Source organism: Anastrepha ludens, chromosome 3, assembly GCF_028408465.1.
Source record: "Anastrepha ludens isolate Willacy chromosome 3, idAnaLude1.1, whole genome shotgun sequence".
NCBI classification, from domain to species: domain Eukaryota; kingdom Metazoa; phylum Arthropoda; class Insecta; order Diptera; family Tephritidae; genus Anastrepha; species Anastrepha ludens.
The window spans coordinates 13,365,330-13,509,508 of record NC_071499.1 but is presented as its reverse complement, the minus strand read 5'-3'; the positions used below and the strand labels follow the sequence as shown (position 1 = coordinate 13,509,508).

Below are 144,179 nucleotides of genomic sequence, written 5' to 3'. Positions count from 1 at the left end.
CAGCGCAAGATATGTTTAAATGTCGCGCTCAATTGACAAAATACGACATTACTTTTTCCCCAACCCAATAAAAAGCCGCATTAGAAATGGCAAAGTCGACATTTCTCAAATACAGCAAGGTCCTAAAAAATATCACCACTTTAATCTGCTACTATGGCATGGAAATATGGGCAATTAAATTGTCAAACATCAACAGACTGGAAGCGTTTGAAATGTGGCTTCTCCGGAATTTACTTAAAATACCCGGAATCGAACAAGTTTTTAACAAAGAAATGCTGCGAAACATTCACGGAGACTCACAACTACTCAAGTGTATCAAACGTAGAAAAACATCGCACCTGGGTCAGATTCCGCGAAATAGAAACTGTTATAGCTCATCCAGAGAACAAATTACCTGTTAGGATGCTCTCGTCATCTTTCATATCACTCCAACCCTAACAGGTCACTGCAAGGGGGGAATCATGGAGGCGGACTTAACCTTCCTTTCAATCCCATCCGCCGAAGCTGTCCGGCTGAGAGGGTGAAAGAAAGCCGTTTACGCTATTTATGCAAGACTTCGCTCTTTCAGTAAGCCTTTCTTGCACCAAGCTAATGAAATATCAGATAAAGAGATAGAAAGTTTGCTGCTACACTTGGATCTCCCGAAATGGATGCGACCCAAATGCAAAATCAAAATAAATAAAACAGCAAGACATCACACGAAACCCGTGATAGTAAAACGATGCTAGTCGTTAATTAGAATTATTTCAACAGAAATAGTCAACCACTCAACAACAACAACAACAACAGCTCATATTACAGGGCAAGATCGTAGGAAGAGGAGGTATAGGGCGGAAGCAGTTTTCTTGGCTTAGAAACATGAGACAGTGGGCCGGTGTGCAACGTGTGGGTCACCTTATGGAAGCAGCTAGAGATCCCGAATTTCCTGCAAATACGATTTGAGCTAAATAATTTTTTTCTTGTTAAATTTAATAATTTACTTTTTTTTTAATCGTACAATCGCTTTAATACCAATACGAAAAGAAACATAGCTTTCCTTCTGAATAATTTTTTTACTACAACCAAAAAAAAAATTTTATTAAAAGAAAAAAAGAAAACAAATTTATATTATTGTAAAAGAAAAAATAAAAGAAAAATTACTAAAAAAAATTTTACTAAAAAAAATTTACTAAAAAGAATTTACTACAAAATGTACTGAACAAATTTTTTGTTTTTTTTTTAATAAAATTTACTAAACCACAATTTTTTTGGGCGAAAGAAATCTTTACTTTGACCATTACGCACTCCAAAGCTTGTCTGTTTGTATACTGCAGCTGCCTAGTTCACAAGTGTCAAATTCAATTGACGTACGATACCATGCAAAAATTATAATTCTTTCCATAGGGTGATTCCTTTTGCACCACCTTGTAGATACTAAATCCACACTTACTTAAGGCATATGGTTAAGGATTTTAACTTTTCATTCGTCACTCTTAAAAATTTCCTACAGGGCTACTCCTATTATACATATTTATATCATATTTTCGTGTTTGTGTTTTAGTATTGGAAATGTAGGACATTGTGCCACTGCTAGCACATGACTAGTCGAATAAGAGCCACAAACGACTCGATTTATTAATTGTTTTGTCTTGTTTTTTTCATAGCGAGACTTTACTCTGTCATTAGAGTGGTAATTTAGAACTAAATATTGAAATGCATGCACGCGCAACACGAGACCTCCTCAATGCCGTAGCATAAATGAAGAATCAAACAATAATTTACACCGAAAGTGTACAACAGTGGTTTGTTTTGAAATAACAAAAAAGCAAACAAAAAGAAAAAAAAATTTAAAAAAAATAAAAAACTAAATAAAAAAAAAAATTAAAAAATAAAGGAAAATGTTCTGCAACTAAACATTAATTGCATGCCAGATTTGCATACTTTTCATTTATTTCATGAATATTTAAGCTGGCAATCAAAGCTTGATTTATTTGCTCAACACTTGGTAGCGACCATTTAATGTTTCTATTAAAAACAAGCAATGACTTAAGCTATAAGAATAATATGGTTAATAAAAAACAAAAGCAAAAATATTTTGCAGCAAGCAGACGTGAACTAATTAGCGGCATACGAGCCATACACTTTACATAGTTCTATGTTGCCACTTATGTATTTAGAAAAAAAACTATTCCAATAGCCTCATAGAGGCTCGAAGCATTTTATGCCGCCAGCAAAGTCTGCGTGGGTTGTTTTGGCATCCGTTGCAAAATTGAGTTTAACGGCAATTAATGTTGGTGACAACAGCCACAAATGCGACATGCACTCGCGCAGCAACATCTACTCTACTAACTACCATCCACCGTCAGCTGCCAATCAGTTGCCCGTACGAAAATGAAATACGCTCACTTGCGGTTTTGCCGTTTCCAGGGTTCTCGCTTTGAACCGGTTATCAATCAAATTGCGGCAATTAATCATTCGGAAGTTGTAATCATTTTTAATGAAATTCAATTTATTAAATAAAATGTTGATTTCATTTTCTCAGCGACAAAACGAAACGTCCAACCAACAGACAAATGGTGTCAATGCAGCAGAGTTGGGGAATTCAGATTTTTCTTTTAATCACTGGGCATTACATATGCAGATGTGTGTTGAGAAGTGAATGTGTGACTATTTGTAAATATCTACCAGTTCTGGAACTTTCATGCCAAGCAGCCAATTATTTAACACAACGAATTAATTGTCTGAATACTATTTAAATAATGCGAGATTTTAATTCAAGAAGTTATGTATTGGTTTGCAGTTTGTAAATTAGTAACAAATTAGCATTGTTATGAATTTCATTATTACCTCATAACAAAATTAGAATACACATAAATTGAATAACCAGTCGATAGTAACAGCGTGGACCGATCTTTCAAAACAAGTCTCTTAGCAGTGTTTTTGAAATAAGAGTCAAATTACGTCAAAAAAGCGAGATTTTTGAAGTACATTTTCAATTTGTTTTGTGCTTTGGTGAAGAATAATCATCTTATATGAGACACTGAGAAATTCGGGAAGATTTTAAATATTTTTCGAAATGGTGCCATTGGTGCCAAATGGCCATTTGAAAATCTGTGTAGTCAAAATTTAATAGCTGCGATACTGTCAGACGGATTTTACTTAACACTTTACCTACCTGTCTGGTTCTATCAGACATCATAAGATGGTAAACATTTTCAGCGATAAGGCTATTAAACTCGTGCAGAGTATATTCTACAGGTAAGATGAGAAAACCAAGTGCATATATGAATGTACTTGTATATACAAAACTTGTAAAACACCGCTACGTGTTGGAGAATGCTTCCATAAGTACTATATAGGGTACTCATTAAATTTAATATGCAGTGAAATCTCGATATAACGAACTTCGTTATAAGGAAAAATTCAACATAACCAATTTTGCTTTAAATCCCTTGAAAAACCTCGCCTTTACGAAGTTTTTCATACAAAAATGCTCTATAGTTATAACGAAGAATTTCTGAGTCTGAAAGCCTCTATATAGCGAAGCAATTTTTCGAACACCTCTATACAACGAACATAAAATAAGGCAAAATCAAATTTGTGGCAAGCCGTTAAAGTTCCGTTATCCCAAACCTCAGCATAACAAAGTGAGAACAAAGCAAAATAAGAAAAAGTCCCGTAATTATGTTACGTGCACACAAAAATGTGTGAAATTGTAGTCACTCGTGCATTGACTTTTGCCAAAATTAGTTCATTAAAACGTGATTCAATTTCTATTCGCGAGAAAAAATTAATATTTGATGCCGTTGATTAAGGTGATAAATCGAGCAAAGAAATTGCTAAACAATTTAATATTCCGCCGAGTACTCTTTCAACAATTTTAAAAAATAGGGAGATTATTTGCAACACCAAGGCATTAAAGATGAAAAGAATGCAGACTGCTGTTTCTTGGCAGAATTTCAGGCCCACAATATTTTTAATGCAGACGAAACTGGGCTATTTTTTAAATGCGCACCAGATCGAACAATGACACTTAAATCTTAGAAATGCCACGGCGGAAAACATAGCAAGGAAAGACTCTCAATTTTATCTACGGTAAATAGTTCTGCCACTGAGAAGAGAAAATTGCCGGTAATCGGAAAATTGGCTAATGCAAGAAGCTTTAAAAATATTAAAAGCTTACCAGTGGACTACTTTGTGAACAAAAAAGCTTGGATGACTACTGAAATATGGTTGGATTACTTAGAAAAATTTGGCAACGAAATGACTAAAGCTAATCGCAAAATGTTATTGCTCGTTGATAACTGCATGGGGCACAAAAACCCTACATCACTGAAATCTATTAAATTACAATTTCTTCCGCCAAACGCAACAGCGCAACTACAACCTCTTGATCTGGGAATAATTAAACATTTCAAGCAATTCTAGCGCAAAGAGGTGGTAAAAATTTTAATCAATGATATGGAAGAGGGACGCAAGAGTAATATCAACGTTCTACAAGGCATCAGACGGCCCCATAAAGCATGGGAAAACGTAAAACAACCAACGATTGTCAACTGTTTTGCGACATGTGGCTTTGTCGACAGTCCAAATATTTTGACCACAAATGATTGTGTTCAAGACAGCGAAGAATGGCTTGCCGTTAAAAACCATTTCAATTTGGATGAACGATTTGATGATTTTGTTACTTTTGATGATAACGTCACTATCACGGCCTTATTACTGATGATGGCGTTGTTGATAGTGTTTTGAACAGAAATACAGTCGACATTGTTGAGGAGGATGAAGAAGTCGAGAACGTTATCACTGCCAAAGAAGCTAAACAAATGGTTGAAAAGCTCCAAACTTTTCTTGAGGCGCAGGAAGCTATACCAAAAAGTGCATTCGATAGCTTAGCATCTGTTGAGCGAAGTATCGATGGCTGCATTCGAAACTTGCGCAAACAAACAAAAATAACCAATTATTTTAATAAAATCTAATTCAAAATATTTATAACTTTTTATTTCTTATATCCACCCCATTTCAGTGCAGTTTTATCATTATTGTGATGTAGAAAGGTAAAAACAGTATTTATAACGAATTTTCTTTCAGATTTCTTTAAATCTCGTTTTACCAAGGTTTTACCAATAAGTACCTTTAGCGAATAAATAGATATAACGAATTTTCTGGTTCCCTTCAGATTTGTTATATCGAAGGTTTCCCTGTAAGTGCTAAAACTATATTTCTAGAAATAATATTAAGTTTATTATAAGGAAAAGCTGTTTTATTCAGATTTCTCCGACTAATCTAAAGGTGCATGAAAATAGAATGGTTATAGCGAAAAAATTGTAAAATTTTAAGAAATATCTTCCAATTTATTTCATTTCACGTCCCATAACTGCCGGCATAAGGTAAGTCGGAGTTGATGAAGCATTTGCTGGAAAGCCTAGACCATAAGCTGCCATTAGAGATAAATACAGGGTGGCGCACGAATCGTGCTACAAAAACAAAACGTAATAACTTTTTTTCTAATCAATGTATTTAACTTTTTGTTTTTTTATTGTGTAGATAATTCAATTTTATTTTATGTAACTAATTAGTTTTGAAAATAATAGAACGTAAATGACCTCCATGCTCATTCACGCATATGCGACACCTGATGAGAAAATTGTTCATTGTGCACTGAAGGGTTGAAGTCGGGATCGCCTCAATTATTGTTGTGATGGACTGCTTCAATTCAGTCAAATTACTTGGTTTTGTTTTACACACCTCTTGTTTGAGATAACCCCATAAAAAAAAATCTGGTGCAGTGAGGTCAGGTGACCTTGGGGGCCAGCGGAAAGTGGAATTTCTGGATATCAATTTATTTCTAAATTTTCGTTGGATCTCCTCCATAACCGGTCTGGCTATATGTGCAGTTGCTCCATCTTGCTGGAACCAAATGCTGTTAAAAGGGATACGTCTTCGCCGCAGTTCTGGATAAAAAAACTCCTTCAACATGTTTAAATAACGGTCCCCATTTACAGTCGCTGTTACACCGTTTTCTTCGAAGAAGTATGGCCCGACAATGCACCTTGATGAAACTGCGCTCCACACTGTGACTCGTTCTGGGTGCAGTTCCATCTCATGGAGTATTTGCGGATTTAATTGACTCCATATACGGCAATTTTGCTTGTTTACATTGCCATTTAGATCAAAATGGGCCTCATCAGACATAAACAAGCAATTTATGAAGTTGTTGTCTTCTTCGGCCATTTCAATAATTTTTTGGCAAAATTCCAGGCGAATAGGCAAATCCAGAGGGTTTAATTTGCTTGTGATTTGAACTTTGTACGGAAACAAGTTTAAGTCATCATGAACTATCCGCTGCAATGACCGTCTGCTAACTCCAATTTGCGCCGACAAGTTACGAGTCGAAACTCTTGGATTTGCCTGAATTGACGATGCTACAGCCGCGATTGTGGCTTCGACCCGAACATGGGGATCTCGATGGTACGGTCTGCGTGCGATGCTTCCAGATTCAGCAAACATGTTCACCAGCCTCATAATGGTCCATCTGCTCGGGGGAGTGCCGCCAAACTCCTGCCTAAATTCTTTTTGGACGGAAATGATGGACTGCAAAGCATGGTAGCGCTGCACTATCCAAATCCTCTTTTCGGTATCCCAAGCCTCCATTTTTTGTAAATCTAAATACTAATCTGCAAAATAAAAAAAAAAAGCCGTTTACTCACACAGAAAAAAAGTTATTACGTTTTGTTTTTGTAGCACGATTCGTGCGCCACCCTGTATTACCTTTATAGAGTCTATACCAAGAAAATTATAGGGTGTTAGGAAAAAAAAATCCTCCCCCACCTCTTGAACGTAGGTAGCATTTCAACCTTCAGCTTGCATATGATTATTTGTTCATATCGCCATCGCCTATCTTTCCATATAAACGGTTCCACGAAAAGCGGTACATCCTGCTTTTGATTTTTTTTGAATTTCATCCGGAACCAGGGAAATTTTTTTTTGCAAACATTAGCGGTAGGCAATATGTTAATAAAAATTATTGTCATTAGCTGTATTTTTTTAAGCGCAAAGGCATCTGTGCTAAAATTTGTATGAAGCAGTAAGCGCTTATGAAATCGGTGCTTCCAAGTTTTATTATGTATTTGCAGTTATGTTGTATGTATTTTGTAAATGTCAGCAGTGGAAACGAACGTTGATGTCGTACAACACACTAAGAGTTTTAAAAAGAAGTTAAATGTTCGAGTATAAGTGCACATTTTCTATTAAATAAAAACCTTTCTTTTCTCTTGCATTTTTCAGTTCATTACTTACTTCAATATGCTAGGTTGTTCAATAAGTTTTGTGGTTCGATAAGAAAAAAGAATTATGAATTCCATCACTGAAGTGAGAATCTTGAAAATCTAGAAATCTCTGCAAAATACGCTCCCACAGCTTTTGTGAACTCATCATTTGATGAAAAACGCTTTCCACACATGCATTTATTTTGGATCTGGAAACAGAGGGAAGTCGCTAGGGACCAAATCTGGCGAATGTGGTGGATGATTCGACAATTCGAACTTTAATTCATGGATTTTAGCCACTATCAAGAGGCTCTTGTGCCACAGCGCATTGCCTTAATGAAAAATATTATTTTTCTTTTGCAAACTGGGCATTTTTCACGAATTGGTTCCTTCAGCTGATCCAAAAGCTTACAATAATACTCAGAATTTATTGATTTACCAGTTTCCAAGTAATCCACAAACAAAATTCCTTTCGCAAAAAGCTGATGCTAACACCTTCTTGGCCGATTTCTGTGCACGAACTCGTTTCGGAGCTAAAGAACCAGTTTCACACCACTTTTTAGCATCTTGTTTTGATTTACGGGTATGATAATATACCCAAGTCTCACAAAATCTACTTTATCCTTTTGGGTACACTCTTAATGTTGCTGTCAATGCTGAGAAAGTCGCATTCGAATGCGTTTTTGCTCCATTTTTAGCGAATGCGGCACAGCTTTCTGAAACTCAATACTTCACTGAAAATATTGCTTACACTACACAATGAGATGCCCATGGCTTCTACTAAATCTCTTTCAGTCAATCACATTTTTAGAGAAATATAGCTCTCCTAAAAAAAATGTTGCGTGCTTTTACGATTTGTTTACATACATAGTTTTGAAAAAAAAAAAAATAATAATAATAATTGTCATGAAAAAGCATACCGAAAAGAACATTTTTATTTTTATATTTTTTCTTCTTGTTTTACTATTTTGAATCAATATGAAAATCAATTTTGTGTGTCCGCAGCAATTTTGAAGAAAATTAACCAAATAACTGCAAATTTAAATAATTGGCCAATACCCCGTAAAGTGTCATTTTGCGTGTTCCAAGTTTCTCAAATGTTGCAAATTGAATTCATTTGGATGTGAAGTACAACGCAAGCGATATACTTACCTTGTTTATCGCACATTCTTTGCACTCGTGTCAATTTTGATTGAGCTCAAATTATTGTGACTTTGACTGTGTCCGTTCTTGTGGTATACAGTGGTCTGCCTCTGTGTGGAATGCATTGTTTATGTGTGTTTAGTAGGTTCGTAGCTGTTTGTAGATAATTTGCAAATAACGTTCTAATTATTTAATTGGTGGTTGTCGGTGTTTGATTATAGGTCAGCCGAGGCGTATACGTATAATTTTGTGATAATTTTGTTGCATGCTACTTATTTATTTTATTTGATTTTTTTGGGAGCGGAAGCAGCACCTGCTAATTTCAATTTTTGTTTGCTTTATTACGTGTTCGTGTGTGATAAGCAGCCTCTGAGCGCCTTTTCAATGAATTTGGGTAATTGGTCTGGTTTTTTCAACACAATGCGAGAGATAGGTGGGCTGGTTGGCTTGTTTCCTACACAAAACAACTTCAGGGAATCGCCTTTTGATAAGATTAGTTCTCTGCCTGCCTCCTCAGACCCTTTGGGGATCTACTTCCCTTAATAACTGACTGGGACTAGAAATATGACGCACCTGTTGGAGTCATGAACATAGCAACGGAATATGGGGTTGGACCTCATGCCTTTCAGATTATCGATTAGTTGCTAATTTCATAGAGGTCTTCTTCCATCTGCCTAACTTAGATCTTGTTTTGTAGGTTATTCTAGGCTTATCTATTATTGAGCTGCAACCAGCTCTCAGTATGTTTAGTGCGGGTTACTGGTTATCAAAAAATACTGAGAAAATATGAGTTAGTGATAAAGAGTTCCAAAGACTTTTAAGTCAAATAGGACTACCTCCTAGGATAGGATTGCTACCTACAGCTATTAGGTCAAAAGGAGCGTACGACATCAGATTGCAGATCAACACCAAACTTATATGGTCGAAACATAGTCCCAAGAGAATGTTTTCGCTCTTCCTGGGCATTGATCGCTGGCACAGAGGGATGGGCATAGCTCAAAATATTTTCTGCAGCAGTTGCAAGGATGGAAATGAAAAGAAAATAAGTTAAAACAAATCGCCCGGGATTGAGAGTGTACTCGGAAAAAATGTTCTTAAATTGCTCATTTAGATTTCCAGACCGGTGAAGCGTCTTCCAAGTTGAGATCTACGCGAAGACTATATAACTTACCTCCGGCAAACCTTAAATGGACTTACCTCCGGCAAACCTTAAAATTTTGGTTAGTAATCGAGCAGCGATTAAGGCAACGGCCGGCCCGGACCCCGTTGTGCCACGGTTGGCAAACGGGTTACTTCAACCCACAAGCAAGCTTGGCAGGCTGAGAGAGGCTGCGGGTGGACAAAACTGATGCTACCTGCCATGCCCAACCGATTGTCGCAGACTGATGGCGGGTCTCTTTCTATCGGCGAAGCACTTGGAAAATGTAGGCATCTCAGAAAGTGCACTCTGCACAGCATGTGGAGAGGAGGATGAGACGGAGGGACCTCTTTCTGTGCGTCTGCCTGGCCTTCGCACGAATCAGGCTTGAGATCTTTAGCTCCTTGGCACCACAAGATCTACTCAGATTTCTTCTTAGGTCGGGTAGATTTAAAGACAATAAAAAAGGGAACCCGGGTGACGTACAATGAACTTAATGTTGCCTAATTGCTGTACTTGCTAGTTATCCCGACAAAAATAAAGATGTGCTAAAGAATGCAGGAGGTCGCTCTTGCCTATCCAATAACACAACACCACACTTTGTTGGGTCCCCTGGGCCACTATGGAGTGGAGGGAAATGAAAGACCGGATGAGTGCGTAAGGAAACCGGGAGATATGAGGGAGCCAAGTCTGGAGAATAGGGGGATTTGAAACGAGTGGGAACCCTATTTGCATGAATTTTGCGACCACATCTGCTGAAGCGTGAACTGGTGCGTTCTCGTGATGGAAATGAAAACTTGCTCGGTCCATACGAAATGCCGAGATAGGCCTACTACTAAGTAATAGTAATGATTGTGCGGATTAGGCTAAGGCCTTTATGCACTGCGACCAGATTGATCTATTGTGTGCAGCTAATTACTTAATTATAATTATTTAGTATATCGAGGAATTGAACCAGCTCCTTAGGAGGGAGCAAATGTAGGTCCTCCTCCTTTAGTAGGTACGAGCCCAGGATTCTGTGTCTCCTGTGGCCTAATGCCTCACAGTTGGTGATTAAGTGTTCCTTGGACTCCTCTTCAACACAGTAAAACCTGCATGATTTTGTGCTAGATAACCCTACCGTGTTAAAGTGTTTATTACAGGCAAAGTGAGCTGTAAGTGCTCCACAGAGTAATCTGAGGTCCTTTTTATCCAGGGTTAGAGCAGATTTTGCTCTGTTGGCATTGAAGTTAAAAAACTTTTTGGAATGATTAAGGCCGCTTGTGCCGTTCCAGTGTTCCTTGATTTTAGTTTGGATCCATTTTTTGGTTTCCTGTTTTACATTATTTTTGCTAAAGCCGAAAAATGGGATTGGTTCAATAAATAGCTCTTCTGCCCCTTTTTTGGCATAAAAGTCTGCCTTCTCGTTTTCTTCGTGCCTCTCATGTCCTGGTACCCAAATCAGAGAGACCTGATTATGAATGACCAGTTTGTTGAGTTCATTCTTACAGTCTATTAGGACTTTTGACTTGAATCTGAAGCTATTCAAAGCTTTGAGAACCGATTGGCTGTCCGAAAGTATTTTAATTTTTACTTTATCGAGCCCTCTTTTGAATATGATTTCCGCTGTTTCCATTATGGCGAAAAGCTTCGCATGAAAACTCATGGTATCTGTACTTAGTGTTAGGGATTTGTGTGGTTTCGGCCTCACTATTCCTGCTCCTACTCCTTGAAGCGTTTTGGAACTATCTGTGTATCATTTAGCCATGTTGGGTTAGTGTTACACTCTTCCCTAGACGGGAAGATAACCTTGCATCTCTTTATAAAATTGACTACGGTACTAAGTAAGCATACCCTGGATAGTCGCCAGTAGTACCATCTCTCTGGCTTCATACGTACTTTTCAAATGACCCTCGAACTTTAAATGAATCGCTCATCGATAATTGGGAAGCCGGACTTAGTGAAATGATTTTTTATTAAATTTTTTTTTTTCATTTTTATTTTGTACTGGCTTAGTCGAACCCACCATTTTATTAATATTTTAAAATTTATTTGAGAGCAAAAAAAAAAAACAAACAAAACGAAAAACTCCCGCTACATATCGCATTGTGTAACTTCACTTTAAATGTTAATTGTTAACAATTATTCTGAAGAAACGTTTAAAAGCGAAACGGTGCCGCATGAGCGCTCCTAGAAAATTGACAAACAAACAATTTTTACCTATTCAAGTTTAAATTGAAAAAAGATGATGCAGAAGCCAAGAAATATGGCAAAAACAAAAGAGCCATAAAGTAAACATTTATACATAAAATATAATTGGCTGGCAAATTGTTTGTCCCATACAATTGTGTATTCAGATATGTGTATGTATGTATGCCTGTACGTGTCATATGAACCACAGTTGACAATAGAAACTGTGACCTATCCTTCGTATTCGCCACGCTAACTACAAAGTTTTAGCAAAACAAGCGAAAAATCACTCGTAATAGTAAAAAATAAAGTAAATTGTAAAAGCAAAAAACTTAATAAAATTTGTTCTTGAAAAAATAAGCAACATAAAATATCTGCTTCATAACAGTTTTGCAAATCGTTCACCAAAATGCTCATACGTTCGTATACCATGAATCATTTGCTAGTTAAAACATAATAAAGCGGTACCTACACATCGTAAGAAAAATATTGAATGCCAACCACAAATAATTGACAATTCATAAAAGGTAAAGTTGCTATACGAGGCGTGTAAGGACCTTGACGAATCATATTTCCACATATTCAAATTGAAAAAATTGAATGCCAAAATGTTGCACAATGGCTCGATATTTATGCAGTAGCCACCGAACGAATGGCGAGTAATAACCGCCGATACAAAATTGTAAATGTGATGAAACCCTATGAGGGGAGTTTTAAATAAATTAATAGTTTTCGGCTTTTTCTTTGAGTAATTCATTCTACTGCCATAGGTAACTTGGGCGGCGATTAAAAGATGATTATTTTAAATGTTATTGATACAAGTGCCATAGTACAGAGATACATACTATGAGAATGTCAGGTTATACTGCCGGTGCTCAATCGTCAGAGCCTCGTTCGATCAGACATACTGCACCGCGTGAAGGTGAAGCTTACAGTTGAGTGGGATAGGCTGTATATTCGCGTCCACAACCCGTTTGCTTATAATGAAAAAAAATAGTGGCCCCCCTCGACCTGATGCTTCTTGAAATAAATATTAATTTTAGGCGATTGTTAAATTAAAAGGTATATCTGAACTTAAAAGTGGGGATATGAAAGGACATTTAAAGATCTTAAAAGACTTCCTACATAGTCTCATTCTTCATAGGGATGATATACTACGAGTATCACCGAAACCAATACTCTCCAGAAACTTCCAAGTTATAATTAATGAACGCACAGACTGGAGAACTAATTCTATCACTTTCAAACCTGGCTCTCACCTATGGTTTACTGATGGGTCCAAATTGGAAAATGGTAGAACAGGGGCAGAAGTCATTGGGCCTAAATTCAAAAAATCGATTCCAATGGGATTCTACCCAACAATATTCCAGGCAGAAATACATGCCATTGAAATATGTGTGAGAGAATGCCTTAGCAGGAAAATGAGAGGTACTCACATCTACATACTTTCAGATAGCCAAGTGGTTCTAAAAGCCCTTCTATCAACAACTATCACCTCTAAATTGGTAAATGATTGCCTAAACCTTCTCAAAACGTTAGGAAACCTCAAAATAGTAACACTAGGCTGGATTCCGGGACATGAAGGACATGAGGGAAATGAAATGGCTGATGACCTTGCAAAAAAATATGCAGCTTACTGGTCCTGAACCTTTCTGTGGACTCACAAAAGGCCACATTAATGAATTCTTTAAGAAATGGGAAGAAAGAAAATTTGCTGCACACTGACTAAACTGTGCCGGTCAGCGTCAAGCCAAACTATTCCTAAGTCCCAACAAAGAAATATCTGCCAAGCTTCTCTCACTAAGCAGAGTAGATCTGCGTCTTTTAACAGGATACCTTACAGGTCACTGCAGCCTGAGGTATCATCTAAATAATATTGGTCTATCTGAGACCAATGTCTGCCGCTTTTGCGAAATGGACATAGAAAGCTCAGAACATGTGCTTTGTGAATGTTCTGCGTTGGACAGACACAGACTTCATCACCTTGGTGGTATCGTAGTATCTCCATGCAATCTTTGGAACAACAAACCCAAAACTGTGCTAAACTTTTTAAAAAGCCTAAATCTCTAGGGTTACAAAATAGGCCTTTCACAATAGATCAGCTCTGGTCGCAGTGCGTAATGGCCTTCCAATAATAATAATAATAATAATAAATTAAAATTTTAAATCTCAAATCTCGTTGCATCTCTCTTCTTCATCGATATTGTTGATGTCTCAAAAGTACATGCAATTACAGCAAAGTGTTGTCGGGACTATTTGAAGTGTGTTGATAAAAAAAACTACCTTTCAAATTTCGGACCCTCGACTTTCCAATTTCTTTGTTAAGTTGTCATTTCAGCTATTTGACTATTTTTGGTAGATATGAAGCTAGACGTGCTTTGGAGTGATTGGTGATTTTTTACTATCAAATCTGGGATACAAATTTTCATTTGACCTGTTCTCAAACTTAAAAGATCCATGAAAGGATAAGGGTTTTCCCCGATTGAGGAGATAGAGAGCGAGGTGGCTGAAAGAGCTTAAGGCCATAATAAAAAGGCTATGTCAGAAGATTCTTGAGTCTTAAAAAGTGCTGAGGTTTACTACAATTTATATTGTAGGTCTAACAATTGTAGTGTAGCATCAGTGCATAAGAATAGATGAGACCCCCTTACTGATTCCAAACATCTTTTTATATGCATATAAAACATTCATTGCCTTCTTTACCCTCTGTCCAACATTGGATATCCACGTCAATTTATTGTCCACTATTACTTCTAAGTATTTGCTGCAGGATTTTAATGATAGAGGGACGCCGTTGAGCGAAGGTAAGGTACCTTCTTGAACTTTGTACTTTTTTGTAAAGAGTAGTAAGTCCGTTTTTTCAGTATTGACACTCATACCAGCGTTGTTAGTCCAGTTCTTAAAAACAAATAAGATTCTATTACTCAAAGCTTGCATAATTCTTCCAATTTCATTGAGTTTTGGTGATTCGATTTATAGAAGTTTGACTGAATTCCTCTTAGCTATACATTTTGAGAAACAAATTTAATTCGTCATTAACCTGACATTCTTGCTGACTGAATTTACATGCACTCAATTACCTGTGTGATGGAAAGGAATTTCGCTTATTTATGGATATACTTACAAAATACTAAAACCCAAACTATTTTGAGATCGAAAAAAAAATTGCAATTCAAAATGTTTCTACTTCAGTATGCAAAAAGGTAAAAATAAATGTATAACAAAATTCAGTTACCAAAATGCTGCCTTATCCAAATGACCAAACCCTAAATCACCAACTCTAAGAAAATCTAAAGCAAAATGTTCATTGGCGCGCACGCAAATGGGGCGATTGACCGCGCCAAAACTGAGCTAACTACCGAATGCTCAGCAGTAACTGGCTATGTTCTCGTCTCCATGTGTACGTGTGTGTGTGTGTGTGAGTGGGTTTGTCCAGCGGGCCTGCTTGATTTGTCCACTCTTCGATTTGCTACAAAAATTACACAAAGTCACGAAATCTGTAGCTACCATAAATTGTATTGTACGAAAATGAAATTGTTGCTTGTTTAGCGTACGAGTTTAATCGCAGAATCAGCCAAACACAAAACAAACAAAAAACACTTATACGTTATGTGGCACTTGAAGAAAAACACAACGACATACATACACAAACATATAAGTAAGTAACTACATATAATAAAAGCACAACAACAATGGTCACTAGTCGAGTGCTGAAATGTCTTTGTTTTTGGGCGGTTACGTGGAATTTCGATTGTTGGCGATTTACTGAGTTTAGGAAAATCAAAAACGAAAGAAAAAAATTCATAAATGGAAAACAAGAAATAATATGCAAAAATAAAACTAAGTTCATAATGAAAAAAAAAAATGCAATTATTAGAGAAGATATTTGGCAATAGTTTAATGAAAACTGAACAACTGCTCACTCATGCAAAAAAATTATAGTAAACTGAGTAAAAACATATAAAACCTTCAAACGTCATCAGCAATCATCAGCATCTAATAAAGTCGTATGCAAAGCTGTGTTTATTACGCGAAACCTAAAATTTTTCAACTGCACATCTCACATGAAAGTGTGGCCGTGATGGTATAGGGTTTCTCAATGGGGACGCTCGAATCTTGGTACAGTTGCGGCTTTCATATCTGACAGGAAATGCTAATTAAGATTTGACATTTAAGCATGGAAATCTACGCGACAACACAAAAAGTTAAAATAGAAAAAAATGTACTTGTAATATTTATACTCTGTTCGGCAAATATGCCATACGCTCACTGCGGTCAGATAATCATTTTCAACGACCGGGCTCATATCTGGTTCAATGACTTCGTAAACAAGCAAGATGACCAGATTTGGAGTGAAAAAAAAAATTGTGTGAGATTTCTCTGCTTCTTCACTCCGCAAAAACCAACGTTCAGTGTAGGTTTTGGTTCGACGCTAGCATTTCTTCGAAAGTGCGCAAGGAGCTACACTCAACAGCTAAATATTATCCATAAGTGGTCCACTGGCATGTGCTATCTGCAAAGAAGGCGACAAATTGGCCGAAATTGTATAATATTTCACATATATCATTATGAAATGTTTATGAAAAGAAAAAAAAATTGTTGCAGCAAATTGAAAATGAAACTTAATGAAAAAATCTGAATAAGCAGTGAAAATGTCCAAGCTCAAATAGGATGTCAATGGGTACGACGATCCAAGTATTTTGGATGTAAAACAACATACGAGATTTATGAAGTAATTTATTTATTCATCAATATTTATTGTTTTACATACCTTCTGCTCAAATATGAACGAGACTTTATCAATAAAACGGTCCGCGGATGGCATATGGCAAAAATAAATTTTTTGTTTTTTGGTAGGACTGTTATAAGCTTACATGGCAAATTTCAGCGTGATATGTCACATAGTTTGTTTTCTGTGCTACTGTAAACAAGTCAAGCTCGAGTGTGTTCTTCGAATTTAACGATGGAAATTCAAGTTGATCAAAGAATTTGTTTGAAATTTTGTTATTCCAACAAAATTTCGGCTTCAGACGCCTTAAAAATGTTACAGACAATCTATGGGGACTCTGCTCTATCGCGTGCACGTGTTTTCCAGTGGTACAAATCGTTCAAAGAGGGCCGTACATCAACCCACAAAACCACGCCAAAGTCGCTCAAAAATTAAAGTTATGCTGACTGTTTTTTTCGATTACGAAGGTGTGGTGCACTCGGAGTTCCTTCCGCAAGGCCGATCGGTTAACGCTGAATATTATTTAGACGTTTTAAAGCGTTTGCGCGAGAATATTCGTCTTAAAAGGAAGGAATTGTGGGACAACAAATCATGGTTCTTGCATCACGATAATGCACCAGCTCACACATCACGTCTTGTTCGCGATTATTTGAACAAAAATAATGTTAATATCGTTCCGCAAGCACCGTATTCACCTGATATGGCTCCATGTGACTTTTTCCTGTTTCCCAAGCTCAAGTTGCCGCTCCGTGGAAAACATTTTAAGACAATTGAAGTCATAAAAGAGAATTCGAAGAAGGAACTGAAGTCCATACCGAAATCGGCCTTCCAGAAATGCTATGATGATTGGAAAAAACGTTGGCATATTTGTATCGCCTCCAATGGTGATTACTTTGAAGGAGATAAAATAAAAATTGAACAATAATTAACCGTTTGTGTTTTATTAAATCAGTCTCGTTCATATTTGAGCAGAGGGTAAAAACAGTTTGATATACTTGCATATTACTGTGTGGCATACTGGGGTGGTAGAAGGCGGTTAGAAAGAAAACATATCTAAAGCCGTTTGGCTATGAAACCAACTCCAACGGCAGCTCTCAAAGCTATCCTCCTGCGAACACCGATTGATCTCTATGCAGAAAATCGGACTTCAAACTCAGCTGTGAGGCTACAGCAAACCGATCAGCTTACCTCTAACTGGCAATGCCACGATCAATTCAGAGTATATGGTTCCAGTTATGAGTTTTGAAAACCGCTAAGGACCATCATCGAAGACGATGGACGGCGCAAAGGCTTAGGGAGAGGGGGCTTGCGCTGGCAAATATTGTGTGGAATTAAGCACAATTCCGCTCAAATCCGAATCTGTTTGTATGCGGTGTCCTACGTCAAATATATTTGACACTTTTGAATTGGACACCGCATACCAAAAATTACAAAAATTGTAAATCTTCGGATAGGGTGATTAATTTTGCGTCACCTTTTACATAGATACGCATTAATTATGGTCAGGTCAAGCACTCTTGATTGGTTGGTTAAAGTGATGGTTATTCCAGAATCCAACTAGCGCTTCCGAACCACTTTGTTGCCACATCCTCGTTACCAACTTGTTTAACGGTTATTTACAGCATGACTATATCCAGTCTGTGCGGTTTAAGAACCTTATTAGGTTGTTGACGTTTAAGCCAGACAGTTGTTCGAGACCTTCGAACAGCGGTTTGCCCAGGGTTAACATTCTGTCCTTCCATAGGGCAGGGCATTCACAGAGGAAGTGGAAGATTGTGTCCTTTTTCTCCGGTTGCTTACAACTATGCCAGTATGTGTTGTGAGGGCTACCAATTTTGGCTGCTTGTTCTCCGATAGACCAAAAGCCTATTATGACTGTCATTAGTCTCCAGGCGGCCCGTCGTTTCATTCTTATTAATGCCGACTATTGCTTGAGGTTGTAGGTAGGCCTTAACGTTCTGCTAATTTTTTATATGGTCTGGTCTCTTCATCTACAATCCGTGATTCGGGGGTATTTTAGGGAAATTATATTCTTGACTGCACCTAATGGTGTGAATACCGATTCTGCAAGAGCGTTTTTCATGGCAGTTCCCCCTCTTGCCAGTTCATCGGCTTTTCGTTTCCTTCTATGTTCCGATGTCTCGGGACCCATATTAAGGTAACGTTGTGGTTTTCACTCAAGTTGGGGAGGCTGTTCTTACTTTGTTCCACCTCTTTAGAGGTTGTAAAGTCAAACCCAGTGCCTGGATTGCAGCTTGGCTATCCGAAAGAATAGCGATATTGTCCTTAAAGGAGAAATCTGTGATTAATAGGCTACAGGCTTCCACAACTACCAGTACTTCCGCCTGGAAGACACGGCTGGTATTAGGGAGACGTACAGATTTCTCAATTTTAAGTCTATGAGAATATATACCAGCTCCAACAACACAACCCATTTTACGGCCATCTGTATAGACTGTAGTGTCGAAGTTGTTTAGTGAGAATTCTTCCTTAGATGGAAAGAAAGTGGCAAAATTCCTATTGAATGTTACCGTCGGGACGATATAGTCAGCCTTCACCGAGGTTAACTGAGTTTGTCACAATAGTAGACTAGCATGACCATACGTTTTTTCTTTCCAGCGACCCGCTTCGTTTAATCTAAATGCACTCATGTTTGCCGTCTTCTTAATGTGCAGGTCTATTGGAATAACGTGGGTCAGAGCATTGAGAGCCTCTAGGACATGATCTGATTGCACCGACCGTTATTGTACAGGCTGATCTTTGTTTTCTGCCGAGTAATTTGGTATTATACTCTCTCCCTAGAACTTTCCACCAAATTACTAAACCATACGATAAAATAGGTCGTATAACCGCCTTATACAACCATAATGTATTCTTGTGTTGAATACCCCATCATCTTCCAAGCATACGTTTATAGGCATATGAAGCAATTTCTGCCTTCTTTACCCGTTCTTCGACGTTTAATTTCCAGCTAAGTTTGCAGTTCAACTCCTAACTACTTTGCGCTGGGTGAAAGTAAGAGAGTTTGTCCGTTAATATTTAGTAGGGTAAAACTTGGTACCTTATATCTGGTGGTGAAAAGCCCAAGTTCTATTTTACGCGGGTTTAAACTTCAAGCTCTGTACTTTACGAAATATTGACAGGCCGTGAATGACATTCATCGCCTTGAATAATTTGCGTAATGTGAGGAATATCGCGTTACTCTAGAATAATACTTTCAGAGTGCTGTAGCAGTGTAAACTACTATTTATTAACCTCCTTAAAAAAAAGAGATATACTCAACATATGCCCAGCTCGATATTGACTATGTCTTCACAAGCCCACTCAAACCCATTCATATAAGGCAACTCTTTTTTAAGTCTCACCCCGTCGAAACAGCTCGCTTCCTGCGCCTACCATTAAAAGGCATCAACGAAGACGACTGATTGACTTATCGTTGTGAAGAGGGTACACTGCTACAACAACAACAGCATACCCGCTTTAATGGACTTAAATATTTTTTATTTGTTCTACATAAAGAGCCTAATTAATTTTATATATATATTTTTTATATCGAGTTCCTTAAATTTTTTGTGCTGTTGTGTGTTCTGTGTGCCTGCAAAATGCGCACAAAAAATGCGCCGCCAAGAGAATTTATTGCCACAACTTAATAAAAATGCTACTAAGCACACCGCAAGAATGCGCCTTACGACGGATGTCAGTTGCGAGACACAAATGTGGCGCACAAAAAGTTGCGTGTCAACAAAAAAGAGCGGAGCTCATTTGGGCGACTCTGGCAAAAAACAGAAAAAAAACAAAAATAAAAATGACTCATACGCACTGTAGTCATGCGGCGAACGAGGATAGTAGTGAGTTTGCCTCTAGTCGCATGTGTGATTTTGTTGTTGTCTGCATTTTTTTGGTTTTTATCTTTATATTTTATTAGTTTTGTGTGTGTGTGTGTGTGTTTTTTGTTCTTTGTTTTCGGTTTTTTTTGTTGTTTTTTTTGTTTTTTTTTGTTTTTTTTTGTTTCTTGCCAGCAATTAATTGTCTACTATTAAATGCATTGTCGATTGTTGATGAAAAACTCTCAACATTAAATTAAAAAAAAAAAAAAAAATTAAAAATGTGAACGCGCTGTGTAAAATACAAATTTGTTTGCACCATTAAGAATGAACAACATAAAAAAATACAAATAAAATAAAATAACAGAACTGGGAAAATCAGAAGTCAGTTGCGTAGAATGTCTGTATGGGCTACGGACGTAAGGTAGAGGCGTTTATTTATTATTATAGCAACTGGCATGTTGTCTCATTCATCAATCTCAAGTTGAATTGGCGCTTTTGTGCGTTACTGTGACTAAAATATTTTTTTTTGCGGCACAGAATTTTGTGCCACGCAATGAGGCCAGTTTATGTGGATTTGGCAAAGTTTTCTAAACCTGGAAAATTTTAAGCAGAATATATACAGACTGATTCAATGAGATCGGAAGTTATAAATGAAATATATCAAAATTTATTTTTCATTTCATAACTTTTTTATTTTATCCTGTTCTTCATTGAAAGAGGATTTGAAAGACCTATTGTTCCTTTTCCATGGATTCAGAGTGTGTTTCATGATGTCTTACTTTTGACTTCATTTTTCATGATGTCTCATTTTGACTTTACTTTATGGTTGTGAAACGTGGAATGTGACGTCAGCTGATACAAGCTCATTACAAGTTTTTATAAACAGATGCCTTAGAAAAATTCTCAAATTTTCTAGCCTAATATGCAGAATTCTGACTTATGGGTCGAAACCCAGCAAAATCCAATACTATTAGAGATCCGAAAGAGATAATGGGGCGTGATTGGCCGTGTTTTACGTAGAGGAAAGAGAGCCGCCATTGACTGGAACCCCCTATTCCCATGGCAGCCGGTTCTACGTTACCGGAATGACTCGGGTTTTTCCTAAACAAGAGCTGCCCCCCCCGTAAACTAGCCCTGTCTCGTGTACCGTACCCCACCCCCAATCTATTGTCGCAGGAGCAATTCTACGCAGCATGTTTGCTCTAAATACTTCTCTTCAGGGCTGGTATCGAACGCAACGCTGGACCAGAAGTATTCTATTGCTGCATATGCCACAAACGGCTCCACCTAAACTTCACCTCGGGTGGTGCCAACTTAAGACCTGCTCAGGCCTTAAGGGAGGGGTCCACACGGTATGTGGCCACGTATTGCTCCCGTCACCAGACGGCCCCTGCCTCAGCGGCTTCATCATCGACTGTGTCGGCACGTCAAACTGCCGCAACTAATCAAACCTCAACGGTTAGGAGCCCACAGGTGCAACACAACTCCCTCACTGACCGACAACCCTTCTGCTTCAATCCCAGTGCGGGGACAAACCAGCAGCTCTTGGCTCCCCGCATAGTCTGTTCCGTGGGTCAAACCAGAGTTCCTCGGAACCTGACAACAGTCAAGTCCAATTCTTGCAATGGCTGGTGCCACTATTGGAAGTGCTCTGGCCTGTGAACCACCCGTGAGTGGACACGTGACTACGTTGCCCCTGCTGCAAAGCTCTGCACCCGCAACCGCCCCCTGTGGCGCGGCCATCCGTCAACATCAGGCAACCACAACTTTTGCGGAACGCACGGCAGGACCAACGCAGACAACACCACGCGTCCCTCACCCCCCGAGTTACAACCATACTCCCGAGGAGTTGTAGACTTTTATAATTTAACTGCAACGGACTTACGAGTAAGATTGGCGATATAGTCGACTCATGAGCCGTCATGGAATCAAGATAGCTGCGGTCCAAGAGACTAAACTGCACGCTAGGGTTCGACATGCGACCTCATCTAAAAATTGTTGTAATTGAGTATCTTCGAATTTCGAATCGCGGCGCCTTCGCGAACTTCACCACTCACGTCGAAATTGCCACTTTGGAAGCGTCGAAACCACTTTTTACAAGTTGTATTTGATGGAGTCTGATTACCGTAAATATTGATCAATATACGGTACGTTTCAGCTGCACTTTTCTTTTCTTCGGGACGAACATAGACATTTTGACGACAGATAAAACAGGATCTTTACGCTTCAAAGTATTGTCAACTACAGCTTTCGAGACCTCACACATGCACCTTGGAATCAACAGGTGCGAACACAAAAATAGTGTCAGCAGCGACACCTCTTTTACGAGGGATCTCGTAAAATTTTAGTTATTTATAATTATTACTCTACATACCTATAAATAAATAAATAATTAAGCAAATAAAAAAATTAATAGATAAATAAATAAATAATTAAATATATAAAAAAATCTTCGCGAATAAGTTCATAGAGCGAAGTGTTGAAAAAGATGCCGAAATGTTGATTTGTCGTCCTTCTCGACTTCTTGGCCTTTGCCCTACGCCTGAGTACGTAGACAATTTTAAGTAAGGATCTTGGCTCTTGCGCCCATAAAATACAGCTCGTGCAAGAATGGAAGCCAAGTGACCATCATTTGTGTCGCATTTTTACTTATTCATCTCATTTAGATTTATTGAAAAGATAGTCAAATAGTCATTGGACTGATCGAATGGACGATGTCACTAGTAGCTCTGGCGGACATATGCCGAATATCATATTTTTTGAAAATAAAAGCCATGAAAGATCGATCGTATTATAATAAACAAATTCATTCCAAAAAAATTGTTATTATATTTTTAAATTCTTAAGCTCTTAAAAAAGCAACCTTTATAAAATTACGAATATTCCCACAATGCAGTTGTAGTCTTGTAATCAAAAATAATGTTTACTTACTAGGCCGTGGTGAAGAAATGATTTATATTTAGTTATTCAGAAATACTTCTCAAAAGCTATTAAAATTTCCATATAAAAAACCAACTACACAAAATCACAACTAAATGCAACAACATTTCGTGTGGTCACTCAGCAAAACAAAGCAAAATTTTTCGCAAATTTGACGCACCTTTTTTCTTTGAATGCATAAAAAGTTTTGAATTGCCATGATTACAATTTCTTCACCTTTCTGTCACCTTACAATGATTTACAACCACATCAAACTGAGCGCAATTACTCAGATGCATCTGCAATGTTGGACAAAAACGATGACGCTGAGCTGGTCATTTCACAGAATCCACGCATTAATTAACACACGCCCAGCAAGTCGAGATGAGCTGCGCTTTTTGCCACTAAAATTGCAATGCATTTCAACTTTGGGGTCTTTCAGCAAAAGCAAAAAGCAGCCACGCGACACTGCAGAAAAATGCGCGTAATAAAGGGAGACCTAATGCCGCTACGATGAAAAAGGCTGCTGATGAATGCAGACTTCAAAAAACACACAAAAAAGAGAGCAAACAGCGACGAATACATAAATATGAATGTAAATAAGTTGGTGTCTGTGGGTTTAAGCGATGCATAAAAATCGCTTGAATGGCCTGAATTAGTTCATGTTGCCAACGCATTGTCGGTGCATTTTCGTTTTTTGGGTTTTTTATTTTGTGGTGGAGCTGTCGACAAGAAGTGCCAAACCCTTTTTTCGCAATCTGATCGGCATCTGGTGCCTGGTGCCTGGCTATTGTCTGATGTGTTTGACTGCAGCCGATTACCACATTGCAGCTTATGTTAATCGCTTTAACTGATTCGCCCCTCTCATGTCAAATATTTCTACATGCACACATTCTTATATATGTACATATGTTTATATGTATATGTGTATGCAAAGTTGGATATTTTTTTCATGCAATGCATTCGTTAACAGCTTTTGTTGTGCACCTCTTGGTTCATGGGACGTTGTGAAATTTTGTTGGTAGTATTTTTCATGGAAATTTATATCAAAAGTGTATCGAATATAATTAATTATATACGCATGAGTTTATATCAGGTGTGCTCTGAAAAATGCCTACCAATTGAAATATAAAATATTATAAAAGACTCTAAAACTAAATGCAAAGATTTAGATATATAAAATCACTTCTCAGTGCACTCATTTATTTAGTATTTGACTAACATAACGGAGGTGAATAGGTTCTACGAGTTTTTCGTCAAATGGCTTTATTGACTCATTTCCCACTATATACAGCAAAAGTCGTCCGTTTACGAGATATTCGATTTTAAAAATTATTTGAAAACAAAAAAATATTTTTTTCCCGCAGGTCCACTTTTTTAAATGACAATTCAAGAGTTGAATTTGTTTCAGACTTTAGTTAAAGGGTATGCAAATTAATACAAATCATCAACGGAATTTGACTCAACCCCTGACAGTTAAAAATTCCTGTTTTTCAAGTTTTGAATTTACGACTTTTCACAACGTACCAGAATTAAAGTATTTATCAGTACCACTGCGACCTCATTTTTCCTAAAGGTGTTTGAAAAATTGATTGATTTCCATATCCGAGCACATCGAATCCAAATTATCTACAGCGCAGTATGCTTACCCTGAGAGGGAAAACCACTGAATCAACCTTACACGAGGTTGTAGGGACTGTGGAAAAATCTCTGGAGTGCAAACAATTCACTTAGGCGGCCTTGATAGCTATAGAGGGTGATTTTAATAACATTAGAGCGGAGTCAATTGTCACTGTGTTAGATATACTGGTTGTGGAAAGACCTATCTGCCTTTGGATCTGGTCCCTGTTTATGGGCGAAGTTCTCAGAATATTAAAAAAGGTTGGGGTTAAGGCAGTAGCATACGTCGATGACGTCGTCCTAATGGTATCGAAACCGTTTCCCACTATCATGGCTTACATATCGGAAAGACCATTGGCAAATCAAACACTAAAGCTTGATATTAAATCAGGCCAAGTTTAACACTAAACTATCAGTTAAGTATATTCCTATGTATGCTTACTAAATTAAAATTGATACAAGTTTTACCGTTAAAGTACAGTCGTGGAAGTACAATGGGTTAGCAACAACAAATACCTATATATTTTTTTACTATTGTCTACCAGAAAGAGAACTGTGAAACCAAAAAAAAAGAGCTTCCAATGACTTCCAATGAAAAGTGACCTCTGAATCCAATTGAGTGATGGCGAAGCGTGCTTTTATCGTTTATCGTTTGTTGGTGAGTTAAAGTGATTGCCTTGTTTGGATCCTTATGACATATCTGCTCATAAACATGCAACAGTGGCAGATTAATCGTTATTTACTTTACCAAGCCGTTCACAGTTTACACTGTGTTTAAGTTTAACTGCTTATAACTTACCTACTTGTATGTATGTATGTATGTACATTAGGGTGCCTCACCAAAAAAAAGTTGCTGATTTGCCATCGGAATTATAAAACTTATTGCATTCTAAGGCTTCTGCCAAAATATTTCTGAAAAGTATTAGTAGTAGACCTGATGAGAGATGGATCGATTTGAAAAAACCTTGAAAATAGATTTTTTTTTTAAAAAGGGTGGTTAAGTTTCAATTGTTTGATCAGTTTGATTTTGAATAAAATATAATTTTTTTAAGAAATTATTGTCATTTCTCTTTATTATGATAAAATCGGTATGGCTCAACTACGCATGGAACAAAATATTGGCCAAATGGGCGCCGCGGCCTCGGCGGCACACCTCCATCTGATGGTCCAAATTTTCGATGACGCTGAGGCATCCATTAGCTCTTGAATTGTTGCTGGCAGTACACCTTTTCTTTCAAATAACCCCAAAGAAAGAAGTCCAACGGTGTCGTTGACGTTTAGGTGTGGTTCACATTCAACATCGGCTCTTGAAATTTAACCACCCTTTATAATAAATAAAATTTGTTTTTAGCAAGTAAGGGGGGATAAATTCGGTCTGGACCGAATTTGTTTTACCCGCGTATATTTTAGTAAAATGTAATTTGGACTGACTGTTAATTTTTGGAATCATATAAACATATGTACAATGAGCGATGTAGCTTTTAGCATCAGACGGATGTATAGGAGGTTAGTCCTAGCATATAAAAACTGGGGCGTGGTTGTTATCTCTGATATTTTTGGTTTTGATTAGATCTAAATAAAGTAGGGAGCAATATACCTATGTACCAAGTTTGGCAAAGTTTTACTAAGTCATTACAGAGAAACACGATTTTAATCAAAAAAGGGCGTGGCCCATCTATTTTTAAAATTCCTCGTATTTCGATTATTTTCCTTGGCTCACTATTTGCACTAAATGCGAGTATTTTGCATAATTCATAACAGAGTTATAATTTTTTTTTATTTTTCTAAAATTACCGTTATATGAGAGGTAGCGTCTTTTTTGTACCGATATTTACCATATTTTTACCAAGTTTCACTCAAATATATTTATTTTTGCTCGAGTTGTGGTGAGATAGGACTAACGGACTGATAGGCGGACAGACATGTCTAAATCGACTCCGCTCATCAATCTGGGCATTTTTGAGTATATATGTATATCTTCGCTATTCAGCTCTGAGCGATTTCGACAGCATCAGCTGATGGGCTGACGTCGCTAGGGTTACGAAGCGGCTTACTTACGAAAAAACTGAGATTGTGTTGATTAGTTGTGTTAGTTATATACGAAATAAATCAACCAATGATAACACTTCGTTGCCATCTGAACAACGATTGATTGGACGAGTGAGTGAATGATCGTGCAGAGTTCGGATGCAGAATCTCTCATGTAACTTGGCAGCCAAGGTTAACCTCTCAAGTTTTTGTTCACCGTAGCTAAATAGCAAACCTGGTAATCTATCATCCTGGTTAATGCTTTTATATAAAACCGTTATGTGAGCAAAATTTTAATAACGTTGGACGTACTTCCAAATCTACCCAGTTCACGTAAATCGTAATATTTTTGTGAAAAACTTAAATACATATCAGATTCCCATAGGTGCTTTTCTCCGTTTTTTGTTTTTTTTTATGTATAGTGTGATACACCCTAATGTACATAAGCTTTTAATTGCATGCATTTTCAGCGAAACTATTCATGCTTCAGATCTTTAGCATCAGCTACTTAGTTCCGCCGGCAGCTACTCATTTGTAAAAAAAATTTTAACTATAAAAAATTTCTCGGACAATACAATCTGAACTTTGAAAATATCCTATTCCTGTATACAAAAGTTTGTATGTAATAAGTCTTTGGCCAATTTGTATTGCATAAATGTACAATAATAACAACAATGCATTGCACAGCAATCAACCGCAATAAAAAAGTATATCCATTAAACAAACTTCATGTGTGCAATAAGCCCCAGGCTGGCCAGCAACTAACCAAATACACTTCGCATAAATCTGCGTTCGTCTCATCATCTCGAACGGCCAACAGCGAAGAGGAGTCGCAAGCGTACGTTAGTAGCCAGTCGTTATTGCTGTTTAACAATTTAGTTAATGTCGTTTGTGGATTCCACTTGTTGTACAACTTTTTATTTGGTCTTTAGTTTCTTCACTTGATCAATTGTCCTTTTTGTTTTTCTCGTTTTTGGTTTGGAGTTTTGAGTTTTTACTATGCATTAAATTGCGTTACTTCTCTGAGCTTTGTGCCACCTGTCACTTATTGTGTTTCCCATTTTTCGTCTTCCTTGTTAAATATTGTGCAATACCGGACTGTATTTACAGTTATTTCTTGGTTTCCACGCAGTGACTACAGGCTGTTAAAAAATTTACTGCTACCCGAATTTGGCAGAGACTACACAGCTTTTGTGATTTTCTTCATTTCTGTTGGTAAGCTAAAGTTTTTGAACTCATCAGTAGTTAAGAGAAGCGCCTATTGCTAGCTGAGCTTATTTACAGTTGACCAAATTATTACAAAACTGTGGACTTATAAAAAAAATTATAATTTTAAAAAGGCATATTTTTCCTTCTATAACTCAAAATAAGCGGTAACGAATGCTCTTTTAGCCAATTTTTTTACTAAAATGAAATGTGGGGAGTAGTTAAAGTTGTTCGAGAACTATACATTTTGCCAGAGTTATATTTACTACGAACCTGCACAAGAAAATTTAAATTTTTTTCTCAAAAATAGTTTACATATAAGCTATATTATCTCATTGGTAGGCGCTCAAGCTTATCAATTCGCAACTACTTACTTATAAACAAAACCTAAGACCAGTTTAGACTTACACTATACATTTCTGGGTATGCGCTAGCCAAAAGTCCAACGTCTGTAAAACAAAATTCTAAGGAGTAAACGGGCCATACTATATAAAGAAAAGCGACCGTCATCGGGATCTTCGCATGTTAAATGTGACTGAAGTAACGAAGTAATTTGCCTTAGCTTATAAAGAGCGACTAAAAGATTATGTCAACGATGGATGCTGCTTTTTAGTATTACAGGGTCCGACACTCGAAGTGTAACCAATTGAATTCAAAGTAAAAAATGTGTAAAACTAGTACAAAATTCAGAATCAATATAACTTTGCTCGATATGACCACATTTTGCCTTGACTATGGCCTTGAGATGGTCCAGAAGCAAGTCGCGAGCTGTCTAAATGTGACTTGCAGGTAATTCGACCCACTCGTGGACAATGGCTTTTTTCAGCGCTTCGAGAATGGTGAATCTTTTAGTTCGGACTTTGCTCTCCAAAATGGCTCAAAGAGAATAATCCATCGGCTTCGCGTCTGGTGAATTTGAGAGTCATTGTGTTGACGTTATGAAGTTCGGAACGTTGTTTTCAGCTATTCTTGGTTCACTCGAGCTTTGTGAGACCGTTGACAGTTGTTAAAGGGGATTTGCACAAATTATTTCTCAGGAAAGCGCAGAAAAGATGGAGCTCTATTTCTTCAAGTGCTATTTCGAAAACCCTTTGGCCCCAATACGATACACGAAGGACTTTGGACTCCTCGCCATTCAACTTCCAAACTCGTAGCTGTATTTACCGGACACTGGACGATCGGCACACACGCGAAAAAGCTAGGGTTACCATTTATTCCCTATTGCAAAAGCGGTGGGGTCCTTTCAGGCACGGGCCCAGGATACTACCCTGGGAACCCTAGAGCAAGCAACGAAAGGATTATACCTAACACTGTCGACAATAACCAAGCAATGTAAGATGAGATAAAGGGTTTTCCAATAAAAGGCGTTGTTTTGATAAAATATCAATTATTTCGTTGCTTGTGTGGCCCGTAGAGCCATTTTGTTAAAAATAAACGTTGTCCAGATCAATACCATCCAATTCCGGCCATAAAAAATCGTTAATCATCTCTCGATAGCGCAATCCATTCACCGTAACTGTTGCTCCAGCTTCATTTTCGAAAAAGTAAGGTCCAATGACTCCGCCGGAGCATAAACCGCACCAAACAATCATACGTTGAGGATAGAAAGGCTTTTCAACAATAACGCTTGGATTTTCTGAGCCCAGATCCGACAATTTTGCTTGTTGACCAAGCCACCGAGGTGGAAATGGGACTCATCACTCAAGATGATGTTTCGATGGAATTGCGGATCCTTTTCATGCATTTCAACGACCCAATCAGTAAAGACACGACGTTGTTGATGATCGGCCGACTTGAGGTCTTGTTTTAACTGGACTTTATAAGCTTTAAGATCCAAATCTTTATGCAAAATACGGTGTAATGACGTTTGTGGAATGCCTAATTCCAAAGAACGACGAGAAATGGACAAACCTGGGTTTTCTTCAACACTTTCGGCTATAACAACAATATTTTCGGCTGTTATTGGAAAACCCTTTTATAACACAAGAACGCTAAGTGGAAGCCGATGCAGGCTAATTTTCTAATTTATACCGCACGGGAAACTATGTCAACCGGGTACTCTGATTGGAAGGCAGCTAACTAAGCTGAATCGTGTACGATGTTTGTACTTGACTGAACTGCCCTAAGGGCTGAATTTCGCAAGTATATGTATAAGTGCAAGTGCGTATAATGTGATAGATTAGGTTAGGTTAGTGGACTAACGGCAGTCGTAACTGGCTTTTAGTCTGTGGGAGAACAAGCCAAAATGGGCATCCCTCACAACACTTACTGTCACAGTTGCAAACAACCGGAAAAAAATGACACAATCTTCCGTTTCCCCTGTGAATGCCCTATGGAAGGACAGAATGTTAACCCTGGGCCAACTGCTGTTCGAGAATTTCTAACAACTGTTTGGCTTAGAAGTCAACAACCTAATAAGGTGCTTAAACCGCACAGACTGGATATAGTCATGCTCTAAATTACCGTTAAACAAGTTGGTAACGAGGATGTGGCAAAAAAATGGTGTGGACGCGCTAGTTGCGTTCTGGAAGAATCACCACTTTAACCAATCAACCAACCAATCACTGAGCAAACAAAACAAAAAAAATATAATATTAATAATAAAGTAGTATGCGCGAGTATTAAAATTACCCACAGTATCTACTGTATTATGAATGTGTACTTTTTTTGAACACTGTGACGTGCATCTCGCCTTGTCATTGAATCCACAATTGATTTTTCAATTTAATTCGATTTACGGGCTGTAAACAATTTTTCACGAGTGCTTCTGTGTGTTTGCTGTTTACTTCCACAGGTTTATCATACATATGAACAAACAATACTGCTTTGAATTAAATTTTGTTTTTGTTTTTTTTTTCTTTTGGGCAATTTGACGGCCGACGTACGCCAATGATGCATTCAAACTCCGACAGACGACATCGGACTAAAGCGGCTAACGAAGCTGTGCCAATTTGCCTTTTGTTATCATCCGCTGTGCATTTGTGTGGTCGTAGTGGTCGTAGTTTTTTTTTTCTTTATGTCTACTAAGTGGATTCAAAAGGGGTTAAAGTTGTTGATTATACTGTCGTCGACACAGCTTGTTGCACTTGACTAATAAGTTGAGTTAAGTCATTGTTACTTTCTATGTAGTGGAAGTCGTGCTTGCTTTTCCTTTCATTTGGCTTGCCATTATAAATTTACGTATGTATGTTTATATGTATGCACACACTAATAAATATATTGCGCATATTGTAAACATATTCACTTGCACTACTGCTGTTGTTATTGCTTTGCTTCTAATTTTATTTGCACGCTTGACTAGTCAAACCGCTGAAGTGGATTTATTTCGGCTTTGATTTTCAGTCAATCGATTGACATGCAATATTTTCAATATTTCCAATTCATGCATAGGCACATTTATATTTATATATGTAGACCGCACTCGTACCCCTTCAATTGTTCAATCGCTCATGTCATACCTACATACAGACATACTTGAATGTTCTTTCGGCTATTGGGCCATTTTTTCCGGTTAGTTTGGTTACTATTTGGCCTTTGTAGCCGCTGTATCGATTTTCACACCGGTTTGACGTAACTTTTTTCGCCAGTTACAAATGCACTGCACTGGCTATGCATGTGTGTATGTATGTATGTGGGTACGTGTGTAGTAATGTATTGTTTTTTTGTGCTGCAACTGCTGGGTTTATTGTGGGAATATGACATGCAACATGCCGAAGTTATGCCCGGTTGTAATGTAGCGCCGAGGAAATTGCAACACATAACAATTTCCGCTCGACTAGCAGCAGTCTACTGTGTATGTATGTATGTATTGGGTAGGTATGCATGTATTTAAATTTACAAACATTTAGTTCATATATTAGACATTCGCAGCTGCAATGATTTTTATTTATTTTTGTTTTTAGTAACCAAGTTATCCAAATAAATTTTCAAGAAGACTTAAGAAAGCAACTTTACTAAGGGAAAAAGAATTTCGGTACATACAAATATCCTATGCTTAAAAAGTAAAGTGAAGGTGATGTTGACTGTTTTCTTCGATTGCTAAGGCGTAGTGCCCCATGAGTACCCTCCATCGGGCCAGACAGTCAATAAAGAAGGAGCTGAAGGCCATCCCTTCGTCGGCCTACCAAGGGTGCATGGAGGACTGCGTTAAACGTTGGCAGATGTTTGTTGCTTCAGACGCGTTAAATATTTGAAGGAGATAAAACAAATTTGCCTGAAATTTAACTCGGCTTTGTTTTATTTAAACATTCCCGGTATTTTCTGATCATAGGGATAAGTAAGGCTTTTATATTGGTAAGAAGGTTTATGAAAAAGAGCAAACAAAATTGTATTCTTATAAACCTACAATCAGACCTGCCAGATGCTGTCCTGCTGAAGCGTGGGCTCGTCCGCTATTAGTAGGTTTCTAAAAGTTGTATCATTGAAAATGATTACGTCCTCGAAAACATGCCACACGGCGAAGCGATGGCTTGAATAGTATTATATAGACTCCAAACATATTCCAAATAAGAATAAAATCGGACTATAAATATGGGCTATACCCACAAATCGATTTCAGCGCCACGTAGAATTAAGATTTGACCGCCACCTACGTAGTCCAAATATAAATTGAAACCATCCACGAACCAAAAACCATCAAAATCCGCTTAGGATGACTTCAGTGACAAAAGCTTGTGAAGAATAATTATATATCGTCATATGAATTCAAAAAAGCCCTAAGTTACAAAAAATTCAAAATCGACTTTTTAGTTGATTATTATGCACCGTACCAACAACCAATAATGACGTTGGTATAAACAAAATCGAAAAGCCGGTGACGGTGACGGTGAATAAAACATTTTCATTTTAAAAGGTTTTTTGCTTCTCCTGTAAAATTTTTAAAATGTAACTTAGGGCTTTTTTGATTTCATGTGACGATATGTAGATTTGAAAATAAAAGCCCTTATCAATTTAAGGGTTATGTACAGTTAGAAGCCGGAGAAAAAGCGAATTTTCCAGAAATTTTTCTGAGAAAACTTTTAAATTTATTGATCTAAAAATTTGTACACATATTCTGTTATCTTTTAACTGTATTTTAAAACTTATAAACATATATATGTACACATAATTGGCGCGTACACCCCTTTTGGGTGTTTGACCGAGCTCCTCCTCCTATTTGTGGTGTGCAACTTGATGTTGTTTTACAAATGGAGGGACCTACAGTTTCAAACCGACTCCGAACGGCAGATATTTTTATGAGGAGCTTTTTCATGGCAGAAATACATTCGGGGACATGCCATTACCTCTCGCGGGGCGACCGCTATTAGAAAAATATTTTTCTTTAATTTTGGTGTTTCACTGAGAATTAAACTTACGTTCCCTCTGTGTTCACTCCTCTCAAAAAAGACGTTTTGCGGCGACCACTATATCTCTGAACTGGATTCTCTGAAATTAAAAAACCAAACAGATTTCAATAAAGCTATTTCAAATCTAGTAATTAATCGAATCAATAAGCAAAATACATTTTTTGGCGTTTTCTCAAACAAAAAAAAAAGATCGATTTTTAACCAAATTTTGGGCCTTAAATTTAAAAATTTAATGGTGAGAAAAAATGTTCGATTAATAACTAAAAAATATATTTAAGAAGGTCGTGTCAAAATTTGAGACTAATTGGTTTGGCCGTTTTCGAGTAATGTTGGTCACCGACTGTGAAAATACCATTTTGAGAAAAACGCGTTTAAAGTTTGCCTTGTACCCTCAAGCACTCTGAAACGCCTCTTCAAATTTGTATGTAACTCCGAAAATATTCAACGGAACGATATTAAATTTCCTGTGTGCATTCTTAAATATATCTTCTTCTTCTTAATTGGCGCGATAACCACTTACGCAATTTTGGCCGAATTCAACAAAGCCGAATTCACCAAAGCGCAACAGTCGTTTCTTTCTCGTGCTAACCGGCGTCAGTTGGACACACCAAGTGAAGTCAAGTCCTTCTCCACCTGATCTTTCCAACGCAGAGGAGGCCTTCATTTTCCTCTGCTACCGCCAGCTGGTACCGCATCGCATACTTTCAGAGCCGGAGTGTTTATATCCATTCGGACGACATGACCCAGCCAACGTAGCCGCTGGATCATTCGCTGCGCTATGTCTATGTCGTCGTATAGCTCATACAGCTCATCGTTCCATCTGCGATATTCGCCATTGCCAACGTGCAAAGGTCCAAAAATCTTACGCAGAATCTTTCTCTAAAACACTCCAAGCGTCGCTTAATCGGATGTTGCCATCGTCCAAGCTTCTGCACCATATGTTAGGACGGGCATGAGGAGAGCCTTGTTCTACATTAAGAAAGTAAAATAAAAAAAACCGATTTTTTGAAAATTCTAGCTGTATATAACCCTTTAAGGATTGTGTTTTGCACTTAAAAAGGACTATTATGCATCGTTATCACGGAAGTATTTATACAAATTAGTGTTTATATATTCGCCCGGTTGTCTCAGTATGCACAAATTTAAATACTCATTCACAGTCCGATGCGATGAAGTGAAGAATTCTGAAAGGAGGGAGAGAAATATTAATTTCGCTACTCTAAAATTTTTATAGCCGTGCTTTCATGCCCAAGTGTGTCGTTTGTTCCCATAATGGTTGTGTATAATAATGTAAAAGAATCGAGATATTATATATAGACATATATAACCCAAAATGCTCAGAATTATGAGCGAAGTCGATCTGTCCCCCTATCCGTCCGAACAAACACTAATACATATATTTCAAAGAAACTTAGAAGAAAAATTAATCTTTATCCAAGTAGGTTGAAATTTTCAGCTATCCAATTTGTGTGACGAAGCAGAGCCTTGCTGAAAATTGTCTGGGTTATCGCCTCGTGCACTGGCAATGCAGGGTTTCACTACTTTCTCTAGAACATCGGTGAATGAAGCCCAATTCGCTTGAAATCCTTCAGTAAATAAGTGTGGTGGCACGACACCTAAAACCATAACAGTGGCTGGAAACGTTGTGTGTGTGACAACAGCAAACTCTGTAGGATTGGAACACCATCTGTCATTTCTGCGTTTGGACTTTGGATTTTGGTCAAAACTTTTCCTCAGAAAAAAAAAACATCTCAGCCGCTTGAGGGTGTTTATTTTCGTTTAGAAGGCGTTTTAATCGGATAACTCATTGTTGTCGTGTTTGCTTCGACATAAGCTATCTTCTGCGTAAGATTTATACCCGAGATCTTCATGGACAATTCGACGGATAAGATTCTCAGAAAATTAAGCTCCATCACAAGGGCCCTCATTGATTTCAAAGGGTCCTTGTCGATGATCGCTCGCTCTTATTGTACAAATTTCGCAGATCGGACAGTGTCAGAACTTTGCTCGGGCTTTTTGCTTTTTGCAAGAGATTCTGCATCGCCACCAGATGCTTTCCATTCACGGCAAAACTTGTGAATGTATAAATTGGAGATCGATATTAATCCATGTGATTGGCACATATCGCGACGATAGCTGCACATCTCTTCATTTCTTCAGTTAAGTTATAGTTATCCATTTCTTATTTGAAAAAGAACAAAAAGAAAAATAAAGTTTCCGGGAAGTTGGAGTCACATATGGGAATGGCCTCAATTACCGAAAGTACAACGCATTTTTAAGGAAATGGCATTAGCTCTGTTTTCTTATTTGAACTCTGGCATGTAATCGTATTCATATAAGCATAAGTTGAAAAGGTGTAGATTTATGAGATAATAAAGAATTATAAACAGAAGAACAAGTTTTTTCTGTTCTTATTGCATTCTTCCCAAAAATCGGAACAATATGATTTATAAAAAATGTTCTCATGCTTGGATGATCCTACTTAAAAACAAAAAAAAACATTTTTATGTTAAATGCTGTTTTACAAGCAGTAATCTGCCGAATGCGCTATTTTCAACTGAATTCTTCATATGCGGCAGTCTCTTTCGACACTCTTTGCCTTCCGAAGTAACTACAAATAGTTAATTGCTGGTGCTTTAACTGATAAATCTGCGCACCTAAAGTAGTGCTTAAGTTTACGGCTGACTTTTACTTCGCTATTATAAAGCCATGTAAAATGAGCGAACGAAAGTAAATTGAAAGCAATACTAGAAATAAAATTTCAAAGAAGGATTTATCTAAAAAAGTTTGCAGCTGTAAAAGCAAACCATACAGACTCTTGGGTCTTTTTTACTAAACCCCCCTCATGCATATGTAAATATGTGCGCGTGTCCGCCTTTTGTAAGTGCGTCAATAAAATTCCCTGCGTAAGTTATTACTTATGACAGCTACTGCACTTATGGCGGGAAATATTATATTATCATTTTTTTCACAATAACTAAAGTGTTTAGTAGGCACTTAGGCAACCCAAGTCGTTTATCAGGGGTAAATGATGAGCTGAGTTGGCTGACCCCCTGAACAGATAAGTTGTTAAAGTTATGTGGTTTTAAATGAAATTCTACTCAGCCATATTTGATGTGTTTATATGCAAACTTTGTATGTATGTAGGTATGTGAATGAAATTTTAACACGGAAAATAAATTCATTTTTGGCTGTTGAAAGTTGCATTTTGTTCAACAGAGCGCCCAGTTTTTGGTGTGACTATCCTTCTTCTATAACAGAACTAGTTTCTTGAAATTTTTTCACCAACCTTTGCATTCTCGACTCATCGGGATAATTATTTCTACCAAAAAAAATTACGAGTTTTGTGATAAGTTGTTCTTAAAAATCGAGCATTTTTATACTACTTTTCAATAATTTTATCACGTTGTTTTATCCAGTAAGATTGTAAATATGTCTACTTGGCAAATGTCAAAGATGGAATAAACAAAAACACTAGCTAGGAATCATTCGCTACCAACATCTAGGCAACACTTTTGAAAGACCCTTTAAAAAAAAGAGAAAAATAGTTAAAAGGGGTCATCATTGAGGTGCTATCGTTTGTCACGGACAATAAGAAGGCACCAGCCAGTTTGCATTTTGTATAGAAAAATATTGCCTTTAATTGCCTATAATTAATATAGGACGAAAATATATCTAGGCAGGGTAGACAGGTTAGATTAAGGCGACAGATAGATACCTGTAAAATTTCGAAAAAATTTTTTTTTTTTTATTAAATTGGTAATATAATCCTCTAAGAATATGTATTAAATTTCAATTGTACTAATGAGTTGCTTATCTTCATATAGGAACTTATGTATTTTGTTTTTTATTTAGTGTTGAATAAATAATTTAATTCAGCAAAATTAGAGAAATGGGAAGTCTAAGATATGATTACGCTTCAGTCGTATTGTTTCATTACTTGAGTCTAATAAGCATATAGCATTCGTATTTACATGGTTTGACAGCCGTGCAAGATATCTGTTAGAAAAGTTTGGAATTTCACTCTTTACAAATGGGATATCTAAGTCCTTGTGTATTGCTTCATTTGTGACAAACCAAGGGGCGTTAACAAGTGCACGCAAAGTTTTTGATTGGTAACGTTGCAGGATTTCTATATTCGATTTGCTAGCAGTTCCCCAAAGCTGTATACCGAATATGTCAACAAAATTTTAGAACGTAAATTTAAGTATTTCTTATATTATAGATCATCAACCGTGACGACTCTATTCTTTGCGTTCAAGCGCTGGGAGAGGTATAGTTACGTTGTATTCAAACTTCAGACGCGTTTTTCTCAAAACTATATTTTTCGAATTGGCGTACACGATAACTCGAAAAGTTATTGACCGATCTCCCTGAAATTTTGCACACATCTTTTTTATGATATTACTTTCTATGAGTTTCAAGTTTTCGAAAATTTTTCGAAAATATAGTTTTTTCGAAGCAAAAATAGTAGCAAGAATACAAGCACAAATGCGCCCCAAAACTCATTTCTTTTTTTTGAAGCATTTTATTCCGTGGTTTTTTTTCCATTTTTGTTTAATTCATATAGAAATTATGACATTAATAACCAAACAAGTTTTTGGTTATTTGTATTCAGGTCACTGACGCCGATGCTACAATGCCCGCCGATTGAGAAACCCCGCTGCGACCTTCCTGGAAGAATTGAGTGTACATCCGCCATTTTAAATGATTAAAATAAAAAAAAAATTTTTTACATTTTCCAATTTTGGAAAAAAATATATTGACTTCTTCATTTTAAATAATTTTAACGAAAATCATTGAAAATATGGCCGTTTACAGGTATCTGAATTTTGAAATAGTCCACCCGCATGGTGCCTCTTTCTAGAGCGAATTTAAGGAGACATTTCCAACCCACAAATGTTGGATAAAAAGTATTGAAAGCGTTACCTACGAGCATTAACTAGTAGAGGAATTAAATTTATACACCACTTTAAAAATCATATTTCGATCTGTCAACTCATTGTGTGTTAAAAGCTATTTGAATTATATGTGGAAGTGAATTTTTTTTCACATTGGCTACAAATAAATATCGGGCAATAAAAATCTTTGTTTTGAAAGTCAAAAAGTGCAACAGCGCCAGAAATCATTGAGCAACTGCAGGTATGACATTGCTTCTGAAGAACCAAGTTTGAGTATACGGGAAATTGATGATACAGTAGTCATCTAAGACCAACAAGCACTCAATATTCTACATGAAGAACGATGACGCTGTAGGAGACGGATCGATTTGTGTGTGACTAGTATTCGGTGGATCTCTGCAATCTCTGGTGTTTCATTCTTTACCCACTGAAAGCATGAAACACCAAATAAAGGAAAACGTTTTTTTCTAATGGGAGCTGCTCTTCGGCAAGTCATGGCAAATTTCCGATTTCTTTTCTACCATGAAAATTCTAGTCATAAAGAATCAACTGCCTTTTGAAGGCGGCATAAAACTGTAAGTTCTTCCATTTGTGTGACATCAGAAACCTGTTTGGAAATTTGGTGCCTCATTTTTTAGCATGTCGATAAAAAATCTATGGAACTGTATTTTATAATGCTTTCAGAAAATGAGAAAGCTAATTTCATTTAAAAATTCACATTCTTTTATTTTTCATTCTTACTTTTGCACCAACCTTTGTTATGTACTAAAAGAGGAAAATTATTTAGCTTATTGAAACATTTCAACTGAAGTGTTTCTTTTGAATAATACCTTTTTAATTTATAGTAGTTTGTGGTAGTAGTTCCTCTTATTCTTGCTTAGCACAGTAATTGCTTAAGAAATTTTTTTGCGAGTTAAACACAGCGCGCGTTTCTTCTTTTTCGTGCTAACTCAGCTCAACTGGAAGTACCAAGCAAGACCAAGCTCTTCCCAATTAAGTTCTTCCAAGAAGGGAAGTCCTTCTTTTCATAAAGGGAGATTTTTGCTTGTCGAAAGATCACTTCATTGCTCAATCGTCTACTTAACTCAAAAAAGTACTTTACCTCGTTGCCGCAGGCAGGCAATGGCAAACCTCCGAGTGTATTTCTGCCATGAAAAGGCTCCTCATAAAAAAAATCTGCCATTCTGAGGCGGTGTAAAACTGTAGGACCCTCCATTTGTTGAGCAACATGAAGACTCCCACCACACAAATTGGAAAGGAGCTCGGAACAAACAATGTAATCGTCAATTATACATATACGAGGGTCGTTTGAAACGTCCGTGCAAAAATAAAAACTAGTTAAACTAAACTTTAAACTTGTCCAAATTTGAAACAAAACCAATCGTTTTTGCAATCACCTACTGCTTTGACTAAAATATTTTTCCCGCCAACCATTTCTTCAAATTGGGGAACAAAAAGTAGTCCGAGGGATCCGACTGAGTCCAGACTGGAGAATAGATGCTGTGTTAAACGAGTTTAAGAATTCCATTTGCATTAATTTTGCGACCGTATCTGCTAAGGCGTGTGCTGGTGCGTTTTCGTGATGGAAAAGGAAAATCACTTGACTACCTCGATTCAAACGAATGCCAAGCACAAAGTGATAGGCCGATCTGGCTGAAACTTGGTGTGTGTTTTACGAAGAGATGCTTCTAACTAAACATAACCTCAAAACCACCCAGTAGTGCCATCCCTTTGTATCGTATATTCATAATAAAACTATCCTTCCATGCTCCTGCACTTCATCTGTTTGCTTGTGATTCTTGTAACTAAAAATTATCAGTTGATTCCTCTTCTTAATTTCCTCTTGCGGTTTTATTTATTTATGAAGCTTGAGAAAACAATTTTACAATGCTTCAGAAAACTAGATAGAATGCGCGATACAAATTTTATTTTATTTTTTTATTTTTATTTTATTTATTTATCAGTTACTCTGCTTTAAAATCTTCCAAAAGCAATTCGCAATTTGGTGTCAAGTTCGTGTCGTAAGTCTTTTGTTAAATGTTTAAAAATGTCGCTAAACTTTGGTATAAATGAAACAAAACTATAAATTTTTCATTTTATAACAAAGCTGTACATCAAAACCCATTTCACATTGCGAATATAATAATAAGACTTTCAAAATGACACACCTGCATCAGGGTTTTATTAGGCTTATGATGGGTTTTATTTTTAGAATTACCCAGTCAGTGACAAAGCACTAGAATACTCGTACAGAAAAAAGCAAAATTCTAAACAGCTAGTCAATATGATTGAATTTCATACCGACATTTGTTAAGCACTGGCGTGGCTTGGAAACCGCAAAATCCCTACCCTAATTAGCACCATTTACAGCAACATTCACTGATCTCTAGCCGCTTCACTTTAATACGTCCGGCAGCTGGCTGATATTTCAAAAATTTGTGCAACTACCGGATAATGTTTCAAATTATAAATTACCAGCACATCGCGTACATCAACTTATATGGGAGCACCTGAGGTGTTGTTGCTGTTGTGCTAGCCTCAACTTACGTCAGCACTGCAATCAATACTATTTTAATTGCTTAAATCAGCCTGACAGGGAGGCAGCCACGGCGAATAACATCAAGCCGCCACAGACACCTCCACCACCGCTGTCAGTTAATCCGGCACACCACATGCCACATAGTACACGCGCTCACTTTGGTGCACAATGAGCTGCCGAGAGCGGGCGGCAAGTCGAATGGTAGGCGTTGTGGATGCCTGCCCATTACATTTGCAATTTTAATTGAAAACCATTGTAAGGAGATCGATCAGCTTCGGAACGTGCGCGCATTTTGCAATTACCTGGGCGAAAGTGACACACACTCGCAATCCCTGGAGCATCGAGGTGGCAAGTACATGGCGGAATAGTTTTCACTTAAAAAGCAGTGCACGCATTCGTAGTAGGGAAGGTGTGCAATAAATTGATAAAAAATATTTGCTCGGCTATCGCTTTGAGCCAGAACGTGATTACGCCAACGACAATTATAGAATAGTTTGTTCTCGTTGTTTGCCCATTTCATTGATGGCGAATGCCTGAATGTACAAATGTAGAGTAGCAAAAAAGGGACTGCGTTGATTGATTACCCGCGTGAGTGCTATTTATTCTGAAGCGGGTGACTTTGTTGAACAAGACCGCCACTTGTTTGCTGGGTGGCAGTAGTGATATTGTCGATCAAAAATAATTATTGTGGGCCCGTCTCGTTTAAAAACATCCGGCATAAATTGTTAAGTGAAATAGCGAATGTATGGTACATAAACGCTTACTATGAAAAACTTTTGGTATGTGAAGTGTGTTAATTCGAAAGTATTTTGGAGGAGCATTTGTAATGGAGCTTATAACTACACTGTTCGTTAAAATAAGAGGACAAAGAAAGACAATAATGCGGATAAGGAATTTTGAAGGAGTAAATCTGTAGAATATCACAATGGATTGGCAATGGTCTAAGTAAGTTGTTTTGGAGGACCTTACTCTCGCGTCTGGTGAATTTGAGAGCTATTGTGTGGACGTAATGGAGTTTGAAACGTTGTTTTTTAGCCATTCTTGGTTCACTCGAGCTTACTGAGACGGTGCCGAGTCCTGTTGAAACGGCCATGGTCCGCCACCGAAATGTTTGTCTGTCCACGGCTTCAAAGCAACCTCCGGAATACTTTACCGATAACATTTCGCATTTACTCATTTCGATGAGAACGATTGGAGAACCCCCTACTGCGTTTACAGCGGCCCAAACCATTACTTGTGGCGGGTGATGCTTCCTGGCGGTCAATCGATGTCCCAAACTCTCGAATTACGAATTGCTCAATTTGAAAAATTTGCTCATCGGAAAACGCAATATTCACCCGCAACGCCCGTGCATCAGCTGCGCGAGCGGTCTTAAGTTGGTTACACTTCGAGTGTCGGACGCTGTATAGTTTTCGAGATTTGGGCGATGACACGCCAGAGTACATCCTTTGCGACTGTGCAGCTTGCGCAAGACGAAGTTTCGAACATCCAGGTGGTGTTACTCTAAATCTATTGGTAATATGATTCAGAGACAAAATTTGATTATTAATTTTGTGCCACCTTGTATTTACAATGCTCAATAGAGATCCTAAAGCTTTGCCTTGAGGTAGATTTTCAACACTTAAAGTCATTTTTCTTATATAGTAAAAAATTTATTCAAAAACAAAATTCGATGATTAGTTTTGTACATAAAATGTACAATAAAGATCCTAAATGCTGCCTTGACTTCCTCCAGAACTAGAGAAAAATGTATAATAATTCACCCGAAAATAAATGAAAAGTTATTGCATGATGATTAATTTTGCACCACCTTGTATATGGAGGAAATGTGCAACACCGCGCTGTGAGTTGAAATAAAGATTTCCATAACAAAAATCGTTTTATTTTTATTTAGTTACTAGCGGACCCTCTGCCTGCTTCGCTAGGCATATCAAAATTAGAAATGAATAATGAACACTGGATTTAAATTCACTCTTTGTGTATTTATTCTTTTTTTACAATATAAAATTAATGTTAATTTTAAACTTAAACTAACGCAAAGCCTTTTCGTAAACTACATTTTTTGTTTTGCCCTGAGTTGTGGTATAAGCATGGATATTCTAAGTCAATTCCGCATAATTCCAGTACTTTGTTTATTGTCATTCTGATCTGGCCATACGTTCCCTTTGATTTTGGTTTTGAATTTCTCGCTCTTCTTGTGATTGATTTTGCCTTTCATTTGATCTATTTTGCGTTCTACGCGACAGGCGACCAATATCAATTCTTCGCGGACGTGGCATTTCTAAAATAAAGCGAAGAAAATATAAGTAATATAATTTTCTTTTTTCTATTGTTGAAATTAAATTTCTAATTCTTTTGGCCGCATAAGTTGATTTCAAATAAGCTAAAACAAAAAAATTGAAAAGTAATGAATTTAATCAAAAAAAACATGAAAAACTTACAATGTGCATTACAATCGCTAACAACAACAACGAAACCACCGTTTTTTTATTTTCACTGATTATTAAAATTTTACGCACAATATATTTTATTTTCATAAATTTTTTCCCAAAAAAAAAAAACAACAATGAAAAACACACGTTAAAATTATTGACCACTCACCAAATGGTTTTGATACAGCTGATTATGTTGACCTCAGTATATCCAGTAAACAAACCGTGGTGAAAGTCCTTCATACGGACCAAGTTTATAGTGGTGAAGTTTTAAGTACAACACAATTTTCTGTACGCAAGGTTGCTCTTTGGCAAAAATAAAGTAATCTTTAGAAATAATTAAAAAAAAGTTGCAAATTTTTTTTTTTTTTTTAAACTAATACATGCATTTAGTTGAATAAGTAAACACCAAAAGTATACTAAAATGACTATTTAATTCTGCACGCTGTCGCTGTCTTTTTGTTTCTGTATCGCATCGCGGTGAATTCACGTTTTTCAGAAAGTTGGCAACAGAAGAAAATTGAAGAAAGTACATATTTTGCTCATATTTGCTATTTTAGTTGTTAAATGAAAATGTGTTTCAGGTACTTTTTAATGTTGCAACTACTCTTTGGCTTTGAAACTGCTTACACTCACAAAATAATCCAACTCTTTTAAACACACATACAAATATAATTATTTATTTTGGTTTTCCCACTCGTCAAAGCAGCACATAAGGTTGCATTATTTAATTATTGCCTAATACAAACTTGTTCTCTTTTAACAATGATAATTTACTATGTGAAATCAAGTAAATATGCATTTTTGTATTATATCCTGAGCATTTGTCTTCAGCGCTATACCAATGCTCGGACACTTGGAGCATGAAATTTACAGAAGTATTGTAACAGAAATCCCTGAGAGCGCTATTTTAGTTATACCTGCTTTTAGGCATTTGTCTCGTAAACGTTCGTTTGCCCATATAAAATTGTCTACCTAAATGCATGAAAAAAGTGTTGGCATAACTTTTTCGAGTATATATACATACAGGAGGATTTATTTTTTACATTTTGCTCGTCGGCTTTCGCGTTTTCTTTTCTTGGTTTGTAACTTTTACCACAAAAAAATTACGCAAACCCATGAACAAAGATATGCTAATAGAAACCTACCCTTTTTTTTTTTTTGTTTTTTAAATTGGAAAATTAATGAATTACAATTACATTGAATTAAAAAACATTAGCGGCTAGGCCATCAGCTTAAAAAAAAAACCTGATCTTAATTCAATTAAATTAACACATTTTATTTTTTAAAAGAACATTTATGGCAAATGTCGATCCATATTGATGGATTTCAAAAAATGTATGGATTCAATCGCTGAATAGTTTCGTATATTTTAAATCCATCTAAACTTTTACATTTGCGCATTTATATATATGTATTTAACATTTAATTTAAGTAAACGTTTCAATATTTGTCCAAAAACTTTGAACTTCGAAAAATACAGGCTTATGGTTATTAATGGAATCAAATATTTTTAACGAATTTTTATTTTATCTAAATAATTAAACGATCAAATGAAGCTCAAAATTTTTTCCAGTTAAAAAAAAAGCAATGTGCTTTGATACCGTGTCACGCATGCATAAAAAGAAAAGAAAAGAGAGGACAACTATTGCGTTACGAATAATACAGCCGCATATGTGACTCGACATCGAAACAATGTTATTAATGTCTGTGTATATTCTATTCATTTGCGTGTATTCTCATTCCGTATACGTAATGTCCGTATCAGGGAAACCCGCAAATATTGTATTTTTCACACTTACACAACGCACGCATAATTTTACCGATTTCTTTAAAACTTCACATAAATCATCTATGGACCAATACCAATGATCTGTGAAAGTTTGATTGAAATCGGTGAATGCGTTTAGGCGTGAATCGGCGACTAACGAACACAAAAAAACGTCTCCATTTTTATATATAAGATTAAGTTAAGTTATTAAGTTATTCAAAAATATTGTAAAATTGGATGATTAATCTTGCGCCACCTTTATTTAGTAAAAAGGTTATTCAAAAATTTTTTTAATTAGTAAAAAAGTTATTAAAAAAAAAAAATTCGATGATTAATTTTGCGCCAGCTTTATTTAGTAAAAAAGTTGTTCAAAAATAAAATTGGATGATTAAACTTGTGCCACCTTTATTTAGTGAAAAAGTTATTCAAAAAAAAAATTCGATGATTAATTTTGCGCCACCTTTATTTAGTAAAAAAGTTGTTCAAAAATAAAATTGGATGATTAAACTTGTGCCACCTTTATTTAGTAAAAAATTTGTTCAAAAATAAAATTGGATGATTAAACTTGTGCCACCTTTATTTAGTAAAAAAGTTGTTCAAAAATAAAATTGGATGATTAAACTTGTGCCACCTTTATTTAGTAAAAAAGTTATTAAAAAAAAATTGGATGAATAATTTTGCGCCACCTTTATTTAGTAAAAAAATTATTCGAAATCAAAATGCAATGATTAATTTTGCGCCACCTTATATCTATATGTAGAAAATGTCAAACGCGATGCTGGGAGTCAAAATAAAGATTTTCAACACTTAAAGTAATTTTTTTTAATTTACTATTAAAATTTTATTTCGTATTACTTAGTATTAGTAGTAAAATTTATTCAAAAACAAAATTGAATGACGAAGTTTGCGAATAGTAAGCACGGCTGGTGTCTATGGGTTCAAGATAAAATAAACTAAAACGAAATTTCAAATAATTTATTATATGGTAATCAACTCTGCATAAATTAGCGCAAACGCTATTTTTGTTATAAATAGCAAAAATTGGTTGGCGGGGATCGCCGCTCTTCACGTGGCGTAGAAAGACACGCTTAGAGTGGTTGGCGCCTTTAACACCATAAATTGGCTATCAAATAAAAATGACGCCAACTCTTCACCATTGGGAAATTAATAATTAAATAATTATCCACAACGAATCGTTTTGCATATCCATTAACACCAGAGGCAAGATAATAAAATATTATTATGCTCAAATGTCAAATTGTCAAAATTTTACTAACTTTTGCTAACTACTTGGTAGTAAATATATCGCAAATCCGCGTTCTTTTGTGAATATTTAAAAAAATATGTATATGTACGTGCATATTCGCACTTAGTAGGGCATAACAAATATCTGCACTTATGTAACAGAACAACCATGAAGGCAGAATGAGGCGCGACTAATGCGATTCAACAGTTTTCCAGCTCGTAAACATCCATTCCACTCAACATTCGCTGTTAAGAAACTACAAGAAAAGAGTACAAAAGGGGCACGTACGTACATGAAATTATATGAGTGCCTGTGCACGGAAAAATGTGCATGGAAAAATGTGTAAAATCATAAATTGTGTTAGCCACACTTGTTTTTGTTTTTTGTGTTTTGTTTTTATGTTTCTTGCTTTTGAGGCAAATGCAATTTGGCAGGCGCAAATCTATGGCGACGTCAAGAAGCACAGCGCAAAAAAAATTAGTAATTGCGAGTGACAGCAACGGCAACTGCATTAATGTGCAAAAATGTTACAACAACAATGATTGTAGTAATACTTGCAGATGCAATGCACACACACACACATAAGCACTAATATAGCACAAATCTCAAAGCACGCACTTATACACACAAATACATACATATATACATATATATATGCATGTATTTGTGCACATATGCACACCACGTATTCAGGTAGAATACACTTCCACTCACTTTCGTCGGCTTTGTGTCATTTTGCATTTCCTGCATCCAGGCTGACGCGCATCCAAATCAATTTGAGCAGCAAACAGTGCAACTGGATGCCGACCGACCGGTAGTCCGATTGGCTGAGTGAGTACGAGTAATGACTGAGAAAATGTTGAGTGCGTGCTTTTTGTTTTTTTGAAAATATGAAATGACATACTAGCCGCTTACAGCTTTTGGGTTTGTCGGTGTTTCCGTAGGTGCCATATGCTTTGAAAATTTTTTATTTCTTTTCGGCACATGCGTTTTTTTGAAACTTTTATTTCTTTATTTATATTTCTTTTTTTTTTTTGCTTGATTTGTGTCTAAATTTTTTATATTTTTGAGTGAACTTGAAGCAGATGAAAATCAGAGGTTTAGAGAAATTGGCATAATCTATAGCGCCATTAATAAAGTTCCCGGAATACAGGGTGAACGATATGAAGTGTTACCATCTTCACACTGCTTGTATCTGTAAAACAGCTGGTGACATCAACGCCAAAATTGTTCTAATGACAGTTCAATATATTGTTTATAAGCCATTAAAAGCATTTGCGTCTCAGCTTTGTTGAATTTTTTTTCTGTGATGGAATTCAAACGTAATAATGTGATTGCGTTATATTTGGCTGGAAAATCACAACCAGCCATTGTTCGTGAGCTCAGCCACCTCAAAGTGAATAAAATGCTTGTGTATCGCAATATAAAACGTTACAATGATATTGGTAGCATTGCAAACGCAAAAAAACCGCAACAACGCCAGAAATGCTTCGGAAAGTGAAGGCTCGACTTGAACGAAGTCCACGTCGAAGTGGAAGAAAAATGGCCAAAGAACTGAAAGTATCGCAAGAGAGCATTCGACGCATATTGAAAAATGAGCTCAAGGTCAAGGCTTACAAGTTCCAAAAGCACATGATCTTTCCCCTCAGCAAAAAAAAGTTCGGTGCGAAAGAGCAAAGGAGTTGTTGCGCTTGCACGAACGCACAGTGCGGCCGAGCAATGCGGGTAGCAAGTGGTAGCAGCTGAATCTTGTTTTATTCAGTAACCATTACTTTTTTGAGTAACCTTTAATAGGTTTCAAAGCAGCATATGACGGCGTTGTATTACTATACAGTTTGAAAACTCAAATTTTATTAAAAAAATTGCAAAAAATGTATCTACGTATTGCTGCAGCTAAAAATTTTGTGTCGAGGTATTGATATGTACTAAAGATTTCTCGTATTTTACTAACCTTCCGTAATATGATTCCATTTGGTTTTGTTCAATTTACTCCATTACAAAATCTTTCAAATGTGTACAACTTTCACTATTCATCGACAGTAATACGATGCTCAAACGAAGGCCACGTTGCGACTGAAAATACAGAGGATACTTAGGGTACAGGACGTTGCTATGAACGGTTTTCACTACTCAAGGCATTACTGTAGCCAACCCAAAGACAAAACAACTCTATCTAGAAACTTTTTTTTCGACTTTTGGCCAGCTTTTCGGGAATCGGCCGCACTGTGGAACGTGGCGAGTTTCCTAACATTGTGTTTTCTGATGAAATTTTCCGAAAATCATTGAGCAGTTCATAAACATTCAAAACGATCGTGTTTACTTGACCGAACGCTCATACGAGAATTTGAGGCTACGTATGGCCACTCGAAGCAATTTCCCATCGCAAGTACTGGTTTGGGCCGCTGTAACCGCAAATGGGCGCTCTCCAATCGTTTTCATCGAGCCTGGCGTCAAGGTAAATGTGAAATATTATCGGAAAAGTATTCTGGAGGTTGCTTTGAAGCCGAGGGCAGACAAACATTTCGGTGGCAGACCATGGACGTTTCAACAGGACTCGGCACCGTCTCACAAAGCTCGAGTAAACCATGAATGGCTAAATAAAAACGTTCAGAATTTAATAACGTCCACACAATGGCTCTCAAATTCACCAGACGCGAGTCCGATAGATTATTCTCATTTGGAGAGCAAGGCCCGCACTAAAAGATTCACCAGGCTCGAGGCGCTGAACAAAGCCATTGTGTGCGATTGGGCCAAAATACCTGCAAGTCATAATCGGGCAGCTTGCAATTCGTTTCTGGACCATCTCAAGGCCATAGTCAAGGGTAAGGTGGTCATATCGAGCAAAAGTGAATTGATTCTTAAGTTTGTATTATTTGCACACATTTTTCATTTCGTATTGAATAAAAGTAATTTACAAAACTAAGTTTATGGCCTTTGTAATTGGTTACACTTCGCGTGCCGAGCCCTGTAGAAGTTCATGAGCAGCAAAATTTTAACTCAATACATCTTTTAAAGTTGCTAATTCCCCCAGACAATCAAGGAGGAGCAGCCAAGTACTCGCAGGACAGCGAAAAGCCTATGTTGTGTGATAATTTTGTTTTTAATATATAAGCTTTGGCAAATTAAAAAATTAAAATAAAATAAAAATTTCACATATCTGAGCTTATCAGAGTTCTCCCTAAAAAAATTAGTTTTGGAAACTATTTTTAGGAAAGAATAATAATATATTACAATTTCGATTTTTTTTGGTTTTTTCAGCTGTTTGCAATTCCTCATACTTGCCTTATGTTGCATTAACTTGATGTTAAGATTTTTCATACTTTAAAACACAATCATATCATATTTTTCAAAAAACATTTCATACAAAAATATGTGCAAATACTACTAGTGCCGCAAATCAGCAAATTTTCCCTCGGTCTTTTATTTCGAACATTTCAATTTTGACAAAAAAGGTATAAATTTGTATTCAATAAACAAAATCCAACTAAAAAGAAAATAAATTTGAATGGCAAACCCGCATTTCGAAAGTCGACTTTTAGGTAATTCGACATTTGAAATGCTCATATCAAACTAGAATATAAAAGTTTTTGTTTTTGTATGAAGTCAGTATGGAGGACATTGTCCAGTACGACTGAAATGCCAATTGACGAAATGCGTATGAATGAGAAGATTTTCTGCTAGATTTCGAAGCTTAGTAATTTGTGTTGGATTCTCTTTTGATTAGAACTTCGTGAAACCGTCGATTTCGATGCGATTTTATTAAGTTTTTTATAATACATATAATAAATTGATGAATTTGTAAGGATTCGACATTAATGGCACTTCTATGGCTTTTACTGCTCTCAAACTGTCTTCCATTTTAGAATACTGATTTTATAAAGTATTGCCCATATCTTTTCGATTGCGTTAAGTCAGTGCTGCAGGCAAGAGATTCTGAAATTGCTATTTTTTCGCTACCAAAACACTTTTGTTGCTTTGAAAGGCTGAACAGTTGCATTATCATGCAGGAAAATCCACTCCTTATCGAAATTATCATCAAAAATGACATTTTCTATTATTGCTTTATTAGATATCGTCGTAATTATCTTGGTCTAATGGATGGACTTACACGGACCTTGATGTTTTTCCCTACAAATGGCGCCAACTCCGAATGGCTGATGGTTTTTATGAAAAACTTTTTCATGGCAGAAATTCAATTGGAGGTTTGCAATTGCCTGTCCAGCGGCGCCCGCTATTACAAAAAACTTTTTCTATCATTTTATGTTTCAAGCACGAATATTCGAACCTGGACTATTCCGAATAGCAGTTAAGCACCAATCCATTCGGCTACCACCGCCACCATATATTTCCATACATTCATACTCATACAATATATTCTCATACGTATTTAAGCCCTTTGACCTATACAGCACTTGAAAAAGACCGCCCAGCAGTGTGTGAATGGCGCCAAAATGTTCATCTGGCTTGTCAAAGCATTCAATTGTCCACCGTAAGATGTCAGTGTGACTGTTGCAAGAAAATAAGAAATAACAATTAGCTATATGCTGGCACAGGTACACGCAAGAGGGGCGTCTGATAATACCAGGACTCGCTTAGCGATGTCTTAATGAGTCATCATCACTGATAATTCTAATTGAGTGACTCATTGTAGGTAAAAATAATTTCAGTTTTTTTACGAGGTCAACTGGGAGGGTAATGTAGATACCTGGAATAAGTAACAACACCACGTCTACGGAAATTATCGCAGTTTGTAACACAGAGCTATGATTTATTTTTTTCTTTTGAAAAACAAAATAAATTTGGAACAATCATAATTGGTTGCTGAGGATTCTACAACTTCTCATACTTATACTTATACATTGGGATCGGCTACTTCAACAAGGAAGAGAGAACTGCGAGAACGATCACCACCGGCGTTGCCCTGAAATGGTGGTGAGTTATGAAAATGTGGTGACTTGATAGATAGATCGATAGAAGTTCATTTTTATTAAATATATAACTTAAAAAAACAGTAAACTACAGAAACATGGATTCCATTTAAAATGAACATGCAACATTGACATATTAAGTCGTTTGCCGGAAAATAGATCAATATTACTGTTAAGGTTACTAGTAATGAATTGCGTACATCGCAAAGCACCAATAACAAAGCTCGTAAGATTTCTCCAATTTTGATCATCGATACCTTTTAGAACTTTTACTTTTCAGATTGGCATCTTCCTAGAAAATGCTGGCTGCTGTTTCAATTTTATTTAAGTTACAGATGGGGCAGTTTTTCTTATGCAGCCCGTTTAGCATAATGCACCCACCACTAGCTTTAAAAGTCAACGAAATTCTTTACCTAATCAAATCGTCCCTAAAGTATTAGGTTAGGCAATAAGTTCGTAGCACTTTTACCGAAGACTTTTATTTAAAGAAAGAACAATAATAATATCAGTAAGTTAATCAATTATATATTCGCCGTTGCTGTTTACAACCTCTTCCCACCTCTTGACCAATTTGATGATGTCGTTCCGCCAAAAATCGCCTGGTCTGGTGTCAAAGAAGCTGTTGAGCCAGTTTTTAAGGACCTCTTTGTATCGAAGGTAACACCATTCATACGGTTTGACAGGGAGCGGAAAATACGGTGCAAGGTCCCGAGAATACGACGGATGCTGAAGGACTTCCGATTCGAGCTTTTGGAGTGCGGCTTTTATGATTTGTGCAACATGAGGCCTGGCGTTGTCGTGAAGGAGTATGGTTGGATCATACCGATCAGGTCCTTTCAGTTCAATAGCCTCATTTAAGGTGTGTAGCTGGACAATGTGGAGCTCCTGTTACCTATGGCATTCTTTTCGAGCATTTCCCAGCACACCATGACCTTCCAGTCCCACCAAACATACATATATCATGATATATCATGTGGCATACCTCCCGAAGTGGAAATAGTTGATTTTTGCTTTCTGGGTATTCCATTTCCAAACCTTAAAACAACTAATAAATTAAACAACTCAAAAATAAAATTAACATAGTTTTGTAGAGGAAAAATAGTTCTATTCCTTTGCCAAACAGCAAACAAATCGTTGTGAAATGAAAGAAAAAATGTAGTGCTGGGGCATAAATGTGTCCTTGTTCTTATCCTGTGTCAAGATAGTGTGCGCAGTCAGGTTATTTGAAAATCTTATTTAGGAAATGCAAAATTAATTTGTTCACATTTTTAAATTATCCATGCCCCCACATCTGAGTAGCATAATTTGGAATGGCTCGCAAACAGCTTGGAACATCTTCCACTTAGTCCTCGATAGCCTCACGAGTTTCATCTGTGAGGTCTTGAATCGACCCTGGGCTGTTGGCGTATACCTTCTCTTTCACGTGGGTGCAACGAAAAAAGTCACAAGGTGTTAAATCACAAGTTCTCGGTGGCCAATTGTGATCACCTCTTCGAGAGTTAACACCATCCGGAAACTTTTCCTGTAAAAGTTCAATAGTTTCGTTGTTTGTGTGGCACGTAGTGCCGTCTCGTTGAAAAAAAAACGTTGTCCAGATCAATACCATCCCGTTCCGGCCATAAAAAATCGTTAATCGTCTCTCAATAGCGCAATCCATTCACAAATAACACCTGTTATTTGAAAATTTTTATTTTCTTTTTCCCAAAAAAACCATTACTTAAGCTATTTATCTTATTTATATTTGCTATTGTCGCGTTGTCTTTATTTTCGAAATGTTTTTTAAAGGAAATTTTCGGTGTAAATAACACCCTTAAGTACCAATACTTATTTACGATTATTATTTCTTTTCCCATATACAGCCACTTTTCTTCCTTGCCTGAAACGCATCATCGCCGATTTTCCAAGATTCACCTTCATATTCCAATTTCGGCCTATCTTACCTCTAAAATTTTTTTTTAGGTATGAGGCGAAAAGCATTGGAGACAATAGACAACCTGGTTTAACGCCAAAAGTTGTTTCAAGTTGTTGAGATAGATTTCTGCTACATTATTGTATAATTTTTCAATAAATTTAACAAATTTTGTTAAAACTCTCATTGCGCGTAATTTATAAATTTTCAGTTTCGTAGGTACCTTGTCACGACGATTTTAAAGTAAAAAAAAATAGATATACTTTTTTTCTCGTATGGGGTTCCATCCAGTCCTGGCGTTTTGTTTGGCATTATCTTATTTAGCATGGCTATAACTTCCTCTGGGTGAGGATTAGTCCTGAGGTGATGAATAAAGAAACTGACAAAAAATTCCTACTGACTGATCAAAGAATTTAGCTGTGGCAGATAGCATACGAACTACAGATGACCAACGGACGAGTTGGAGAGGTTTGCACATGACCGAAATTAGCGCATATTGGGTACAGCAAGTTCTCACACCGTCCGATTGGAGAGGTGTAAAGTACGGTTTGCGACGGAGACCTTAAAGGCTGTGGTATCCTTAGGAATGTTCTATTAAACCTTCCGTCAGGACCTAGCACCCAGTTACTTTAACAAATATATATCAATCTGGCCTGTTTGTGTCGTGTGATTAACTTACCTTTAGCGAACTTATCAGCAGTCGCTCGTGCTCGTATGCATGTATGTATGTAGATTAGTATGGACAAATATGTAACTACAAATGTACCTTCCCGCATGCATTGCGCAGCGGTGGCACTCATTGTTCTTCGGCGCAAGCGACTTGTCAGTTGACTTGTAGAAACAAATGCACACCGTCGTAAGCCAACAAAAACAATGCGCACTTCGGCCACAGTGACACAAAGCTTAATATACTTAGGAAGCGTTTGTGAGTTGATTTTACCCCCGTATTCGCAACAATTTATGACATTCAACAAATTTTGTGTTTCTTGCTGCAACAGAAACATCAGCACCAACAATACAAAATGGTGTTTGCAGCAGCAACCGTCATTACGGTGTTGGCAACAAGTGGCGGCATCAACATTACAACAAAGTTTCAAGTGTCTAGCAAACAATTGTGTTCTTTTATTTATTATTTGCCACTTTTACTGCCGAGGCGGCTGAGAATCCAGTCTTAATTTTATTGTTTTTAATTTTTTTTGTTTTTTGGTTTTTTCTTGAGTAGCGGCTTGTTTCATTTGTACCATTGCACACATATCCACATATGCAGACATAAATGCGACGACTGTTTGCCTGGTTGTCGGTAAAGAAGAAATTACACCTATTGACATTGTTGACTCGACTTGAACTGATTCCCACCTAAATATCACAATGGATGATCTGCTCCGTTCGTTGATTGGTGTGTGTGCGAAATTTCGCAATTGCTTGACAAGTAAAAAAAATCATAAATGTTGATGTTGACTTTGTTGATTGTGCGGTTGTCATGCTAAGCAGATCTGAGCATTATTCAAGCTGATGGTGTGCTAGAAGGGTGCTTCACAATCACTCAGATCATTAAAGTTTCCTTTCTAGTTATAACTAAGAACGTAAAGCCGTCGGAAGGCCATCATGCGAGGCGTCTTGCGCTTTTTCATTGGTAGCAGATTCTATATGGCGAGTCCAAGCAAACCCAGCACACAATTGCACGCAGGGCGTTTTAATAACGGCACATTTGTATAGCAAGACGCTTGCTGCAAGACTGACGCCAGCTTACAGCCACACCCACTGATGAATGTATGCCGAAGACTGTGGTATGCCCATAAATATGTTGAAGTTGTTCCACTAAAATTTGCCATCTCATATTAGTACACTTCGAAATGGGCATTTGCTTGATAGCTACAGGTTGTTTGAGTAAAGTAAGCGAATATTATGAACTACTTGAACGATGAGGAAAACAACCGTCAATCACAAATATTCGTCACTTGCTTAGATTTCCATACAAAGGGCGATTCAGAAGGTCGCATGAATTTTTATTTTTTTCACCTGAATACTCCTTTGAGGAGCAAAGGGCCGCTACGCAAAGGGCCGCTTCTTCAACGTACGCGGTTAGATGCTATGGTCTTGACTTGTCCCAGCTTGTGTTTATGGAGGATAACAGGATGCATCTTTTGCAGATGTTCTTTAGCCGTTCCACTTAAGGATGGGCCAAACTCAGAAGAACCTCTCTGCTTTGGATTTTAATAACTTTTTTGGCAAAGGAAGGCTGCTGGTGAAGTTTCTTGGTCTCGACCCAAAGCGACAAATGGTGAAACCGCACACAAGGAAAAAGAAGAAGAAGAGAAACTGGTTGGAAGAATATATGTACACAGACTTATGAACAAAATAATGGGATCACGCTATTTTGATCAGTTTTGATTACTTTTACATTTTTTTTTTCAATAACCTGAAAGAAAAAAACACAGGCCACTCTACAAGGTGGCGCAAAATGCATCGGAAGATTTATAATTTTCTATTTCTTCCTATCGGAAGATTTATAATTTTTGCAAATGGTGTCGTACGTCATCATGTCTGACACTTTAGACAGCTGCGGCTTACAAACAGACAAGCAATGGACCGCGTAAAGATCAAAGTAAAGTTTTCCATTGCTAAAAATATTTTTTTTATTCAGTAAAAAAGTTATTCAAAAAGAAAATTGGATGATTAATTTTGAGCCACTTTTATTTATTCAAAAGCAAAATTGGATAATTAATTTTGTGCCACCTTGTACTACAACTTTATGCAAGATTTATAAAAAGTCGACAAATTATCATAAAAAAGTTTTATAGTTTATTAAACTTTAGCATTACCAAAAAATTTCGTCTATTTTGTCGGGCAAACAAATTGTCCAAAAAATTCCAGACTTTTACGCCACTTCAAACTTGCACTCCATTGCACTACAACTTAATGGGCTATAAAATTGCGTACTCAAATTGTTTTTTATTTTTTGCTTCTAATTAAAAATTTTAATTTTTGGAAAATATATGTGAATTGCCATAAAAAAATCTAAAGAAAAGTAGTCAAGTCTGTCAATTATTATTATTTTTCCAACAAATGTACATAAGTAGTTGTATAGGTATTCAGAAATTTGCTCCCGCTTGAAAACTGAGCAAATGAAACTTAAAAATCCATATGCATCGGAGATGTCTCTTTGAATACGAGTATTATGTGTATGAATATCCAGTCTTTAAACCATCTGGAAAAAATATTTTTTTATTTCTCTGACTGTTAGGAATGCGGCGATTGAGCATATTCGAGACCACATTAGTTTGTTTTTGACAAGCCCGAACAGACCACTTTCGAACTCTCTTCTAAAACTTGAATGATCGGTATTATAACAGGACACAACGCATGGAGTCAGCAAATGACCATCATTGAAATCATTAAGGCCCCGATTTGCCTGTCTTGCATAGAGGAGGCGTATACCACTGAGCATTTTCTCTGTTAGTGTCCTGCTTTTGCTTGAGTTCGGAAGCCATGAGAATGATTACTATTTGTTCACAGAAACTGGAGGATATTTTCAGATTTGCCAAAGAATCTGGCAAATTCTCACATGACTAAGCTATCTCCTTCTCTATCTCTATCTCTATCTCTATCTCTATCTCTATCTCTATCTGTATCTCTCTTAATGTGAACTGAACGTGGTTTTTCTTGCACTACAAGTAGATCAGTTCAGTCCCCCTTTTTCATATACCTCATGCCATCTAATATTATCTTTTCATATTTTCTCTTATCTTATCCTACTTTACATTCGCTTTATCTTACCATATATTATCTTATGCCATCTTATTTTTGCCTACAAATTTTTTCTTATCTTTTCTTATTTACCGACGAAGTCGATTATTGGCTTAGCACTAAAAAAATATGCAGAAACTAGTCTGTTTTCTAATCTAATGAGACAAAGCTTCATACATACAAGGTACAAAAAAGCAATAAAATCGATCAGTCTTCATCCCCAGCATCGTATCAATAAAGTTCTGTGAGGGATTCATTAATTTCGCTCCTGCACTTGACGAGGCAGGTAGAGAGAAGTTGAACAGTTGCTGAATAATTACCTAGACGAATCTACTTAAAGTGATGCTACTGGAGCAACTACAACAACATTTACATGTATTTTGCTTTTGCAATATGGTATTTTGACTGTACAAATTTTAGTTAAAGTATAAACAAATGAACAAAGCAACAGCTAAAAAGCAGGTAACTTTAACATTCAAGCCACAATATTGCAAAAAACACACATCATGTGCTCTATTAACAACATTTTGTATGAATTCGCCTTGAGTAGTCGTAGGCAAAGGCCCATTTATTGTAGTTTCAAGCTTAGTATTTTGAAGAATATCTACAAGATGGCAGAAAATTACTCATACTCGTAATGCATATCTCCTTTTAAACAGGCAGATTTAGTTACTCTTACTCCCCTAACGCATTGTCACATGGGTTTGCAATCGCTTGCCCATGTGCAGCCGGACTCAAATATCTGACATTTAAACGGCATGTGAAACAAAGCGAGAACACTTGCTCGCCTACAATTACACGTAGTTTCATCTAATTTACTTTAATAACAAAATATGAGTTAATTTGTTGCTGCCTTGCAGGCATAGACGGCTGTAATTTCATACGTCGGGCATTTAGGTATTGTGTCTCCGATTCCTTTAAACCATTAAGTCTATTATTTCAAAGCTGTTCGCCAGCAAATACCAGCTATAATTAACTGTAACTTTTATATTTTCTTTCCGCAAACGCTAAATACCCACCTATAGAAAATTAAAGATTATTAGGTATGTACACCTGCCTGTGTATGCCATTCAACAAATGGGTGTGCTATGAACTGGGAAATAAAACGAAACAAATGAGAACAAAAAACATTTAAAACTTGTTCTGAAATATTAAGTAACTTGATTTTGCTGATTTTACGAGTATTACAATAACTTTTTTGTAGTACAGAATTCCCTGTTATATTTTTTATAGTTCATTATTGAATAATAGTTTAGAACGTGGTTTTCTGCCTACGATGGACCCTGCAGGGAAAAGCGCAGTTAGTGAAACTAATTTCTGGAGCAGAAGAATTTCGCCTAACAGAGTTCCACCTAAACACATCCCTGCTATTGCTGCGAGAAGCAACAGCTGCCTTCAGAAGATAAAAGTTAGTTATTCTAAACCACAAATTTCACAGTGCAAAAAATGAAAAAAAAGAAAATAATTCCTGTAGTCTTATGACATTTTTAGGATAGGTCATGGAAAATAAGAAAACACGTATTTTATTAAATATTTGTATTAGTGATTTCAACTCATTTTATGTCACCTAAAAGTTAAGAATTCTCATTTTATATGAAATTCTGAATAATAATAACTAAAATCATCCAAAATTATTTTAACCCTTTGCAGCCGTTTGTCTACTCTCAGCCACCACCGCAAGGAGCAACACTTATTTCATACTGTATTTTTAAGTATATATAATTCTATATAATCGATTAAGAATTGCAGCGGGAAGCAATTGACACTTGCTAGAGCATCGACTACGGTGGCCCCTGAAAAGCGAATGGTTGCGCACTTTTTCATTTGGTTCTAAGCTCATTAGCAGCTAATCAATTCGGCCTCAGTGGAGTTTCCTGCAGGGCAAACTTGACAAGTTTGAAAGTGAAATAATTCACATACAATTGTATGTATGTATGTGCGTGTTATTTGTTCTAAACAAAAGGCCAACAACATCGCAAGTATGCGGTCAGTTAGTGTGGAAAAAGAGAGTGTTCAGCTACACCCAGAACTGTCAATCGTGCCGCTGACAGACTACCATTCACCACAAACTTGGACTTTTGCTTTCAACTGTTTTTTCCTACCTTGCTGCTATTGTGTTTGCTAATTGCGGATTTTCTATATTTGGCAAAAACATTTTCAGTAAAGTTCTATTATTTAAGTTTTATAAATTTTTCATTAATGAATGACATGCATAGGTAAAAATGCTTTTCAAATTAAACTACACTTAGAAATGTTCTTGAATAGCTTGGATATTCATTGAATGCTGATTAAAATATTTAAAAACATTTAAACATTTTATTAAAAAAAGTAGTAGTAGAAACATTTTACATGTGTTTGTACATTTAGTTCCAAAAATAGAAAATTATTTATTAAAATTTATTGAAAACATTTAATATTAGAAAGTTTTAGTACAATCACTTTTACTACAAAAAATAGAAAATTATATTTATTATCTTTTATTAAAAAAATGTAGTAGTAGACAAATTTTAGTACAAACACTTTTAGTACAAAAAGTAGGAATTTATATTTATGGCCTTTTATTAAAAAAATGTAATAGTAGAAAAAATTTAGTACAAAAACTTTTAGTATCGAAAATAGGAAATTATATTTATAATCTTTTATTAAAAAAAAATAATACTAGAAAAATTTTGGTACAAACAATTTTAGTACAAATACTTTCAGTACAAAAAATAGAAAATTATATTTATTATCTTTTATTCAAAAATGTAATAGTAGAAAGGTTTTAGTATAAAAACTTTTAGTACAAACATTTTTAGTACAAAAAAATCTAATTATATATATTATCTTTTATTAATAAAATGTAATAGTAGAAAAATTTTAGTACAGACACTTTTAGTACAAATACTTTTAGTACAAAAAATATGAAAATAAATTTATTATATTTTATTAAAAACATTTAACAGTTGAAAAATTTTAGTACACACACTTTTACTACAAAAAATAAGAAATTATATTTATTATAAATATTTTGTTAATATATATTAAAAAAGTTTAATACTAGAAAAATTTTAGTACAACCACTTTTAGTACAAAAAATAGAAAATTCTTTTTATTATCTTTTATTAAAAAATGTAATAGTAGGAAAATTTGAGTACAAAATCTTTTAGTGCAAGCATTTTTAGTACAAAAAATAGCAAAATATATATAAGCATATATTTTCTACACTTATAAGCATACAGAATTAAATTTCTTATTCAAATTGACTCAACTTTTGCTTTCGTTATATTTACTTTCAGCAAAAATAACGACGCCCAGAAAAAGCGAGAAAAGCAACAGCAACTGAACTACGATTACAACAATTTTTAGCTTTTAACTACCCTCAAGTTTATTATTACTTCAAAAGCGAAAAAAAACAACGAACGTATTTCACCGCTCCAACAACGCGGCTCCCCGCTTCGCAGCGCTGCCATTCACCATGTAAACACAATTGGCTCAAACGCCGCTGTTTCTTTCCAATTTTTACAACTCCATTCATTCAGCCTAAGCAAGCGAAAAAAAAAATTATATTAAATAAGTAAATGCTTGCCACTTAACATCATTTCGTTTCTTTCCAACTAATGAAAATTATTTCGTATAATCGAAAGTTTAATTTCCAAGCCACAAATAACAAAATTACCTACTTATATAATATCTAATTGTTTTCCGGAAAAAGTAAATCACCTGCAATTTCGTTATAAAACAATTTAATCAGAAAATACTGCAATATTTCGAAGCACTTCAATCACTTTCAATCGTTATTAATATCAGAAACTTGGGTGAAGAAGGTGAAAAGACGTTAAAAATCAGATATTAGAAAACAAAAAATCATAACTCACTTCGAAGTGGCATCCCATTACATCCAACTACTTACAACTTAACAAACAAACAAACAAAAAACGTTTTAACTTCATTCATACAACGATTCTGTGATAAAAGAACCAAAAGGTGAGTCGAATACTAAATTTATGCACTAAATTATTTTAAGTAGTAGTACACCACATCATGGAAAACTATTAAAAGAGTACATAACTACGGTACTTTAATTAGGAATTACTTTAATAGCAATGGATTTAACGAATCTAGTTTTAGTAGAAAATATTGCACATCTATTCTTTTTCATAAAGTAATTTTAACATTTTCGCCCGTCGTGGTAATTTTGCTTTGTAGACTTATGCGATTTTCTTTGCCAAGTATCATTTGTATATTTATACAGCTTCGAATATGAAAATTAAATATTCTTGGGCAGGAGTTTGTTAAGCTTCAAGATCTAAAATCGTTCTGCCACAAAAAAAATAGGCTACAGCGCAATACAAATTTAGAGATATACCACCGTCTATATTTAGAGGCACAACATGCTATGTCTAGTGTCGAACATTTTCTCGCTAGCTCATCCGCTATCTCAATACCTTATATGTTCCTATATCTGAGGACCCATATCAAAGTAATTTCTAGTCTTAGTCATTGGCAATTCTAGTTCCTCTTTATACTCTAAAATTAGTTTGGATGAAATGCAATTGGAGTCTAAAGCCTTGATAGCTGCTTGACTGTCTGAAAAGATAGCTACTCTTGCACCAACTTCTTTGTAGAGTTTTAGCGATTTGTATGCTTCCCTGATCGCTAAAAGTTCTACCTGGAACATGCCGGCATAATCAGGAAGTCGAATTCACTGAGATACGTTGAGCGGCTCAGAATGGAAGCCTGCAGTTCATCTTAGAACCATCAGTGTATATTTCAATATCGTATCTTCCAATTACCTTCCCTGTGCCCCATTCGGCTCTCGGTTGAAAACGTCTTTCTTGAAGTTAAGGATGTGAGGGTCCCTGTAGGAGGATCTCTCTGTGATCGTATGACCTTGTTGTCCAGCTTCCTATGTCTCTGAGTCTCACCGCGCTGCAAGTAGCTATTCTTTTAATGTGTAAATCTCATGGTAATAGATGAGTTAGTACATTGAACGCTTCAGTAGGACTGGTGCTAAGCGCTGCTGTAGTTAAGATACACACTGTTCTTTGTATCTTGCTCAGCTTGGTTTGGTTGCCTTTCTTTTCTGTTGCGGGCAACCAGACTAGTGCCGCATATGTTAGTATTTGCCTTACAATGGTTGTGTAGAACCAATTGGATAGTTTTGGTTGGAGACCAAAAGTCAAAAGCCAGTGAAAAATTATAACATGAAATTATGTTTTATTCATTGTTTTGAAAATAACAAAAGTGGCTGAAGACTTAGCACAACAACTCACTAAGAACTAATGAATAGAATTTAGAAAATTTTAACAGCTGTCTTTTTAAGGTTAGTACTAACTGAAAAAGAGGTGAATACGATAAAACTAGGGCCATCGATGTGCTAGACCCTGAACATTTCAGCCCATGTTTTATGTTGCATAGTTCCATCATAAAGCTCATAGCGCACCTCACTTCCGCAGAGGTGTTGAAAGGCTTTCGTCAACACTCGCAGTTTGGAAAATTTTCCATCGCGATTTGTATACCATAGTTTTTGCATTTCCTATGCATTGTTTCATCGCCGCTCTTCAACACTTGGCCACACTTACTAAAGTTGTTAAAGATAGTTTGGTTGGAGAGGTACTAAACAAGTATGACATAATACAAAATGTCTGATGACTTTGCAACACCTTTTACGGGAGGCAGCAGAGGGAGGGGTAGAACATATTTGTAACTAACTGTAAAAAATTTATGATTTCCGCAATCCAACGCATGCTGGGTATTCAAATACGCAGACCAAAACGAAACACAATAAATTTCCACATACTTTCACGAATGCAACACACAAATTGCATCACCGTAAAACATAGAAATTCCATTATGCTTTTGTAGGCGCCCAAAGTGGGCAGATTTACGAGCGATTTTTACAGCCAATCTATTACAATTTTCATATTTGAATTATCGGGCTACAACATCAAGATGACGATAAAGATTACGGCTTTTGCTGCAGCCGGCCTGCGAAGTCATTATCGCGACGATTAGAACATAAAACTGAAAATTATAGGCTATTAAGCGGCACGCATTGACAAGAACAATGACAACAATAACCACAACAACAGCAATAAAAACAACAACACGAACGTGCAGTATGAAAGCTAGTTAAATATGCAAAGGCAAAGAAAAATGGCTTGCGTACAAAACAACAACAAAAAAAATAATAAAATGCATATTCAGATACTTGGAAATAAGAAGATAAAAAAGTTCTAAAGTTGGTGGCTGCCTTGCAGGCCTTTCGCATTTTGCGTGCATAGCAATTGGCTTTGATTAAAAAACCTATTTATTTATTTATTAACCGCGTAAAGCGATATATTCGCACCAATATAGAGTTTTAGTGTAGCATTTCACGCCTCTTAATTTACGCAACGGCAATGAGGTGCGCGCCAGCCTGCCTCCGAAGCGGAGCTGGTGTTTGTACTGAACTCGATGTGGGTTGTGTCTGCGCCTTTGTGCTTATCGGCGCGATCTAAGCGGCTTATAGAAAACCACAAACGGGTATGTAGCTACGCCTGTGTGTGTGTGTGTGTGTGTGTGTGTGAGTGTGTAAGTACGCATATGCGTTGAACTTTTAGTTGCTTAGATTGAATTTATTGCTAATTGTGAAATAATAAATATTTGTTTTGTCAATATGTCAAACAAAGTACCTGTCGCTGAGGCTGCGCATATCAAACCGCAAGAAAAATAAATGCATAGATTTCTAATAAATATTAACATTTATGGACTAATATACTCATATTTTACATGTAATTGATAGGATATCCATGAATAGTTGATGGATAATGCAAATGTTTATACGAGGGTTGCCGTTTATGTTTTGTGCCTTTGAAACTCTGCGTGTGATGAGCTGTAATTCGATATTTTTAACGAAATGTTGGGTATTTTTTAGCGAAAACTTATATATAAAGTTTTCACAGGCGAGCTTAATTCATTCTTTTGCCAGCGAGTTGAAAAATTTATCTCGTCCAAAAGATGAGATTATTTATTGATATATGGAAAATAACTCTAAATTATTATTTTACAATAAAAGGAGCACTAGCTGCCAGGGCTTACGGCTCACTGCTCTAATAAGATTATTATTTGCCTAGAAAAGTTAAGCTATTAGACAGTGAATTTTCTGGAAAAGATTATTAAGCACTATCGACACATGAATTAATAAAGAAATTAAGTAATGAGGGAAGTAAATTCATAGGATATACGGCGGCCGCCGTAGCCGAATGGGTTGGTGCGTGACTACCATTCGGAATTCACAGAGAGAACGTCGGTTCGAATCTCAATGAAACACCAAAATTAAGAAAAACATTTTTCTAATAGCGGTCGCCCCTCGGCAGGCGGTGGCAAACCTCCGAGTGTATTTCTGCCATGAAAAAGCTCCTCATAAAAATATCTGCCGTTCGGAGTCGGCTTGAAACTGTAGGTCCCTCCATTTGAGGAACAACATCAAGACGCTCACCACAAATACGAGGAGGAGCTCGGCCAAACACCCAAAAAGGGTATATGCGCCAATTATATATATATTAGGCCGGGTCGATTTGTGGGGAGGCAAAAAAATCGCCCATTGCTCTGTGAAAATCATATTCTAGGGATCAAAATAAGAAACTTTGCCGAAGGAACCATACCTCTAAAACGAATTCTGATGTCCCCCAATTTGGGTCGAACTTTTTATTTTCTTTTCTCATGTAAACGCCAAAAATGGTGATATTTTGAAATGACTATATGGGGAACCCCCCAGGGGAGTTCCAGGGGGTGTGCCACTGGCATGGGTGGATCGGCCGTCCAAAGTTAGTGGGGGTCGTTCATACATTTGGACTTGATTGGAACACTCTAAATGGGTCAAAGTGGGATTTTTCGTTCGACCCAAATTGGGGGACATCAAAATTCGTTTTAGAGGTATGGTTCCTTCGGCAAAGTTTCTTATTTTGATCCCTAGAATACGATTTTCACAGAGCAATGCGCGATTTTTAAATCGACCCGCCCTAATATATATATATAGAACGGCAGTACGAAAAGGAGTTACCTGTATGCCGCGATGTCTGAATTTGGTATCCCCGCAAAACTAATACGGCTATGTAAGATGACGTTGCTCAACACCAGCAGCGCCGTCAGAATTGGGAAGGACCTCTCCGAGCCGTTTGATACCAAACGAGGTTTCAGACAGGGTGACTCGCTGTCGTGTGACTTCTTTAACCTGATGTTGGAGAGCATCGTACGAGCCGCAGAACTTAATCGCTCAGGCACAATTTTTTATAAGAGCGTACAATTGCTGGCGTATGCCGATGATATTGACATCATCGGCCTTAACAACCGCGCTGTTAGTTCTGCCTTCTCCAAACTGGACAAAGAGGCAAAGCGAATGGGTCTGGTGGTGAACGAGGACAAAACGAAGTACCTCCTGTCTTCAAAAAAACAGTCGGCGCACTCGCGTATCGGCACCCACGTCACTGTAGACAGTTATAATTTCGAGGTTGTAAAAGACTTCGTCTATTTAGGAACCAGCATTAACACCGATAACAATATCAGCCTTGAAATCCAACGTAGAATCTCTCTTGCCAACAAGTGCTACTTTGGATTAAGTAGGCAACTGAGCAGTAAAGTCCTCTCTCGACGAACAAAACTAACACTCTACAAGACTCTCATAATGCCCGTCCTAACGTATGGCGCAGAAGCTTGGACGATGACAGCATCCGATGAAGCGACGCTTGGAGTGTTCGAGAGAAAGATTCTGCGTAAGATTTTTGGACCTTTGCACGTTGGCAATGGCGAATATCGCAGACGATGGAACGATGAGCTGTATGAGCTTTACGACGACATAGACATAGCGCAGCGAATAAAGATCCAGCGGCTACGTTGGCTGGGTCATGTCGCCCGAATGGATACAAACGCTCCGGCTTTGAAAGTATTCGATGCGGTACCAGCTGGTGGTAGCAGAGGAAGAGGGCGGCCTCCTCTGCGTTGGAAAGATCAGGTGGAGAAGGACTTGGCTTCACTTGGTGTGTCCAACTGGCGCCGGTTAGCACGAGAAAGAAACGACTGGCGCGCTTTGCTAAACTCGGCCAAAATCGCGTAAGCGGTTATAGCGCCAATTAAGAAGAAGAAAGAGACTAATGGCTTAAAACAATTTTCTCAGATCCGCTCTAATTAAGTAATCTGTCATTTAAAATGTGTGAGTGTGTACCGATTGTATGTCCAATGCGTTGTCGGATGAAGGCAGTGATGTCCTTGGTACAGCTTATGGCTAGATAGTTGGGTTAAGTGCCAGTTGTACGAGTATTTATGCTTGCATAATGGTGTTTCACTGTTCTCTATGCCTCAGTTCTTTTTGCATCAAAATATTTATTAATTAGTCCGTAGATGTCCTTCTTCAGCATACAATCAAATGTGTGAAACGTTTCCATTGCTGCAGGCTCAGCTTTTTGGCCGGCATGCTCATTCCCTTTAATACCAACGTGGTCAGGAATCCACATTATTTTGACTTTATTTTGATGCTCAATTAATATGCTCCGTATGCTTGAAATAAGTGGTGATTTGTTTGTTATGTTCATGATACCTGATATGGTGGACTTGCTATCCGAACAAATTATTGTTGTTTCATTAGTTTTTGATTATGGCAATTATTATGGCATGGATATTGCTATAGCTTCTGTTGTGTACACAAAACAGTAGTAAGGTATTTGACCCTTCGTTATTGTTTCATCATCAGCATTCACTACTGCAAGCGTGGTGTGGTCCAGAATTTTTGAACCATCAGTGTAGATCATTTTCCATTCAGGTCTAAATGGTGCGACGTATTCTTCAAACCAACGCTGGTATGAACTGGTGTTGGATTTAGGAAATGTTGCTATAGCAAAAAGGACTGAGGACTTTCTAAAAAGCCAAGGCGGAGAGCTAATTGGGGGCCTTAACATGTTCCCCGTCCCAATACAAAAATGCAAAATTGACCGACAAGTCCAACAGGGGTTTTTGAATAATTTGTTTTTTTGTAGTCATAGGATAGCTTTAGTAATAATAATAATTAAAAAAAAAAAACAGATGTAGGGTATTTCTACCTGAAACACTTATGGTACATGAGCGTAGAGGGACATTTTTGCTTCTGCACGTTCATAAAACACATGTGGTTCATATACCCCCTGACGCACATATGGCTCAGGAACGTATCAGTGCTTATCAGGCGCACGTTTACTGAACCATATGTGGCTCAGCGGACAGGGAACGTGTTAATTGGGGCCGTGTGATTATTCCCGGTTTGTTAGCATATTCCAGTGCTCTTACTATGTATAGTTGACTTGTGATTTTGCATTTTACTTGCAGCAAATAGTGATGACGTGGCCTCATGTAGAATACTATTGTTGCAATAGACAAGTTTTGGGATGATTTCTGTTGTGATTTGTGGTGTATTCTGTTCTCTCCGAAACGTTGGGTAGCCCTACTTCCATCAATATGTACTGTAGCGGAGATGTTGGAAAGGCTCGAACGCTTCTGCGTACGGCCACGTGGTATGTTGGGAAAATTAGCTTAAGGTGACTTTTGATGCAGTGTCCATTTATTGGCAAACCATAGTAATATTTATAAGATGTATGATATGTATAAAACTATATTTAGATTACAGATACTTTATAATATTTAACCTGGCAGCTAAGTTCTTTTTTAAATCTAAACAGTTTTCTTTAAAGTAAGACGCTTATCAAAGATAATTCCAAGAAATCAAGATGAGATTAACTCATGAAAATTTTCGTACGATGGTTAGCTATGATTGCGAGACTTAGATCGTGTATTCATTGGGGGGGATTTTTACGTGGCGAGTCCGAAACCCAGCGCACAACCAGCTATCCTGGTTTGCTACGCTTTCCCACATTAGCTCGCTCTCGGACGGGTGTTCGGAAGCTACCCAGAGGCTACTTGTGCTAAGCCCAGAAGTTGTGAGCTACTTGAACCTTATGCAGAAGAATCGTCCCAAGTGAATGCCGCATATCGGCACCAACATCAGTATTGCCAATTATGATTTCGAGGCTGTAAGAGTCTTCGTTTATTTATATTATCAAGACGATGAGTGCATTGATCAACTTACTGCGACTTTTGGCGTTCTTGGCGAATCTTGGATTCCATGGGATGAAACTTCGAGACACAGATATGTTATCTGAGCAGTATCGCCTGTTTTTAGCACATAAGGACGATCTTGTGCCCATAGTTTCATTTGGAAGAAACTGCGTGAGCAATGGAGCAATTGAAAATGCATTCAAAGAAATTTGACGGATAGTTTCTTTACCGATGGGTCTAAGAATGAAATAAGTTCTGAAGCCGGATGCTACTTAATTCCCGGATGGTAATAAATATCATTACGCTATGGGAGGAATGGCAACTTTTTTCCAAACGGAAATCTTTGCCATTCTGAAAGTAGCAGAATCGATAATTGGGAGAAGATGGAGCGGGAAATAGATTCGAGTCTTTAGAGACAGTCCGACTGCATAGAAGGTCCTGGAGAATGCGAAGCAAACCTCAAAGATTATTAAAGAATGCAAGAAAAAGTTTAATTTTGTTACAAGGCAGAATAAGCTTGTATCATACTTATATGGGACACCGCGGTGTTCAAGGGTGTGAAATTGCCGATGAATTGATCAATAGGGATCTCTGCCAATAATTGGAATCAGTTCTGCAGGAATCATGAAGTGGATGAGCGATTAAGTACCTATGCAATTTACATAGAGAAAAGTTGGTCTGGCCTAGAAGGTTTCAGTGTAAAATTCACTGAGTAAAATTGGTTCTCTCAAACTGCAGGATATTTTCAGATTTGCCAAAGAATCTGGAAAATTCTCAATGACTAAGCTATCTCTATCTCTATCTCTATCTCTATCTCTATCTCTATCTCTATCTCTATCTCTATCTCTATCTCTATCTCTATCTCTATCTCTATCTCTATCTCTATCTTTATCTTTATCTCTATATCTATCTCTATCTCTATCTTAATCTCTATCTCCATCTCTATCTCTGTTTTTATTTTATCCTATGTCTTTCTTTCTGTCCCTTCCTCTCTTTTCTTCCCTCACTATCTACCCTTTAATTTTCCAGAGCTTTGAATGCAATGGGCTTTTAACCTGAATGTTTTAGGAGTTACCACATATCTAGTGCTTCTTTGCTCGCTTTTTCTTAAATTTTATTTAAGCAATCGACAGTATAAGTAGTCCAAGGCGAGCATAATCCATATAAATTTGTTTTGAACAAGAAGTACCTCAAAGCAAATGGTCACCTCCTTTTTGGGAATCTGGTCATGTTGCATCTACACCACAGGAAAATTTAATTCAATTCTGAGTGGTACAATACCATTTCTTTGCCAGAAGTTTCCGAGGAATCAAGGAAACGCAACCACCGAAAACGAAACATCCCTCACCAAGGCAATGCAAACTCTCACATATCGGTTCACAGAAGAGAATTTTTGAGCACTTAAAAGATCGAGTTAATGGATCATCCACCTTACAGCCTTGATTTGGCATCTAATAATTTCTTTTTGTTCTCGAATATCATAAATAAAATGTGCGGCTATCATTTTTCTACGCCTGAAGAAGCTGTTGAAGCATTTATACTGGTCATTTTGGAGATATTCCCTTCTGAGTGGCAAAAGTGCTTTGAAAATTGGTTCTAGTGAATGCAGGGCGCAAAATATAAGAGGCAACCCTCGTATGTATACAAGCGTGTATGTGTAGCATCAAGTGGGTGGGTGGTTTGCCATTTTACAAACGTAATTGCAGGCGTTAAAGCCTTCTCGATAACATGTCTGGCATATCAGCAGCTGTTTTTTCCTTCCTACCTTTAATTGCCGACCTGTCAGCACCTTGCGGGCAACATTCTAAAAATTGTCTATTACTTATTATAATGCATATTTACGTATATGTAAATGTGCATATGTGCATTGGTCTTGGAGGCAGCTGCTATCTGGTTTAATGAACTGTAAATGTAAAATCGCCGCTGGTCCAGATAAGCCGCGCACAGGTAGAAAAATTATGTTTCAAGTTGACAGTGACAACAGCAATTACGCAGATTTAGTGCGGCATATCTCCTTCCGCACTGTCAGCGATACTAGCAGCCACCAACGAATAAGTCACATTATTCGTACAACTTTGATTTGTACAGGGCCTTTCAGTGCGAGTATCTTTTTTAAACTCAAATTAAACATACATTGAGTGTAAAAAGTACCAGGAATTCATCATGAACTTGAAAGACGCGCGTGATATATCTCCAAATTTCTTTTTTTTCTTCAAGTTATGGCCCACTGTTACAATTTTTTTTTTGGTTGTTGTTGTCAGATGAGCTTAAAGTCGCATATGTCACAAACATCATCAAAGGTGGCGTCACACCAGTGGTATGTGGGACATGCTCCCACTAACTCTATAACTTTCCTCCCTCTCGGCTGTTTCCACCCTGGGACTGCTAAAAACATCTCGTCAAGGTATAGTCGCGTTTGTGCTGTTTGAATACACCAGGTCCTGCGTCCAGGTTCCTCTCCTAGTTGCATATGGGGGTTATAAGCTATCAATAGCCTCCATTACTACTTTGTGACCAATGGGGCATCGGAAAGTTGCAATATCGTTGCTCGATATCGACTTGTCGTCTGTTTGGGTTCATCGTGAGGCTTGCCTCAGACGTTCGTGTTTAGCGTCTGTTCGTAAATACAGTCACCCTGATAGGAGATCTGCGTCAATATGGCTTCTTTGTATCACGCATCTGTGGGGTGTTCTAGATCGGTTGCATTCGCCTCGCTTCCGCCTTGCGCTCGAACTCCATCTTTGGGAGTTTTTTTACAATCGTTGCTGCACACTTTTTTACTGCTTCCCATTTCAGTATTTATGTTACCAGGTTGTCTGGGGTGAGGACAACGCCGAGGACATTTACGAGTTCGAAGCGCTCTTCATAAAATGTAGCACAGAGAAAAGTAACGCCTTTTGCACTCTCTCTTCGCTGTGGCACTCAGGGCAGGTCGAATAATCTGCTAGATTAAAACGGTGGAGGTACGCAATAAAGCCACTAAGTCCGCTGAGAATCTGGGTTAGGTAGAAATCTGTTTCTACTTATCCATTCATATAGTTTGGGAATCAATTTGTGTGTCCATCGGCCTTTGGAAGAGTCATCCCATCTGTTTTGCCACTTTGATATCGAAAATGCGCGCCCGGTTATCTTTTCTTCAGGCGTCGATTTGTGTCCACGTAAGTAATGCAGTCGCTAAAATTCCTCTGCTCGTATATCGAAGGGAACTTTACTCGTTATAACGCAGATTGTACGCACATGCTGCTCTGAGCGCTTTGAGTCTGTTAGCTGGCAGTACTTCTTTTGAGCATCTCGTTCGTCCTCCTGAGCACCATGCGCCATTGTCAATCAATGTCGTGACAGCAGCTGTTATACCTATATTTACTTATTAAGCTAGTGAATATAATAAATTCTAGACACAGTTTATAGTTAAAAGGCATGAAAAGAAATAAAATATTTATAATAAGTAATCAAAAAATTAATGCAAAATCGATCTCAAAAAATTTTGAGATTTTATTCCACTCAATAGGGGCCGAAGTCATGGGATTATTTCGACAATAAAGAGATTTTGAGAGACCAACATAGTAAAACTTTGAACTTCAAAGAGTGTGAGGAGCTTGAGATGCTGGCCAATGGAAACAATGCCCGAAAATTCTACTAGAAAGCTCTGCGGTTTACAGAAGGTTTAAGACCGGGGGGTTTTCCTGTAAGAATAAAGACAGTGATCTGGTGACTGCCATCCAGAGTGTGCTTGAATTATGAATGTCAGTACTACATAGTGACAGCTGGGCATGTCACAGAGAATGAGAAGATCCCGATACCCCAACCGTTGACGACGAAACTGTCGTTCCGCTACCCGACTATGACGAGGTAAGAATAGCAATAACGCGACTAAAGAACAACAAAGCCGCGGGCGCCGACGGACTCCGGCTCAGCTATTCAAACATGGCGGTGAGGCGCTAGTAAAGTGCATACATCAGTTTCTATGCAAAATATGGTAGGATGAAAGCATGCATGGAATTTAAGTGTGCTCTACCCAATCCATAACAAGGGTGATCCTGCAATCTGTGCAATTATAGCGGGATTAGTCTTCTAAATATCGTCTATAAGGTTCTAGTGAGTGTATTGGGTGAAAGGCTGAAGCCCACCATCAACCAACTGATTGGACCTTATCGGTAGGGCTTTAGACCTGAACGTCCACCATCGACCAGATATTCACAATATGCCAAATCTTGGAAAATACCCATGAAAGGAGAATCGACACACACCAACTTTTCGTCAACTTCAAAGCTGCATTCGACAGTACCAAAAGGAGTTACCTGTATACCGCGATGTCTGAATTTGGTACCCATGCAAAACAAATACGCCTATGCAAGATGACGGTGCTCAATACCAGCAGCAGCAGGATCTGGTGGTGAACGAGGACGAAACGAAGTACCTCCTGTCATCAAACAAACAGCCGGCGCACTCGCGTATCCGGGACCCACGTCACTGTGGGTCGAGGTTGTAAAAGACTTCGTTTATTTAGGAACCAGCATTAACACCGTGAATAATATCAGCCTTGAAATCCAACGTGGAGTCTCTCTTGCAAACAAGTGCTACTTTGAACTAAGTAGGCAATTGAGTAATAAAGTCCACTCTCGACGAACAAAACTAACACTCTACAATACTCGCATCATGCCCGTCCCAACGTAAGGCACAGAAGCGTGGACGATGACAACATCCGATGAAACGTCACTTGGAGTGTTCGAGAGAAAGATGTTGCACGTTGGCAACAGCGAATATCGAAGCTGTATGAGCTTTACGACGACATAGACATAGCGCAGCGAATAAAGATCCAGCGGCTACGTTGGCTGGGTCATGTCGTCCGAATGGATACAAACGCTCCAGCTCTGAAAATATTCGATGTGGTACCAGCTGGTGGTAGCAGAGGAAAGATGGCCTCCTCTGCGTTGGAGAGATTAGGTGGAGAAGGATTTGGCTTCACTTGGTGTGTCCGACTGGCGCCGGTTAGCACGAGAAAGAAACGACTGGCGCGCTTTGTTAAACCCGGCCAAAATCGCGTAAGCGGTTATCGCGCCAATTAAGAAGAAGAAGCTAGGCTACAGCGATAACATTATTTGTTTCTAATTACAAACAAATTTTATTCGATGATTGCTAAAGTTACATAATTCAGCCTCTTGATGTTAACTTTTGGTGGAAAATGTGTCGTGAGGCGAGTACTCTAAATTTCTCTGCGTTCCTGTCATTAAGAGTTCTCTGTGCCTTAATGTTCTCTGCTGGTTATGTTGTGCTTCAAGTATAACTAAAAATTGTAATGCAATGATCTTATACCATAGGGTTATGGGAATATGGGAGTATGAGTATTTAGGTTTTCAAAGAGCCTTCAACCGTAAAACAGAATGTAAAAATTTGTATAATTTTGAGATTTATTCAATGTTGTTTCGGTGTGATATTTTTGGGTCTTTTTAACATTCATGTAATATTTTTTTTGTGTTTTTTTTTCAGTTTTAAGGATAAAATAGACTTTTAAAAAAAAGAAAAATTTAATTTTATTATTAAAATTTTTTTATCATAAACTTTTTTTAGTACCAAAATGCGCTCTTAGTCTTTATTGTGCCAGCTTATCTCCCCAAAAAATCAGCACAGATTGCAACATATTTGTGCAAAATATCGGCGCTGTTTCGCAAAATATCTGAGGAAGAAAAAAATAGCTCCAACTAAAAGAAAATCTGTGCTAGAAGTCTCTGCGTAAATACGTGGCTATGCAACGTGTCACCGACGGCGACAGCAACAGAGAAAATCTCAGTATGAGAAAAATTATTTAAATAAATAGCAGCCGCATTTTCTCCTCAGCTCACAAGCCACTAAGCTCCCACTTTTAACCTGCCCATTTAAAGTAGTAAAATCGTGTCAATCACTAAACCGTTCCCCCACCTAACCCACAGCGATTACTGGTCACTCGTGGCGCTGGTTGTAAGGAAAAAAGCTAAATGGCATACTTTGATGGTGGCATGTAAACACTTTGGCTCGGCGTTTGCGGAATGCCGCCTGATATGTGCGGCAGGCTGCTGAAAAAACAAAGACTGCATGAAAATCTAAGAAGCCTTTTTTTGTTGCATTTAATGCAGACTGCAAGAAAATCAATTCAGTGGCGAGTGACACTCGTTTCTTGCAGCAGCGGCGAGCGATAAATTGTCACCCGCTATGCATGTTGTCCGTCTTGTCATGGTATTTATTATTTGTGTGCGACAAAATGAAATGGCAACGGCAAACCCATTCATTGTCAGCAAAATGGACACGAAATTGTCGCACGAACCAGCAGCGGCACTGATAATTTGGCTACAAACTCATATGTCCCATGTTCAAATATGGTTTTCAAAGGTGTTGCTAGATTATCTGCAATCGCCTAGTGTTGGTGTGTCGCCGGTGAGGCGTGAAAAATATTTTATCATTGTAAAATAAAAATCAGGTGAGAGAAGTAGAGATTCCGCTTCTAAGTAAATAGCTTCTAAATATAAGGACATATAAATGATTTTTGAAAATTTTCTATCCGTCTAATCGGAGTTCGAACTTAGAGTTCCGTTATAAAAAAGCGTGAATTGTGCTAAATATTAATGCGCTAATAATGAAACAGTCATCGACCACTTTAGAAATACTCAGGAATCGCACGAATAAAAAGCACAGACATCTCCTTTCTGAGCGTTCTCAGGCATTGGAGTATGCACGGTAACGGGGAGGGCCAATGAATTGCTCACAGGTGTTTTGTTTTTTTTTTGTTTTATCAATTACTCTGAAGCAATGGTACTGAGCAATTTACACGAATTATTGAATAAGGACAGAAAAAATATGCATCAGCCAAAGGCCGAAGCATATTAGACCCAGCTTTTTGTTCCTCTTGATTGGCGCGATAACCGCTTAATCGATTTTAGCCTAGTTTAGCAAAGCGCACAAGTCGTTGCTTTTTCGTGCTAACCGGCGTCGGTTGGACACACCTGGTACTTTCAGAAATTTCCAGGCTGACATTGTTATCGGTGTTAATGCTGGTTCTTAAATAAACGAAGTCTTTTACAACCTCGAAATCATAACTGTCAACAGTGACGTGGTTGCCGATACGCGAGTGCGTCGACTGTTTGTTTGATGACAGGAGATACTTCGTTTTGTCCTCGTTCACCACCAGAAACATTCGCTTTGCCTCTTTATCCATTTTGGAAAAAGCTGAACTAACAGTGCGGTTCTTAAGGTCGATGATGTCAACATCAGGTTAAAGAAGTCACATGGCAGCGAGTCACCCTATCTGAAACCTCGTTTGATATCAAGCGGCTCGAAGAGGTCCCCCCCAATTCTGACGGCGCTGCTCGTATTGAGCAACGTTATATTGCGTAGCCGTATTAGTTTTCCGGGGCTACCAAATTCAGACATCGCGGCATACAGGTGCCCTCCTTTCAAGGGTATTTTCCAAGATTTGGCGTATTGTGAATATCTGCTCGATTGTAGGCTTTCCGGGTCTAAAGCCACACCGATAAGGTCCAATCAGTTGGTTGATGGGCTTCAGCCTTTCACACAATACGCTCGCTAAAACCTTATAGGCGATATTTAGAAGACTAATTCCGCGATAATTCGCACAGATTGTAGGATCGCCCTTCTTATGGATTGGGCAGAGCAGACTTAAATTCCAATCGGCAGGCATGCTTTCATCCGACCATATTTTGCATAGAAACTGATGCATGCACCTTACCAGCTCCTCGCCGCCATGTTTGAATAGCTCAGCCGGAGTCCGTCGGCGCCCGGGGCTTTGTTGTTCTTTAGTCGCGTTATTGCTATTCTCACCTCGGGTAGCGGAACGACAGTTTCGTCGTCAACGGTTGTGGTATCGGGATTTTCACATTCTCTGTGACAAGCGCAGCCAGCACTATTTAACAAGTTCGAGAAGTGTTTCCTCCATAATTTAAGTATACTCTGGATGTCAGTCACCAAATCGCTATCTTAGTTCATACAGCAAACCGCCCCGGTCTTGAAACCTTCTGTAAGCTGCCAGACTTTCTGGTAGAGTATTCGTACATTGTCTCCATTGCCCAGAATCTCAAGCTCCTAGCACCCACGTATTTCGGCCTCTGGTTTCTTCTGTCTGATAATCCGTCTCTCTCCCTTTCTTAGCTCTCGGTAGCGATCCCACATCTACTCGGAGCAAATTTAGCTTTTCGGAGTTATTTCTCCCTTAGTGATTATGTGGATGTTAGAAAATACAGAACTCGTTGAAACTGATTGATTGTGCTTTATTTATAGCTTTCTACTGATCTAAACTCTATTGACCCCGCAAATCTTTCCTCTTGTCTTAGTGACATCTTGGCGCCTGACTGGTGGCTCCGACTTTTATAACGACTTGTGAATGTCGCCACTGTGGCATTGCACTTTCCGCTTGAGTCACTTCCTTTATGTTTTTCCAATAGCTTCTTATAAGGTCAGCTGAAGTGGTAATCACATTTATATTCGCTTCTTCAGATTACTTATATTTAGAGTAATTTTTCTGTTTCTACGAATATGCCACGCTTATGAGTCGATTCTTGTAGAACTGGAAAATTTGGGTTAGTTCTTTAAACCTGGTATTCGTATACTTGCTAAAAGTTGGCATAAGACTAGAAGTGAGAGATGGAAAATGTATTAAAAATAATGCTTTCATTTCTCATTTTAAGGAATGCCTTGCATTTCAATAAAATAAGATAAGAAGTTATTCATCAGTATCTCTTAGTCCTCACTATTATTCGATAATGTAGCAGATAATTCGATAATGTAGCAGATAATTTCCTTCCTAATTTGTTAGTTTCTTTACTCCTTTCCAACCTTTTTTACATTTTATGTAATGCGTAACTTCCTTCAAACAGTTTTCCTTTCTATGAATATGCAGACATCCATTCATAACTGTACAATATCTATACAAGTAGATGTGGAGTTTACTATGCACTTTCAAGAGATTAAGCGCGTAATCTCTCAACGGTGCAAATCGTAAAATTTCACACTCAACTAACTTTCAAATTTTAAGTGGCTTATGCCGCGAACATAAAATTTGAAAAGCACAAAACAATTAAATAAACAAAAAAAGACAACAGAAGTAAGTAAAACAAACAACAAATATTGAAACCACTAACAGAGTTCGACACCTCGTTCTCAATAAAAGTGCACTTTTACAGACTCAGAGAGAGAAAGAAAGTAAGTAACGTCAATAAAAGTTGTGCATTGAAACAATAAAGGCAGCACCAATGCGCCCATTACTGTTGATCTGAGCATAAGCATAAATCCATTGGCCCGTTTGCTACCTCATTTGCAAATGCTGACAGCTTGAATGGGTTTTTATTTCCGCAGAACACAGACACAAAATGATTGACTGGTGTAAGGCAAAGGCGAATGCAATTAGATGTGAACAATCACAAAGTTGTAACAATACATTGTAAAATAAAAATATGTATAGGGCATAAAGTACAATAAAAAAGTGACACGCCACACAACGAACGCCTTGTCATTTGCGAGCTGGAAAAAGATTAGCCTTTAAAGGTTTAGCACGACGCACAGTGAAGCGATCAGTATAAAATTTAGCTGGACAAAATTATTTTATTTTTTTTTATTATTATTTTATTATTTCTTAAGGGGGGGGGGGGGGGGGGGGGGTAGGGTTTAGCGCTAAAAAAAAAACACTTTTTTTTTGAATTTTTTACAGAAATATGGCTTAAGATACTTTAATAAAATCAGTTGCATGTTATTGTACATCTTTTCAATAAGTTTTTAAAAAATATTAATAATAAAATATTGACAAATAAGCCCATGACAGAGTTTTTTTGGAGATATGTTTTTCGAGAGGTGCTCTGCGGTGCCAATCGGCATTCGTCGTAGAATCATCTGAAACTAAAAAAAGTCGAATTTTTCAGTTAAAGTATGATGTAATGCTCCCCCCTACATTAATAAATTTTTTTTTTTTTTCATTTTTGTAGTTTTGGTGGCAAAAAAACGTAAAACGAGCATTTTTGGCGAAAAATTTCGCCATATTTGTAAGTGAAAAACAACCTTAAAAAAAAAAAAAATAAAAAAAAACAGTGTAGGGGGGAGGTATTTTTGATTTAGAAAACGTGTGCCAAATTTGAAAAGAATCGGTTGAATAGTTTCGGAGTTGTGATTGGCACCGACTTTTAAGAAGTCGTTTCGGGAAAAACGCGTTTGAAAAAATGACTCTGAGAAATTATCGATGCTCCGCATTCGAGTGCCTACAAAGGCTATAACTTTGAGAGTTCTGCTCCGATCCACTTAAAATTTTGACACAACATTCTTGAAATGATTTCCTATAAGATGAGTGAAGAAAAAAAATTTCGATTTTGTGACCCTACCCCCCCCTTAAGCCATGGAACGAATTAAAATTAGTAAAAAATTGTTCGGAAAGGGTGGTCTATTGCGCAGCGCATGGGTGGTAGGAGGTTAAAAGCGACACTTTTGAGGCTCCGCTACTTAAGGGGTAACACCACTGTACACGCGTAAAATAAACAAGATTTTTAAAGAATTTTTTTGTACAGAAGGAAAGGGAAAGGAATCACTCTGATTTGGGAAGTTATTAGTTATATACTAAAATACAAAACTACAAAGTTTGGTCGAAAAATTTTACAAAATGGCGGCATTGGAGACATTTTTGTAATGTGGTTTCTCTTGAAGGAGCTCCGCGGCACGCAGCACAGAGGGTGCAAATTTTAATCTGGAACAAGGAAATTTTTTTTTCTTAATCTAGATAAGAATAGCTAGAGAAACACGTAGGGGATTTAAAAAATATTTATTTTTGTGGAATTAGCAAGCATTTGAAGGAAAATACTCTATTTTGGACTAAAAAAACGGCACTTAAATAATTATAACAATCGTTTAAATTAATCTATCGAAAATCCCCTACGCTCTTCTCTTAAGAAGGTTATTATACAGACGTAGTGAAAAACCTGATTAAAAATATTTAAAATTGTTTGAGTTATGCTGCGTGCCAATTTCAGAAAACGTGTTTTGAGAAAAACGCATTTAAAGTATGGAAATTTGGAGAAGTCGTTAGGTAGCAGTCACTAACGCTTGGTTAAAAGCTTAAAATATTTATGAAATAAACTTCGGTAACGTATAAAACTTTTTGTTCTGTATTTTAAAAGGTTCAAAGAATTTTTTAAGCTTATAAAAAAAAATCAATTTTTTGAAATTTCTACAGTGGTGTTACCCCTTAATTCAATGCATACACTGCATCAAAAAATTGTAAATACAACACTGACTTTCGGAAGTAAGTGATAATACTTTTAGGGTTAAACGATTTTTGGGGAAAATGTTTACTCTCTTCAATCTTTTATTTTAAAGTGAAAGCAATAACAAAAAATGTAACGAATAAAATAAGGATATTCATAGCAAAAATAACACAAAGGAAATTATCTTCAAAATTTTACATAAAAAAATTGTACATACGGTAAGGGAAATTTAAAATTTACTTAAAATGTATAGGTTTTAATAAGACGTATGGTATCCATTTGTTCAAATTACACCCTTCAGTCGACTTTTCATGGAACATACCAGCTTCTTGGTTTCATCAGGCGAAATATTTTGCCCCTCCTCTTCGATAATTCGCATCAATTGCACTTTGTTTTTTATTGTGTGCTTTATAATTTTTTCCCCCAAAATATCCCACAAATGCTCAATCGGATTTAAGACTGGAGGCTGGGGCGGGTGTGGGAGCACAGATTTGCAATTGTAAAGCAAGTAAGTTCTTATAACTTCCGAACTATGCTTCGGGTCATTGTCTTGCACCACCCTGAAATCCGAGCCGATACCAAGTTTTTCAGCGCTCTGCTTTAAATTGTCCTTTAGAATAGATAAATGTTTAAATCTATCCATAGAGCTTTTTACAAATACAAGACTTCCAATACCGCTAGCCGCCATTGTGCCCCAAACCATTACATTTCCGCCACCGTGCCTGACGGTAGGAGTGAGGTTTTCCTTTCTGAGAGCAGTATTCGCTTTCCTCCATACAAATCTTCTCCCATCTGACCCAAATATATTGTATTTACTATCGTCCATAAATATAACATCGTTCCAAAAGTCATCTGGCTTATCAACAACGGTTTTCGCGTACTCCAATCGCTTTTTTGCATTCTTCGTTGATATAAATGGCTTTCTACGTGAGACGCACCCCTTGTAACCTTTAGGTTTCAGGAAGTTTCTTATACATAGTTTGTTCCATCGCATAAATGTCAGCTTAATAACGGTAATAAATGTAAACAAACAAATTTATTTGGACAAAGCAGAGTTCGTATTAAAAACCTAACTTAACATATAAGATTCACATTTGTGCTATTTATCTGTCCATGCTGTATGTATGTAAATATGAATTAAGATGCATCGCTCTCCATATAAAAAATCGGTACTGTTTTTCCATTATTCCGTTTTGCCATCATTCCATTTCCTAAGAATTATAAAACTCATTAAATTTTGTTTACATTTCCTTCAAAATATTTTCGACAAATATTAAAATTTGTGTACTTGTGCTATACTAAATTGAAAGTAGCTCCAAAAATCTTACTATATTGATGCTGTTGATAAAGTTTTTAAACATTTTTAAGCAGAATTTTTAAATTAAAATTTTTCTCTCATCTGAGGTGATTTTTTTGAACATTTTTTTAAGACTCGATTTTTATAGATAATTACAATGAGGTCTATCTCACGTAAATCTCAATATTTTTGCGAAATATTAAAGCAGAACTTTTAAACAACAATATATATATATATATAACATACAATTTCCGTAGAAAAACTTCAACCTTGTTTGGTGGGACACCCTAATATACAGAAGTAAATGCACGAAAATGTCTAATTGCGAATCGTTATTTTAGCATTTTTTCACTCTTTTACTCTTTTATCTCATTGCCTTTATTTCTTCCTGCCAATGTTTGTTTGTTTTTTTCTAATTATTTCAACTTAGTGATCGTGTTAGCGATCAGTCGTTTGATCCGCTCGGTGGGTGCTGCCAGTGATTGACTGACTGGGGCTTGTAGTGTTTGTTTATGCTTTTTGCAACTTTTGAGTACACAGATGTGTATGTATGTGTGTGTGTGCATGAAATGCAAATTCAACTGCAAACTATGACTGCGGAACGCTACAACACTTTTGACAGCCGCTATGTCACGCTTTCTATTGATTGCTTTCAGATTGTTTGCGATTGTTTATTGTTTTGCTTTTACTGTTATGCCAGATAGGATACGGTGACAAAACATGATAGATATTTTTATGCAATACTTAAGCGTAAATATATAATAGATTTACACACTATGCGGTATATGAATCAGGGTATGTACAGTGTTTGAGAAAATTGCTTCAGATAGGGAATTGGGTAGGGTGTGTGGACTATGCGAGGTTGGAAATTGTTTGAAAACCATGCGAGTTTTCATGTGGAGTTTTGAAGACCATAAATGGAAGTTCACCAATGCCTATCAGGGGTGGAAGGTTAAGATCTGCTTACGCAGACATACCCAAAAATTTGGGTATGCTTCATATTATGCCTTTCTAAATCATAATTTATGACTGGAACTCCCGTTTTGCAAAATTTAGCTCGATAGAAAGCCAATACAATAAATTAAAAGAGATTTAACAAGGTGACGAAAAAATAATTCCCCTTTCGAAAGATTTATAATTTTTGTAACTTTGAACTAGACACCTACAGTTTAGGGCGCGTAAAGGCCAAAATAAAAATTTCCGTTACTCAAAATCAAGGTGACGCAAAATTAATCATCAAATTTTTGTTTTTTGATTCAGCAAAAAAGTTATTCATCTAAAAAAGTTATTCAAAAAAATTGGATGATTAATTTTGTGCCACCTTGATTTTGAGTAATGAGAATTTGAATAACATTTTTGCTGAATCAAAAACAAAAAAAATTATGATTAATTTTGCGCCACCTTGTATCCAAGTTAACAAGAATAAGTACATCAAAAAAACACAGCTTTGACACTAAAGAGAATAAATATTTTAACCGAAAATAGTTTTTTTTTAATATTTTTCATGAAAATCAATGCACTTTTGCATCATTCGAAGTCTTGGAGTTGAGCCTTTTTTAGATGTTGTAAAATTATTTGGTTTCCAATGCAAAGAAATGTTTCTCATCGTGCACTACGCCTTGGCAATAGCGTAAATATCGTTTTTTAGCTGTCTTAAAAAATGTCTACGTTCGTTCCGAAAAAAACAACTAATGCTTCATAATTACCTTTTGAAAAAAAGTCCAGTGAAACATGTCGTATATTTATCAACATTTACGGTAATCAGTCTCCATCAAATACAACTGGTAAAGTTGTAAAGAGTGGTTTCTACGCTTCCAAAGTGGAAATTTCGACGTCGGTGATAAAGATCGCCAAGCGGCACCGAAAAAATTGGAAGATACTCAACTACAACATTTATTGGATGAAGCCGCATGTCGAACCCTCGATGATATGTCTAAAGATTTGGATGTTGACAGATCAAGCGCCGGTAAACGTTTGCACGCGATGGGAATGATCCAGAAAGCAGATAACTGGGGGCGACATCAATTGAATGAGAGAGCTTTTCTGCATCGTATCATCACTGGGCGATGAAAAATGAGTCTATTGTGATAACCCTAAGCGGCGAAAATGTTGGAGCCTACCAGGTGAACCCGGCCCATCGACAGCGAAAAACAAAATTCATGCATCAAAGGTTATGCTGTGCATCAGGTGGTATCAGAGGGGTGTCATCTATTACCTCAAACCATCACTGGCGATCGTTACCGAGTGAAGCGGTTGGAATGGGACGGTGGACAGTAGAAATGACAAACTGATTTTGCTGCATGACAATGCCAGGACACACGTTGTTAAATCGGGCTAGAAATGTTTAGAGGCAGTGAGTTAGGAAATCTTGCCCCAATCGCCGTATTCTGCAGATATTGCACCTTCGGATTACCATCTGCTTCGATCACTGCAGTCAGCCATAACTGGCTAAATGAATGAATCTTTGACTTGAACTCGAATTTTTCATCAAAGGAATCCGTATGCTGTCTGAAGGATGGAGTAAAGTTGTAGCTTCCAATGGCACATACTTCACATAATTCATGTTTTATTTAGTTGTTTAAACAATTTGTAACTTAAGCTAAGAAAGGACAGAACTCATTCCCATACCCAATAATATTCATGATTTATTTGAGGGCGGCCTCGGTAGACTAGCGTAAGTGCACTAGCCTGCCATCCCAGACGTTGTGGGTTCGAATACTACGTAAAGCACGGTCCTCGCACTTTTCCAAATTTACATACTTTCCCTGTTTCCAAAAAACAAAAAAAAATCATCCCTCAACCCTAATAACTTTATCCTTGCAATCCTTCTTCTTCTTAATTGGCGCTATAACCGCTTACGCGATTTTGGCCGAGTTTAGCAAAGAGCGCCAGTCGTTTCTTTCTCGTGCTAACCGGCGCCAATTGGACACACCAAGTGAATCCAAGTCCTTCTCCACCTGATCTTTCCAACGCAGAGGAGGCCGCCCTCTTCCTCTGCTACCACCAGCTGGTACCGCATCGAATACTTTCTAAGCCGGAGCGTTTGTATCCATTCGGACGACATGACCCAGCCAACGTAGCCGCTGGATCTTTATTCGCTGCGCTATGTCTATGTCGTCGTAAAGCTCATACAGCTCATCGTTCCATCGTCTGCGATATTCGCCATTGCCAACGTGCAAAGGTCCAAAAATCTTACGCAGAATCTTTCTCTCGAACACTCCAAGCGTCGCTTCATCGGATGTTGTCATCGTCCAAGCTTCTGCGCCATACGTTAGGACGGGCATGATGAGAGTCTTGTAGAGTGTTAGTTTTGTTCGTCGAGAGAGGACTTTACTGCTCAGTTGCCTACTTAGTCCAAAGTAGCACTTGTTGGCAAGAGAGATTCTACGTTGGATTTCAAGGCTGACATTGTTATCGGTGTTAATGCTGGTTCCTAAATAGACGAAGTCTTTTACAACCTCGAAATTATAACTGTCTACAGTGACGTGGGTGCCGATACGCGAGTGCGCCGACTGTTTGTTTGAAGACAGGAGGTACTTCGTTTTGTCCTCGTTCACCACCAGACCCATTCGCTTTGCCTCTTTGCCCAGTTTGGAGAAGGCAGAACTAACAGCGCGGTTGTTAAGGCCGATGATGTCAATATCATCGGCATACGCCAGCAATTGTACGCTCTTATAAAAAATTGTGCCTGAGCGATTAAGTTCTGCGGCTCGTACGATGCTCTCCAACATCAGGTTAAAGAAGTCACACGACAGGGAGTCACCCTGTCTGAAACCTCGTTTAGTATCAAACGGCTCGGAGAGGTCCTTCCCAATTCTGACGGCGCTGCTGGTGTTGAGCAATTTCGCCTTGCATACCCGTATTAGATTTGCGGGGATACCAAATTTAGACATCGCGGCATATAGGCAACTCCTTTTCGTACTGTCGAATGCAGCTTTGAAGTCGACGAAAAGATAGTGTGTGTCGATTCTCCTTTCATGGGTATTTTCCAAGATTTGGCGTATTGAGAATATTTGGTCGATGGTAGACTTTCCAGGTCTGAAGCCACACTGATAAGGTCCAATCAGTTGGTTGACGGTGGGCTTCAGCCTTTCACACAATACGCTTGCTAGAACCTTATAGGCGATATTTAGAAGACTAATCCCGCGGTAATTGGCACAAATTGCAGGATCGCCCTTCTTATGGATTGGGCAGAGCACACTTAAATTCCAATCGGCAGGCATGCTTTCATCCGACCATATTTTGCATAGAAACTGATGCATGCACCTTACCAGCCCCTCGCCGCCATGTTTGAATAGCTCACCCGGCAGTCCGTCGGCGCCCGCGGCTTTGTTGTTCTTTATCCGCGTTATCGCTATTCTCACCTCGTCATAATCGGGTAGCGGAACGACAATTCCGTCGTCAACGATTGGGGTATCGGGATCTTCACTTTCTCGGTGACATGCGCAGCTGTCACTGTTTAATAAGTTCGAGAAGTGTTCCCTGCATAATTTAAGATTGCTCTGTACGTCAGTCACCAGTTCGCCGTCTTTGTTCTTACAGGAAAACGCCCCGGTCTTAAAACCTTCTGTAAGCCGCCGAACTTTCTGGTAGAATTTTCGGGCGTTGTTCCCGTTGGCCAGCATCTCAAGCTCTTCGCACTCACGTATTTCGGCCTCTCGTTTCTTCTTTCGGATAATACGTCTCTCTTCCTTTTTCAGCTCTCTGTAGCGATCCCACATGGCTCGCGTTGCGCCCGATCGCAGCGTGGCTCTATAGGCGGCATCCTTTCTTTCTGCGGCAGCATGACATTCCTCGTCGTACCAATTGTTTCTTCGGGCTCGCCGGAATCCGATTTGTTCTTCGGCGGCGGTACGTAGAGAACGAGAAATGTTGCTCCATTGTTCGTGGATGCCGGTTTGTTGGGCAGTACTCTCTGAGAGCAGGAGTGAGAGTCGAGTGGCGAATCTTCTGGCTGTCTGTTGTGATTGCAGCTTTTCGATGTCGAACATTCTTTGCGTAGGTAGATGCACGTTTTTTGCTGCACAGAGGCGTGTGCGCAGTTTGGCTGCAACAAGGTAGTGATCCGAGTCGATGTTGGGTCCTGGGATCGTACGTACATCTAATACACTAGAAGCGTGTCTTCCATCTATCACAACATGATCGATCTAGTTTCGTGTTTTTCGATCAGGAGACAGCCAGGTGGCTTGGTGAATCTTCTTATGCTGGAATCTGGTGATGCAGACTACCATGTTTCGGGCCCCGGCGAAGTCGATCAGCCTCTGTCCGTTACCGGATGTTTCGTTGTGCAGGCTGAATTTTCCGACTGTGGGACCAAAAATTCCCTCCTTGCCCACCCTGGCGTTGAAGTCGCCAAGCACGATTTTTATGTCGTGGCGGGGGCAGTGCTCATAGGAGCGTTCCAGGCGCTCATAGAAAGAATCTTTGGTCGCATCGTCCTTCTCTTCCGTCGGGGCGTGGGCGCAAATTAGCGATATGTTAAAAAAAACGGGCTTTGATGCGGATTGTTGCGAGACGCTCGTCCACCGGAGTGAACGACAGTACTTGGCGACGAAGTCTCTCTCCCACAACAAATCCGACACCGAATTTTCGCTCCTTTACATGGCAGCTGTAGTAGACGTCGCAAGGCCCTATGGTTTTCTTACCTTGCCCCGTCCATCGCATCTCTTGGATGGCAGTGATGTCAGCCTTTACTCTCACGAGGACATCAACCAGCCGGGCAGAGGCACCTTCCCCATTAAGGGACCGGACATTCCAGGTGCATGCCCTCAAATTATATTCCTTATTTCGTTTGCAGGGGTCGTCATCAGTATAGGGAGGTCTCATCCGAGGCTTTTTCAAACTTTTCATTGGGGGGGATTTTTAAGTGTCGGGTCCCAAACCCAACGCACAACCAGCTATCCTGGAATGTTTCGCCTTCTCACGTTAGCTCACTCCCGAACGGGTATTCGGAAGCTACCCAGAGGATACGTGGGCTAATCCCGGCCGTTGTGAGCTGCTTGAACCATATGCAGAAGAATCGTCCTGGCCATTCCCAAGTGAATGGCGATCAGTAACTTTCCCCACTTGCGTGGACTTCTACACATGGAACCATCCTCCTCCTTGCAATCCTTACTCCCGCATAAAAATCAAGCGCATTACTTGTATTGCGGCTGCTCAGACAAGCAAAAGGCACAGCTACACATTGAAACAGTGGCGACAGCAAGAGGAAGCGCGCAATCGAGGTAATAGCGCAGACACTCCAAATTTAGCGAAGTCCTCAACCATCTGTGCGATCCTTGTGCCAGAAAAATGTGAAACACAGATGGCGCTCCGAGCAGTAAGAAAGTGTTGTTCCTAAGCAACGACAGGTGGGCATTCCCACCACTACCCTGTCAGAAATGAAAATAGATTAACGAAACCAGCGCAATACTGACTCTTGTCGAGGCCCTATGCTCCCGAGTGGAGTGAACAAGGCAAAAAAAAAACTTGAGGGCTTGGAAAGAAAATTTCGCGTAACTTCGCTAAAAATTAAATAAATAATGTATCCTAATTTCAATGATTGTAGGAGGCGGCAAAATTAATCACCCTATCGAAAAGTTTTTGGAAATGGCATCGCACGTCAATCATATTTCCCACTTGTGAACCAAACAGCTGCAGTAAATAAATAGACAAGCAATGGAGTGCATAAAGATCAAACTAAATTTTCACTTCCACTACTCAAAATCTCTTTTTTTTCATTTAGTTATTCAAAAACAAACTTGAATGATTAATTTTGCGCCAGCGCTTAGTACCATAACAAAGTGATAATAAGAAATTCAGCTAAAAGCACTTGAACGTTCATCAGCCATTTGCACTCAAAGAAAATCACATGCGCTAATTTTATTTGAAACTTTAATGCCAACGCAACCAACGAAACAACGAAGTATTATACGATATTTTGTTCCAAGCTGAAACATTTCCGCGATGCCATACAATTAATCAGCCACTTAAATTTGCAAAAACTGCCTAGTCGATGGGGTCTAAAATAGAAATATTTTCACAAAAGTCATAAAAATCAACTTGCAGATAACCAGCTGTGTGAGCAAATAACAGCACAAAAAAAATAAAATAAAAAAAGAAAAATAAAATAAAATAACAGAAAAAAAAACACACAAACAGAATAGCCGCTAAATAGTTAAACACGCGCGCATAATTCACAGCGCGTAACTGGGGCATCACTTGCGCTTTCATGCTGCGCAAAATATCTGCAAACTAGCCGAGTAACCGAATAACCGAACGCCAACGACCCATCCAAATGTACAACCAGGCAATTCAACATCCATTCAGGCGCTCAACTAAACGGCAGATGTGCAAGTCAAACAAAAGTCAATTCACGCAAAGTGAAAAACTTAAATTTACCTCAACCAGCGCAGCTAATCCAGCACTTCGTAGGTGGTTGGGGGATAGTGGCGTATGCGCGGTGATGGAGGGGCTGATTGACGGAGGAGCGCAACATTTATGTGCGAATATTTTCGAAAAGTTTATTGAGTGTAACGAAAGTGTAGGCATCGAGGGGTGACTTACAGTGAGTCACAGTCAAAGTGAGCCACATTTCCTACTCATCAGATTTAGTAGAAATTTGGTTAAAAATTCCACAAATTGGAAAAAAGGTTTATGTGTTTTTATTGTTTGAATATTAGCTTCAATAATTCATCGCTTACATGAAGAACTTTCTTTGTTTATTATAAAAAAATGAACAAAAACTAAAATAATTCACAAATCTATCTCACAGTGAAAGTGAGCCACCTTAGGTGAACTGAACTTAAATAACAAATTAATACTTTGTTGGGCCACCTTGGGCGAAAATAACGGCTTTTAGACGTCGGGGCATTGATTCTAATAACTTACAGGTATATGTGGAAGGAATTGCACGCCACTCGTCTTGTAAGGCATCTAAAAGACTTTGTTTTGAAGAAATGCTATGTTTCCGCAGGTTTTGGTCAAGACGGAACCATAAATTTTCAATTATATTTATATCTGGAGACTGCGGTGGTACTTCCAATACGTGGGGGCAGTTATATAATAGATATTCCCGCGCAACAAACGACTTGTGCTTAGGATCATTGTCCTGGTAAAAATAGAAGTCGCCTTCGCTCCCTAGTTTTTCGACACTTGGCTTAAGATTTTGCTTCAAAACGTCTATATAAACGTATTTATCCATTATGCCTGGAATATGTTGAAGATTTCCAGTTCCACCACCTGCCATGCAGCCCCAAACCATGACGGAGCCACCACCGTGCCTCATACTGGGAGTTAGGTTTTTCGGCTGAAATTCAGTGTTTTTTTTCGCCATACCATCTTCTTACCGTCAGAGCCAAATAAGTTAAATTTACTTTCGTCTGTAAAGAGCAGATACAAAAATATTATTATAGCCTCTACGTTGCATTATACCGTTATGAACCTTTTGCCAGAAACTCATATCCTTGTAGACATATTTCAGCGCAAACTCCAACCTTTTTTTCGATTTTTGCTGCTAATAAATGGCTTGTTTCTGGCCGTACGACCATTATAACCATGCGTTCTGAGAACTCTTCTTACAGTTTCGAGATTAACGTGGATATTTAGCTGCTCCTCAACCATCTTCGTCAATTTTGGAGCACTAAGATGAGGATTTTTCTTCACTTCCCGCAAAATAAATGCCTCGTCCCTTTTTGGAAACGCCTTTTTTTTGCTTGTTTCCTACTCTTCCTCCTCTAGTAAAGCGATGTATGATGTGCTGGACAGTTCCTCGACTTTTATTCACATATTCCGCAATTTTTCTTTAGAGGTTTCCTTTTTTAAAAAGATCAATTACTAACTGTCTAATTTCAACACTTGTTTGTCGACCCATCTTTATAACCCGCTTGATAATAAACAACTAAAACACTAAGAATAAGATGCAAGCGAAAATTAATATCCAAAAATACATATCCCGTTATTTTAAAAGAAACAATGTTAGGTGGCTCACTTTGAGTGTGACGTTAGTTTGTGCGTTTGTTTTTGTTCTTCATTATTACTCTTACTTCGGCAGCACACAAACAGAAAAAATAGAGTTAGATTACACAAGCATGCTCCCTTGATAAAGTTGACAAAAAATAATGGGTATTTGAAAGTATTTACAAAAGTTGTTTAAACAAATATCTTCAAGGAATTGGTGGCTCACTTTGACTGTGACTCACTGTACATAAAAAATAAGAATTTTGAAGCGTGAAATGAAATGAATATTTGTGAATGAAATTTTTGAAAAGCATGAAAGTTTGTAATTATTAAATAAAAAGAAATGCTCGACTACCAGTTTGCAAAGGGAATTCATGTACTTATATTTTTGCTTAGTCAAAAAATAATGAAAAATAAAAAAAAATTGGGAAATTTAAAAAGTTATGCAATCGACAAATTCGCTTGTATTGCCGCCAATTTTAAATGTTACACAGTTTATACAATTTATTATCGCATACCACCAAGCAGAGAATACGAATTGCATGCAACATTTAATGAAATGTACTGCTAGCAACAACAACAATAACAGTAAATATCAATACTGAGCAACAACTTCGCAAACAAACAGCCGCCAAACACAGCACAGGCGCACATACGAAAGACTCAAGCAACGAACGTGACATACATATAATACATACATACATGACTAGGTGAACCACACAGCGATGCGATGTAAGCACCGCTTGGACTGAGCGCAAGTGGACATCAGCAGAATGCTCAATTACTTACTTACTTACTTACAAATGCGCCCAATGCCTGGCCATTACCCATTTATCTGCTACCCATTAGCCATTACAGATTGTTGTGAGCATTGGCCATCAGTGCTGGCAGCAGCAAAGGCACTAACAACAACAACCAAATGGTCTTAACTACTTTTCCTATGCTGTGGTATTGGCAGCTCTGTGGCCTATTGAAATGTGCTGCATGTTGACATATCTGTCCGACTGTTTGTTTGTTTGCCTGCAAATGTTTGACTTGGTCAGCGCCTTTGCGCACGCGACGCGTCACAGCGCCGAAAAAAGCAGCAGTCAAACAGAAAGACAAAAATCATTTAAGCTGCCGCGTCGTTGTAGCCAAGAAAGGCAAATTCATGGAAAAAGTGAGTGGTACGTGCACAGTTGTTAGGCAGGGCAGGCACTGTAGTCCGCAGAGTTTGCACCCATTAAAATTGACAAGTGCCGACCACGAAAATGTGGCGCGAAACGAGCGCAAAATAAACAGACGCGAAAATTGAAAAAAAAATCGCAAGTGTAGCGGAATGTGCGACACATCCGTTTTTGGGGTTGTAAGTGATAATTGGAAATGGCTTCGGCGATTCTGCGGTTTTTGTAAAAAAAAGTTGTATGCCATTTGGAGTTAGTCATCAAATTGTAAAAAGAAATTTTTAAAATACAGCAAAGTTTAAGGAGAAAAATACCAGACGAACGGCAGACGAAAAATCTAATCTGTGAAACAAGGAAGATTGATTCTAGAATGCACTCATAATTTACGTTACTTAAATAAATTAAATATGCATTTTTTTCATTTAATTCAAACACATTCGATCAAATTTAGCAAAAATATGGAGAGCAAAGTGTAAAGCGTTAGACTACTGTGGTTGTGGTAAAATTTCGCATCTAAAAACTGAGATGTTGGAGCTGGTCTCTATTCAAACCTGCTCAAATTACCCAAGTCAACTTGATTGACTGCCTATGTCAGCAGCGATTCCAGGTAGAACTATTAGCAATTAAAGAAGCATGCAAGTCGCTAAAACACTGCAAAAAAACGGTCCAAAAGTAGGTTTGTTTTTAGACAGCCAAGCAGCTATCAAGGCTTTAGATTCCATTTCCGCTTCATCCAAATTAGATTTACAGTGGGGAAAGGAACTAGAATTGCTTGGTTATTGACAACAAATTACTCTGGTATGGGTTCCCGGTGATAGGAGATGGCAGGGTAATGAGATGGCAGATGAGCTAGCAAGAAAAGGTTCGGCCCTAGACATAACAGAGGCGGTGGCAGTTGCTTCCCATTAAAGGCAATAAAAACATCCATTGCGTCACACTACTATGCTTCAGCCGAAAGAAGATGGAAGCGGTTAACTACATGCAATACCACAGCCGCTGTAGCCGAAAGGTTTGGTGCGTGACTACCACTAGGAATTCGGAGAGATCCGAGGTTCGAATCTCTGTGAAAGGCCGAAATGAAGAAAAAGTTTTTTTTTTAAAGCCCTCATAAGGCTCCTCATATCTGCCGTTCGGACCCGACTTAAAACTGTAGGTCTCTCCATTTATGGAACAACATCAAGACGCACATCATAAATAGGAGGGGGAGTTCGGTCAAATACAAAAATTCTTCTTCTTCTCCGTCTTCTTTTTCTTAAATGGCGCGAAAACCGCTTACGCGATTTTGGCCAAGGTTACCAAAGCACACCAGTCGTATCTTTCTCGTGCTAACTGGCGCCACTTGGACAAACCAAGTGAAGCCAAGTCCTTCTCCACCTGATCTTTCCAACGCAGAGGAGGCCTTCCTCTTCCTCTGCTACCACCAGCTGGTATCGCATCAAATACTTTCAGAGCCGGAGCGTTTGCATCCATTCGGGCGTCCAGATCCAGTCAACGTAGCCGCTGGATCTTTATTCGCTGCGCTATGTCTATGTCGTCGTAAAGCTCATACAGCTCATCGTTCCATCGTCTGCGATATTCGCCATTGCCAACGTGCAAAGGTCCAAAAATCTTACGCAGAATCTTTCTATCGAACACTCCAAGCGTCGCTTCATCGGATGTTGTCATCGGCCAAGCTTCTGCGCCGTACGCTAGAACGGGCACGATGAGAGTCTTGTAGAGTGTTAGTTTTGTTTGTCGAGAGAGGACTTTACTGCTCAGTTGCCTACTTAGTCCAAAGTAGCACTTGTTGGCAAGAGAGATTCTACATTGCATTTCCAGACTGATATTGTTATCGGTGTTAATTCTGGTTCTTAGATAAACGAAGTCTCTTACAACCTCAAAATCATAAGTGTTGAAAGTGACGTGAGTGCGGATATGAGAATGTGCCAACTGTTTGTATGAAGACAGAGGTACCTACTTTTGTCCTCGTTCATCACCCAGATGTGATGGTTACTTTGCAGTTATTGATGAACTCTTGTTGTTGTGGTTGTTGTTGTAGTAGCACTAATACAAGCCTTGTCAGTGTGGTGTATACACTAGCCGTCTTCGTCTAGCTGTTTCGACAACTTGGGTCCAGAGGGAGAGGGGTGTTAGATAAACTAGCCCTTTCTAGTGAACTATTTATTAATCAACTCTTCTTTCACTTTACTGATATTTTCATTAGTTTTCAATGCCGACAGCCTGTCACTACGCAGGTCGTTTATCATCCTCGATTATCTCACGATTTCTTTTGAAGCGTTCATGCCACTTGTGAGCGGCTGTTTTTGTAAGGTATCATTATCGAAACAGTTTACCAACATTTCTAAAGTTTTCCCACCATTCAATACATTTTTAATGCAAAATTTAATACAAACTCGTTGTTGCAAATTCAAATGCATTTTAATAACTGTAAAAAATCGAAAACTCGTGAAGAGGTCGATTTACTCCAGACGGCGTAACTTTTACAAATGTCAAGCAATGGCTTCGATATTTTTGGATATCACAAATGGGACCAGCTTGCAAGAAAAGAAAAACAGAGCTCATATCAGCTAACTTAAAGCGTCACCTGGCGGTTGTTTCGGGAGCTCTTTGAGAAAGTTGGTATATGAATTTTTAAAATTACTTCCCGCAGAGGTTTCAGGAGCGCAAAGAATTTTTGAGTGTCTGCATTTCAAGTCAAGAGGGGCACCCCTCAGGGTGGTATACTTTCTCCTCTGCTGTGAATTCTAGCAATGAGTCAATTGTTGAAGAATTTAGAGGAAAGGAGGATACACGTAGTGGCCTACGCAGACGATGTTGCAATATTAATAAGAGGGAAATTCCCAGATACTTTCTGCAACATAATGCAAAATGCTGTAAGCCAATGCTGTAAAGCCAAAATAATGTAAGCCAACAAAACAGCTAAACATGTTCATCAGAAAATACAAGATACCTGCTCTAAACCCCCCTACCCTTGAGGGAATCACACTGTCAATTAGAGAAAAGGGCAAGCTACCTAGGACTAGCATTAGATAGGAAGCTCTCGTGGAAACATACGATTAATGATAGAGTAAAAAAAGCAGCCACAGCACTCTATACATGCAAAAGAATTGTGGGGGCAAAATGGGGCCAACCCCCAAAAATAGTTCACTGGCTATATACAGCAGTAGTAAGGCCTATTATGACAAATGGTGTCTTAGTCTGGTAGGCTACACTCAAGAAAAGAACAACAGTAAAATGCCTAGAAAGTATTCAAAGGGGTGCTAGTCTCTGCATAAGCGGGGCACAAAGACTACGCCCACGGCAGCGATGAATGTCATGCTGCACCTATTACCGATTGAGGCCTACAGCAAACAGCTGGCAGCGAAATCAGCACTTAGGTTAAGATAATCTTCCAACTTAGCCACTAACAGAACAGGTCACGCAAGAATACTAGACGAATACACCTTCCTATGTCAAACGACAGACTTTTGTAGCTCAGTGGAGTTGCATTTAAAAACATCCTTTACCACAACTTTCCCAACGAGAAAAGATTGTGACAATGGGGTAATGGACAACAAAAGCGGAATCAGCATCTATACTGATGGTTCCAAGCTAAATGATCAAGTAGGCGGAGGCCTTCATTCTGAAGGAATCAATGCCAACCTTTCATTCCGGTTACCGGATCACTGCAGCGTATTTCAAGCTGAAATTCTGGCTGTCAGGGAAGGCCTGCTAGCCCCAAATAAAAGTGTTCTCACCACAAGAGATATAAACATATATTCAGATTGTCAATCGGCCCTGAAAGCTTTAAAATCGCCTAACATTAACTCGAAAACAATAAAAGAATGCAGCGAAGTTTTGACAGAACTATCACAGTACTTTGTAATAAACCTGCTCTGGGTGCCGGGCCACAGCGACATAGAAGGCAACTGCAAAGCAGATAAGCTAGGGAGATTGGGTACCACATTACCGATCCAAACAGACGAAGTGAGCATACCTATATCTTTAGCAACTTGCAAGATGCTTATATATAAACACACTATCAGAGCTGCCAACAGGCTCTGAACTCAGTCCCTGACCTGTGCAACAAGTAGAATGACGTGACCGGAATGGAACATGTACCGCACAAACCGACTGTTGAACAACAGGAAAAACATGGGAAATCTTCTCGGGATCCTAACAGCTCATTGTCTGATTGGCAGGCATGCCAGTAGACTAGGAGCACCCTATAACGACTATTGCAGAAGAAGAGACTATAGAGCACTTTCTATGCGGGTGCATGGCTCTGGAGAGAAGAAGGTTCAATATTTTAGGAAAAAGCTGCCTGATTAACTTGGCAGAAGTAGCCAATATAAAAATAACAAGTCTTGTTAGGTAAACTGAATAACCTAGGATTTCACACTCGGGCGACGACCTGGTGCGACGACAAATGGTGCACGGAAAAAGGGCTCTCCATTAACCCATCCAAAACAACACTTGTACCGTTTACTAGGAGAAGGAACATAAATCTCAAATATCCGACCCTTAATGGAACAACACTTCAACTCTCGACAAAAGCGAACTATCTTGGCGTCAGTCTTGACAAAACGCTTACGTGGAATTCCCATATTGAGAGAGTTACTTCAAAAGCCAAAAGGGCATTCTTTGCCTGTACAAGGCTTTTTGGTAAGATATGGGGACTAAACCCTAGAATGACCTTCTGGACATTCACCACAGTTGTGAAACCCATAGTTACTTATGCATCCTTAGTGGCCCAAGGTCAAGCAAAGAAAGGCAGCAAACGAATTAAATAAACTGCATCGCCTGATATGTGTTGGTATTACAGAGGCTATGAAAACGTGTCCCACGGATGCATTGTGTGTGCTCCTGAACATACCACCGCTTCCAATTCTAATTGAAAGGGAAGCTCGCTCGAGTGCCTTAAGATTAAAAGGTATATCTGAACTTAAAAGTGGGGATATGAAAGGACATTTAAAGATCTTGGAAGACTTCCTACATAGTCCCATTCTTCATAGGGAAGTTCCAATACTCTTCAGGAACTTCCAAGTTATAATTAATGAACGAACAGACTGGAGAACTAACTCTATCACTTTCAAACCTGGTTCCCAGCTATGGTTTACCGATGGGTCCAAATTGGAAAATGGTATAACAGGGGCAGGAATCAATGGGCCTAAATTCGAAAAATCGATTCCGATGGGATTCTACCCAACAATATTCCAGGCAGAAATACATGCCATTGAAATATGTGTAAGAGGCAGGAAAATGAGAGGTACTCACATCTACATACTTTCAGATAGCCAAGCGGCTCTAAAAGCCCTTCTATCAACAACTATCACCTCCAAATTGGTAAATGATTGCCTAAACCTTCTCAGCACGATAGGGAACCTCAACATAGTAACACTATGCTGGATTCCGGGACATGAAGGACATGAGGGAAATGAAATGGCTGATGATCTTGCAAAACAAGGAGCAAATATGCAACTTACTGGTCCTGAGCCTTTCTGTGGACTCACAAAAGGCCACATTAATGAATTCCTTAGGAAATGGGAAGAAAGAAAACTTGCCGCACACTAGCTAAACTGTGCCGGTCAGCGTCAAGCCAAACTATTCCTAAGTCCCAACAAAGGAATATCTGACAAACTTCTCTCACTAAACAGAGTAGATCTGCGTCTTTTAACAGGATACCTTACAGGTCACTGCAGCCTGAGGTATCATCTAAATAATATTGGTCTATCTGAGACCAATGTCTGCCGCTTTTGCGAAATGGACATAGAAAGTTCAGAACATGTGCTTTGTGAATGTCCTGCGTTGGACAGACAGAGACTTCATCACCTTGGTGGTATCGTAGTATCTCCATGCAATCTTTGGAACAACAAACCCCAAATTGTGCTAAAATTTTTACAAAGCCTAAAACTCTAGGGTTACAAAATAGGCCTTTCACAATAGATCAGCTCTGGTCGCAGGGCATTACGCCTTCTAATAATAATAATAATAATAATAATAATAATAATAATAATAATAATAGGTATATCAAAGCCGCAGGATGGTTCAATGAGGATAATGTAGACTGAGGAGAGGGGACAGCCCCGGTGGTATCACAGTGGGTATACAGCAGGCCTAGGTGTGTCAAACGACAACCACTATACCTACCCACCTACATTGAATGTTTCCATACACTTTCAAGATTCTTATCTGCAATTCTCACTTCAGCTGCAGTGCATAATTTTACTAAAAATCATATCTATACGAGAAAGTGTACGCAAAAGTGTTTGTAAGTGTAGGGGTGTGCGCGACATTAAACAAAAATTTCTCTTGTCATTTGTGATAACTGCCTTGTAATGCCTCAAAATGATATTTGCGTAAAATGTAATAAAAGTAAGTGAAGCTTGACTGCAGTTCCGGTGTGTGGGTGGGTGCACCGCTGCGTGCCAGCTGTGAGCAAAACGAAATGCAAATTAGACACGCACAACTAAGCTATGATTTATTGTTGTATTTTTGTGGTTGTTATTGCTTTTTTTGTTTGCCTTTGTTTTTGTCTTTTCCACACGTGTTTTATGGTGCAGTCTTCAGGCGTTTAAGTGCCAAAATGTCAAGCGTTCGTTTGCAGTTCCCGCATGGCTGCGTTTTGGGACTTTCTTTGCGCACAAAATTTTACCCACTCCCAGTGTAGATTCAGCCGCTGGTGGCATGCAGCTTATAACTGCTATTGTTTAACTGTGATATTATTAAATTATACTATTTTTTAAGCAAATGCATGCCTCATTTTTTTGTTTTTTTTTAATAAAAAGGTTTATTGTTTCTTGACTAATTTGCATTTACCACTTTTTTTTTAAATAAATAAATGAAACTCGACGCCCCCTTTCAGGCAGAATTTGCTAATTAGAGCGTGTTGAAAGTGGTCGTTCACATTTTGAAACGAAATCAAAAAAGTGACAAATATCAAAATAAAATAAAAAAAATTTAAAAAAATATTCAAAAAAGAAAGAATGGAAAAAAAAAATATTAAAAAAAATATATAAAAAACATTAAAAAAAAAACATAACAGCACAAAATTTAATTAAAAGCCAGAATTCTAACAAAAACTGCATAAAGCCAAACTAGTTCGGTCAGTTTCGTTAATTAGCTTGTGCTGTGCGGTTAGAATTTTAAATAACAGCAGCCAGAAATATTCGAAATACTTTTGGACTTGCATTTGCAGCAAATCAAGATTTTTCTTGTAATTTGTATTTTTTTTCCAAAAAATTTTAAATTTTGTCAAAAACATATTCAAGTGCATTGTGAGCCAATCAACTTGCAAAAAGCCAAAGCGACAATTCAATTTAAGCCATTACTTTGAGCAGCGAATTCGTTGGCGCTTTTGACAGTTTTAGCTCTGCGCGTGGCACGAACGGTAAATGGCAAATGGTGACACTTTATGACAGTTCAATTTGACTGCCACTTTAACTTATTCATTATAAATAGCACTTTTAGATTTTTATTTAAGCAAATTGTCACTGGTTGGTCCGCTGATCCGTTGGCCCTCTGGTCCGCTGGTGCGCCGGTTCATTGGTTATGTCAGCGCCGTTGGTGATTGTGCAAATTCTCCAGGTCATTTGAAAATCATGGCTTGCCCAACTGGTTTGCGGTAATAATTTAGAATAACTGTAATTGTAATGGCAGTAAAATAAAGGTACGTTAATACTTAAAATCAGCTTAAAGTGCACCGGTCCACACCCTAACTCGGTTACATAATTCGCTCTAAACGGAAATGCAAAGTAGTTCGCCAATTGGTTCTCAGCCAATTATTTCAAGTGCAAAAGCTGTGAGTAATGCATTTCTACTAGCCATCGATCTACTTTTTATATAGCTAAAAGTGATACTTAATAATCATTTGTCTGGCGTTTAACACATTTGCTACTATGCGCACGTAATCGCTTATGCAACTCTTACTTTGCATTCATTTATGCCATTGAAATCTGATTTAATTGTATATCTTAGCTTATGATTCATTTGGTGGTTGAGTTATAGATTTTTATCTAGCGCTAATTTTATGCATTTCTTGTACTAAGCGAAGCACGAAGAATAATTTCTTTGTTGCAAGGTCAAAGCGATGCTAATTCAAGAACTATAAATTTAGTAAGTTTAAGATTTTAATATTTATTTGGTTTGTAACATAATTAAAAGCCACAGCTGAAAGCATTATAAGGCAGTTCTTAAAGCACTTTTTGAAGTGAAACTTCTTAGGTGTCGATGGACGAGTGAGAATGGAGAGTAAAATTTCAAGGCCATGCAACGTTTTGGGCATTTTCGTTCCGCGAGAGAGAAAAAAGATACAACATAGAGGAAAAGGAGAGAGAGAGAGCTATATATATATCTTAGATACACTTTTCGCTATTTTTCCTGAGTTTTTCTTTGTGGTTGCTAATTTCTAGTGGGAAATAACACTGCCTACTTTTTGGTGCTTGTTTGTTGGTGCAAACTTGTAGGAAATATATTTTCGGTGCCTACTTTTTGCAGTTATATTTCCTTGGTACCTACTGTTTGGGGCGTTTTTGGGTCCCAATTTTTTTGGCGTTTTTTTGGTGCCCACATTTTGGCGCTTTATTCCGTTTCCAGGCTAGTGCGTGTGCGTTAGGGCGGGTCGATTTAAAAATCGCTCATTGCTCTGTAAAAATCGTATTCTAGGGATCAAAATAAGAAACTTTGCCGAAGGAACCATACCTCTAAAACGAATTCTGTTGTCCCCCAATTTGGGTCGTTCTCTCTCTCTCTCTCATTCTCTCTCGGGTCTCTCCCTCTTTCTTTGTCTGCCTTGAAAGTTTCACTTTTGTTATGTGTACTACGCTACACGCACTTTTTTTCCTTTTTCACTCCGCTCGGGAATATAGGGCATCGACAAGACTCTTCCATCGTGCACGGTTCTGTGCTGTCGTTTGTGCGCCGTCCCATGTGATGTCGGCATCTGTTGGCACGCACAACATCAACCTTCTCCAAGTATTCTGTGGCCGACCGCGATCTCTACTCCCTTGCAGTTTCCAGTCCAGTGGCATTCTCGTGAATGGGTTCCTCATTCGTTGATCTCCACTCACGTCGTTGCTGTTGGTGTTGGTTGGTTGGTTAAATTGTTGATTAATCCAGAATCCAACTAGCGCTTTCGCACCATTTTGTTGCCACATCCTCGCTACCCACTTATTTAAGGGTTATTATTGAGGCTGCAGGTGGACAAAACTGATGTCGGGCCACTTTCTATGGGCAAAGCACATAGAAAATGTGGGCATCTCAGACAGTGCACTCTGCACAGTGTGTGGATGGGACAGCGGACCATTTCCTGTGCGTCTGCCTCGCCTTCGCTCGAATCAGGCTTGAGGTATTTGGCACTGATGTGTTAAGAAGCGACTACCTTGCCTCTTTGGCACCACAAGATCTACTCAGATTTCTTCGAAGGTCGAGTAGATTTAAAAAAAATTGAAAAAGGAATTGTGTCTGAGTGCTGTACTTGCTAGTCTGCCCCAACAGAAAAAAAACACCGAAAGGTTATTTTACAGCATGACTATACAATCTGTGCGGTTTAAGAACCCTATTAGATTGTCGACATCCAAGCCAGATGGTTGTTCGAGACTCTCGAACAGTGGTTCGCCAAAGATTGACATTCTCTCCCACCATAAGGTTGGCGTTTATATGTGGTTGTAGGTGGACCATAACGTTCTGCTAACTTTGCATGCTGTCTGGTTTCTCCATCTACAATCCAGGGAAATTGCATTGTTGGTTGCACCCAGTGGTGTGAGTACCGATTCTGCAAGAATACTACTCATGGCGGATCTGCATCTTGCCCGCTGCCCAATTCGCCCGTTTTTTGTCTCACTCAGTGTTCCTATTTCTGCTTTGTTCCACCAGTTTAGAGTTTGTTGTAGTCGAATCCAGTGCCTGGAATGTAGCTTGGAAAGAATTGCAACATTGCCTCAAAAGAGAAGTATGCGATTAGTAGCTTCCTCTATTGCGAGTACCTCCGCTTGGAAGACACTGCAGGTATTAGGAAGACGTACAAATTTCTCAATTTTAAGTCTATGAGAATATATACCAACTCCAATAGCACAGCCCATTTTGAACCATCTGTTTAGACTGTTGTGTCGAAGTAGCGTTTAGTAGAAGTCCCTTACTCCATTTCTCCCAAGACGGAAAGAGAGTGGAAAAATTCCTGTTAAGAGTCTCTGTGGGGACGATATAATCAGCCCTCTCAGAGGTAGACTGGATCGACCATACGTTTTTTCCTTCCAACGGGCCATATTTTATGTTAATTTCTGCATAGTAATTGGCTCCAAATCAGTCGAATTTGCATTGAAAACTGTTTGACCGTTCGTGTTTATTTTTCTTAGTTTTTGCTTAACTACTGCCCAAACATTTTCAATAAGTTTCGCATGCGGCGACTGTGAAGGCCAATCCAACATTTCAATCCCGTTTTTCTATTTCCACTCTATACTATTTTAGATTTGGTGCTCTTGTAAAGGTTCCCTAATTCTTCCAAACTTCTTCGCATCTGTTGGCAATGATACTTTTGGTAAATTTTATTCATCAAAACCGCATTCCAATTGTCGGTAAACACAAATATACGGCCAAATCCTTTTTCAGCGTAGTAGCTCCAAGCATGAATTTTAAGAAGATGTTAACTCTTCGTTGCAGTTGTCGATTATCAGCAGTAGATCAGGACCGACGTAGGCCTGAAAGTAAGATTCATCCATGAATATTACGTCTGCCCAATTCCATTCTGAAATTGCCCAAGACCACGCAAGTATTACTTCAATCTGCTCCGGAATTTGTGGTATTCTGCATGTTAACGCCGTCGAATCGTATCTTTGAATACATTAACATCACTTTTCCTTAAAACTGTTTTAGCTGCACGGAACGATACGTTCGATTCAATGATGTTTTGGTAATGGAGATAGATACTGCATAGACATAGATACTCGGAAGCGCTGGGCAAGAATTCAAGTATTTTTTAAGCGGAAGCCAAAAGAAGTTAGAGTGACGTTTACGTGATGTTTACGAACATCTTCAATCATCATCTTCCGTCATGGTGAACTGAAGGGTGCTCCTGGTCTCGCGAAAAATTATGTGAGGCTTTCTATGCTTGACACTCTATATAAAATAGAGCTTGGCTTCTGTGTTTTTTTCTTTGTTCACGCCTCTCAGAAGCATAGGGCCTTAATCTATTTTGATTTCTGACAGCGTAGGTGATTGCCTGCCGCTACCAGTCCTAAATAGTGGGAATGCCCACCTGTCGTTGCTTAGGAAAAACGCCTTCTTACTGCTTTGAGCGCCATCTGTGTTTCACATTTTTCTGTCAGAAGGATCGCACAGATGGTTGAGGACTTCGCTAAATTTGGTGTGTCTGCGCTATTACCGCGGCTGCCCGCCTCCTCTTGCTGGCGCCACTGATACTGATGCAATAACTGTGTGATTTTCTTTGTTTTTGGCTTGTTTTAGCAGCCACAATGCAATTAATGCGCTGATTAATGTGTGGGAGTAAGGGTGGGAAGGATAAGTTTTTGGGGTTTTATTTTTTGTTTTTTAGAAACAGGGAAAGTGGGTAAATTTGAAAAAGTGCGAGGTCCGTGCTTTACGTGGGATTCGAACCTACAACTGGGATGGCAGGCTAGTGCACGCTAGACTACCGAGGCCGCTTCAGGGCTTCTGTTAGCACGCAGTAATTTTTGGACTGATTTGAAAAAAATTTGTTACGGAATTTCATGCTGGTTTTCGCAAGGGACATTCTACAAGAATTAAACTTTTGAACTCGCCGCCAATTGTACATTTGAATTTCAAATCAAAAAAGAAACCCTTCGTCTTCTTTTTTGACTTTTCATGGGCCTTATGTATGCTTTTTAACAAACTAGCAGCTTATGGCCTCTCTACCCATATTATAGAAATCTTAAAACTGTTATACGAAGACTCTTCAAATCATATTTGACTCAATTACGAACTTTCTAATCTTTTTTACGTAAGTCAAGGGGATAAGACAAGGTTGTCTGCTAAGCCCGACTTTGTTCTCTCCGTACTTAAATGATTTAAACGATTTCCTACCTGGTGGAGTTAAAGTGACTAATCTTCGTATTAAGCTGTTAATGTACGCCGACGATTGATCAAATAAAACCTCAAAGTAAATTTGACCAAGTCGAAATGCATGGTGTTTAGAGAAGTGTTGCAGAATTCCTTCTTCTTATAATTGGTAGTTTGGTGACGATAATATCGAGATTGTTAACGAATGTAAATATCTGCGCGTGCTGCTTAAATACAATCTGTTTTATGTGAAGCACTTAAATGTGAAGCTTGCTGATTCTAAAACCGCTATTAAGACAACCTGGTTTAAATATATTAATAACACTGTGCGACAGTGAAAATATACTTTTATAGAGACCTAGCACAACTTGTAGGTATAGTAAAACTAAGAAACATGGTATAGGAGAAATTTCCAATACACCCCCAAAATCTCATTTTATTGCCATAAAACCGTTTTTCAGTAGGTTGATGTGAACAATCACTCCTAACTTCGCCAATTTCCATCCGATTTCGAATTTGTTTTTTTAGTTCGAAAGAACAAAAACAAGCCTTTTTGACAGTGTGTTGACAGTTTTTCTGAAATGACAACTGACGAGACTGTAGACGGAAGTATTTGGAATTTTTTTATTTTTTCTCTATTTTTTCAACTTTGACATCATTTTTACGATATTATCCGATATTGAGGATGTTTTTTAGTACACTACTGTTATAATATAGTAAATTTAATTCTGCGTCGAATGACTTATATTTGACTGTAATTGAATTAAAATTAATAGAGTTGTGTGAGTTTTAAGATTTTTTTTTTTTTTTTTCTAATTTGGTATGTAGGTATAACTTAGGCTAAATGGGAATAAGGACGTGTTTTGATGCGTTATTATAGATACATAATATTTATTGAGGTATATATGTATACATAGGAGTACACTGTACTGCATACAACAGAACTGGTTAGAACTTACGAAAATATCTGACATATTATAGACTTTTTTTTTTCAATAGAAATATGGAAAAGCTCCCAAGTGTACCAAAGTTCACACTGTACATTGATTAACAAAAGAAGTTTGTTATTATAATTTAACCTTATTAAAACGTCAAAGTTTCATTGTTTGTTTCATTGAAATTCAAGAGACATAAATCAAAACGTTGCCAGATAAGTCGAATTTCTCAATATTCTCGGAGGATGTGGCATCATCACCCTTATCATAAACCAAATGATTGTTATTTTTATAAAACGGACGCAAACGGTCATTATTATAAAGCTTTTCCATATTTCTATTGAAAAAAAATGTGCTATAATATGTCAAATATTTTCGTAAGTTCTAACCAGTTCTGTTGTATGCAGTACAGTGTACTCCTATGTATACATATATACCCCAATAAATATTAATATATGTATCTATAATAACGCATCAAAACACGTCCTTATTCCCATTTAGCGTAAGTAATACCTACATACCAAATTAGAAAAAAAAAAAAAAAAAAAATCTTAAAACTCACACAACTCTATTAATTTTAATTCAATTACAGTGAAATATAAGTCATTCGACGCAGAATTAAATTTACTATATTATAACAGTAGTGTACTAAAAAACATCCTCAATATCGGATAATATCGTAAAAATGATGTCAAAGTTGAAAAAATAGAGAAAAAATAAAAAAATTCCAAATACTTCCGTCTACAGTCTCGTCAGTTGTCATTTCAGAAAAACTGTCAACACACTGTCAAAAAGGCTTGTTTTTGTTCTTTCGAACTAAAAAAACAAATTCGAAATCGGATGGAAATTGGCGAAGTTAGGAGTGATTGTTCACATCAACCTACTGAAAAACGGTTTTATGGCCATAAAATGAGATTTTGGGGGTGTATTGGAAATTTCTCCTATACCATGTTTCTTAGTTTTACTATACCTACAAGTTGTGCTAGGTCTCCATAAAAGTATATTTAATTTTTTTTTTTTTTGTCACACCGTGTAATCCTCGAATCTGCATTTCAAATAAACTAAACATTTATGAAGAGTGCTCAAGGTCGATCATGTTTTATGTGGCGCAAGTTTGGGGTGTCAACGAATACGGCTCCGTTGAGAAACTTCCACGTTTCTTTATAAAAAAATAATTTTTTTTGCCGCCAAATACTTCGATTTGTATGATTTACATCGAAACAGATTTGCTTCCGTATTATCTACACACCCTCCGAGTGCATATGTATTGGGTTGCCAACTAAGTAGTTGCGGATTTCATTCATAGATGGCTTCAGTTGAATTTTTAGGTTTTTCAGATGTAGTACAAATGTAAAACACATTTTGTTATTTGACAGTTGGAAATTCAGCTGTCAATCAGTAAAGAAAGGTTTTTTAATCGGTTGCGTAGTTTTCGTTTGGCGTTCGTTGAAAGATGGAAAACAAAAATAGCATTTTCGTCATATTTTGCTTTTTTATTTCCACAAAGGGAAAACCGCATCGCAAGCTCGTAAAAAGTTATGTGCTGCTTATGGTGACGAAGCCTTAAAAGAACGGCAGTGTGAAAATTGGTTTGCCAAATTTCATTGTGGTGATTTTTCACTCAAACATGAAAAACGCTCTGGTCATCCAGTTGAAGTTGATGATGCCCTAATCAAAGCAATAATCGATTCGGATCGTCACAGTACAACACGTGAGTCTGCAGAGAAGCGTCATGTGTCACATACCTGCATTGAAACTCACAAATAACTTATACCACTCATATAACATACCACGCATTAACAGCTCTGATTTACTCAAGAAACTTATTAAAAATTATCCATTTGTAAAACGACTGATAACTGGCGATGTAAAATGGGTTGTTTACAACAATACCAAGCGGAAAAGATCGTGGAGCAGGCCAGGTGAACCATCTCAAACAACATCAAAAGCTGATATTCATTAAAAGAAGGTTTTGTTATCAGTTTAGTGGGACTACAAAGGAATTGTCTACTTTGAACTCTTACCACCCAACCGAACGATCAATTCCGATGTCTGCATTGAACAACTAACGAAATTAAATAATGCAGTTGACGAAAAGCGGCCTGAATTGATAAATCAAAAAAGTATTCTATTCCATCATGACAATGCAAGGCTACACACATCTTTGGCCACTCGGCAAAAATTATAGGTTGGGATGTTTTGCCACAGCAACCATATAGCCCTGACCCTCGCAGCATCTGATTATTTTTTGTTTCGATCTTTACAAAACTCCTTGAATGGTAAAATTTCAATAATGATGTTGATGTCAAATCGTACCTGATTCAGTTTTTTGCTAATAAAAACCAGAAGTTTTATGAACGTGGAAAGATGGCAAAAGGTTATTCATTAAAATGGGCAATACATTAAAGAATAAAGTTATTTAGTTCCATGAAAAAATTTTCTCTGATTTTCTAAAAAGAATCCTCAATTACTAAGTTACCAACCCAATACTTTCCCTTGCGGTGTTTTATTCTGCCAAGACACACGCTTCCGCGCATCCTTGCTGAGGAGATTGCACGTCTCGGCGCTCATTGGGTAAAAAAGTTGAAGGATATCTCGCTAAAGTTAAATATGGAGCTTCTTAATGTTTTTTACTTCTGAATCTTCACACGTGCGTTTTTAGGCAATTTTAAGAATGAAAAAAATTCGACTTTTCTGGACTCTGCCGTTAAATCAGCATCACACGATTTGTATGCTAACTTAGCATTTAGAGATATTAAATATTTCGGTGATGATTTTTCTACCTACGTTTTTAGCTACGTTATAACCTAAATGCGAGTCCTTTTAAGAATGTACTTTCTACCGTCTGTACAGTATGTAACTTGGGTGACCACGAAAACATCCAACAAGTCAATAGACGACTGCCCAATTTATAAAAATTTTCGTTTAGAGCATTTTTCGTTCTAATTCTGCTAGTTATAAGTAAGAATTAAATAGTTCTGAAAAAAAATTAAAAGATCGAAGTGCAAAACGAAACAATTTTTTTTGAATGCGTTCAAGTCTACTGATGGGGCACTGATGAATGGCCTCCAAATAAAAATGGCATACTCCAGCTTGGACCGTACATGCGAGGTGAATAGTGATTTTAAAGTATATAGATCCGTAAAAACGGAAGCAAAATGCCGATTGAAGGCAGATGTAGAAAACAATTTGTTGATGACAAAATTTAAAAGACTAAAAAACTGAAAAGTGGCACCAAAAATTACTCCTAAATCATGCTTTTCTATAAGTATTCAGACGCGAGTTGGTTATAAAATATGAGGCGTAGGCCGAAAGTCTTAGCGTAAGCTAATACAATTGTTCATAATTATATTTCTAATAAAGAAATTTTAAATGAATAAATAAATAAAAAATATGAGGTGGAGATTAAATTCTTAAACTTAGAAAACTGCATATGAGAACTTTTTTTAATATTTAATTGAGGTAGATAATAGCAATAATACTGACAAAAATTATATGTTGCGCCCAAAACAAAAAGGTAGAATGTATTAGAAATACTGATTTTTTTTTTTTTTAATTTTGTGTAATTACATTAATTCCAAAAAGTAATACCAAAGTTCAGAGTTCGCAATTAAGTGCCACAATGACACCAGCGCAATGCAAATTTCATATATGAAATGAATATGGCGGCACTCAGCGTTTAAGAATTCGACTATCTAGAAAAATGCTTAACTTAAATCAAGGACAAAGACGTAAATCACTCAATTTTTGAACGCGCCACGCCAAAAATGAAAATGCATAAATGCACGTAAATATATTTTAGTATAACAAAGAAAAGGCAGACCGCTGAAAATATGCGCGCGCTAATAAAAGACACATAAACACACACATACAGGCGCATAAATGCATTCAAGCGCTTTAGTATGAATTTGCCACCGCTTTTCAACCAATTAGCCCCTGCAGGCAATAACGGCTAGAGACAAAAACAAAAATAACAAAAAACAAAAAAAAAAAACAAAAACAAAAAACCAAAAAACCAAAAAACAACAAAAAAAAAAATCATAAGCATCAGCATAAAAATGTTGTAATAAATAAATAAAGCAACGAACTCGCATTTGATTAGTGCACACACGAAAAATGAAGTTGAAAAAATTTATTAGTAAAACAAAAAACAAAAAAAGTACTGCTTATAGACTCCGATTACGTTGAAAGAAAAAGTGGAAAAACAACTCGCGTTGTAGGCGAATTATTTTCGTAAGCCGCCTAAACCGGCTGACTAAAGGTGTTGAGGCGCGCACAGGCGTGTGACTGACCGTACCAACTTGGCTAGAACCAGAAGTAACGGTGTGGGCCACTGCACTCGGTTACCAACAGCGGCGGTGCGGCGTTGCGGCTGCTCCTAATGGTGGTGGCTATAAAATGCCACTAACGGTATCATTAGTAAGCGCTCGCACGCTTTGTAAACTGCCAGCAACAGTGAAAAAAAAGCAAACAACAACAACCATGGCAATATTTCGCGACTGCTTTTGGAAATCACTTGATACCTGCCTTAATGCAGCCCGGCTTGGCTGGCGCGCTTTTCCATCGATAGTGACGGCCATTGTACTCACTTGCATTTGAAATTTATTCTTTCGCGCTGCATGCAGTTCCATAGCTGCGGGTGTGTCACACACCCACTGTGCAACAATTTTATTATTGCAGCACCCAACTGCCGTTAGCTTGCATATGAGTATGTGCATGTGTGTGTGTGTGTGTATATTAATCTATTTTCTTATGGTGGCACTCAGTAAGTGTACAGGTGTGTGTGCGCAGTGTGAATTCTACTCACATCTGTATTGTTATTCTAATTAGTTGGTTTAGTTGGTCTAATTAATTTTTTAAGAATTTCAATTAATTGCCAACACCGATTTTAATTAGAAAGGCATTTTATATCTATTCACTTTTTCATTTATTCTAGAATTTCATATGCAACCTAAGCAATTTGAAGGTGCAATATTGATTTATTCTGTTGTTTAGCTGGCGCAGCGGCGATATGTGGCGGCTTGTCTTGAACAATTATTTGATTTTATTTAGCGATAAGTTTTAATTGAAATTCAATATTGAAACGTGTAATTAAGACGTTTAGGTTGGGAACTCAATAAACTGAAAACATTTTAAACGTATCTGCCGTATATATTTTTATTATTTCTGTAAGATAAGTAAAGACTCGGCGGCACACCTTTTTGTAGGTGAAATATTTTTACACCGCATGGGAGGTTTCAAAGGATATCAGTTGTTGGTCATAATCAGCGTTTACAGACTGCGATGGTTATTTTGTATTTCTGGTGGCGTCTGTTGTATTTCTGGTGGCGACAGTCACTCACATCTTATTTGATACATATACGATTTTTTTGAAAAGAGTTCTATTAAGTGCGCAACTAAGTTCTCGCTGTTTGTCAATACATAGATGCCGCCAGCAATGTGTGGTAGTCGATTCTAACATAACCTAAACATCATAAACCAAGCTTAGACATATGGCAAACAAACTGTGTCGACACATTAATGATTTTGTTTTGTGAAATGTCCGATTTTGTGGCGAAAAATCGTCATTTGCGGGAAGTGTTGATTTTCCCCTTTCATTCGAAAAAAACGCCGGCTGAAGTGCATCGAGAGCTACAAAAAGTTTATGGAGGTGCTGCTTTAAGTGAAACAATGAGCCGAGATTGGTTCCGTCACTTCAATGAGGATCCGTTTCAAACGCAAGAAGAGCTTGCTTCAGTAGTAGGAGTTACCCGCTAATCCATATCCAAGCGATTGCATGCTTTGGAAATGATTCAGAAACAGGGGCATGGGTTCCTTATGAGTTAAAACCAAGGCATGTTGAACGCCGATTTTTCGCCTGTGATCAACTGCTCCAACAGCAAAAAAGGACGAGTTTTCTTCATCGCATCGTGACGGGTGATGAAAAATGAGTTTATTACAGCAATCCAAAGAAAAGGAAGTCATGAGGACTACCCGGTAATTCTTTTACGCCGTCGCCTCGTTCGAATATTCACGCTGCGAAGGTTATGCTATGTATTTGGTGGGACCAAGTTGGTGTTATTTATTATGATCTACAGCATAACAACGTTCGGCCTTACGTTGCCAAACCGTTGCCGTTAAAACCTACCTGGAAACACTGAAATGGGAAATCCTACTTTACCCGCTATATTCCCCAGATATTGCGCTGTCCGATTATCACCTCTTCCGATCGATGGAACATGGTTTAGTTGACCAGTAGTTCCATTCATATGAAGACATCAAAAATTGGCTTGATCCGTGGTTCGCCTCAAAAGGTGAACAGTTTTACCGCGACGGTATACGAGATCTACCAGAAAGATGGGAAAAAGTAGTAGCCAGTGATGGGCAATACTTTCAATGATTCGCTTGTAACCATTTTTTCAGAATAAAGTTGTATTTCCACCAAAAAAACAACGAGAACTTAGTTGTTATATATTTGGCGAAAATGGAAAAACTCAGTATGCAGACATTTTATCTATTTTGTTTTATTTCATTCTTTAATATTAAGTTCAAAAACGGGAGTGTATTTTTATTATTCACATATTGAGATGTACAAATAAATAAAAGTAATCACATGGGACGACACAACAATGATAAGCCGTCTATCATACTTGTTCTTTGGCTCCTTTCTGAAGTCATAGACCAATGCTAATAAATTTTAATAGATTATAATTTCGACTCTCATCATTTTTTTAGATATTTTCTCCATTTTACTGGTGTTGTAAGATAAATTATGAGTTGTTATTGCAGTATTACCTTGTCTCACTACAGAGAAGTGAACACGGAAAACAGTTGGCAAAATCTAATAAAAGCTCAATAAAAACAAGGTTGATTTTTACGAACAATTTTTTGGGGGGTTGAAATAAAGACCCATTTTTAATATTTTGCTATTGTATACTTTGAACTTTTCGGCTTCTTAATCAAGTCGGAGAAGAAAATAAGGCATTTTAAATTTTTTTACTAGGTTGACATTTTTTTGGAAGTACCCATTTCTAAATACATATATATATGTATATACATATATACATAATATATAATTCAAATTTACATATATAGGTAACATATACATACACACATGCATATAAATATATATTTATGAGTATACACACAGGTAATCAGCAATATTTATGTGGACTTTTTCGTAAAATTTTTTTCAAGTACGTTTAACCCATAGGTGCTCAATTCAATTGACAGCCCTACTGAAATTTTCCAAGGAATCATTTTGTAGAACATATTAACCCTTTAATATCCAGTTTAAGAGGGGCTTTTGAACAAGTTTTAAAAAAATGGGTTAAATAGTCACATAACGCTGGGATTCAATGAGTTAAAATGTTCTACAAAAAAATGTATCATGGAATTTTACTAAAAGTCTTCTAAGACGGAATTTAAGAAAAATCAATATTTGTACTGGATTTACCATATTATTTAATATGACATTTGATGAATATTGCGAAACTTTAATACACTTAAAAAAGAAATGTGATTCGGTAGACCAAAACCCAGTTGTGGTTTTACTATTCTACATGAGTGCTTTCATTTGCAATAGGTTTGGTTTGGGCCCGAGCCGATGACTTGAAAATTGTCGCACTGTGTTATCAAATGCGTGCTTGACTTAATAAGAGAGCCATTGAGGGCATTAGATGGTGTGGCAGGGATAAGAAATACGGCGCTGTGTTAACTCTGTCCGTTAAGGGGGTAGTATGGTATTTTTTTTTTTTCATTTTTTTTTTTTTTTTTTTTTTAAATTATTCTATAACATCTTAAGATTATTGTGTGAAAGTTTGAAGTGCATTGGAGTAAAATTGACAAAGACACAAAGGATTAAGTATCTACCTCTCCAACCGGATTTCACGCTGTAAAAATCTTCACAAATCTTTAAACGCGTTTTTCTCACACTTGCCTTTTTTACAGTCGGTGTCCACTGTAGATTCATATCTACTGCACCGATTCTTTTCAAATTTGGTTTTTTTGTTTCTTTACTTTATTCACGAGGTAATGACGTCGAGTTTTTTTTTTTTTTAAATTTTGTCATATTTTAAAACAACAAAGTTTTCAAGTTTTTTTTATGAAAAATCGGTGTTTTGACTTCAAAGCGCTTTAAAAAATTTAAAAAAAAAAAAAAAAAAAAATTCGACGTTGTTACCTGCGAAACTTTATTAGCTGATGAAATCAATTTGGTTTTTTGATTTTAGTTGATCCAGTAATGAGTTCTGAGGTACACCGCAATAAAACTTTTTTATGAGACGTCCGCGAAGATTCGCTGCCACCAACTCATTTCTTCATAAAAATCAATGAAAATTTCACACAATATTCTTTAAATATGACTTTATAATGAAGTAATTTTAAAATTTTGAATAAATCAACCGTGTCGACAAAAAAAATTTCGAAAAATATGCTTGTTTTACACCGAATTAACCATACTACCCCCTTAAAAACCCTTTCAGCTAGGTGGCAGCGTATGCTAGAAATCCTCACTCTCTCGTTGTTGTTTGAAATCCTCTCGAAGCATTGTTCAAAAAGTAAAAGATAGCCTAGAACACACGCATCAGATGGGCCCAACCGTATAAAAAAACTTAAAGAAAGAGGGTAAAAGAAAAAGTACCGACACAACTTCCAGAAGAAGGACTCACTTTCCATACGCACAAAGGCGTATCAATAAACACCCGCGTTTGCTGACAGAGGACGTTCTTGAGGGAAGTTGGTATTAGCACCGTGTGCTCCCATCTATCAAACGAAGGCAAAACTAATTTCAGACAGATTAATAAGTTAGTTTGGATTTGGCGTAAGATGGGTTTTGTGCTTTTCGCTATAGTTCGATAATTCACTTTTTGTTTTTGGATAGGAAAAATGCGAGAAGGTAAAAGCAAAGTTGGATGCTGTCTATGCGGACGCTGCGTCATCTATGACCACAGTTAAATATTGGTTGAAGGAATTTAAACGTGGGCGGACATCCGCTGAACCTGCTCCAAAGAAGACGACGACAGTCCCATCGGCCGGAAAGATCATGGCGACGAGTTTTTGGGATGCGAACAGCGTCCTCCCCATGGATTTTATAGAAAAAGAAAGAAAAAACGACCACTGACAATATTACAGCGAGTTTTTGGACCGCTTTCACAAAAACTTTAAGGGGACAATGCCGCTTTTGGCGAAAAAGAAGATGCAGTTTCACCACGATAACGCGCCAGCACATTCATCTCCGTACTCAAACGATCTGCCTTCCTTCAACTTTTTCTTGTTTGTTCCCTTACATGAAGAAATGGCTTGCGGGAAACAAATTTAGTTCAAACGAGGAGGTCATCACCAAGACAGAAGCGTATCTTGGAGAGTAAAACAAATACTATATTTTGGAGGGGTTAAAAAATAACCTTCATGTCTAACACGGGTACTTATTTGTGTTAGTGCTAGTTTTGTTCGTCGAGAGGGGACTTTGCTACTCAGTTGCCTACTTAGTCCAAAGTAGCACTTGTAGACAAGAGAGATTCTGCGGATCCAGATCCATTCGCTTAGCTTCTTTATGCAGTTTGGAAAAGGCAGAACTAACAGCGCGGTTGTTAAGGCTGATGATGCCAAAAAAATTGTGCCTGAGCGCTAAAGTTCAGCGGCTCACACATCCATTCCAGCATCAGGTTAAAGAAGTCACACGACAATCAACGGTATCAAACGGCTCGGAGAGATCCTTCGCAATTCTGACGGCGCTGCTGGTGTTGAGCAATGTCATCTTGCATAGCCGAATTAGTTTTGCGGGGATACCAAATTCAGATTTCGAGGCATATTGGAAACTCCGTTTCGTACTGTAGAATGCAGCTTTGAAGTCGTCGAAAAGATATACACCATCGATTCTCCGTTCATGGGTCTTTTTCAAGATTTGGCGTATTGTGAATATTTGGTCAATGGGAGACTTTCCCGGTCTAAAGCCACACTGATAAGGTCCAATCAATTGGTTGAATGTTTGGCTTCAGACTTTCACGTAATACGCTCGCTAGAACCTTTTACGCGATATTTAGAAGACTAATCCTGCGATAATTGGAACAGACCATATATTCACTTTGAAGAAATTTTTTAAATTTTAGAGTCCTTGTTTTGCGTTCAGCGAGTAATGATGAAAACAAACGCAATACTCTGCAATCTTCTAGATTAGTTCACCTACTGCTAGTAGCTTTAGCTGTAGCTTGGAAAAACACATTATCCAACTGAGCTTGAACGCTTGTACTCCTTTGGTTGAATGCCACTTCGATGCCTTTCTTGCCCATACATCTGCATCACTAGGTCCGCGAAAAAAATATAAATTGGCGCTGTGTCTCGAAGAAATTCTGGGGATTTTTGACATTATTCACAAAGAAGCAGAGCTTTGAAAGAATTTTTATTTGAATTCATTATTTAATTATTGAAGATGAGCTCGGCCAAACACCTAGCAGAAGTATGCGCGCCAGTTATTTATTTATTTTTTTATTATATTATTATATACAATATATGTATATAATTGGCGCGTACACCCTTTTTGGGTGTTTGGCCGAGCTCTTCCTCCTATTTGTGGTGTGCGTCTTGATGTTGTTCCACAAATGGAGGGACCAACAGTTTCAAGCCGATTCCGAACGGCAGATATTTTTATGAGGAGCCTTTTAATGGCAGAAATACACTCGGAGGTTTGCCATTGCTTGCCGAGGGGCGACCGCTATTAGAAACAACTTTTCCTGCATTTTGGTCTTTCACCACTCTTACATCCTTCAAAAAACACCCTTCGCCATTAAAGCAATCCTACCAATATTTTTAGTTCCAATAAAATTTTCTTAATTAACACTTAACAATCTTTAAATGCACTTGAAAATTTGTTGCCACCTTGAAAAGTGATCAAATAAAGTAATGAACACAAATTAGGCCAAAATAAATTGCAGCCAACTCATCTTTTTTCAACACCAGCGTTAACTGCAGGCTTCAGGTCTTAATGAGTTTTGCCGCAAGTCACGCTTCTTATTTTCAAAAAACGAAAAAAAAATTACAACACCAACTAAAAATAAGCCACTTTAAATCTATGCTTCCTATACTGGCGGCTTCACGACGTAGCGACGCCATTGAACTTGGACTGCAGATCGGCCGCCGGAAAAAGCGTTCAAAATGAACTGCCTGCTACAATAAGCGCAACGGCTGAATTGAATAAACATTGCTGTGCCTGTGTGTATATTCATTTGTCTGCTAATGCAGGTAATACTGGTATTGCCAAGTTGCCAAGTCATCCCCAAAGCATTCTCGGCAATGCTGACTGCAGCCGACACAGACCGTCTTCAGAGCTTCCGTCTGCTTGACCGCCAAAAAACCCAAGCGGATGAATTACAATCGGCTGCATTTAAGAGGAAATAATATAATAAAATTGTAAAGTAAATAAAGTAAGCTAACCGCCAACGAGTAGATGGAGTTGTAAGCGTCTGCACGCGCTACTCAATGACGTTTCAGCCAATTTTGGTAGCAAACTTGAGCAGCCTCCGAGTGAGCAGCCGCAATTGAAAGTTGTGCCGCGCGATGACTGAGCTTGCGCTTCTGTGTATGGTTTTTGGTTGTTGTAATTGTTAGCCGCCGTAGCCGAATGGGTTGGTGCGTGATTACCATTCGGAATTCACCGAGAGGTCGTTAGTTCGAATCTCGGTGAAGGCAAAATTAATAAAAACATTTTTCTAATAGCGGTCGCCCCTCGGCAGGCAATGGCAAACCTCCGAGTGTATTTCTGCCATGAAAAAGCTCCTCATAAAAATATCTGCCGTTCGGAGTCGGCTTGAAACTGTAGGTCCCTCCATTTGTGGAACAACATCAAGACGCACACCACAAATAGGAGGAGGAGCTCGGCCAAACACCTAACAGAAGTGTACGCGCCAATTATTTATTTTTTATTTATTAATTGTTAGTTGCTTTGTTGTGTATACGTCCATGCGACGACATAAATCGCAAATGTCATGTTTCACTGTGGTTAACAACTTCATTGTGGGGCATTCACAAGATTCTTTAGAGACTGCGGCTTTGCTGATTCTATTTCGAATTTTGGGGCACGTGCATTCCCTGTTGCTGCAAATGGCAGTAAAATTGGCAATTTAGCGAATTGGCTGTTGCGCACTGTTGCAGGTGACATGATTGACAGCCGAATAGCTGTAACGAAGAACAAAAAAACAAACAAAAAAAACAAAATAAATAACTAAGCAAAAATACAAGCAAAAAATTCAAGCAATAAAAAATTTCGTATTATTTTTTCCAAAATTTAGCTAAATCAGATTAAAAATGTTGTTGCTGCTTTATTACCTATGTTGCCGTTATGCAGGCCATTAGGCCAATGAACACTGCACACACACACACACACACATACGCTTCTGTTAGCATTCATTGTGGCTGCTATTGGTATTTGTTGCTGCTACATACAGGCACCTGAACGGTGAAGCGGTGCACTGAAATTGCAACTACAGACAGCCAAGAGCGCCAACAACAAGCTATCAGCGAAAAATTTTGCAGTTACTGAAAACTGGTTTAAAATGCAGCTAAGAAAAAAATTAAAATCTTCGATCTAATTAATTGCATTCAAGCTGGTTGTTGCATGCCGCTTATTGTGGCAAGCATTGCACTGAACTTTGCTGCTTTAATTTGCCTGCAGTCGAGCCACCGCATTGCCACTGTGCTACAAATGCATCCATACTCAATCCACAAAAACAAAACAAAAATCAGAAAATGAACAAGAAAAATATTCTCCAAAAATTATTATCAACAAAAGTGCTTTGAATATAAAAATATGTACCGAGAAATGGCGTGTTGTATCGGGTGGTTTTTTTTAATAAAAAAATAATTAGCGCGTCTGTTAGGTATTTGGTCGAGCGTCTGCTCCTATTTGTGGAGTGCGTCTTGATGTTGTCTATGGTTTGACAACTCAAAATGGTAAACTGTTTTGACATTTCTGTTCAGTAAGGTTTGGTTTGGAATGCATGCATCTGTGTTTCAAGCGGAGATTCAAAAAGCTATGAATTTTGTTGTGGCAAACAGATGGAGGGGCAGATCTGTATGTGTCCGCACCGACAGCCAAGCGGCGCTCATGGCCTTAGACAGCCCCCCAACCTCTTCAAGGGTATTTGAAACCTTTAAATCCAGGTTGAACTATGTCGGTAGACATAATAGCCTGATGCTAACATAAGTCCCGGGACACGTGGTTATCGCGGGTAACGAGCCTTAGCCAGACTGGGCTCTGAGGCCAACTTTTTTGGCCCGGAACCCGTTCTGCAGCCATCAAAACCACGGTGCGAGCTTGGCAGGCTGAGAGAGGCTACAGATGGACAAAACTGATGTTACCTGTCATGTCCGACTGATTCTCGCAGTTCCTACTGTCACTAAGCAGAGGGGACTATAGCAGCTAGTTGGACTGATGGCTGGCCACTTTCTATGGGCAAAGCATATGGAAAAGGTGGACATCTCAGACAGTGCACTCTAATATGTTGACCAAAACCTGTGCGTCTGCCCAGCCTTTGCTCGAATAAGGCTTGAGGTCTTTGGCACTGATGTGCTAAGAAGCGACCACCTTGGCTCCTTGGCACCACAAGATCTACTCAGATTTCGTCGGAGGTCGAGTAGATTTAAAGAAAATTAAAAAGGGAATCCGAGTGAAGTACCATGGATTTAATTGTGTCTGAGTGATGCACTTTCTAGTTAGTCCCGACCAAAAAAAAGGGTTGGCAAGTAGAAAAGGAGTAGAAAGGGAGTTCCCGCTAAGATAATCTGCCTCAACAAAGCCCATTCATCACCAACGCAGGCGTAAGACGAGGTTATCCCCAGTTGTCCTAGACGATATTATGAGCCGATTGGCCCTGCATAAAAAAGGTATCGTATGGGATTTCACCAGACACCTCGAGGACCTGAACTTCGCCTCCTCGCCGATGACATCTGCCTCCTCTCTTACAAACTCACTGGCATGCAAGCGAATGCGGACAGACTAGTCACGTTGGCACGCACTGTTGGACTGGAGGTTAACTTCGCTGAGACAAAGACTATGGGAGTCAACCACAATAAAGCCAGGGTCAGAGAAAGTCAGCCACAAAGCCATGTGATAGTTGACGGGTGCCTGACGGAATTTGTCGAAGCATCTGCTACATCGGCTATACTATGACGACAGACGGTGGAGCAGATGAAGATGTTAAATGACGGCTGAACAAAGCAAGGGCGGCGTTCGGACGAATGTATTTAGTATAGACGAGTTCGCAAATCTCCAGTCGCACTAAACTGCGTATATTCAGCTCTTGTGTGAGCTCAGTATTGTTGTACGGTAGTGAAACATGCCTGGCCGCTAACGTCATCACACAGAGGCTACAATCTTTCGTCAACAAATGTCTCCACATCATCTGTGGAATATTCTGGCCGAACACCATCAGCAATGATGAGCTGTGGAGATCAACGCAGAAAGTGATGTGGGATATCTCACACGCTTAGAAAACCACTAGATAGCATCCCACAAGAATGGCACTGAACTGGAACTCGCAAGGGAGCAGAGGTGGCGGTCGGCCAAATATAACTTGGGGAAGCTAGCAGATCACCTGGGACGGCGCAAAAACAACAGCCCAGAATCGTGTACGATGAAAGAGTCTTGTTGAGGCCCTATGCTTCCGAGCAGAGTGAACAGGGGCATTGTATGAAGAACGCCCAGACTTGAGTACACACACAGCTATGGAAACACTGTTTCCTTAGATTCTTCTTAATTCCATTAATCGCTGTACGGCCACCCCAACTTCCTAGCATGGCCAAAGGCGACATCGTCCATCTTGGAGCCGTCAGTGTAAAGTGCAGCTGTATTCTGAACAATACAACTCACATTTAAAAAATAAATGCATTGAAATTATCTACCAAATTATAATAAAAAAAATCATTGCAAACAAATTTCTGATTTGTATTATTATTTTAAGCTCTCACGCTCTTAAAAAACACCCGGTATACTTATATACTTAGCTTCGACATTACGTTAGGTTTGCTTTATTCCAACCTCCTTCTATTTAATTTTATTTTTTTGTTGCAATTTTTTTAATTTTTTAATTTTATCGGAACAATCAAATTATATTTTTATTTGTGTGGTCACTGGGTTGTTGCCTCATTGCTTAGCTTGGAAATTGTGGCTTGGTACACATTTCGCCTCAAGTTTCGCTTAAGTTTTAACTGAAATGCATTTTTTAGATCTCTAGAATTGATACAAATTTGGTTATTGGTCAAATCTGATACTTTGTAGAATGGGAATTGTATTTCTAGCAAAAGAAATTTGATATTCAAAATTGGTCCTAATGTCGACAACAGAAATAAATCGAATCTACAATAAAATAAAACTGTGGGAGAGTCGGGACTGTACATTGCAAATATCAAAAAGTATTATTATCATTGTTGTAGTAGTGGTAGAGGTAGTGGATTATGTAGGAAGTGCAACAGAGTGGAGTAAGACCATTTTTAAAAAGTTTGTCGGCCTTTGTGTGTATGTTTAAATGCGCTAATCTCTAGAACAGATTAACCAATTTCGATTAGCCTTGCACTGAAAGGTGAAGGAGACTTCTAAGCAGATTATTTTCGTCTTTTGGAAGAATATTGTTGATGTTGCTGCTGTTGTTATTATTATTGTTGTAGAATAATCATTCCCCATACATGATAGGGTCGTTCCGATAACGAAGAGCCGACTGTCTTGGAAACGAGCGGATATGGCTTTATTGGTGGCACTTCAAAAAATTTTATTCATGGTCCAATTCGTCTTTTATTCATACTTACTTACTCATAATCTCGTTTTATGGTTGAAATGATCCAATTTCATGTTTGAATAACTCTTTTACTAAACAAAAAACAAGATTTTGAGTGATTTGATGAGATTTCCATCTTTATCTGAGCCTTCACATTTTTTGTTAAGTGGCTGCTGCTCTTGATACATATTTGTGCCCCATTTTATCGCATTTTCTGCAATTAGAAGTCTTTTATCCAATGAAGTAAATTACAAAGTATGACTAAATGGTAATTTTACTACTAAATGAAAGTTCAGGTTCGAAAATATCTTCCGAAATTTCATTTGAATAGTATCCTTAAGTGGGAGCAATGTTAAGTAGGTAAAAGTGGCAGTCGATCATTAAACCAACTCACTTAGATCGTTGCCAATCAATTAAGATACCACAGTAGCAGTTTACCTGCTACGTCTCATTAAACCATTTTGTGCATTTTAAGTGCAAGCCCATTGATCTGAGGTCTGAGGCTGACACTTATGTATATCCCTAAGCTTCTCAGTATCATTCAAGAGCGATGAGACAAACTATCTAAACCTAGTGGCATACCACGCAGTGCAGTGACAGAGAAGATGTCTGACAGACTCTTCATTCTCCTCATTCATGCAGCTCCTGCAATAGTCGAAGTAAGGTCCGTTCAATCTTTGAGCACGTCAACCTGGGAGTTCTTGATGTGGGCCCTTGATCAAAGCAACTAACATAGAGGCGTTTTTCCGTGACCGATTAAGTAGCGTCTTTGAGCGCCTGTCTAGCGTCTAAGAGCAATGTGTCTTCATAGATAATGAATGTCAGCAAAGCTCGGGCTCTTCAAAACCTGCGGACTAAACACAATTCACTCGTACCAAACTTCTTGCCTTGTAGAGTCTGGACAAATACGATCGGTTACGGCGTCAACTATTCTATTGAGCGATTTCGTGTCAAGCGATCTATGTATTTTGAACAAGGTTTTTAACTAATCAAAATTTAATATGTTGCAGGCTTGAATATAACAAGAATTGAGCTGAAGAAAGTCTTAAACAAATTCAACAATTTTGAGATTTCCTCAATCCTGGAAATTTTGGTTTGGCTTTAAAGCTAAATATCTTCGGTTGCTATCAAATATACTTCTAAAAAACAATTCCAAATAAAAAAAAAATTAAAAACAAAGAAATTGTTTTTGAAAATTAAAAAAAAAATTTAAAAAATTATACAATTTTAGATAACAAAAAAAAAAACTAAACGAAAAAAAATATTATCAAAAGCTTTTTAAATAAATTTTAAAATGTTTTTTTCAAAAAACTTTGTTTTTAATTTTTTTTTTTCCAAATTACAATCGAGGGGAATGCCCTCCATATATGAACAAACAATGAACACTTTTCCCAACAATTTTTAACAAAACTCTGTGTTTAAAAAAAATTCAATAAATTTTGATTAATATTTAAAAAAAAATTTAATATTAAAAAGAAATTATTTTAAAGAAGAAAGAAAGAAAAAGAAGTTATTAAATTTCTTTTTTTTAATTTTTTAAAAACTTACCCTAATTTGGAAAAAAATGTTTTATTAAAAAATTCGTTTAAACTGTTTTTTAATTAAATTAAATTTTTAAAAAGTTTAAAAACTTTTTGTTTAATTTTTTTTTCAAATGTAGAAAAAAACTTTTGTTGTAATAATTTTTCAATTTAAAATTTTCGAAAAAACAAAATTTATTTAATTTAAAAGAATTTTTTTCAAACATTTTATAAATGTTTTGTTTTTAAACATATTAGAAAACAAAATTAAATTCGGGAGGGATGCTTTCTATAAATGACAAAAAATAAACTGTTACCCAAAACTGTTTAACAAAAACAAACTGTGGTTTAAAAAATTAAAAAAAAATATTTTATTAATATTTATAAAAATTAATATTAAAAAACAAAATTTGTTTTATAGTGAAAAACAGTTATCAAAAAAGACTTTGTTTTATTTTTTTGTAAATTTAACTTAAACTGAAAAAACAGTTGTATTGTAAAATTTATTTAAAATTGTTTTAATTACACTAAATTTTTAAAAAGTTTAGAAACTTTTTGTTTAAGCTTTTTTCTTCAAATTTAGAAAAACCCCTTTTCCTTTAATAATTTTTTAATTTCACATATTTGAAAAAAAAAATTGTATTAAATTTAAAACAATTTTTGTTTAAAACATTTTATAAAATTTTTCTTTTAAAAACATACTAAAACAAAATTAAGTTGGAGTGGATGCATTCTATAAAGGACTTCTATGAAAAACTGATTCCCACAAAGTTTTAGCAAAAACCTGCAGTTTAAAAAATTTCAAAAACATTGTATTAATATCTAAGAAAAATTTAATATTAAAAACCAAAATTTGGAAAAAATGTTATTATAAAATTTGTTTAAATTTTTTTTAATTAAATTAAATTTTTTAAAAAGTTAAACAATTTTTTGTTGAATTTTTTTTTCAAATTTAAATTAACTATTTTTTGTAATAATTTTTTAATTTTTAAATTTTGAAAAAAGTGTTTTATTAAATTTAAAACAACTTTGATAAATTTAAAACACATTTTTTGAAACATTTCATAAAATTTTTCTTTTGAAAACATATTAAAAAACAAAATTAAATTTGGGGGGATGCTTTCTATAAATGACAAAAGAACAAAAATGTTTCGCAAAAAAATTTTAACCAAAAACTGTGGTTTAAAAAATTTCAAAAAAAGTCTATTAATATTTAAAAAAAAATTTAATATTAAAATCCAAAATTTGTTTTATAATTTCAAAAAATGTTGTTAAAATTTTTTTTTTTTTTTTTTTAAATTTTACTTAACTTGAAAAGAAAAATTTATTATATTTATACATTGTTTAAATTTTATTACAAATTTTTTAAAAATTTTATCACAAAATTTTTTTTAAATTTTTTAAAATATTTAAAAATTTGTTGTTTCATTTTTTTTTGAAATTTAGAAAAAAAATTTTTTTTGTAATAATTTTTTAGTTTTAAATTTTGAAAAAAAAAATTATTAAATTTTTGTTGCGCAACATCGTCAATGCTCCATACTATGTGAGAAATGTCGACCTCCATCGTGATCTTGGTATCTTACCCATCACTGACGTGGCGAAAAAGTACGCCATGGCTCACAGACAACGTTTAAGTACACATGTCAACGCTGAAGCATTGGCTTTGCTTCAGCCAAATCCTCATCGTTGGCGGCTCAAGCGTAAAACAGTTTTAGACCAGATGGGCACCCAGTAGCAGCTGTACCTTATATATTTATACATTTATAATGAATTTATGAATATTGGGGCATCTTAGCTTTTTCCTTTTTTAATATATATGTTCAATAAAAATTGCTCGTTAGTATCTTTATTTCGTTGTACTAGTTGTAATTTCTAAACGTTATTCTGCTTATACTTTAAGATGCGTTAATAAAAAAAAAAAAATTAAATTTGAAAAAATTTTTTTTCAAACATTCTATAAAATTTTTCTTTTAATTATTTTTATTTATTTTTTATATAATTTTTTTTTTGTAATTTTGTTTTAGTTCCTCAAACAAGACATAGGGTGTTTGCTCAATATTTTGTGAAAACAAATTTTTTTTTGTCATTTATGAAAAACTCCGCCTCAATATTTTCTTATTTTATTCATTAATGTCTTTGACTACACTCAGTAACCCCTGAAAGTTTCAAATTAATATATATTTAAGTATAGGGATGTTGTTGTGGCGTCATTTAAAAACTACTTGAACATCACAACAAAATGTTGGCCTGCACGCCATCGACGCTTTTCGTAACTTCATTATTGAAAAGCCTATAATTTTTCCCGGCATTAAACAAAATAAATTCACTTCCACACAATTTGGAAAGTAATAAACAAAAATGGGTAATAAACTGAGACGTTAAAATTTATGCAGCACGTGCCACACACACACATATACATACACATAAACGACCAGCCACATTTTACTAAAAGTTGCAGCTGAGTGCAAGAGATGAGCCGCCGCACGAGCAGACAGCCATAGAGCGCTGCTTGTCTGAGGCAAACAACAACAAACAAATTTACAAAGTAACCCACACTGCCGCAACAACACTTGCACTGCGGCTGTGCATTTCCAAGTAGTTGCATGATGTGTTAGATAGTGAAATCCATTACCGCTAATTACCATAAATCGCTACGACGCGTTGCACGATCCATACCAGTAGGAGCTGAGCAAAAAATTGTGTGCTGGTAGATGGGCAAGTGGGATGGCCCATGGATATTGTTGTTGCTACAGGAGTTGGGTTAACACGCGCGTAAAGTAGGTAGTTGTTACTGGCAGCGATTTGTTGCAGAGGTGCATTTAATTAGTGTTAAATAAATTGCATGGCATAAAATATGCGCGTACACATTCACATACACAAAAAGCTATTTACAGAAAATTAAGCCCCTAATACAATTAGTTTATATTATTAAATATCCATTGCTCTACCATTTCATTTACCCTTTTTCGTTTTTTTTTTCTCTCTATTTTCAGATGAAGTCGTTGACCTTGCATTTCACTGCACTACTTCCGCTGCTGTCGCTGTTGTTGCTAATATCACAACACGCGCCCGCTGACGCATTGCGGCCAGGCACAATGGCTACGCCAGCGGAGGTGGATAAGTCAACTTCCGCGCCCATCAATAAACGAACCACATCGACAACAACACAACAGCCACCATCGTTGCGTGCACCACGTCTTATGCGCACACCGCGGCCCACCACAGTGATGACGCATCCAACAACAAGAACATCAACAGCTACAACTACAACGGCCAGAACTACAACTAAACCAGTAGCGCTGCTCGTGACCAAACAACCAACACTCAAGCAAACAGCGCGCCGTTCAGCGCTCGACTCCAAAAACAATGCCGGAACAGCACCTACAACAGCGCGGCTGGCGCGCACCGCCGATAGGAGCGTATCGCCAAATGTGCGCCAAAATCGTAGTTTTCTCAGCGCCACAGGGACGCAAAACTCGCAGACCAGCAATGCGGCGACGGCGGTCGGTAGGAGTGTTGATGCGAGCAAGACATACAAACAAATTGACAATCGCCAAATAAAGCGTGTGGCCTACAAAAACAATAACAAACAACAAAATGCCAGCGCTAATGCAACGCGCACGAGCACCACAACTAAGGCAACACATGCGCCGGCAATTCTATCATCAACAGCTTTATTGTCGCCATCGGTGACGTCTACTACGGCAGCCAGCGTGAACACTCATCGTCACGCCGGCGATGCACGTCAGACGACGTCATCAATAGATTCCGCGCCAAACGATGCTGTGACGAATCATAACAATCAACCACTCCTTCAGCGCCAGTCAAACCAAGTCGCTGCTCTTGCGGCGCATGGCAACGCGGAACGCGCGACGCCACCACGGCAGACATACATCAAAGGTGTCGACACGGCGAATTCAACGCGTCTGCCACAAACACCAAAAACGTGAGTTACCATTTTAGACATTTTTATTTAGTAAACAAGCAAACGAACAACCGAAAAGTGATTGGCGATTTACGATTCGCCTTTTACGATTTACTACTTGCGTCTTTGGTGGTTTCATTGTTTTTGTTGTGCATGATTCGTAATAAAATTGGGCAGTGGTTGAGCAGCGGTTGTGGGTCAAAGTTTAAACACAAACTTAACGCTTTAATGACCGACCAAATATAGTTCCGGGGCTTTAATGAGCAATAAAACGGTTGTTTCGGTTGAAATTGAGGCTAAATAAGCGGGGCGTGGCTGTGTAGAGGAAAGTGAGGTTTCATCGGCAATAAAGGAAGTGCTTGCGTATATATTGTCGAAGGTGTAGGCGGAATGTGTGTATGTAAAAGGTGTTTCATTAGGGGCATAACCAGTTTGTATTTATATAAAGGGTGGTTAAGTTTCAAGGGCCGGTATTGATTTTAAATAAAATACAATATTTTTTTAAATTATTGCCATTTCTCTTGATTATGCTAATATTGGTATGGCTCAATTACGTACGGTGTCACATCTATAATATAATATATCCGATGGTCCAAATTTTCGATGACGCTGAGGCATAATTGAGGTTCTATGCCGTTAATATGCCGAATTATCTCATCCTCTAACTACTGAATTGTTGCTGGCTTATCGACGTACACCTTTTCTTCCAAATAACCCCAAAGAAAAAAGTCCAACGGTGTCAATTCACATGATCTTGGTGGCCAATTGACATCGCCGCGACGTGAGATTATTCGGCCATCAAATTTTTCGGGCAAGTGGCACCGTTCTGTTGAAACCACATATCGTCCACATCCATATCTTCCAATTCGGGCCATAAAAAGTTCGTTATCATCTCACGATAGCGAACACTATTCACAGTAACTGCCTGACCGGCCTCATTTTGGAAAAAATACGGCCCAATGCTGCCGCCGGCCCATAAACCGCACCAAACAGTCACTCTTTATAGGTGCATTGGCTTTTCGGCAATCACTCTTGGACTATCATTCGCCCAAATGCGGCAATTCTGCTTATTGACGAATCCACTGAGGAGAAAATGTACATCATTGAAGATGATTTTCTTCAAACGCCCGTTTTCATAATAAGCCTGAATACCTTTAACGCGTTGCTCGATTGTGTATCTTTCCCTGATTCAAATTGAGTTAGTCTGAAATTGAAAAATGTCAAATGAAATGCATAAAAATGTTTCACGTTTAGGTGTGATTCACATTCAACATCGGCCCTTGAAATTTAACCACCCTTTATAACACGGACTTATTGGGATGTCAGGCTAAAATATACAGGGTTACCGAGAAAGTCACCCTAGACACTTCAGGACATTCTTATTTAGGTAATTTCTGATTCATGTGGTTATGATCTGATGCTCAAAGTTAATCCGTTTTCGAGATATTCTATTTTGAAGTTTTTGTTAAAAAAATGTTTCTTTTTTGACTTGCATGACCGCTTTTTTTAGATATTAGTTCAAGAGTCCTTGTTTTTCCATTTTTAGTTAAAGGGTAAGCCTACTAATAAAAACCAGCAATCAAATTTGAACCAACCCATGACAGTTAATGCAGGTAACACTGCTGTTCGGCTTGCCGCAACTAATCAATGACTCGTTGAAGGTGTTGGACGCTCAGCCATAACACTCGGTCTGGGTCCACCTAATCCTGTGGACTACTGTTTGAAGGAACCATATTTAGGTTAGGTTGGGTTGAATCGGTTGCCCACTATGGGACACACTCTCTAAGTACATATACTGCGAAGCACCGAGCGAGGACGCTGAACACACGTTTTTAGTTGTGACAGATGGCTTGCGAAAAGAAATGCTCTGAAGGAGCAGATTGGCGACATCGCACCGAGCAACATAATCAGCAAAATGCTCAAAAGTGGGGACAGCTGGAACGCGGTAACATCGAGAACGTACTACGAAAAAAAAGATTGACTTCGACAAAGTGCAACAAAGTGAAGCGGCACAGTTACAGAGACACTAGAAGACGAGCCTATAGCATGAAAGCTGGCTACCAATATGGTGGACCCAGACGTGGGTGAATAGAATTAGTCCTTTATGGATGCCGTTCTGGTCCCTCTCTAAGTAATACAGAACGCAGTTCCGGGAAGGGTGTCTCCCCAGAAGGAGAAAAGGGATCGTTTTAGTGGCCACACCACACGAAGCAGTAGACGACGGTCGCTGTAAGTGCGAAGGCATTTTCGACCCTACCTCACCCATCGCGTGGGGAACTTGCCCTTATCCCTCTTAAAACCAATGTGTACTTTTCAAAAATTCCCTTAAAAAAATCTAAAATCTTTAATTTCGACAGAGCCGGGATCTGCCAATTCATTAAAGGATTGTCTATCCAAAAAGGCAAGTCTACGTCTGGATAGAGCAGGACAGTGACACAGAAGGTGCGGGATCGTCACTTCCTCTTCCGCGTTTAGACAACTTCTGCAGAAGTCATGTGCGAAAGCATGCCCAGTCTCTGGGCGTGCCTACCGATTAGGCAGTGCCGCGTAATAACTGAAATCAGTGTGTTAAAAAAATACACAAAGACAAATAGGAGGAGGAGCTCAACCAAACACCTAACATACGCGCCAATTATTATTATTTTTTTCAATTTATATTTAGTACTAGAATTCCAGCTAGACGTGTGTGTGTTGATGGCGCAAAGCTTAACGATAAAATTAACTTTGGCGTCCACTGTAAGAAGCCAAAAGTAAGCGATTCAGCTCCTCTTCCTTAGCCATAATTTTAGCCATTAATGAGGCCAGCTACCTCAGCCTCAGCTGGTTAGACAAAAATGTGAATGCCTTTAGAAGAGTCCATATTTATTCTGATATACAAGCGGCGATTAAATCTCTTGGTGGGATTGTCATTAATTCCATCATTGCCCGCAAATGCCGAGCATCTCTTAACGAGATGGCGGAATATTTCCGCATCCATTTGATATATAATATGTGCAGAAAGAAATTGAAGAAGAAGAAGTTCTTAATAAGCAAAACTACAAAATCCGTTTCCAAAGTCGTAAAAAAAGTTGTTCCAAGGGCTTAGCGTGGCCACCTTTCAGCCTCTGTAAGGGTTTGGTGGGGAGTGTCTTGTAAAGGCATTACATCTCTTCATTTCTGTGAAAAAGGGGTGAAGACAGGGGCACAAGTGTTCTAGAAGGATGTCTTAAAAGAAGTGGTGAAATAATTGGGCAGTAGCCCCTTTAATGCAGAGCGTTGGATCTTCCAGCAAGGTTACGTTTCAGAACATAAGGCAGAAAGCACCCACAAGTGGCTAAAAAACAATATGGGTTCATAGCTGCATAAGATTGGCCATCTGGAAGTCCACATCTGAATCCATTGGACTACAGTTTGTGGTCAGAATTGGAGAACATAGACTGTCGAAGACCTCACAGAATTTGGGAGAGTCTCAAACAATCTTTGGTTCGAGCAGCGACGTCAATATCCATGGGAGCCGTGCGAGCGGCTAAACAGCTGCATTATACAAACAGACATGCAATAGGCGCGCTCAAGATTTCCACTTCTAAGTTCAAAATAAAGATTTGCATCAATCAAAATAATTTTTTTTTAATTTTTTTAATTTTTTTTAAATTATTCCAAAATTGCGAATTAATTGTTTTCGAAAATGTAGTGGCCCACAGTTTTATTGTGCCTCCGAACAGCGGATGGGTTTTTTATGAGTAACTTTTTAATGGCAGATATACGCGGTTTCGAACTTAGAATACAAAAAATAATGTCCTTAAGTATCTATGACGACTCTCCCGGTAACCCTGTATATCTGGTATAAAGTATGAAATTTAATATCTCTCATATATCAACGACCGTCGCAGCGAACGATGTATTGGAGCCAACGCTCTGTCACTCTTCTATACACATCGCCCGGAATGCAGACAATTTTGACCTCGATATTCTTCTTCATCTGCCTTAACGCCATCTGCCCTGCTAGTACAATTCGAGGACTTTGCGTTACCTCATACACAGAAATCCAACGGCCTTATATTTTAGAGTAATTAGAGGTGACCATTCGAGTGACTCATTTAGAGATTACACGATTATCGAGTTTCTCTTTCAATAGCTCAATTCTTCTGTCGGCTCTATGGCATGGGACATCATTTTGTTGGCACTAAATAGCATGAAGTTAGGTTAGGTAGGTGGCTGATCTGTAAAAAGATCTCCATTGTGCTACCAGTGCTAGGGAGTAATTCTTAATGCACGTCTTCGTGAGTTTAAAAAAGCCGTTCAACCTTTTGACAGCAACATTCTTCAAGGATAAAAAATATTTTAATCGTAAGCGCATTTGTCGATGCCTACAAAGAGCAGCGCAGTGGCAAAGTAGGTGTTCCAAAGTACCCCTACACTCTCTTCGTTCGTATTACACGCATCGCTCTGGACTAATCCGATTTTGGCTGCATGATGTAGGGTGAAACAATGTCCTGTCAGCACTCCAACCAATATTTTGCAGTCTTTTCTAGAGAGTGACAAAATAAAATTTGTAGTAGTAGGCAGGTAGGGTAGGTAGAGTGGCTGTCGCAATGACACTTAGACCTTTTGTAGGCGCGAAACGTTTTACGAATTTTAAAACGAAATTCGATGTTAGCTCTTTATTCGCAACTCATTTTTGTACCGATGACACAAGCATTCTGACACTTTAGACGCAATAACGTCGCTTCCACTGAACCGAATGTCATCAAGGCTTTCACTGGAAGTCAGCTAGGGATGGGACTTCCAACGCACTAACTCATTAAAAAGATGGCGCCATCAAAAAACATTTTTATGATGTCAGTCGTGTGTATTTTAGACTTCACCTTGTAGAACTTTTTAGGTTTTTTATTGACTACTCCCTAGGTAACTGTATTTTAAGGGACCTGCTTAAAAAATATTTCTTTAAATTTTCCATAACTCTAAAGCACAATCTTCCTTACCGTTTCAGACCCCGCATGATACAGCGGCTTGTGGCTGGACATATACAAAACGCCGAGGGCCGTTCGACTTTTCAAGTCTCCGCTGTTACTTCGAACAGCACCATAACGAATTCAGTAACAACTCACAAGCCCTCATACCAGTACGTGCGCTCCAAGGGAGGGCAGTTAGCCATGAGCAGCTCATATCGGTTAGCGAAAGTGAGCACCACTCCTGCAACAACAACGAATACCGCAACAACGACAACAACTGCAGGTCCATTTCATGTAGGCGCCGATCGTGATGATTACGATTATGATGAGGCGCTGCTGGAAGATGCAGGAGATTTTGAAAATTGGGACAACGGTATATTGCGACTCAGTGCCGGCTCAGGCAAAGAGAATATCGTTAAGCCGAACAAGAACAAAGATGAATCAAAGAAAACGCTTTCGGATCAAGTGCGTGATGGTAAGTATGGATTGATTGAAAAGGAGATATTTCGACGTCCACCCAAACGGCCGGGCGTACTCAGTTATTTGCCAAATAAGGAGACACCCATAGATAATGAACGCACATTTGGTGGTTTGAATGAAGAGGATATTTGGTTGGCGGAAGATCATTTGCTTGTGATCAAGGGCGGTAATCTGAATGAGGGCGAACCAGACGAACCGTGGCCGCCCATCGATGACTATGATGCGCCCGGTCGACAAATCAAGTTGCCACCGAATCCAAAAGTGCCGCCACCCTTTCCTGTCCAGCTCGAAGAGAATGGCCCGCTACAGTTTATCGGAAATAATAAATTCACGGTCGTCTATCCGGTCGCTAACGAATCGATACCAGTTTATCCCGCCGGCGCGGAAGCCAACTACGCATCGTCCGAAGGTGATAGTGACAACGAGAAGAATCTTCTTACCCGGCCGGGAACGGCTCAAGATGTTGCACAAGGTGAGCCCGGCTACCTCTACCCGGCGCCCTCACCGCCATGGCTCTATCACAACCAAACGTTTGTTAATCCCTTCCTGAGCAATGGGCGTCCCATTACATTCCCCAATCTCGGCCCATTTCCACTAGGACGCAACAGTTCATTGGAGAATTCCAATGGCACCGATTATTTCGATGAAGATGACCCATCGCTTTACTACCCACCGGCGTATACATTTGTCTACAAGAGTAACTACTCAAATCCTGTGCCACCGGGGCCATTAGTGCCGGGCATTGTCTTACCACCGCCAGCCAATCAATTCAGTCGATTGGAAAAAACAAAAAAAGTGCATGCGCTAAGTCGACATCGCGGCTATGGCACGAGCTCTACAAGCACCACCAGTACCACATCTACGACGACTACCACTACATCAACAACCACCACGTCTACGACCACTGAAGCGCCCTATCGACCACAAGTCATTACGAAAGTACACCAGTATGCGCCGAAAACAATTATCATCACGCCAGAGCCACCAGCCGCCATACCGCATGTGGTGCCACCGAGCAAACTGCCGCCTCCGCCCGCACCAACACCCACTGCAGCTCCGCCCGAGGTCATCGAAGCTATACCGGTGCCAGTCGCGGTGCACATACCCATCTTCCCCTCCAACAAATATCCGCGAACGCGACCGAATGCCGTGGCTTATGAACGTACAACGCCGCGTTATAACCAGGACACGCTCTCGAAAACCAATCCGATTTATTATGAATACTTCGAGGCTAAACGGCAGCCTACCAGTGTCACTACAAATATCATCGACGATTTCCTCGCTACAACGGAGAAGCCGGTGTTGGCCAAGCCAATAAAACTGTACGCGACCAGCAAACGACCATTCAAATCACAACCGCAGAACCAACGTACTTACTTGCCACCGCGAATGCAGCCGCAACGTCAGTACTTGCCACAAGATGTGGTCTACATCACACCTAAACCGGAGGCGGCGAGATATAAACGGCCGCCACCGGTGCCAGTAGAGGCGCCTGTCTATAAACCGCGCCCACTGGAGAACTTCGAACAAGAAGTGAATGCCATACGCGAGACGTTGCGCTACTACCAAAATCAACAGTTGCGAGATAATAGCATACCGCGGACACCAAAAGCCAAACCGATATACGAATTCAATTTCGATGCGTCAAGGAATCTGGAACCAGCTCAGCCAACGGCGAGCGCAGGTGACTTCCAACCACCCGCAGAATATGACGATGTGCCCTTCAAGCCAATGGTCACCTACAGTCCACCGGTGGACGATGAAAACTCATTCCATGCCATCGATGTGGAGAAGGCGAATGTGGAGCGACAGCAACAGCAACAACAGCAACAACGGCTAGACGAGCAATATCCGCAACAACAACAGCAACCACGGTACCAGTCAACCACCACGCTCGTGCCTGTGCAACCCGACGCACCCTACCAACAACCACAGCCAGCTGTGCAAGGACGTCCCAAGAAGCTGCGGCTGGGCGCCAAGTATTTACAGCAAACACCGTTTTTGCCCGAATATCGTGCGGCGCCCGAACCGGAGTTGCCGCCATATCCAAGCACACCACGCACGCATGTCGCCACACAAACGCCATGGGTTTCGGTCAGCCAACAGCAGGAGCTAAATGAATACGTGCCACCACCGGCGCCGCAACAGCATACACCGCCGTATCAACGTATTGAGCGGCCACCACAAGCCCTTTCACCCAAGCAGCGTGGCTTCGCTGGCTACTATTACGGCGGTCCAGTGCTGCATGCGCGTCAAAACAATCGCTTCTATGAGGAGCCCTTCCAGCAGATAAATGCGCGGCGCATTGTCAACTATCGGCAGCCACCGTCGCCACTGCCACCACCACAGCCGCAGCCCCAACCTGACTACCAGCAACAACAGCAGCAGCAGCAACCGCCGCAAACCCTGTGGAGCTTGGAGAACGACACTTATGTTAATTACGCGCCAAATCGACCGCCACTCAATCCAGACGCAGAATTTATTAATCCCTATCAGCCAGCATTACCGCTAAACCCTTACGCTGCGCAGCTGCAACGCTATAACGCGCCGCAGTCGGCACCACCGCTTTCGCATCAATCGCAATACTACGCGCCACCGGTGCCGCAACAGCAGCAGCAGCAGTTAGCGCCACAACGTCAATATCAACAACAAATTCCATTACATCGTGACATACTGGTCAACTACCGACAACCGCTGCCACCAATCAATCCGGACAGTGAATACATTTCGCATCCACAGGTGGTGCGCCCACAAGTCTACTCGCCAATCTATCGATCAAATGACTATCAGCGGCTGCCGCCACAATTGCCGCAGTTGACCGCAACCGGCGAGCAGGATGGGCTTTACTACATAGCGCCGAAATTTCGACGATCCAATAATGGCAATGGCAATGGTAGCAGTAATAACAGCAATAATAACAACAATAATAACAACAACAGCAATAAAAATACTAAAAATAGTAATGCTGTTAGCAGTGATGGCAGTCAAAGCCATGGTGGCGGCAAAGCTAATGCAAACACAAATACGCCAACGCGTAGCGGCAACAGCAACAACAACAGCAGTAATGGCAAAAAATAAGACGTAGCATAAGCAGCAATGCTAAAAAGGATTGACTAACAGCGAAGGTGGGCAGACAGCTGAGTTGAGTGGCTGTGCGAAAAGGTGTGCGTGGCTACGAAGGTGTTTGATTGAGTGCTTGTGAATTTCGTGCGTGCAACTATTTTCGGTTATTCGCACTTCTTTAATGGTGTTTGCATGATTTATCTGTATGTGTAAGTATATAAGTACATTTGTCTGCTGCCTGCCCGCTTGCCGAGTGCTCATTAGTACTAAGTAAACTGTACGTTTTTGCTACGCTCAACAACGTCCCCAGCCACCAGCCACGAAACCCACGAAAAGTTTAAGGAATATAGACGCACTTTTATCCGCTGTATTGTTAAGTGTATGGCATGTGATTACGCTAATAGGCATAAGCAGCACTAAGGTAAATTAATATTATTAAGAAGTTATATTTTTACATTTATTTTCGGTTATTAGTCATTGCATGTTGGACAAAGCCAAACATAAAAAAATGGTATATTTATGAGAAACAAATAAAGATAATCGTTCATTACCAGAATACTACGCTAATAAGGGTATTCATGAAGCCTTCCTAATCACTATTTAATTGGAATACTTTATATATGAGAAAAAAATAATCACTCGCGTGTGCTTCACAGGGGTAACACCTTCTATAACACAAGTAGGCAAATACGAGGGGTGCCTTTTATATGTCGGGATTAGAGAACAAAAACAAATTTTAATCATCGAAAATCACTTTATTGTTTTTCAAAATATTATCCATGAAGATCTATATACTTTTGCATGCGTTTGAACCAATTGTCGAAGCACTTTTGCCACTTTAAATGAGGTACCTCCAAAACATGCATTCTGAATGCCGCAACCGCTTCTTCAGGTGTCGAAAAACGTTGACCTCTCAGTTTGTTTTTTACGTACGGGAATAAAAAGAAGTCATTCGGTGCCAAGTCAGGACTATACGGCGGATGACCCATTAATTCGATGTTTTGGGTACTCAAAAATGCAGTTGTTTGAGCCGATGTGTGAGAGCTCGCATTTTCCTGGTGAAGAGTGATCCGTCTTTGGCGATTGGTTTTCCTAATTTCTTGGAAGACAACTGGCAAACAAATGGTTGTGTACCACTCAGAATTTACTGTTCTGCGTTGTTCTAGTGGTACGGTTGCGACATGTCCAGTTTTTCCGAAAAAACAGGCGACCATTTGCTTGGAAGTGCTTCGTGCGCGAACAACTTTTGTTGGATTTGGCTCATCTTGAAACACCCATACAGTCGACTGCTGTTTAATTTCGGGCTCATACGCGTAAATCCATGATTCATCACCTGTCACAATATCATAGACGTGTTTCGAGGCCCCGCGATCGTATTTTTTGAGCATTTCCTTCGACCAATCGACACGAGCCTTTTTTTGAGCGATTGACAAATCGTGTGGGATCCAACGCGAACAAATTTTTTTGACAGTCAAATGTTTATGCAATATTGAATGTATGCTGGTCCCACTAATGCCTAAGATTGTCTCAATCTCACGATAGGTCACATGACGATCTTGCAATATCAGTTCGCTCACAGCATCAATGGTTTTCGGAACAACAACTGATTTTGGACGACCTTCACGAAATTCGTCTTGGAGTGAACTACGACCACGATTGAATTCACCATACCATCGATAAACACTGCTCCTTGAAGGAGCTTCATCGCCAAAAAATGAATTAAGTTCATCCATGCAATGTTGCTGAGTTAATCCACGTCGAAAGTTGTAAAAAATAATCGGACGAAAATTTCCCGATTTAATTCCATTTTTGGACCGAGATGAATCTTTTAAGTTACTGTAAACAACACAAATAGCGCTGGTATTTCAAAACGTTCTGAGTACGTAAAAGCCAAAAAATGTCAAAATTTGCGATACAGCTGTCAGTTGCCAGATTGCAACACCAGGGTTGCCAAATCCCGACATATACAAGGCACCCCTCGTATCAGGTCAGTCCATAAGTGCGTGCGTTTTTTAAAGGTGGTTTTAAAATTAATAAGAAATATGTTTGCAATATTTATTAATCAATAATATATTTTCCTTCATTATTTACAATGACTTCCCAACGTTTAGGCAAATATTTAATTCCCTGCTCAAAAAATTGTTTGTCCTTGGAGCCAAAATACGCTTCGATATCCCTTTTTATAGCTTCTTTTGAGGAGTAGTTCTTGTTACTCATATGGGATTGACGTCCACGGAAAAGGTGATAATCACAAGGTGCAATATCCGGAGAGTATGGTGGATGCGGCATTAGCTCCCATCCGAGCTCGTTCAGCTTGCCTAATGTTTGCCTTGCGGTATGAGGTCTTGTGTTGTCGTGGTGAAACAAAACTTTGCGTCTATTCACTAAAGACGGTCGATTTTCGTTAAGTGCCTCATTCAGGTTTGACAGACAGAAGTTCATAATAAACAATACAGGCCATATCCCACCAAATAGAAAGGAGAATCTTATTGGAGTAAAAGCCATCTCTAGGCGTCGGTTCTGGTATTTCATCTTTACCTAACCATTGGCGTTTGCGAACAGGATTATTGTAAAGTACCCATTTTTCATCACCAGTAACGATACGGTTCAAAAAACTTTAATTTTCAATTTGTTGCAGCAGCTGAGAACACAATTCACTCTCTGCTGAAGGTTGGCGACGGAAAGTCTATGCGGAACCCATTTCCTCAGCTTTGAATCCTTTCCCAACTAAACCAAGTGCCTGTGAACTGTTCCATGCGGTGAATTTAACTTCTGAGCTATCATATCGACTGTCAAATGTCGGAGTTAAAGATTTCAGGACGACCAGCGGCCGGGGCATCCTACACGTCGTAGTTACCACTTCGGAATTTTGAAAACCACTTTTGCGCAGTCCTTACACTCACGGTATCCTCGCCGTGAACAGTGTTTATTTATGCAGCAGCAGTTATTGCATTTTTACCACTTTTATAAAAAAATACAAAATATGCCTCTTATACGCGTTCGAAGATTCCATTGTATTTTTTAACAATGCGTGCTTCTATCCACGATTAAAATCAATTGTTGAATGCACAATATATTAAAGAAAATATAAATAGTTCCGTTATATTCCGCGCTTAATTTTTTGTATGCAAACATCGTACAAAAGTGAAATTATGGATAAAATACGCACGAACTTATGAACTGACCTGATACGAGTATTACGAGCAGCTTGAGGATAAAAGAAATCCATTATTTTTGCGTCAAATTTTTGTGTGCAAATTATTTAAAACTGTTTTATGGTCGATCTCTCCTGAACAATGCCACGACTACTAAAATGCCGGTCAACTTCGATTATTGCACGTAATTAGCTTATTGGAGCACGTTCGGGTCGCTTTCCGAGTATCCACTGCACCTAATATCATCAGCGGTTCGCAATGTACAAATTGCAGCCGTTAGTATATGCACACTCACGCATACATAACTATATACTCAACAGAATGATCTACACACATTCACACATACATAGTAGCTCCACTGGCTGCGCTCTTGCTGCAACAGACCGCTACACTCAGCGACGCTATTCATTTTACGTGATGACATTCTCTTCACTTATCACTCTCTTACTGTGATAATTGCATGGTAGCGGTAACGAGATGCTCTTAGTGATAAGCGAAACTTAAATTTTGTCAACGGTTTTATATGGATCATGGGCCTAACAGATGTAACTATGTATAACATTTAAATTATACCATGTTAATTTCAAGGCCAACGCATAGCAGTGCATATCAGAGCAAAGAGGTAAGAGCATAAGGGTATACTGAACTATGTATGACACGGTCAACTAGTACTTGCGCAAACCCACTAAAACTGCGCTATCAATAAAAGCACAAGTTTAAACATTCGTGTTTTTATTCAAGTAATTTTTACCTACAATACTTCCATTGCTAACACCCTGTAACTCACAACTGAGTGGAACAAACAAAAAACAGCAAACTAATTTGTTTTAGTGTGAAATGCCACCTTAATAACGAGTATAAACTTTAAATTGTTTGAGTGATACTTCACGAGATATCGACCAATACAGCCATCTATCATGAAAATAATGAATTTCTTTTTCGCTTTAGCACGGTTTCACACGGTTCAGTTGGGTTTAAGACAGCAGCCAGTTGCTGCGATGTTGTTAAGGGGTTATGGAGTAGGGTAGGTAGCAAAGAGACCGAGAAAAGCGGTTGCAGAAGTTTTTAATTTATTAATATAAAACTTCATACAGGAATTGTTATAACTTTTCCTTGGTTTTACAAAAAAAACTGTTTCCTGAAAACATATATTACATTTTTTTCCTTGTTCACTCCTCTCGGGAGCATACGGCCTCGACAAGACTTAGTCTTGCGTTGGTTTCGTTAATCTTTTTGATTTCTGACAGGGTAGGTGATTAGCCTGCCGCTACCAGTCCTAAATAATGGGAATGCCCACCTGTCATTGCTTAGGAACAACGCCTTCTCACGGCTTGGAGCGGCATCTGTGTTTCACATTTCTCTGGCAGAAGGATCGCACAGATGCTTGAGGACTTCGCTAAATTTCGTGTGTTAGCGCTATTACGGCGGTTGCCCGCTTTCCTCTTGCTGGCGCCACTGATGCAATGTGTAACTGTGTGTTTTTCTTTGCGTTTTTGCTTGTTTTAGTAGCTACAATGCAAATAATGCGCTGACTTTTCAGGAGAAAGGATGGAAAGGATAAAGTTTTGGGTTTGAAAATGAGATTTTTTTTTGTTTTTTTTTCGTTTTACATACATATTTTTATTTTTAAAGTGGAATTTGTAAATGTAATTTTGGTATTACTTTCTTTTAAATGATGACGATTTTTAAAATAGCTTTTTGTGACCTTCGGGTTGTACACTTAAAATAGGCATTTTACAGTGTGCATGATAGCCCTCGATTAGATTATCTAAAATAAGAAAATTAAAAAAAATTCTTGAATGAAAAATACATTCTAGTATTTAATAGCAAAATTTTGATTTTTAACAAATCAGTGGTTTTCAAAACCAAATTTAAATGTTTAAAGAGATTATTGGCCAAACAGGGTTTGTGCAAGGGGGCGCAAAATTAATCACCCTAACGGAAGATTTAAATGGTTTTCAATTGCCGTCGTACGCCAATCATACTTATCAGCTGTTGTATACAAACAGACAAACAATGGAACGCGTAAAGGCGATAATAAGGATTTCCTCACTTGCAATTTTTTTTTATTTAGTAAAAATGAAATTGGGTGATTAATTTTGCGCCACCTTGAAGGATACTAATCATTTATCGTTAAAAAACCTTCAATTAATTACTGAAAACTACTTTTATAAAGCTGATGTAAAAATTACACACCTATCGGCTTAATCATTGTATGGGGTAAACATTTGTAAGCACTTTAAATTCATGTCAGCATCATCATCGTTTGGCGCTACAGCTCTGTGTGCGATTTGGCCTGCTGAATAAAATGTATCCATATAACCCGACCTTTGGTTGGAAGTAATCCAATTGCTTACTTTGAGTTTTTTTATGTCATCCGCTAGTTCGTCAATTCATTTTGATCTTCATCTATCTTTCGCTTCGTCGTAGATGTTTTAGCATCAATTATTTTTCGTTGAGCTTTCATTGGATTCACTTGTGATCTTTTCTGGATAACAACACATATAGTATTTCGTTTTTTTCTCACTAATTTTCAATCCCATTTCTATATCTCATCTCAGTCTACATTTATCAAAATGACGCTTTAATGCAACTTGGGAAGTGCCAGAGTAGTACTGCAACCATTTCACATACCAACGTTCATTTTACTTCGTTGCCATCTAACAGCAAGAGTTTGGACGAGTGTGGGAATAAGAGTGAAACGAGCGAGCAGAATTCTGCTGCCGAGTCCCTGTTGACGTGGCTGAGTCATTAATGTTACTCTCACAATTTTGCTTCACCTTCATTGTGAAGAAAAATTTTCTTATAAAGAATGAAACTGGAATTTTCGATCAAAGTACTTTTTACTGGGAAGTATGTTGTTGAATTCTGTACAATTTCAGTACCTTTTTAAAAACATAAGCACAACGTCACCCAAGAACCGATGCGTAAATTCTCGTAAAGATAAGCTTTGTAAGGTTGACTTTTAGGTAAAGAAAGAAAAAATTATGCGCAAGAATGAACTTTACATACTATTTGCGTGAAATTTTCAAGAACGACCCATTACAATTGGCAAAATATGCATAGCTTTGCCCTGACGTAATTTATGATGAGAGAACTGAGAGCTGAGAGTCAAAAAAGTTAGATTTTGTAGAGAAAAATTAAGAGTTAGAAGGAAGATAATCAAAAAGATATTAAAAAGGAAAGTTGTAGATAAGACAACGGACATTGAGAACCGAGTCTGCTCAATATTTATAATATTCCGGTAGTTTAAAGGATTCACTGATAAAAATCTCTTCGCAATATAATCCTGATCCTATACCAGTGCCCATTTTAGATCCGTCCGTGTAGATCTTAAGGAGTGGGTTGAGTGATGAATCTTCTTCAAGCCATTCCAGTCTAGAACGGATTTTTATTAATGGGAGGGTAATAATCACAAGCACAGCTGATGTGTTTTTGTACAGATTCTGTTACAATAACTGAGAGCCGAGTAGCAGTTTAAATAACTTTTCAACTAAATAAAACAAAATTATTGAATATTAAAAAATTTACGTACGACACTATTGCAAAAATTATAAATCTTCCGGTAGGATGATTAATTTTGCGCCACATTTTACAAGCTTATGTGTGCACTTATTTGCTTAGACGGACGATGGAGTTGATCGGGATTACCGGCGCAGTTAGTTTTTATTAAAATCGTAGTGGGGCAGCCGGTTGTTACGCGGATTAATGAACAGCTGATTTGTTTATTGGATTGTTTTGTCAGTAAAAAATGGATCGCATGCGACAAATACGGGTATTAGCTGCTCTGATACTAGATTAGGTTAGCCTGGTTGGCATTAAGCCACGCATAGACCTTTTGGTTCCTGTGATACTAAAAACTTATTATTCATAAACAAACAAATAAAACGAAAATGCTAAAAAATACCGACTCCTGTTGTGCTCATCATATTTTCCAGAATTTTAATACTACAACGATTGTTTTCAGTCTTTCTTGTTCTTCTCTTTAAAAGTTTCATTATTTTCATTAACAATGGATTGCCATCGAAAACTCCCCTTAGTTTTCCCTGTTCACTCCTTTCGGGAGCATAGGGTCTCGACAAGACTTAGTCTTGCGTTGGTTTCGTTAATCTATTTTGCATTCTGGCAGGGTAGGTGATTAGCCTGCCGCTACCAGTCCTAAATAGTGGGCCTGTCATTGCTTAGGATCAACACTTTCTTACTGTTGTGAGCGCCATCTGTGTTTCACATTTTTCTGGCAGAAGGATCGCACAGATGGTTGAGGACTTCGCTAAATTTCGTGTGTTAGCGCGGTTGCCCTCTTCCTCTTGCTGTCGCCACTGACGCAATGTGTAACTGTGTGTTTTTCTTTGTTTTTACTTGTTTTAGCAGCCTCAATGCAAATAATGCGCTGACTATTGTGCGGGAGTAATGATAGAAAGGATAAGGTTTTGGGGTTGAGGAATAAGATTTTTTGTTTTTTTTTTGTTCTTTAGACTACCGAGGCCGCCCGCCGAAAACTCTCCTAATCCGCTTAAATTATGAGAATTAAGTCTAATTGGCAATTCGAATTAGTTGCACTTAGCTCCTGAGATAGTTCCGAACTACGTCGTTAATCCCGATTAAGGGTTAGCGGATTAAGCTATAACTGAGTGAAATTTTCAAGTTTCGGTTTTTTCACTTTGTAGTGAATTTTTACGACTTGGTTGCGTTAGGCATTCATTCATATATTAACAATAAAAATCTTACTAATCAATATTAATCCTAGGCGTTTGCCTCTTTGAAAGTATAAAAGAAGGAAAACTCTTATTGAGACACTCTCTATAATCCCAACTCAAATAAATACTCAACTTCATGAATTATAATAAATATTTTTTGTAATAATAAATTAAATAACATTTTTTTTTATTTTATTAACGTAAACCTTTTTTTCTGCTTATAAATCACTTTAAATACATTTCTTGTTTGCAGAATTCACGACAAATGTGCGTCTAATACCTGAAAATCTACTTCAAAGGGTTTGTAAATAATAAAAAAAAATTAAGAAACTAATTTTAGATATTCGATGTACTATAAAATTAAATGCCCAGAGCAAAATTATATACATAAAAAATATTAAAAGAGAATTTATTAGAAAATTATTACAAAAAAAAACAAAATATTTTCAATTAGCTAGCATTTAATTAACGCTAAGTAGGTAAGAAATTTGTAAACAAGTCCATGAAATATTATAATCAGCCATAACTGTGACGATTGAAACATTTCAGTTGAAGTAACAGAATGAAAAATTGGTAAATTACTACTTAAACATAGCAACTAAATGTAACCGAAAATATGAAATCATAAACGTTTGTATGTATTATTATTAGTGCTAACATTTAAACTTGTATTTGTATCACCAATATAAACTATTTTTAATTAATCAATAAGTTTATTTATGTTACGAGAAAAACGATATGTGAAAAGTAATTATCCAAAAATGTGTATTTAATCATTTAAAACAGAAATCAATAAAAAATTATTTAAATTTAACAAAGTGTTGTTTTCTCTTTGGCTGCTAAAGGAAAAGAAGGTAGGTTGTTAAATAAATATGCAGATATAATATAAAAAAAAACATTCATATAAACATTTTAACTCGTATAAAAGGCATACACCGAATGGCCTTGCAGGAAGCATTAAATTTAAAATCAATATTATCGATTATTTCGAATGAATTAGGCTCCTGCTGTTTTGATTCCTAAGCTAAAAATAAATCAAGTAAATAATACAAATCTTTGTTATTGACGCCATTTAACACTCATTAGCTCAGTGTATTTTATAATTGATTATTTCATAGTGTCTGAATTCACACAAAGAAACGCCGTACCTTAATTATATAACCGGAGAGATACTCGCATAAGAAGTGGGAGTGGGTGTGTTCCAGCTATGCAATAATTGTTGCCGCCTCTGAACGTATTATTTGAAAAAGTTAGCGAGAATAATGGAAATGTTTACCTACTGACAGTGTTGCCGACTTTTATATTCTTAGGTGCGCAACTAAGTACCCGCTGTTTGTCAATAGATGCCGCCAGCACTGTGTGCTAGTCGATTCTAACATAACCTAAACGGCGTAAACCAAGCTTAGACATATGGCAAACAAACTGTTTCAACACATTAGTGATTTTGTTTTGGTATCATACGAGTATACTTTTGGTTTTGTGAAAATGTCTGATTTTGTGGCGAATAATCGTCATTTGTGGGAAATGTGGATTTTCCTCTTTCATTCGAAAAAAACGGCGGCTGAAGCGCATCGAGAGCTACAAAAAAATTATGGAGATGCTGCTTTAAGTGAAACAACGTACCGAGATTGGTTCCGTCGCTTCAAAGACGGTGATTTTAATGTTGACGACCGTCCGCGTGAAGGAAGGCCAAAAACCTTCGAAGACGCTGAATTGGAGGCACTTCTCAATGAGGATCCGTGTCAAACGCAAGAAGAATTGCCTCAGTATTAGGAGTTACCCCCCCCATCCATTTCCAAGCGATTGCGTGCTTTGGGAATGATTCAGAAACAGAGAACTTGGGTTCCTTATGAGTTAAACCAAGGGATGTTGAACATCGTTTTTTCGCCTGTGAACAACTGCTCCAGCGGCAAAAAAGGAAAGATTTTCTTCATGGCATCGTCACAGGTGATAAAAAATGGATTAATTACAGCAATCCAAAGAAAAGAAAGTCATGGGGACCGCTGGTCGTCGTCTTCTACGTCGTCGTTTCGGCCGAATATTCACGCTGCGAAGGTTATGCTATGTATTTGGTGGGACCAAGTTGGTGTTATTTATTATGAACTGTTAAAACCAAGCGAAACCATCACTGGGGATCGGTATCGACTTCAATTGATGCGATTGAGCCGAGCACTTCGCGAGAAGCGGCCGCAATACGCGGAGAGGCATGAAAAAGTTATTCTACAGCATGACAACGCTCGGTCTCACATTGCGAAATCCGTTAAAACCTACCCGGGAACACTGAAATGGGAAATCCTACCCCATCCGCCATATTCTCCAGATATTGCGCTGTCCGATTATCACCTGATCCGATCGATGGCACATGGTCTAGCTGACCAGCAGTTCCATTCATTTGAAGACATCAAAAAATGGCTTGATCCGTGGATAGCCTCACACGATGAACAGTTTTACCGCGAGTAGTAAAGTAAGTAGTAGCCAGCGATGGGCAATACTTTCAATGTTTCACTTGTAACCATTTTTTCATAGTTCATAAAGTTGTATTTTCTTAAAAAAAACAGCGAGAACTTAGTTGCTCACCTAATAATAAAACTAATTTCTCTTGTCCGATTGATTTTAGGGACTTCTGGAGGAACGGGCTCCACACAAACAGCGATAACTTTTACAATTATTAATTTTTGTTTTTTTTTTTTGAAAATTTGCTAGAGTCAAGTCGAAACAGGATGTATTTTTGTAAAATAAAGGTATTGAATAGCAAAAAAGAAATTATTGAAAATCATCATTTTTCGGGCCTCTGTCTCTGACTCCCTAACCCCCTAACCCTTTAACAAAAATGTATATTTTTCTTTCCCAAAAAAATTTTTTACCAAGCAATGAAAATAAACATTTTCTAAAAACGTTAAAAATAATCGGAGAAAACTTTTACAGCCCGAACAAACAAAAGCACAAATTAAAGCATGAACCAGTTTTGACTGTTTTTCTGATTAATTTTTCATAAATTATATTAATAAATTAATTTTTCATATAAATCCACTTTTCAAACTTTATACAAAAATTAGAAAATTTGCAGAGTTATAAAAATATAATGAACATTGAAAAACCCAATAGACAAAACTGGTAAAAATGTTGAAATTTTCAAAATTGCATAAATCTAAAAATTTAAGAAATGTTTTTCTGTTTACTTCTTATTATATTCAAATCCACGAATA

At 38.0% G+C, this 144,179-nt stretch overlaps 1 protein-coding gene across 1 annotated transcript; it reads left to right on the top strand.

The window, feature by feature from the left end:
- The first annotated feature begins 60,124 nt into the window (after positions 1-60,124).
- LOC128857043 (uncharacterized) lies at positions 60,125-141,755 on the top strand. Its single transcript, XM_054092572.1, has 4 exons — positions 60,125-60,810; positions 123,716-124,668; positions 129,617-133,542; positions 141,227-141,755. Exons 2-3 carry the CDS (start codon positions 123,716-123,718, stop codon positions 133,134-133,136), a joined length of 4,473 nt encoding a protein of 1,490 aa, XP_053948547.1. The 5' UTR covers positions 60,125-60,810; the 3' UTR covers positions 133,137-133,542; positions 141,227-141,755.
- Positions 141,756-144,179: the final 2,424 nt, after the last annotated feature.

Excerpts from the sequence above, each read along its gene's own strand:
- LOC128857043 (XM_054092572.1), top strand. The coding sequence starts at position 123,716 with ATGAAGTCGTTGACCTTGCATTTCACTGCACTACTTCCGCTGCTGTCG. Across the intron at positions 124,669-129,616 it reads CTGCCACAAACACCAAAAAC|ACCCCGCATGATACAGCGGC; the intron begins GTGAGTTACCAT and ends TTACCGTTTCAG.